Source organism: Amphibalanus amphitrite, unplaced genomic scaffold (genome assembly GCF_019059575.1).
Source record: "Amphibalanus amphitrite isolate SeventyFive unplaced genomic scaffold, NRLGWU_Aamphi_draft 001377F_arrow, whole genome shotgun sequence".
Taxonomy (NCBI): Eukaryota; Metazoa; Arthropoda; class Thecostraca; order Balanomorpha; family Balanidae; genus Amphibalanus; species Amphibalanus amphitrite.
This window is the reverse complement of record NW_024882870.1, coordinates 38,474-173,223: the sequence shown is the minus strand read 5'-3', so window position 1 is coordinate 173,223 and position 134,750 is coordinate 38,474. Positions and strand designations below refer to the sequence as shown.

The window sequence follows — 134,750 nt, the reverse complement described above, 5'->3', positions numbered from 1 at the left end:
AACCCAGCTATATTGTTAGCAGCTATCTTTGTTATATATAGACGTAAAACCAGTAAAACCGGCCTCTCTTTCAGTGTTTTTTTTTTATCTGCTAGCACCAGATAGTTTTGAACCTTTCTTTTTACCATTGTTTTTTGAACGGTGCTGTAAAATGTCTAATAAATAATTTTTGCACGCCTCTGTGGATTTTTTTTTCCTTTCAAATAACATTCGTCTGTTCAAGAAGTTTGATTCTACCCATTCTACCCATTCTACCCATACCTTTTGCGCATGGGTAGAAATGTACATCTGGATTTACGACGAAGCCATGATGTTATATATTTCTTGTGTTGTTGCGTCTTCTTTCTTTGTGAATTATTTCCTTTGTTATGCAAGGGTTGTGACGAATTCACTCTGTACATATTTTGTTACCCACTCATTCTCATTTTGATCGACATTTCATTTTTACTCGTGTCTCAGTATTTTAGATTTTCCACCTAAATTCACGCGTAAATTTATCTTACCGCTGCCTCTCATTATGGCGTCAAATATTTTCACCTATCCTGTCTCTGCTTATGACGCCCCCGTATGAAGCCCCCTGTGACGTCATGGTGTGACGTCACTGTCTGTCGTCTGTTGGCCAGGTTCGCCACGCCGCGCCGTCCGACGTGCCGTCCGCCGGCCGTACCTGAGGGGGACGGGGCGTCCCCCCTGGCCCGGCCGCAAATTCCCAATAGGGCTGTTAAGTGATGACGTCACGGTTCAACAGCTGACTGCGCTAATGTTGTAGAGATAGGCCAAACGATTCATAACAAAATGCAAGAATTTGGGGACCGTACCGAGGTTATGTCATGTTTCAATAATGGAAATGTATAAGTTGTCATTTTGGTCGACTTAAATGCATTTATTCATTGATTTGCACAAAAACATGATTTTTTTGCACGGCTGCTAAATTAAAAAAACTTGTGCGATTTTGGCGGTAAGACATTGCGCCATTACGTTTATAACACGGGCACCAATGGGCAAATGTACTAGCTGTGAATAGGTAGTGAATTGGAGTGGGTTATTAATTAGATATACCTACTGTGTTTCTCAGACCTCTCACCTCAGGTCAGCTATCACAAGACGCACGCTTGTTTTAAGCTTTGAACATCGAGATGGTGAATTGCTGTGTCCCAGGCTGTACGAACCGGTCAGGGGACAAAAACAAATATGCGTTCTACAGGTTTCCCAGCAACAAACTGATCCGTCAACGCTACATTCGTGCGATAAGGTTAGTAAGAATTTTGAGAATCAGCATATTTTACATGTCAAGCTTTCATAAATCCCATCATAAATCTTTTCCATAAATCGTGCAAGGGAAATATGGCATCTTACCTTTTAATAAAAACATCAAATTATTGTTAACTATTTCTATAAAAGCTATAGAGTATATAATATCAGATAATGATAAATATTTATTTTTGGCATCATTACGGAATGATTCACAAGGTTAACTCAGAGCCTTGATCGTCAATCACTTGTGCATGGTGCGTAGGTACTCCATAAATAGCAGTAACAGTAGTCATAGCACAAATATATTTACCAAGTCTGTTGTATGTTTTGGATATGAACATTGAAACATTTACATTTTGTAACATTCAAATTGAAAATTATTAATAAACTGGCAAGCTTCATTTCAGAAACAATCGCATGAACCTGTTTTTGTGGATATTTTCTACTTGAAGGGCTTGTAACTTGCGTCATCCTAATCATGCATGCCTAATCTAAATCATCATGTAATCCCTTTTTTCTGTTGCAGGAGGGAGAACTTCACCCCTACCGAACACACAAGGATCTGTTCGTGGCACTTCCCTAATGGCAAAAAAGCAGGTCCAATGAGGTTTCCATGGAATGAAGGGAAGCGGATCAACTTGCCTGATGATACCAGACCCCATCACTCTTCTCCTGGAAACAGAAGACAAGATGCAGCTGTGGAAATGGAAGATGCTGTCCTTGGACCACCTGTGCATAGTGAGGCCATGTTGTCTGCCGAGAACGAGCTTCTCAAACAGCATATCAAACGACTTGAAACTGCAGCAGCTTATCAGCAGCAGAGGTTCTGCTACAACCAGATTAGCCATAGCGAACAGCTAGTAACTTACTATACTAGTTTGAGCAGAGCAATGTTTGAAACTCTAGTCACATATGTGAGCATGTGTGATTTTACATACCACACCTTCAAGGTCACAACGATGACATTAGAGGACCAAATTCTCCTGGTGTTGATGAAACTGCGACACAACTTTGGGCACACAGATCTAAGCGTGAGATTTAACAAGAGTGTAGCCACCGTTACAAATGTCTTCAGGACATTTGTGTCCATCTTCGCTGAGGCTCTGTTCAAGCCTATTTTTGGGAAGGGTATGCCTAGTAGAGAAAAGAATTCTCAATCTATGCCAGCATCGTTCAGGAAGTTCAGGCACTGCAGGACGACACTTGATTGCACAGAAATTAGGATTCAGCGACCTGATAGCTGTGAGGGCCGCTCAAGCACCTACAGTGCTTACAAAGCTGCCAACACCTTCAAGGTCATGGTTGGGGTGGCACCCAATGGCACTGTGAACTTTGTCAGTGACGTTTACGGCGGCAATGCCTCTGACAAGCACATCGTGGAGACTAGCGGCCTGTTGGAGCAGCTAACCACAGGCGACCTCATCCTGGCTGACAAAGGTTTTCCTATCAAGGACATTGTACCTGATGGCGTCACCGTCAACACACCTGCGTATCTATTTCAGCCTCAGTTCACCAAGCAAGAGGTGATGCACAACAGGGAAGTTGCCGAAGCCCGCGTGCACGTTGAGCGCGCGATTCAGCGGCTGAAGTATTACACCATTTTAGATGGCATACCCCACCAGTATAGGAATATGATAGACAATATAGTTCGTGTCTGTGCCTTCCTCACCACCGCCCAGAGCCCTATCATAAGCCACGAGAAACTTAGCAACATGTCCTCTTAAGCCGGGTAGCAAACTGCGCGTTATTAGTGGTATCACCCTGTTAGATGCAACGTTTGCGTAGTTATCAATTGAAGTAAGTCAATAGCATTGTCTGTGTTTTTCTCACCAACGCCCGGAGTACTATCGCGGGAAACTGTGCATTTTGTCCTAAACTGGTTTGCGAACTGTTTGATATGTCTTCACTGTCTGATGAAACACTTCTTGAGTTATAGCTGTCATGGAAGTATGATAATCTGGAAATTATTTCAGCTGTGCGCTGTGGTACGCGACATTTACTTGTCAATAAAACTGTCCACAAACATGTATGTTTATTATTTGCATTATTTACACACAGTTTGACGTTTGAAAGTGAAACACGACAACCAGCCTGGCGCGCACCTGTACAGTGACACACATTTACTTACGCACCTGTACATTACACACAGTTTGACGTTTGAAAGTGAAACACGACAACCAGCCTGGCGCGCACCTGTACACATTACATCACAGTGGCAAATCTCATATCGCCCAGCAGGCATGAGCCCTGCGGGTTAAGCGGACCCGATGATGCTCGGCACCATGTGGACCCTATAGAACTGTTTTAGGAGTTCTAGGTTTACAGTCCATGAATCGCTTCTGGCGATGGTAACGATGTGTAAGTCACGAGTCGTCCAGACAACAAAGTCACACTTGGTGAAGCCACTTAACCACATCTGGCCCTGTACCTGGTGGAAGTAATCGTGATCTTCTTTAAGATTCAGGTTTTCGTCCAAGAAAAACTTTCCATCTGCTTGCACGGCTTCCTGGATCGTTCGACACCTGTGTGTCCACGGACACTTCACCTCTAGGAGTGTATCCCCCACTACACCATCTGGAGAGGCCCCAAGCATACCATCTTCAGAGAGAAAAATCCCATTCTCTTCCACCTTTTTTCCAGTGCGATTTTCATACGCTCGCTTTGCAGCTGCTTCGTGGGTTCGTCCCCATTTTACAGCTGCACTGCCGGATGGGTCATAGCCACCAAGGAGCCTTTTGAATAGTGACTTTGGGTATCTTCCTCTGGCAATTGCCTTCAAGACGAGGCCGAAGTTGCTCGATGTCAGCCTTCCCTTTCTAGCAACAAACCACTTGGGGTTTTTGACCTGACCACTGGTCACCCTCTGCACCTCTGCAATCTCTTCCTTTGAAAGAGACAGCATTGCTAAAAGGAAGTGGGACTTGTCAGCTGATGCATGAAACTCAGCACTAGTTAGGATGCTGTCGATGTTTGGTACCTTCTCTTCTGGGGAAGGCTGAGACTCTGGAGCCAACAGCCATGCCAGCCCACATGGCTGCTCCCTCACCTGATCATACAGCCATGCCAGTTGGTCCTCTTTGACAGAGCTCACCAGCAAAGAACTGTCTTCCTGGGGGAACATCTCCTTTGCTTTCAACATTGTCGCGTTGCTGGATCCTCGGTTCCATTGACACTGCCGATCAGTCTGCGACCAGTTCTTCTGTGCATACAGAAGGATGGCAGCCATGTGGGAGCACCGATGCTGACCATTTGGGCATGTGCAGCTTCCATCCACTGGCTTCTTGTTCTCGACAGTGACCTGAAACACAGAATAACAACAATTTACACCTTTGCAGCAGGTAATCAGCAAGCCTTATTCAGATTTTTATTAAATACCTGCATGATATTTTTCTAACACATTAGTTCAAACCATATTCAATTAATATCAAAGTGGACGTTTCACTCAAGTGAAATGTTTATCATGAAAATAAGTTCACAAAATGAGCACAATTGATTGCAGCTGTTTATATTCATAGAACCTTCCAAATATGCATTATAATCATAGTTGATATTACAAAACATAAATGTTTTGGACAATGACTTGATGTTAGATTTTAGCAAAAAGGGATTGCTTTTTAAAAGTATATGCTGTATATCTGGGGATGCTTTAATAAAAGTAAACAAAAATAACTGAAATTTGAAAGCAAATTTCTTTGAGTGATCTTGAATGAAGTGAGACTGAAGATTAGATACATCGCCTAAACCAAATTGCCATTTCCATTTCAACTTATAAACCCTCCTATCCATTTAATTCCACTAAATGTCCATGGTTGCACAGGATGCCACACAAGTCTGCCGCACACTTGCTACGTAGATCAATTGATCTATCATTTTACTATACACTTAAATTTAAAACCAAGCTAACATCAACTACACTCCGGGCTGGAGGAGGTCAGGTCCTCCACAAACAATACCAAGTGGCCTCGGTACTGGTAGGGCAGACATAGCACGAGCTGCCATGTGAGATATCATAGGTTGAAGGTGGTAGGTTCAAGGTTGTAGGTTGTAGGAAGTAGATTGTAGGTCAGGTTACGTATCTTTGGTTAGGTGTTTTGATTTGGTTAGCAAAATGCATTCTGGGGCATATGGCAGCTCGTGCTACGTCTGCTACCGTGGCATCTCATTTTTCCTATTCAGCTTTTGCTAAGGTAAAATAATGCAAGATGCCTGTCACATGGGGATAATATAAAGAACTATGGAGTACCTATGTAGACTCGAATGAAAATATATAATGAAATGTTTCTTTTATTTGGTCATGTTCACTCAATACTTTTGCCACATTCACCTCATTCTCAATTGCAATTGCAATTTTGTTCCCACATTCATGCCACGATTTCATGAAGGCAGATTTCATAAAGTACTTGAAATGCCTATCACAAGCATGAAGAAATACTCACTTGAACATCATAGGTCCTTTTCTTCATGCTGGCCTCAACAGAAGCCACAATGTATTTGCCATCCTGCAGGGCAATGGATCGGATTTTGCCACCATCCAATGCTCTTTCACCCTTCTCAATCACACTGGACATAGTTTGAAAAAAATCACCTATGGCTGCAACACTAACGAAGGCCATGATAGCTCACACCATGCCCAAACACGTCAAACACAGCCTGCAGCCCAGAAACGTGCAAATGTCCGTAACGTACTATTGTTTTCACGTGGTTTTCACCAAATGTCACATATGCGCCACAAATGCTAACACCATTGTGAATTTAGTAGCCTCACATTTCTTTGGGCTTTTTCAGCCAAATTTCGATGAAACTTGAAGCAAATCAATTTCAGAAATGTTATTCATCCATCTAAGTTTCCAAAGAAATTCCAAATCAGGGTCGGACAATTTTTGAATCGCCACAATACACCTTTCTAGATAATCCCCTATCTCTACAGCATTAGCGCAGTCAGCTGTTGGAACCGTGACGTCACACTTAACAGCCCTATAGTGCTACACGCTACGCACAGCCCGGGCGGGTGACGTCACGGTGTCGTCACTCGCGTCCGGGGCATGCGCAATGCGCATGGGGGCCCGCTCGGGCTCGGCTCTGGAGGCGCCGGCGGCAGGCGGCTCAGAGAGATCTGCACGGCCGATGGGAGGGGTTCCGAGATGTGCACGGCCGATGGGAGGGCTCGAAGACCACTGCTCTGATGCTTTAGTCATTAGTCAACTACACTGCGAACGATTTATCGGGTTTATCCGAGTCCCGACGCAAGGGAAGTTGCGGCGAAAGAGCCTGAGGTTGTTGCGTCATGCAGCATTATGGTAATCGAAATGTACTCTGCTCGTGCGGTGCGAGTTGGAGTGTTGGCTCGGTGGTAGGGCGAGCTGTGCACGGCTGGTGGCAGGTTTTGAGGACCAACATTCCACCACGGCTCAAGTAAGCGTATCCGTCGTGAATGATTTACGCACCAGATGTTTGACAAAGCAAATGACCTCAAACAAGTGACACCGAATAGCGAGATGCTACGTTATTGCAACGTAGGTGAACGAGATGCACTCGCATCAATTACGAGTTTGACGGCAGCTGTAGCTGATCCGTTTATACCAAGGCTATAGAACGTTTATGCATAGTGTTCGGCGGTGTCCCTGGGTTTAGGTAAGTTGAGGTAGAAGAACAGCAAATTTCCAGCCAGTTTCTAAACTCTTCTCGGGTTTTGACGTTACATCTCAAAGCCAAATCTTTGCAGTTCACGTGGATGTTCAAAATGCCTGAAGATTCTTTTTTTTCCGAAAAAAAACATCCTTTTCCATCGAACACCACAGGTGCAGAAACAACACTACCCACAAATCCAACACGAATTCAGAATTACAGTCTAACAGGTCTAACACCATCACGGTCAAATTCAACACCCAGCGCACCGACTCGCTCTATCGTCTGGAGGAAGATAGGCCCCTCTTGCACGGAGACACAAGTCAAAATCGTTTTCAAGTGATTCTAAATGGTCCGCACTCCGCACTCCGCAGACCATCAATATCGAATATGAATCTCAATCTAAATACGTTACCAAGATAATAGACATATTCGTCCAAGGAGACTGCGAATTCGGGATGAGTCTCCGTGCAAGAGGGGCCTATCTTTATACAGACGATGGATTGAGTCAGCGCACCCAACAAACGCCAGCAATTGCCCCCTTTAATTCGCCCCTTAGGTCCGCGCTTGGATAACTAACAAGGTAATTATCCATGGTCCGCGTGTGGTTCATGCATAGACTCGTATATTGTCCTCGTAAGTTTCCTTAACCTGTATCTGGACTAGCGAATAGACCCCACCTCGTCTAACTATTGCTTGGCTGATAGATGTGACGTCACATAACCCGCACGCCAATGAGCGTGGCGTCAGGCTATGACGTCATCTCCCGCGACAACCAGCCACTCAGCGCTGGAGGTGCGTAGCGTGTAGCATTATTGGGAATTTGCGGCCCGGCCGGCCTCCAGCCGACTGCCCCTGCAGCCCAGACCCTCCGCCGGCATCAACGGTCATCGGTAGGGCCGCCTGGGGAGATGCCGAGGTGTGGGAAGCGGTGGACCGTGGTGCATAGGAGAGAATGTCGCCAGGTCTAGTGGCAGCGGCGAGAAAAGGCGGCAGATCTAGTTACAAAAATGGGAGAAAGTCGGCAGGTCTGGTAACGGCGATGAGAAAAAAAAACACGTAAGATCTTGTGAAAAGACAATGTGACAGGAAGTCGACAGATCAGCACAGGGCATTAGTAGGAAATAGACGCCGGATTTCATAACATTTTCGTAGGCGCTTGATATGCTGGTCATGCTAAACTAATATCGCCAGATACGTTGATGGTAACAAGATAACTCACTGATGCGTGGTAGCAGTGAGTAGTGACACCGTAAATGCGCCAAGTATGAAGCCAGTACGCATTCTATCATAACTATAAAAAAACCTGCCGATTTGCGGCATGCCGCATTTAACGGCCTGTGTGAACGTTTTTGGGACTGCTAGTTTGGTGATATTTAAAAAAAAAAATCGTCAAAATTATCTGCTTCAGCGATGCATAGACCGGCTTCTCTTAGTTTTCATTTCACCATAATTTCACTCTGTGATTTCTGTAATTGTCCGTTATGCCAAAAGTGCTCAGTAACCAAACAGGACTTATGGCAATCGAAGTGATTCATTGAATCAGAATGTCGGTGAAACCGTCAAGTGTTGCTGTCGTTTTAAGTGTGGTGTGTGAAACATATTCTGCCATTGTTCCAAAGTACCCTGCCTTGCAGTGCCGAGCACTTATAGCCGAGCGTTGGTCTTGCGCCGTTGCGGAGAGTGATGACGTGCTTTCTGTCTTCTGTTAGTGCCGAACTTCTACTGGGGAAAGGCTTCGCCGTCGCCTTCCCGCACTGCTATGTATTGTGGTGCAGCTGTGGTGTGATGATGTCACATATGACGTCAGTGCAGTGTGGCGTCATACAAATCCTGGTGTAGAATTCAGAGAAATGGCTGGCCAGAGGAGTTTGTCTTCCATGATATATTTTGCATCCCTATATTTTATCGCTCTGGCAACATCGCATGGTTTTATCATACCTACCTGCTTTGAATCATCTCATCCGTCCTATCTGATCCTATTTTATACCTACTCGTTAGGCGGCACGGGCGGACATCGATAGCAGCGCCTCTATCGGTCACTAGGGAAAGCTGGGCTGTAGGCGACGAAATACCGGCTGAGTTGTCACACATTGAATAGGTTTATAGACATCCGTCTTGTGAAAAAGTTGAACTTTTGCCTTCAATATTTCTACAGGCAATTTTAGAAGTGTCTTCACATAGATTACAACACCGTTTAGATTATTGTATTCACTTCAAGCCTTCCCTATCGTTCTTGATGATGCGGGAACTATTTCTAATTAGTATTTCTAGCTTAATAAAAGAACATATTGTGCAAACGATGAAAAAAGCATAGATGGAAGATTTTAAATGCAATTTTCTCTAGCAATTAATGGTAAATTCTCTACAGATCAAGGAAAAGATGCATGCTAACTGATAATTTAAAGTTCTTGGGGCCAGTTGTTTTCTTCTTTTCTTACGTCGCCCCAATGGCCGCGAATACACTTGTGATAACGCCTATCGTCCATCCATGTTCCAAGTAGGTCTGTGCGCCTAGGCTGTGCCTTTTGTATCGCCACCCCCGCCTTTGGACCAATTTAGTATTCCGCTTGGTAATTTCATCTGTTTTATTTACCCTTTCCATGCCGAATCAGCTTTTAAAAAAATCAGCTTAGTGTTCTCGGAAGCTCCCATTTTCGTCATCATTTAGTGTTCCTCATTATCTTAAATATACGTGTAGATATTTTGCGGTATCAGGATTTCAGAGTTTGCATCTTTTGTAGCGTATCGATGGTTTAAATTGTTTTGTTTTTAGCTTTTCGCTCGCACATAGAATGCCATACTATGGTAGCCATATTTTATGATACCAAAGTAACCCAGAGAAGACTTTATGCCGTGCTTGTGACCTGGGTCAGAATTCAGAAGGTGATGTACGGCTCCATTTTCTAGAAGTGGTATCAATCATAGCGTAAGTTCAGTGTGTTGGGTTATGCACAGGGGCAGCTACCGGTCATTGATGACGTCATAAATCTGTGACGTCACTGGCTGGGTTGTCTGTTCGAGTGTTAATCTTTCTGATCGAGGCTGTTCTTCTTTCTGCTAGTAGTGGTGAAACCAGATTTGTTTCGTGATATGAAGTCGGCTTTCTGCTGATGAGACTGACACCCGATATCGCGTTAATTACTGTATTCGGGGAGCCACACACGGGAAGTTTACACCTATGTCGAACGGCAAAGAACGGATCACATGTTCAGCCAAGCATGTCTTTTACTATCCTATCTGTGTGTTCAGCGAGCTTCTCTTGTGCCAGGAGAGTGTAACATTTAACGACCATGTCGGTACTGTGAAATGTGGCGCGTGTGGTCCATCTAGGGTCCAGCTGCACCCAGCGACGCACCCCCCACTGGGTGCAGTGCTGGGTGCCCCACTGGGTGCAGAGAGTACGGTGGTTAGGGGCCGGTCCCGCGGCAATCGCCACTGCTGTGATAAGGGCTCTGTGGTTCTTGGTTATAAATACATAGCTGCGTTTGTTTGATGTGGGTGTGTATTAGTGAAGGCTCTTCTGCTTAGATTTGGCCTTTTCCATTTCCATATTCCATGTCGTTTTGAGGTCCTGAAAAGTTGGTCAAAAGAACAGCACGTCGTCAGTGCCTCAAATTATCAATCATGCAAATATGTTCATTTGTTCGATCCAATGTGGTGCAAATAATGAATAGCGACCGTAACAGCTGTCAGATATACCAAATTATCTGAGCCCGCTGTGCTATGTCGGCACCAGTTATGCATTTTATGTGATCGCCAAAGTATTCCTCAATACTCAGGAACGTTGCCGTACTGTTCATTTAGCTGATAGATCGTATGTCTTATCTAAGCTCCTTTCAGCTATCCGGGCTCTTCCTCGCACATCAATGCTTCCATTCCACAAGACCTTCAATCCGCCGGCCAGATGTCGCTGAAAGCTGTGAGATATGCAGGTAGAGGTCAGGACAATCGAGGCCACGCTGCCGCCTGTGAGTACTTTGCACTTCTACTTGCCATCTATCGCTGTGGTATATTTACTGAGTCCACTGTTCCAAGTCCCAGCAGGCTCGGCCCGGCCGGCGTCGTCCGCCCAGCCCCGTCCCAGTCCAGCTCGGCGGTGGTGGTAGCACGGAGCCCACAGCGCACAAATCATGGCGGTGAGTAGAAACTCGGAGAGTTTGGGAACTGTGGAGGGTGAGAGGAGGTGTGGGGGTGGGGGTTGGTAACGTGTGTGTAAAAGAGAGAGGAGGGAGCGCAGCTGCAGAGCTGTGAGAGTCGCCAGGTATGCCTGAGGCCGGATCCGGGAGGGGCGGGGAGCGAGGATGGCAAGGTGCGATGCAAACCGTGTATCCGAGGGGTTATTAACCCTGGTGGCTCGAGAAGCCGTGAGCTGTGAGGGCTGGCTGTTGCTCTATTTCTTCGAAACTTGAAGTGACACCGGCCAGGCACGAAGCTGTGAATTCGGGACAGGCAGCGAGCCACGCTCTCAGACTGCGAATTGGGTTCAAAAGCTCGCTTTCTACTGCTTTGATTAGCTTTTCCAGAGCTATCGCCGGAAGCCGGTTTGGGGTGTGAATATTGGTCCGAACAATTTCGAGCGTCGTTCTTCCGCAAGCCACGCTGGCACCCTGTCATGATGCCACGTTGGCGTGCTTCATGTATTATGCACCACTTCATCGATTTGATAATCCAGACTCGTCTCAGCCCGTTCACCGCCGCGACGAATCATCCTGTCGCCCTGTGGCGATTGTCCTGTCCTGTCTCCTACCCTGTCATTGGATTGTGACCCCCCTCCCCTCCCCTCCCCTCCCCTTCCCTCCATCAGTCTGGAATGTCGCCCTGCAGACTGCAGCGGTTTTTGCTGGGAGGGCTGGGAGAGAGCGGGAGGGGTACCACAGATATCGCTGCTCGGTCCAGCCCTTCCGGTCTGGGTTCCAGCTCCGGGCGTAGTACGCGCCTAGTTGCTAGAGTTTACGGTGGCTCCGCCTGCTCCACTCATTCCAATAATGGTGGTGACTGGTGAACCCCTACCAATAATAATGTCCAATGTCCACGTGTTCTTGGCAGCTCCGTTTGTGGGACTCATATCATTGTCTCGCTATCCGAGCTTTCGTTCGTATTTCGCTCAACATGGCCTAAATCGCGCGTTCTGTGGCATCACGAATTAGCATCAGCATGGGACTACTAACCGATCGCGTGATACCAGTGGACCTGATGTCTAGTAACAGATTCCGTGACCGCGCTCACGGACGGCCTATGGCTGACGTCCACGGACTCCGTGACTGGAATCACGATCAGCCAAAACAGGCGACCGGACGTGGTGGCTACACCGTCGCCGCCGCCGCTGCTACCGCTGTCGTTTTTACGTGGGCGGTTGGCTCACCCAGACCCCCGCGCCGGTGGGGAGGGTTGTGTCGATGAGGGTGGGAGGGGTGTACTGTCGGCTGGGGGAGGAGAGGGGCTGTGTCATCAACCATGGCGCTGGGTTGTGGCAGGTGCCAGATAGTGGCGTGTTGAATCTGTGCCGAGTTATCGTGCTTATTGCCGGGGAGGCGTGACGCGGCTAGGGTAATAAGCGATTTGTGGTGTTGGTCCGCAAATCTGCGTTTTGCAGCCGCATGATAATCAGTCGGAAGCTAGATCGTCTTCCGTTGTAAGGCATAACAATCAACACATTGTTATCATCTGAGGATATGCGGGAAGTATCCGAGGTTTTTATTTTGCAGACATCCGTCCGTTTCTAATGCTGTTTCCAGCCCAGCAACACCTCGCTCTATGATGGCGTCGTCTATAGAAACCGGTTACACCCGGTAGCTCCATACCCGTTTCGTATCGTCACCGTATCAGGCTCTTTGGAGCGCGCTGTGTGGACGATACCGTCAATCCAACAACCCGACTCTGTGTGGTAAAAACCTGCAGGATTCAGGCTTGGTATGGGTCATAAATTATGCTCAGTGGTATCCGGTGGTGTACCATTTTAATGGGTTGTGGCAGTGCTGCTCGCTGCAATTTATGTAATTACTTGCGTAGTATTCGAGTTATCGGATAGTTTATGTCCTAAGTTATGTTTGTCGCTTGTTTACAGATCAATTTTCCCGAAGCATCTCCGTTCATGCCCTGACTGTTTAATTCACTTCCTGCTTGATCGCACGCTAGCTATTTCTATTACCTACCTACCTTCGTATCACTGAATGGCTCAACCCCCCCCCCCCCTTCCGAATTGAGCCGATTCACGCGATATGCTGGTCATTTTGAGTCTCGCCCACAAACCCCCATGGCATGAATGAACCTATTCGCCTTACTAACCAGCAAGCGCGTGCGTCTTGTGACCGACCGCTCACTGGCCAGCGGTTATGTCTGTCCGTCCGCCGCCCCCGCGCAGACTCTAGTGCGCCGCCGCCGCCGCCGCCCCCGCCCCCGCCCACGTCAGATTCCGTGGGCCGCCCATGGGGAAGCGAAGGTCGGTGACCTCGTCACCTGAACTTAGACCGGGTCCGTACAGTCGGTCTTAAAAGTACCGTGCAAAGTGACGGTGGATCCATCAAGCTTGACCGAGGAAAGGCCTGCTATAACTTGAGTCACTGAACCAATTGACCAGGGGAACGGACGAGGATGTCAATTGCTTCGGTGACTCAAATCATATAGCAGGCCTTTCCTCCTTCAGGCTTGAGGAATCCACCGTTACTTTGCGCGGTACTTTTAAGACAGACTGTACATTGTGGGAGGGGGTGTAAGGGAAAGGAGAAATAGAGGGAAGAGACCCAGGGAAGGAAACAGAGGGACAGACAGCTAGACAGACGGATAGACAGACGAGCAGACGTATAGGGAGCGAGGAATGATGCGCCGACATCAAATTTATTTCGACATCCTGCATAGGAGTTGGGCCTTGGAAGTGTTTTGCCACTCGCTGATCGCAGCAGGCAGAGCGGGAAGGGAAGAGTGCGGAGGCGGCAGCCGTACGGCGGGCCATGAGGTCACACAACAGCTGCGGTGACGTCACCGAGTGCCAGATTGATGACGTCAGCCCACGAACCGGATTTTACCGGTTCGCGGAATGAAATGGGATTGGAGGGGATATCTGAACTGAAGAGTGGTTAGTAGGTAACATGATTGTCAAGCATGATTACTTTCTGCCATTTCTTGCAAGTCCACTTTGAATTGTGGCGCTGCCGTTGAGAGAGATACAGCCGCTGCATTGTTTATAAGACTGAAAACGACGTCGAATGTATCGTGACACCGCCTTAGACAATCGGGCACCGACTGCCAATGCCAAAAACCTGTCCCAGTGGCGTTCCCACACGTGTTCAGTCGCCATAATCGTACTTCCAGTTGCCGATTCACCACAACCAGTCACCGGCCTGTGGCGTGGCGAGGTTCGACTCAAGGCCCGCTCTCTCGCCGCGGACAACACGTTCCATGTGTCCGACCTTCACCTTGGCACCTCTCCCAACTCTCCCGACTCTCCCAGCGGGCCTCTCTGGGACTCTACCGTCGCCGGCCCCTGGCGCTAACAGGCCACAGCAGCTAACAGGCTACATCAGCTAACAGGCCACAGCAGCTAGCAGGCTACACAGCAGCTAGCAGGCTACACAGCTAACAGGCCACAGCAGCTAACAGGCTACAGCAGCTAACAGGCTACACAGCTAACAGGCCACAGCAGCTAACAGGCTACAGCAGCTAACAGGCCACAGCAGCTAACAGGCTACACAGCAGCTAACAGGCCACAGCAGCTAACAGGCTACACAGCAGCTAACAGGCTACACAGCAGCTAACAGGCTACACAGCTAACAGGCCACAGCAGCTAACAGGCTACAGCAGCTAACAGGCTACACAGCTAACAGGCTACAGCAGCTAACAGGCCACAGCAGCTAACAGGCTACACAGCAGCTAACAGGCTACACAGCTAACAGGCCACAGCAGATAACAGGCTACAGCAGCTAACAGGCTACAGTGGCTAACAGGCTACAGCAGCTAACAGGCTACAGCAGCTAACAGGCTACAGTGGCTGAACTGTTCACGGGCTGTGGTCTCTGCTGGGAGGGAGGACGGAGGGACGGACTGGTGGGTGGATGAATGAAGTGAATGAGGGGAGAGAGAGAGAGAGAGAGAGAGAGAGAGAGAGAGAGAGAGAGAGAGAGAGAGAGAGAGAGAGAGAGAGAGAGAAAGAGAAAGAGAAAGAGAGAGAGAGAGAGAGAGAGAGAGAGAGAGAGAGAGAGAGAGAGAGAGAGAGAGAGAGAGAGAGAGAGAGAGAGAGAGAGAGAGAGAGAGAGAGAGAGAGCTCAAAACCGAGGGGGAGATTCAAAACTAACGGCCATCTGAGTGAGATTGACGCTGAAAACCCTACCCCACCTCACGATCATCTCGAGAGCGATGTCCCTCACAAATCCAAAGAAAAACGGGGACATCCGAGCCAATTTTCACCGTCATGTGAATGTTGTTTCCGTGTGCTTCGTCAGACAGCTTTTTGCTGAGCTCCTTGGTCGGCAGGCTCACTTAGATTGACAGTGATTGGTTGATGGCCACAGGCGGTTGTCTGGATGGACGCCGCACTGCGACAATGTTGACTATTGGTCAGGCCAAAAATATCAGTCAAACAGGAGTCTAGAAAATTATACCGGCACTTAAATTCCTAACCTCGCCGTCCAACTACAGCTAGATTTCGGAACGCATGGGACGAGATGGCGTGGGACCGGAGGGCTGATTTCGTGTGCGTCCCCGCCCCTGCCCATTGAACCCACGCACGTTCCGGCCACTCCAGCCCGACCTCAGTCTTCCATGCGAGGTCATCTTTTATACCACGCCCACTCTGACCATATGAGTCGAGTTGAGTCAGGCGAGGGTGGGATGCGAACAATAGTCCGTCTGACTAGAATCTAACAGTGAATGAGTCAACGGAGACTCAGATCGTGCCTGTGACTCTGGCTGAGTCCGACTGAGAGTCAAGGAGTCGAGTTGTGAGTCACTGAGCCATGCGTTGTGAGTCACAGCCATGCGTTGTGAGTCGAGCGCTGCCATGGCTCGTGTCGGCACCGGTTGCTTGTTTCTCTATCTCTGTTTATAAACATGATCCCTCTAACATCATCCACCGACCGCGGCGGCGTCTCAACCCAGCAGCATTGGAGCTGTTCCGCTACACGGTAAAGGCACTGATCGTTCGGCCGTTTTTTTCAGAACACTGCCAACCGTTTATCTGCTATCCCATTCTCGCCATGCTAGGGCATGTGAGTGGCGATGTGGCAAGCCGCAGATGTTATCGTTTCAAGCCTGAGAATCATAAATGTCTCTGTTGCTGCCGCGCTCGAATCCCGATAGAATGGGTACTTTCTTCTCTGTAGGAGGTGGACGGCAAGTTAAGTTTTCGATCAGTTTAGCTGTGAAATATTCTAGCAAAGCTGTGGACAAGCTCAGCTGGGCTGTAGGAGGCTACCTGAGGGACAGATAGGGAGGTTGTCAAGTCCTTGGTGGCCCATCGCCAGACTCAGCTACGCTAGACTTCACCGTCAGTTGTGATGCCATGCGTCGCCTTCCCTTGAAGTCTGGTTTCTGAAAGTTGGCACCCGCCCAGAGCCATGAGTGGGCGCGGGCGGTCCTGGGACGGGCAGACACGGCCAGTCAACGCCTGGGGGCCTGGTGGTAGTGATGCCGTCGTGCATGACGTCATCAAAGCTGGGTCCGCTGCAATGCTGTGTTGTGGTACTCCGTTGTACCTTCCTTTTGCTTCGTTTGTTGTGTGCATGCTTGGTAAAAATTAAGTCATTCGCGTCAGCAACACAGCTCGCTAAACGGCAGAAACTCGACTCACAGTTGATGACAGCTGATATGACAAGCAGTCAGTCTGTAACCATGTGTTCTGTCCTGTCAGTATACCTCCAGGACTGACCCGTGTGTTATTTGTTTCAGTACTCACCGACCGTCGTTCCGTATGAGGACTTCAACGCCGAGGAAGACGCCCACGCCCTCAAGTAAGTCCCCTCACCCCCATCCCATGCTCACCTAAAGTTGCTTTATTCCTAGTTACAGAACAGAACGGTTAATAACGTTTTTGTAAAAGCAAATGTCCATTGCCTTTCCTTTCTGCTTCTCATCACCCTCTCTCTCTCTCTCTCTCTCTCTCTCTCTCTCTCTCTCTCTCTCTCTCTCTCTCTCTCTCTCTCTCTCTCTCTCTCTCTCTCTCTCTCTCTCTCTCGCTCTCTCTCGCTCTCTCCTCTCTTCTCTTCTCTCTCCTCTCCTCTCCTCTCCTCTCCTCTCCTCTCCTCTCCTCTCTCTCTCTCTCTCTCTCTCTCTCTCTCTCTCTCCCTCTCTCTCATTTTCTCGTTTTCTCATCATCTTCTCTCATTTTCAGCGTTTTACCACATGCCGAGATATCCCTTTAACATTAGCACGTGCATTTGGGAAATGGCTTCGGCCCGCCTCGGCTAATGTTGAAGGTATTTGGGAAACGATTCGGCCCTAGGGCTTTTTGATTTTCCCAGACAAAGTTTTACTGAATATTCCGAGCGGAAGAACCAATTTCAAAGAAGATATTTACGGATTGTGTGTTCACTAACAGCAACAGCAAAAGTAAGTGACTGCGTGTTTACATACTTTTGCTGTCAACGTAATTCAACTAAATCGTTCCAATGCCAATGTATTTATTGCTGCAGAACATGGTCGGAATAATCATTATTTCTACATAATGCACGCAAAAAACGAACAATTTAAATGCGTGAAGCATCTTAACGTGCCACAATGAAACATTTGATATTGTTCCAGCTGGGATCCAAGACGCGTTTGATTCAGCGTTACACCCAATTTTTAGTTTTCCTCACGGTTTCCTCACTCCTGCTGGACTCCATATCTTTATTCTAACTTCTGGCGTTTCACCATCTTCATCCTCAGCTTTTTCAAACCCTAAATAAGGGGGAAGTAGGAATTTCATCTTTCATACTCAACGCAGCCTAATAATGAAAAACACAAACAAATAATCACGGTGACTATAAATATGAACATAGCATTAATATAATATTAACATAATATTAAGATTAAAGTCTAAAATATCAAATGAATATGATATTAACTGTTGCGCCGGTACGGCATGTGGTAAATCTCTTCCCAACCTTGGGCTGTGAAAATGCAGTTTTATTCACCTCGGTTTTTGGCTACGGACCTCGTGCCTACCGGCACTCGGTCCTCCGCACAAAAACCTCGGTGAATAAAACGCATTTTCCCAGCCCCGGTTGGGAATATATAATCTTATACCTATTCTCCCTTGGCATGTAACATCGATAAAGTAAGCAACTGTGGTGCAACCAAGTGTTAGCCGCATAACACTTGTGGCGGCGTGGCTCGAACATCCGCACTGACTCATCAATGCTCCTTGACGAGATGGACTCGATTCAGCAGTGAGTCATCATTGTCACATGTTTGCTATTTGACTCATCTCGTGCAGAAGTTGGTGGTGCGAAACCAGCGGCTGCTCTCAGACTTAGGTGCTCCTTACAATGTTCTTTTCACATGTCCATGCATTCTCTGTAATGGCTTGAAATTCGTGTCCGGTTGACCGTTTCCCTGACCCGTGACACCTGACTCATGGGACCCCTGTCCTGGGTTGCAGTTTTCCGTTCCCTAACCCCTGTTCGGACGCTCTAGTTTCTCCTACGGCCGCTATAAAGGATATGACCCTGACCTCTGACCCTGCTGCAGCCCCATCTCTTGACCTCTGACCCCCTGACTTTTCCCCTGCAGGGCGGCGATGAAGGGCATGGGCACGGAGGAGGCTCCCATTGTGGAGATTCTGACCCGTCGTACCTACCAGCAGCGGGAGGAGATCGCACAGACATACAAACGCGAGTTCGGGCGGGTGAGTGTGTGCCAGAGTGGTATCCGGGTAGAAGTTTAGAGAGGCATGTCAGAGAACTTAAGGGTGACTGTTTTAATGTGGCTGGGTAGTCCAAACACTAACAGCTTTCGTACAGAAAGCAAACAAGCTGTTTAACGTAGTGGAAATTTGTCGGTGCTGGTTTGGTCGTATGGCGTTTCTATGACGCTCTAAGGTGCTAGCGTGTAACGAACATTGAACACTTTACGCCGTTGTGATGCCAATTGCACAAAAAGAAAATGTTGCTGATTTACTATAGCTACGTTTGCTGTCACTCAGAACGTTTTACGAGAAAACAGCTGTGACACAGCACTGGTACTATCAACATACAATACGACCCGTCTGTCGTCGTCTTTGACATCACGTCTGACCCCCTCCCCCCCCCCCCCGTCAGGACCTGGGCGAGGATCTTGCCAGCGAGCTGGGCGGAGAGCTGGAGGACCTGATGTGCGGCCTCACTCACTCCTACTTCGAGTACCTCGCGCTGGAACTCAGCAAGGCCATGAAGGGCATGGGAACCAAGGAGAAGATCATTAACGAGATCATCCTGTCGCGTAACAACTCTGAGCTGCAGCTGCTGAAAGAGACGTACGCCAATAGTGAGTGTCAACGAGCAGAAATGGGCTGTGGAATTGACGTGCGAAATTAAACCCAAAGCCACGTCGTAAGTGTCCGGCTAGAATTTGAAAAGTTTCCCTTTTTTGATTGTGTATGTGTTTAGGGGGAAATGAGAAACTTACGCTTCTTGTAAATTTATATGGTAGTCTGCGTATTTAATATTTATCCGCGACGATCTGCGTATTTAATATTTATCCTAAGCAAGGCCGTATAAAGATCAGTGTCAAAAAAAAAAAAGATTGTAGCATTGTTGCTTTCAAAGTGAAAAGAACGATGAGTGGATAGGTACTGGCCTTACGTTGCCTTGGAGGTTACAGTACAATCTGGTTTTGACCATCTAGCCAGTAATATTGCCCTCTCGTATCTATCAGACGTTTTTCAGGTTGTTGCCTTAGCATCTCTTTTTAAACCAGTCGCCCCCCCCCCTTCCCCTGTGTAGTGTATCGAGTACCTAGTGCATCGGGTGTCCGAGGCTCGGCATCGGGCCCCCGGTAATACGAGTGTGAGGCGGCCGCACCCTGCTCGGCTCCAGTCAGAGCCAGCAGTCGAGAGGCTCCGCCCGGCCGCACAGCACGGCAGTGCCTTAGTGTTTTGCACCGCGAGTTTGTGAGAATACATCGGAATCCGGAGACGGCGGTGGACACTACATCTGGCGACGAGGACGAGATCCTGAATACTACCGACGATGAACGTCGAGGGGGTGTCGCCGCCAACTCCGTTCCTGGCGAGACCAGGAAAACCAGCACTGCCCTGGAGTGACTGGATTTTCAGTTTCCACAACTACCTGACTGCCCTGGGAGGTGAGGCCTACAGCACGGAGAGGAAGACGGCTCTCCTTCTGCACTGTGTCGGCGCCGAGGCGCAACGGGTGTACCGTACCCTACCGGTCCAGCCGAGGAGAGAAGACGAAGACGAGTTCCATGCGGCTGAGCGGCAGCTCGCCGAGTTTTATGAACCTCAGGTCAACGTGATCGCGGAGCGGTTCTTCTTCCGGCAGCGACGGCAAGAGTCGCACGAGCCGACGGCCGACTACGTGGCGGCGCTGCGCCGCCTGGCAGTAAACTGCTCGTTTGGACAAATGACAGACGCAATGATACGTGACCAAGTCGTGGAAGCAACAGTGCATCCGATTCTCCGCGAGCGTTTTCTGCAGGATAAGGGCCTGACCCTGGACCGCGTTCTGGAGATCGCCGAGGCATTCGAGCGATCCCGACGCGAGGCGACCGCCATGGCCGGGCCGGCGCGGCCCGCCGCCGACGGAGCGCGGTCACTGCATCAGATATCTGACGCTCGTCAGCGCCGCGGGCGCCGGCCCTGGCGACCCGCCCGGCGGCAAGACGACCGCCGCCCCGCCCCTGCCCAGTTGCAAGCCGACCGTCGCCCCGGACCTGCCCAGCTGCAACCGGACACGTGCCCCAGCTGCGGTCGGCGCCAGCACAATGAGCGCGGTCGGTGTCCCGCTACCGGGGCCAGGTGCAGGCAGTGTGGGCGGACGGGTCACTTTGCCGTGGTCTGCTGGTCTGGTGAACGGAACGACGACAGAAGGTGTCACGAGCTGACTGTTCTCTGCTGCGCCGTACCAAATACTGATAAGATGATGTGCGAAGTACAGATGGAGGTACCAGGTATCACGCAGACCGTGAATCTGCAAGTTGACACGGGTGCCACGGTGTCCGCTTTAGGACTCGGCATCGCCAGACGTCTCTTCAAAGGCAGTCATCTCAATAGAACGTCTGCTCGTCTGTTCGGTTTTGGTCGACACCAGCTTCAAGTGCTTGGCACGCTGCCAGCGCTGGTGACCTACCGTGGACGGCGAGCCAACACAGAGTTCTTCATCATAGATTCCGACGGTGAAGAAGCCGTCATGGGACTGGACCTGCTGAAGCAGTTGGACGTAAACCTGCACCCCGCGAGTGGGGCAATCGATCCGCTGGCGGTCACTGGGAGCGCAGAAGTCCCGGAACCGCCACCGTCTCAGCCCGACCCTGGCGAGATATGCTCACTGACAATGGTCCGTGGCCACCCCGAAGAAGCGGACCTGCATGAAGACAGCTCCGCTGAAGAAGAGGTGATCGCTCTTCTGACAGATGAAGAGAGCGTGCTGACCGAGCAAGACGTCCGCACCGCGTCAGCTGCTGATCCTGAGCTGCAGCAGCTGCGTCATCAGATCAAGCGCGGCTGGCCGAGCAGCGCCAAGGCCTGCCCGGTTGAAGTCCAGCCGTACTTCAAGATGAGACACGAGTTGTGGGTGCGCAACGACGACGTCATCCTGAGAGGAGCCCAACAAGTTGTTGTGCCCGTTCAGCTCCGCCGCAGATACCTGGAGCTGGCGCACAGCGCGCACGACGGAATCGTCCGCATGAAACAGGCGCTGCGGAATCTGGCGTGGTGGCCCGGCATCAACCGTGAGGTGGAGGAGCTGTGCCGAAGTTGCGAGCGCTGCCAGCACAGCGACGCAGTCCTCTCCCAGCGCGCACGCCCTGCGCCCATGCAGCCAGTCGACCTGCCGGACCGCGCCTGGTCGAAACTGGGAATGGATATCGTTGGTCCAATCAACGGAGCACCAGCGACTGCCCGTTACGCCATCACTCTGATTGACTACAGAAGCAAATGGGCGGAAGTCTGCCTGACGTCATCGACTGAGACTGAAGACGTCATCAAGTTCTTGTCAACTGTGTGGGCCAAAGAGGGCTATCCCGACGAGATCGTGACGGACAATGGGCCCCAGTTCACGAGCAGGGAGTTCACTGCGTATCTGGCCGCCCGAGGGGTGAAGCACACCAAATCGTCCGTCTACTGGCCTAGAGGCAACTCCGCCGTAGAGCGCTTCAACAAAACGTTCAAGTCGTGGATCACAGACTGTCCACCAGCAGCGTTTATTGACGAGGTACGCAAGAGCCTGGCGGTGTATCGAGCCACCCCACACACGACAACTGGGAAGTCACCGTCAGAGCTCCTGCATGGACGACAGATGAGGCTGAACCTGCCTGTCATTCAGCCGTCAACACCAGGAGCCGACAGTGTGGCGTCTCGAGTTCGACGCCGACAGCAGTCCAACAAGAGGTCCTACGACCGCCGCCGTGGCGTGACGACGCCGCGCATCACTGAGGGCGACTACGTCTGCGTGAGACGGCAGGGACACCGCTCGAAGACGTCCTGTCGGTTCACGTCTCCGGTGCGAGTCACTGGGCGCGTCGGTCCCGCAACGTACCGTCTGGCTGACGGCCGGACCTGGAACGCCGCCCATCTGGCCCGTCTCCCATACGCGCCGGCGTCTCCCTCAGCATCTCCCCCCGCTGGGCCCGGCGAGACCACGTCGACCGCCACGACTTCCGAGGCCGACGCCGCTGGCCCGCTGACCTCGCTCGCCGCTGCTTCTCGCCCGTCGACCGAGACAGCTTGCGAGCCGTCGCCGGACGCCGCCGATGTGAGCGTGCAGCGTCCCAGGCGAAGCGACCGTGTCTGTAGACGACCGGACTACTACGTGTCGCAGTGATGCTGTTCCTTTTTTTTGCGAGAGGGGGGAATGTGTAGTGTATCGAGTACCTAGTGCATCGGGTGTCCGAGGCTCGGCATCGGGCCCCCGGTAATACGAGTGTGAGGCGGCCGCACCCTGCTCGGCTCCAGTCAGAGCCAGCAGTCGAGAGGCTCCGCCCGGCCGCACAGCACGGCAGTGCCTTAGTGTTTTGCACCGCGAGTTTGTGAGAATACATCGGAATCCGGAGACGGCGGTGGACACTACACCCTGCCCCTTTTAGCGTGTCACATCCAGCCCTAAGTGGCCCCCACCACTCACCCCCTGCCCTCGCCCTAAGTGGCCTCTAACAGGGTGTCTCCTATACATCTGACACTTTTTTATCCGCCATAACTTTTGAGACCTTCGACAAATGGTCAAGTGCAAGACACCATAATGTAGCAAAAATTGTTTTATTTTAGGTGAGACGTGTCACGATCCACGCGGACATTGTTTGCTCATGCAGAGCACGTGCTCAAAGTGCTCCCCGTTTTGTACGAGGCACAGCTCCACTCTTTTTAAAACAGACCTCGATGGCTTTTCCGTATGTCTCCTCGCTGATCTCGTGAACAGCCCTGATGATAGCCAGCCGTACCATGGAGATTTTCAACCATTCCTTCATTCCTAAAATCCTAAACTGGACATACACCATTCACCCCTGCCCCTTTCAGCGTGTCACAGCTCGCTCTAAGTGACCTCCACCACTCACCCCCTGCCCCTTTCAGCGTGTCACAGCTCGCTGGAGGAGGATATCCGTGGTGAGTCGGACGGTGACCTGGAGAAACTGCTGGTCGCTCTGCTCAACGACAGTAGAGATGAGATTGGAGACGTCGACAACGCCAAGGCCCAGCAGCAGGCGCAGGATCTCTACAACGCCGGTAAGGGCCAATACAACTTCATGGATGGCGTGCTGGATGAGATGGGATGATATAATTTTGCATGTGATGATATTTTAACATGCATGTGAGAAGATATTTTGGGGTTCACCAGTCAAGGCATCTACATCGCTGTTTAGAGGTAGAGGTAGAGGTAGAGGCAAATTCTGCTGAAACTACGGGGAGGGGACACTATGAGTTGCGACCTTGACGTATGCATTACAAACTGCTGGTTGGTAGGCAAGGGAATGGGTATGTTGAGGGCTTAGTAGGACCTCTGCAATGACGGTAGGGGATGCTGTAATTTGCAAACTCAACCCGCTAAGGTGGAGTGGGAGAAGATAAAGGTGGTTGCAAATTCGCCTTTAAGAGTGGTGCTACTATCAGAACTCAGAGGTATTGCTGGGAGTTCAGGACTCTTCCGTAAAGAGACCTAGGTAGGTTGTTGGCGGTAGGAACTTTACAACTCCGATTAAATATATGACGAGCGTTGGGAAAATGTAGTGTGACTCTGTCGATGACTCCCTGGTTGACCCTCTCCCCCCCCCCCCCCCCCAGGCGAGAACAAGTGGGGCACCAACGAGGCCGTGTTCCGCCAGCTGTTTTCACACGAGAGCCTGCCGCAGCTGATGGCCATCGCACAGGAGTACGAGGAGATCTCCAAAAGGTCAGACGATCAGAAAGTTTCGGGAGGCAGGACAGACTAAGGGGAAGTGGTATGGTTGTGTAAGAAACAGAACAGCAGCTGGCTGAACTCTGTTAGCACAGCACAGTAGGTACGAGGAAATCTGAAAGTCACGGAATTCAAAACAGTTGCAGGGGCACTTGATAAAAGGCACATGAGTGGATTGGGGTGGCGATGCTATGCGTCATTTCATAGTCGTTTAGTAAATTACATTGGCGTGATCACCTCACGAGGTAGTCCGAAGCCGTGAAATGGAAGGCTGTTTGATTGTCGTTTCTTCCTTATCTCCTACAAAGACTGTGCTCGACCCGTCGAAGTGTTCGCGGTTAAGCTTTGTAGTGAGTTGTGGCAACGCAAAATCTTTTTAGTGACTAGCGTTTTGATGACGCCGTCATAATTCATGATTTGCTATTACTTTGTTGTGTCTCCGTAGGATCGCTAATTAATCTCATCTGGTAACCTGCCGTCCTGTCTGCCGTATTTTCCAGATCCCTGGCAGAGGCTATCGAGTCGGAAATGGGCGGCGACTTCCGCGACGCCCTCCTCATCATCCGTGAGTCTCTGATGAATACTGCCTTTGCGAGGCAGAACAGTCCCGAGATTGGTGAATGGAAGGGTAGTTATTGACTATGTCGTAGAATGACTAATGGGGGTGGGTTTAACGGTTTTTATTGCTTGTTGCGAACACAGATGGATGTGATTTGGTACGATGAGCGCGTATGCAGCTGTTGAGGTTACCGCTTCTTTTTGTGACAGTCTGCATGAATTCAAAATGATTGTTGCTTGCTTCAAAGATAATGTAGGTTTTCATAAGGTGAGACGTTTCATCAAAACAGTGGCATACAAAAACAGCTCAGCCCTCCTAGCATACAGTTTCTCTGTTACAACAGCAATGACAACAGACACCCTCCTTCCCCCTCGCCCACTGACCCCCCCCCCCCCCCCCCCTCTGCTCTTTCCAGTGGAGGTGGCCAAGGACAAGATCGGTTACTACGCCGACCTCCTGTACAACTGTATGCAGGGAGCCGGCACCGACGACAAGACACTGATCCGGCTGGTCCTCTCCCGTAGCGAGCTCGATCTGGGCGACATCAAGGAGAAGTACTTGGAAAAGTACGGAAAGACGCTGGACCATTCCATTGAGGTGAGACGTGGGGGAGGCTAGGTGGACGAGTCCATTATGGTGTGGAGGGGAGAAGGGCGTGAAAGATTGGCCAAATGAGATGACATTGGGTCTGTTCCAGTCGCACTTCCTAAACCTCTAAACCTCTCCAAGAGCAAGATAGAGGAGGTTGGAGCAGGGCCATCCGTGGCTTTGTAGGGGATAGAGCTGCCACTGGAACAGGGAAGCAATCTTGGGAGTTTAGAGGTGTTAGGAAGTATGACTGGAACAGACCCAATGGGGATTAGGAAGGATGGGCGAAGTGTGAAATGGATTTAGAGACCCCGGGAAAAGAGAATTAGTGACCTGAATGGGGAGACGCCGATAAACAGTACAATACAGCTGATGTGCGATACACGTCTAGAAATATGCAGGAAGATAGCGGTCATATATGATGAGCCGGCCCCGGGGGCCTGCGGGGGGGGGGGAGACATTGAAGCAGGAATGAGGGAACTAATCTGAAATAAAAACAAAAAGCTATGTCAAAACTATCGCTACCGTGAAGCAAAACACGCACTATTCGGCTGTAAGTAAACGCTTGTAAACGCTTTTGCGCTAACATTCTCTGTTTCTCTTTCAGAGCGAGACTTCGGGACCGTACAAGGACGCCCTTCTGCTTCTGGTCCGGGGCGGCTAGTCTCCGCCCACGACGTGACGTCACTACGGCCTGATGACGTCAGCACACGCGGCGCCGGTTCTTCGCTTCAGCCACAGCGCTGGAAGTCGGCGTTGGCTTTGGACGTCCGGGGAAGCCATCACTTTCTGGGAGGTGCTTATTCGTCATATATGAACCGTACCGATGTCATCGAGCCTATCTCGGAGGCTGTCTGTCTAGCTTGTGATGAATTATTTGTAATAAATGCTGCCGAATCTCCAACGGGAAGATGACGGTCTTATTATGAAAAAGTTCAACTGTGAACATATCTCGTGCCGGGAACTTGTGAGCTCTTGCCTTTGCAGGATTTCTTGCCGAATACACGCTGAGGCTGGATGTTCTGAGCTTCTGAAATCTGTCCTCAGAAATACCCATCCGGATGAAACCCTTGTCCACATTTTTCTGCCCGTGCGCTGAGTCCCGGTCGCCTTGCCACGCTACATGTGGACAGATTGGAAAGGAGCAGGACCATCTCGAATGAAAGTTTCAGTCTAGGTAGCCCGACCCATCGAGACTGGTTCAGCTACCGTAACACGCCAGTCAGCGGTCGAATCGGGCTTCGGAGCCCAATGTCTCAACCCTCGGTCCGCGCCTCCCAGGCCATCACACGGCTATGATATTGTCTATGATATGGACCTCCAGCCAACAAAAGAAAAAGCAAAGGCTAATGGTCACTTGTATAGCTCGTCATCTTCCATAAGAAGATTGGGATTAAACAGCTTGAGATGAGTGTCATTTTAGATTCAATTTTCAGTTCAGTCTATCTCTTGTACGGCATTGGTCAATGTGTCCATTGCTTTTGCTGCAGGCTTCCAGCCATCTTCCAACCACCTTCCAACCACAACCAGTCGTACTTGGCCCTCTGGCGGCGTACAGAAACTAATAGTTTTCTTCCTTGCCGCCAGGGCCGCTAAAGCAGGTCTTTTCAACCCAACGATTTCTATTAGCTACTTGTAAGCACGCACGACCAATAAAAAAGATGAGGGAGTTACCAAACATACTGCTGTAAGTGATTTCGACAAAATTACTAAGCTTAGGCGTCATTTGCTAAAACCAAATCTATTCCTTTTTGAATTCCTAAAGAAAGGTTTCTTTTCATGTGGAAGCAATTGTTCAAATTGTGCTACCATATGTGGCGGCAAATTCATTATAGTGCGCCATAAACGCACAATAATATCAAAATCACAAAGCATAGTAGATGAGTTGTGGATGGTAATTTTCATTTCTATGAAAACAGATTAATTAATGGCAGATGTGTATATTGATATGGCCTTGCTTGAAAATGTCACATAAGTGCCCTACTTTTTGTGTAGTCATAATTGCAGGCGTCACACTTTTTACCACCATTTCATCAACCTTTTTTTAATCAGAGTAATAGGTAGTGATGTTGATTGAACCATTGGTTTGTCTCTTAAAAGATAAAATATTGATGTTAATATGATATTTTGTGACAGACCTGGGTCCATATTTAGGCTAGATTTTGAACTAATGCTGAAAGCATGCGTCATAGTCATTTGTCAGCAGTTATGATGGGAGAACACGTGGAGCCCAGCCCTGCAGCCCTCTGACCCTAGTTGGAAGTGATATAAATTAGTCACAAAATTCACACCCAATGACTGAGTGCAGCCAACAATTGACCATTTTCCACCGCCAGGAAGGCCCGCCTCACCATCTTCCTCTGTTTTTCAGACTGCTGTCACGATGCTGGTCGACCCGACGATGAACCGGCTGGACGGCCGTCTGGCCACGTTCAAGGAGTGGCTGGTGGAGAATGAGCCGGGCTGTGTGTGCACAGCCAGGAAGGTGAGACGTGCTGGGAAATGTTAAGTGGCTTCAGCAAGGTGACTCGTAGTGTCGAAAGGGGCTAAATCAGATCATTATGTTTTGGGGAGGGTTAAAGTATGACAGTGTTTTTAAAGGGGCATTGTGAACAATTCCTGAAGTTGGGAAGTCAAATGTATAAATATTTTGCCTGCCTAGGGCTGTCAAGTTAACATTGCTTTGTGTATTATCTCTTGCTAAATTGTGTCCATAATATCTTGCTAAGATTTCAAGGGCTTTTCATTTCCCACTCATGGCTTCCATTTCCCATGCTAATTTAGTTGAGAGTTGGGACTGAAACAGATTGCACACAAGTGTGCCAATCCTGTGTAATAGGATATGGATTATGTGGTTGATTATCACTGATGTTAGTTGTCGGACTTTCGTCCCCGTCTTGAGTTGAGATGTAAGTTTCACAACGTTTCGGCCAGTTACTTCTCCGGCCGTCGTCAGGTGTTCTCTGGCCCTTAGAAGGACGTCACCTCAAGACGGGACGAAAGTCCGACAACTAACATCAGTGATACTAACACCTCGTCTCAAGCATTCAGAAGAACTATATGTGGTTGATTATATTCTGTGTAGAATCCAATGTTGATTCTTTCTAATTCTCACATCATCATTAGTTGTTTTATTTGACATCCCGCTGCAGCTCTTGGCTTCTAAATACATCCTCCATTGTGGCCGCCCTGCGTCCATTGTGGTGAAGCTGAAGTTCGTGTTTTGTCCGACAGATGGCGGAGAGCGGGTTTTTCCGCTGCGGTGGCGATGAGGAGCCCGATCTGACGCGCTGCTTCGTCTGCCATAAGGAGATGGAGGGCTGGGAGGCAGAGGATAACCCCATGTGAGTCCGCGGGGGTCGCCGGCAGGCCGACCCGCGGGGGCACAATCACCGTGATGCCAATGTGCCTCTGCACTCAAACAAACAAACAAACAAACAAACAAACACACAAATAGGTCCCAATCAATTTAAACTGGGAGAGTCGATACTGGAGATCGTAAGCTGCGTGGATGTGAATTCCAGTAAATCTGTCACTTCTCTGGACTTACCCACAGGTTCATGGGTTTCTCGGTTCCGTCGTTTCCATCATCGGGAATCGGGATAGTCGATTCGAATATTTCTCCTTCACACGTCAGCCCCCTGTTCGGGGCTGGGCGGGCAACTTTATCCCGTGCGGCAGCGGCTTCCATAAGAGCAAGCCCGTAGCCAGATGCAATGAGTGTTATGGGGCTGGATGGCCTGTCCTTTTGGACAGGCTTAGCCCCGGTGACTCACTAGGGTGCCCGCCCAGACCAATGTCTCCCCCTACTTCCTATCATCCTTCTGGCTCTGAAATGGCCTCATTACACTGAAAGAGCCTAACTTAACAAAACAACCAATACCCATAGATAAATGTAAAATGTTTAGACCAAAACCATACAACCCAATCTGTCTGTTTTGTGGATGTAACCCTTGATGACTGTAATGAGGCATCTTCGTCAGCTGGATTCTGTGACAGTGCTCAGTCTCACATATCTCCCCGTGTGTTGATCAGGGAGGCGCGCTACCACACCGCCAAGTGTCCTCTGGCCAAGCTCGGCAAGCCGGCATCGCAGCTCACTGTGGAGGACATGCTGAAATTGATCAACTTTCAACAGACGGAAAGAGTGGTAGGTGACGGGTGTGGAGACAGAGAGGGGGTCGGGAACGGAGGCAGAGAGAGTGGTAGCTGACAGGACGGGAGGCAGAGGGTGGTAGCTGACAGCTGGGAAGGGAGGCAATCGCATCGCCTCCCTGTCCTCCCCCATTGACCATGTTGCTCCCGGCTTGTCAGTTTTGATACTAACCTTTTTGTCTAGTGTTTCAGAGGCGTTTTGGGTTCCGAGACGGGAGACTGACTGAGCTCTTCGTCTCTGAGATTGGACCGTCTCTCTCCCTCTCCCTCTCCCTCTCCCTCTCCCTCTCCCTCTCCCTCTCCCTCTCCCTCTCCCTCTCCCTCTCCCTCTCTCTCTCTCTCTCTCTCTCTCTCTCTCTCTCTCTCTCTCTCTCTCTCTCTCTCTCTCTCTCTCTCTCTCTCTCACCCCACTCACTCCCTCTGTCCGTTATTCCAGAGGGCGTTGAGCTCGGATATGATCGAGGAATTTAAAACGGACGCAGCCGAAGTGCGGAAGCAGCTGGAAGCCCTCGCTAAGAAGCCGACACGCAAGAGAAGGGCTCGGTAATGAAAATGGCGACCACAGAGGAACGTGCCGACGGAGGGAGGGGGCCTAGATGACAAGTCCACTTTTGATGATGCTGTCAATACTTAATAAGCTCTAACTCGACGGCAAGAAGTGGCATGTCTTTGTCTGTGGCGTGGACCAATGGTCTCGAAGTTTGTACGATAGACAGTGTAATCATAGGTGGGATGAAAGGAAGTAGTAACGCGCCTGTCTCTTTTCACGCGTGTAGATGCTGGTGGAGGTTAGCTCAGAACAGCCATGGATGTGTTGCGCCTCGTCATAGAAATGTTTCGTCTTCCTGCTGCTGTCCATCGCCGTCATGTACATAATTGTACATTGTACAATGCTCATGTGTGTACCTACTTACATCATAGGGAGTTTCGAAGACTCTCTTCATTTGCTTGTGACTGTTTCTTATCCCGATCACTGCTACCAAGATATAAGAGAAATTATTTCACATTTCTGAATGTTTTGACGCATGTCTTCGAGTTTTGTCTGAATACAGTAGTATTTCACACGATTTCCGCATTTTGACTTACTGAAATCATGAACCCATTTATTGTGGTGCTGTTTATAAGCAGCATTAATGAGAGAAAACTAGAAGTATTCTGCTCAATGATGATACGTGGGACATGTGTTGACTGATGGTGAGACGAGAGACTCGTTTCAAAACATCTTGCTGATATTTTTTTAGGGGGGCTGGGATAGGGTGGGATTACTGATTCGCTGAATCACCTTGTCTGTATAAATAATTTGTGACTGAAACATGATTGACTGGATTGTGAGCACTGCTGGGACTTACAGTACCTACATGACATTACAGTCGGCGGTTTTCATTGCGACATTCTTTGAAAAGGGGCGTAACGCCTCCGCCTCCCCGCTACTGAGCGGACGTGACTGTTGACCCCCGTAGTCCGTGCGAACATTTGTGTATTCACGGGGTATGAGGCTGAGTCAGAGACCCCGATCGCCCCCCCCCCCCCCCCACAAAAAAGCATTGGCCGTCGACAGAAACTGGTGGGTCCTAATTGAAGCGTCATGACATCAGCCCCTCCCACGCACACACGCACAGTCATTATTGCAATATATATTTTTTTAATCCATGCCGGGCGTAATATCTCGTAACGTATCAGTCCGTTCTAAAAGAAAACTAGGGGGAAAGCAGAAAAATAAACACTAAAACTTGTTTCACGAAAACCTTGCCACAGTTCGGCTCAGTGCAAAACTGCGAGTGAAGCACTTGAAAAAGTCGCGGCCATTATTTAACCACTGTGACCTGTTTAACCGTGACTTCATTACCACTATGCTGTCCTGATTTTGATACCCGCAATCCGTACCTATGTTCCATTTGACATGTGTATGTTCCTTGACCAAATACGTCTGTCCTACAGGCTACAGGCTGCAAGTCAAATCTAAGGCCCTGACACGGGAACATGGTATGTAGGACAGCCCAGGCGATCGGTGCTATACACACACCGTGGTCGGCCGTGTCACCTGCCAAAAATCGCGTGCCGGTGTGTGCGTGCACACTTCGCGGGACGTCGGTTGGCACACGATCACTGGGGCTCAGTTAGTAGGACACATTGATACTGACGCCGGCTTTGGTGCGGCTGGTCCAGGGGGGTTCGCTCCCGTGCCTTCAGCATTACGAAAAATGGAAACAACCCGTGAGCAGCATCAGCTGCTCACGTATATGTTCAAGGAAAACAACATGTAATGGACTGCTGACGACGGCCCTCTCCACCAATCAGCGCTCGGCATCTCGAGCGCTGATTGGCTGGTAGCAAACGCGTCATATGTGGGTCTCATTTTTTTGCGATCAGTGAACGCGTTATTTAATACACAGTGGCCTATGGAGAATGGCACGCGGAACTGAAGGTCAGTGTTATATTGCTTCGTACATGCGACTGGGGGTATTTGAGTGGCATTTGACACCATTTTCGAAATCTACAGTGAATTTCTGATCGACTCATGTATATATTTTTATGAATTTGATAGTATTAGTGTTACATAGTCGATGTTTTATGTTGGTGTTGTTTCTCTCGACCTTTGTCTTGGACTTTTATCATATCTTTTCTCGAAAATGCTTGCCATAACCAAGTCTAAACTGTATCTGTATAAGAGATAATTTGTGTTGAATATGAGGAGAAAGTAGTTATGACCATTCTGCCCATCAAGCTGCAAGAAGGTGTTCTTGTAAGGTGATTGAAACTTCAGTTCGGGTTGCAGATGTGGGTTTGACATTAGCATTGTTGTTGTAACCCCACTTGCTCTAATAAAATGGAAACATGGGGTTATGTACCCACTATTGCACAGCCTGGTATCAAGCTGGTTGATATGTGGAGGATAATGAAAGCATAAAAACTTTTCTTAAGTGAATAGGAGTGCTGCGTCTTGTGACTTTGTCAAGTCATTTTAAATCAAATGATTGTGATTGTAACTTTTACTTCAATTAATTATTGTTGCTAGTTTTGACCTTTTTAATCATCAAGTTTTATGTGTACCAATTTCATATGATTGTGTAATGTCTGTGCGGCTTTGTGCAGTGTGCGTGTCTTGAAACAAACCAATTTATTTTGTACCTTTTTGTACGTCAACAAATGTATGTCAAAAGACAAAAATGTCATGTCTATTATCATTGACACTACTACAGCTAACTTTGCCTATATTCCTATCTTTCAGAGGCATTCAATTCAATCTGCTTTCCAGTGCAGTACCTAGGAGGCTGCAACTGAAACTCGCACAAAGGCAATCAAGTGTCACTTCATCAGCCTACAGTAACAGCCCATCTGTAATCAAGATATGGATGAAGTGGCATAGAAGAACAACCAATTCAAACAAGAAAAGATTGTATTTTATTTTGGACTATTTTTAAGCATAACAGAACACTACACTTGCTGCTTTTCATGTTTGCCCTGTGTGCAGTTTTGAATAATTTAACTATGAAATGCTTTTGCCCACTATTCTCTTTAGAAAGCCTTCCTTTGTAATGCATTTTGAGCTTACATGCATGATGTAGGCATATTTCCCTTGGCTTCATAAAACTACTTGCAAGCTTTTGTTATGGACATTGGTGCTAATATGATGCTTCAAATGTGTCCAGTAGTTGGTGAAGGGAGAAGAGAAGTAGGACAGCTGATAGCTATTACCAAAAATATGTGCTTGTCTGCACTTCGGGCTGTTCCATCATATGCAACCTCTTTTTACCTCATTGAGTTAAAAACACCTCATCTTTTGTTTCTTTCCTGTGTGCCCATTGTTTCCGTGGTGCTATAAATGTCAAGTTTGAAGTTGGTATCTAAGTGAGCAGAATGTGCATTATTTCAGTCCGTCTTGAATCATTCGTCTTGAATTATATCCCTAACTGACATCCTGTTATTTGTCCTGCAATGTATGTGCCTGTGTCCGCCCTTACCTCCGGCTTTAGCCTCAAACCAGCCCTGCTGAGCTCTGTCGCCGGCGCGGTGTGTCGCAACGTGCTGTTTCTCCACTTCAGCCGACAGCTGCTAGGAATCGTCCTGTGCCATGCGCCATGCGACACAGCAATTGTAAGCTTCAGGTCACATTCGGACTGATTGGCTCCGCGTATGTGCATCCGGCCGGGTGCTATAGTCGATATCAGGGACGTGGGTCGGACTGTTGTGGCGGCGTGCACTGTGGTGGTTGAAGTTGTTGTATTTCTGTCAGTGAAAAGCATTAATACATAACCGTGGCCGCATCCCAATGTTATTGTGAATTTCAGAGGGAGTGGCCAGTCAGGAGGGCCCCATGTGGGTATGAATCCAGTGTCCAGTGGGATTGGCTAAGATTTCCGGCGATTGATAAACGCTTCTATGAAAGTAAACCTATTGAGTTATGAGGGGAGGTCACGTGACGGACCTGACCTTACTAAACTCTTGTGCAAACACGACACATACGAACGATAAGAAACCGACAGCTCTTCTTTCTGCCAAGTGTCATCTTTGTGTGAAGGATTTCTTGGCACTGAGTGTTCAGAAATTGCATTGTTTTTGGACTGTGCAAGTGTGCAGAGGCTCACGAGCGACAACATAGGTCAACAACCTGACGTACCTTAAATATGCGACCTGTACCAGAAGATCCAGCTTGATCAAAAGATTGGACGAGTCAAATTTCAGCTCTTTAGCTTAAAAGAATTTTGAGCTATCTTAAAAAACCGTCAGTGTGGCACCATATCGCCTCCCCGCGCGGTCGGAAGGTAAAAGTTCGCCGGCTCTAACTAAACAAATAGGCGTCGCATCGCAAATTCATTGACGGCGTTCGAAGCGTCGTTCAATTTACTTTCGAAACATATCCTAACATTAACATTTAACTGCCTAGCGCAATCTCCAACAAGCAAAAGTTCCGTGCACTCATCCTCATACAGTGTTAGCGGCCGCCAGCCGCCGGCCGCTGACCCACATTCGCGTCATCAGGGAATGCTGCAACTAATTTATTGTTTCCAACTTTTTTCCCGGAGCGTTCTACCTGGTTTATATAGCCTTGGGCTGGTCCGGCTGGTCCAAGGCTATATATATAGGCTGGTCTACCCTCCCCTTTGATCGCAACCCTCCCCGGCTAAACCACAACACAGCTGCCTCTCTCCCCTCTCTCCCACCCCCACCAGTACCGCCCGATCAAAACTTCGTGCCGCGTCGCCTCGCTGCCCCGCTGCTGTGGTCTTTAACTTCTCAATTCGCCGTAGTGTCGCCTACTTTGTCTTTTGCAGGTTACCAAAGCCGAAGCCGGCGACTCGCCCCCGCGGATCCGTCGGTGGCAGTCAGCTGGCGAGCGGCGGCGCGTCGCCGGCGGCCGCCGCCAGTCGGCCGATGGATACGGTGGGGTGGGGGTGTGTTCCTCAGCTCCTCGTGAATGTGCTCTCCGGGAGGCCTGTGTGAGTGACCAGCGGGCTCGGTTGTGGTCACCTGCCGTGCCGTGACGTGTTGAGACGTGCCATGGCGGACGTGGCCGTGCTGCGTTCGCCGCGTCGCGCGCACGACCTGACGCTGAGTGTGCCGCCGACCAGCAGCGCGGCTGTGAGTGCTGCCGTCAGCGTCAGTGCGGTCTCCATCAGCAGTCGTCCCGTCTCCGACGTACACATCGTGCCGATCGTACACATTGCCAACCAGACGGCCTCCAGTGACACCAGCTCGGTGGGAGCCGGCACGGTGCGCGGCCCTCCGGCGGCGCCGGCGCCGCGCACTCCCCCGCAGCGCCGCTCCATGGACACGCAGACGGAGGCGCCGGCCGCGCCGGAGCCATCGCGCGAGCAGCGGCGCCGGGAGCGCCGCGAGCGACGGGAGCGCGCCGCGCGCCGGCCGCCGCCGCCGCAGCCGCCGGCCGGTGGAGCGCCGCCGCAGCTGCCCGACCTGCTCAACTCGCACGTGCCGCCGCACGGGCCCACCAGCCACGGGCAGGCGCCGCCCGTGCCGCCGCCCTACTCGACACTCCCTCACGGCGCGACGCGGGGTCCGCCGCCGCCTCCGCCACCGCCGCCGCCACCCCCGCCGCCGCTGCCGTCGTCAGGACGGTGTCCGTATGTGGCGCCTCCCGGCTCTCCGCAGAGGACGGCGCTCTGCTTTGGAGATGGATATAACCTGGCCGGAGTCAGCGGGCGAAGGTGAGTCCCGCAGGCCACTGGCCGACGAAAAGCATGAATCGAGTCACAAGTATCACGCGCTGTCGGGCATTACTTGGGCCAAACAATATCGATTATCGATGGTATCTGCCATCGTTCTAGATATTTGTAACAAATATATCCAGTCATGTGACTGCAAAGATCTTCCATTTCAATATCCAACATTTGATGCTGCCTTATTGCGAATCTCGAATAAGGTTTCGGTCGCAATTTCCCTCACCCTACCATTATTGAGATTGAGATACCGCTCAGTAAGCCTCGCGATTTCGACCAATCTGCCGTTCTTTGATTGCATGATCAAACACGGAACAGTCACGGAACGTCCGTTCCCACGCTCTGCCCCCTATCCCTCCGCCCCCCCCCCCCCCCATCATCCCAGCTGGAGCGGTGTAGGGAGGCTGACGCTTCTCCGGTTTCGGGACGTCTCGTATGACTAACTGCAGCGTTCGGGAGAGTCTCACGGGGTGACAGAATGATAGAATCGTCGTGGGCTAGCAGTGGCGATTGGCAATGCTGTCGGGTAGGTACTCGAGGGAAAGTTAACGGGACTGAGTCAATTGAAAAGGAATGAAATGCCACCTTGTCAAATAACGCCTGGTAGGAAATGACAAAAAGAAAAATAATCGATTTATACCACTCAGGGCATCTGCAGAGGACGATGTCGTTTCAGTCGCGCTCGTCGATCTTCCTATTCCTCACTCTAGCGCTGCCTACATCAGAAGTGTCGCTCCAACCTCCCGCTGTCAAACCTTCTTTGCCGCTCCATCGGTCCCGTGGACCATCTCCTCGCGAGTAATTAGTCCTCGACCGGACACCTCCGGCTCCGCTCCACTTTCCTGAGGCGTCACCTCCGCTCGGCGCCTCCTCCACCGCGCCGTGAGTGCGCCAGGCGTGAGTTGGAGGCGTGAGTCGAGACGTGAGTTGAGACGTGAGTCGGAGGCGTGTCGGGCCGGTGCGGCAGTACTCTGTGCACACAGGAGGTCCCGTTACAGCGGCGCACCTCGGCCGCCGTCGGCACCGGTCTGGGTCACGTTCTGGCGTTACCTGACCCGCCGCCGCCGCTGCCGCCGCCGCCGCGTCACTTACGCCGCCCGCTGCGGCACTTTTGCCTCCCCTCGCCGCGCCGCGTCGTTTGTCGTCGCTGTTCCGGAGGCGAGGAGGGTAGACATCGTAAGCTAGATCAATGAGACCGGACGATTAATGTTTTGGTGGTTGAGCGACTGCTTTGACCAAGGCGGTGACGGGAACGGAGCATGTTATGAGAAGCCAGCAACTGGGGCGGAGCATACGAGGTCAACAGGGAAGACTTTGAATTGACGGCCGGTGCTTGTGAGCGAGAGCAGTAGGGTCGAATATTCAGTTTCCCTCGGCTTGTCCTGTTGACCACGTCGTACTTACATGAGTCACCGACAGTTACATTGGCGGGAGTGAGTCAAGTCTCCCTGTCATCGCTTGTCAAAGGAAATCGGGTCAAACTTGTGCCGCCTGCAGTCAGTCTCGTCTGTGCTCATTGTTTGCTAACCCTATATCCGCGCCTCTGCCTTTCCCGCATCGGTAGCTACTGTCAGCCTCGCCTTGTGTCGGCTGACCTCCCTATTTCCTGTCGCTGAGCGCGCCTCTGCTGCGTATGTTCCACCGCCGCTGAGACGGCATTCTCCCCTTTCACTCACTCCGGAGTACTCTCCTATAGCGGACACATGCAGCAAAGTATGTGATCATCCCTCAAATTTCCCCCCTAAATACCTCCCTGCCCTGTCATTCTCCCCACACCTACAACCTACCACAGCTCACCGCCCCCCCTTCTCTCGTACCTGGACGCGCCACTGCGCTGGTGCCCACCGGGCCTACATCCGCCCACTGGGTCTGGACATGTGTGGCCGTCGTGTGTGCCTGCCTCTGTGCCAACCAAAGCGACCGATTCTGACCGCACCTGCCGCTTCTGTCCGCGCTCTGTGAGATGGAAACCAGTTGGGGGGGGGGGGGGGGGCTGGGGAGGGGGTATGGGTGTAATGGGGTGGGGTGGTGTAGGAGTGCTCACTGTTCAGTGCGGGAGGTTACGTGAATGGGCGTGGTGGATAGGTCGGTGGACTCGGTGTTTGAGTATGGGCGCGGTATGGGCATTGAGGTGTGTGACTATATGGGCACAGTCGCCGTCCGTGCTGTGTGGATGTGCTGCTTCACGGTTCACAGCCTCTCGCCGCCCGTCCCGCTGCTGGTTTTCCCACTGTGGAGATGTGAAGTGGCATGTTTTCAGCTGTCAGCGAAGCGACAGAGAATGGGACAGGGCATGGATAGAGAATGAAACAGGGCGCTGGTGAGGGAGAAGCTTAAAGAGGAGCTAAAGAATGGGATAGGTCGGCAGTGGGTAGGAATTCTGACGTAAACTACTCTCTGACGGACGTCTCACGGCCGTCACTTCAGCCTGAGTGTGATAATAACACCAATCGGCCCTCCGAGGCACCTTGAAGCACTTCACACTTGGAGCGCAGCCCGTCAAAATGCTGTCATTACGTCTGTGTCGAGCTGAGGTCACGTGATATTGACATCACAAGGTCCCAGCGTCGGAGAGGCCGTGCGTCCTCCCCCTATCGCCTCTGCGTGGCTCCGTCTTTGTCAGGGGTGAACCAGCTAATGGACCCGGGGCTGCGTCGGAAGGGATGACGCGGCGGGGAGGCCATTTGGTTGGGGATCGCTCCACCCGAGGAAGGGGATGGCTCCACCCGAGGTCGGGGAGCCCGGAGCGCCGCCCCGCGAGGGTGTCCTGTATCAATGTGGCGCCGATACTCGGTGGCTCATCCGGTCTTGGCTCCTCACAGCGGGAGCTCTGGGGTACGGCGACATATTCCTAGGGATAATGATAGGATTGTAATACAAACGAACCGATAATTAGTGGAGGAATGGGGGCAAGCGGGATCGATTGCAGACGCATATGGTCATCAGAGATGTGCGACTTCTGTCCAGCGTTGAATCGCGCTCCTGGCTCTAGCCTATCAACTTCTCAGATTCTGAAGACATTTGACGCTGTTTCGGGCTTCCTTAGCGGCCCTTGCGGGCTGCTACCTTCTGGTGCCGAGGGTACCGTTTATAGTTGTAGTCCGTCCAGCTGGTATTTCTGTCAGGTTGTCCCCATCCTGTCGCATAGAAACCAGCTGTGGTATCAGCACACGAGCTCAAAGTGGTTTGGCAACGTGAACCAAGCGTGCACTGGACTGCCTCATCACGAAATACGGCCTCGGTTTTGCAAGGCGCTCACACAATATGCACATGTGGTAACGCATCTGACCTAAGTGCCCAACCACGCCAATGTGATTTCTTGAAGCGGCACATGTGTTGAGCTTCGGAGCTCCGCCAATGGCGTTCGTGAAGCTTTCCGAGATAATGCTCTTATGCAAATGACCCTGTCCCAAATCGATATCGGATGTAGCGGCCCCGCCTCACACGTGAAGATAGTCTGTCCTCCGCACCATTGTCTTCACGACCAGAGGTCGGCCGAAGCCTGGCTTCGCCCTTGTCCTACACCATCCAATAAGTGGTCACAAAGGGACCACAGCGACCTTGCGTTCCAGACGGGCTCTGCCTGTGTTTGGGACGCACTGACGCTCGGTGGCCGGCGGACGGCCGGACCTGCCCCCGGGGACGCTGGAACCCGCGAGGAGTCCATGTATATTACGCCGTAAATAAGGAATACGGGCGCTGGGAACCGAGGTCGAAGGCCATGCCGATCTCCCGCGACTACATGGCGAGAGATGGGTGTTTTACAGAGGGGAAAGTGTGGTGCACACTGCATACCTAATGTTAGGCGTTTAGTCGCCCATAGTTACTTTTTCTATTTGATAATTTGTTTCATCGAGCTCATTTTAACGGTCAAGTCTTACTTTTGATTCATCCCTTTCTCCTAAAAGTTAGATTCTACTCGATGTTACTACTTACTAAAACACGTTCAAAGGCTTGGCTAGCTATTTGTACCGCTTCTCGCGTACCTCTCATGATTTTCATGACGAATATTTTTCTTGGAAGCCAGTTTGAGACAGGTGTTCTGCAACGTGCAATCTTGTGGTCCACGCGCTGCCCGCCTGCCTCAGCTGCAGCCAGCAACAAACGCCCAACACCCTCTGATTACACTGCTCTACAAATCTCCTTCTTCCAACTACAATCTTCCAGTGTCAACGACCGTCTCGGTCAGTCCCTCAGCAGCCACGACCCGAAGCTCAGACGCATTCGGCGAAACTTCCTCTCATCCAACCACTGCCCGGAGTGAAAAGTTTATCGGAGTGGTGTGAGCGATTGAAGGCGTTCGTTTTCGCATTGGAGGGCCTCAAAACGAACGTGGAGTTGCGGAGTTTGGGAGAAGCTTGGGATCAGATTTTCGCACCAGGTCGATGGTCGCTCGAGGTGGTCGCTGTTCGCACGAGGTGGTCGATCGAAGGACGCTCGATGCGTTCTTGCGTGATGAACAGACAAGTGAGTCTGATTGGCTGGCACGGTTCCGCCAGTGGTTCCGATTGGTCGACAAACTCGCAAACAGCTGCGGTGATTGGCCGCATCCTCAATCATGCTGCCTGTTTGGAGACTTCCCATCACGCTGCTCTGTGGGTTTTGGTCTTCCTCTTTTGGGCAGTTCGACGGAAATTCGTTATGGTTGATTTTCAGATCGTTTGTTGATCCGGGAAAGCCGATTAGCCGAGCAAATGATGACAATGAGGCATATTCAGGATTTAGTTGCATAGAGCGTATGATCAACATAAAAGTTGACCTTGTGTCCCTCAAAACGTCGCAAGCCCTCGAAATCCATAATGCTTGTTGCTTACCCCAATGAAGATTTTACTCCCCATCACATCAACCATCTTCAATCACCTCTCTGCGCGCATTGCCCTCCGCATCTTGGTTTCACCTGTTCTCTCGCCTCTTCCTTTCCCGGACCGTGGCCGCCACAACTGACCCGCCCACCTCACCCCTGACCTGACCTCTTCAGTTCCGTGACCGGTCACCAGACCGACGCCGCGCTCCGCGGCACCTCACCCGTTCACAACAGACGGTCACCGACCCGCCCGGCTCGACGACCCATTTTTCTGTCTCTCCCTCTCTCTAGCTCCGCTCGACGCTCTCCGACCGCTCGCCCGCCGCCGCTCGCTCGCTCGCCCTGCGCTCGCCCTCCCGCCCGCCGCCGGCTGGCGTTACCATGACAACCATGAGGGCTTTGTTGGGTCCGCCGAGTGAGCTGAGTTGACGGCACTTTGCGGCGGAAAGTGATTGCCCGGTGTAAATGTCAATGTGCTATGAACTTTGCCGGACAGAGAGGAGACGGGATGGCAAATGTCAAGGGACGAATTCCTCCCGCAAACAATTATTTCTGGTTGTTTTAAACGTCTTGTTGATGGTTCATGGACGTGCATGAACAGTGGCGGATCTAGGATTTGAGTTTAGGGGGGGCAAACATTGCGCCGCCAGGCAAGTCGGCGAGAATTTCAAACGTCCAGTCTTAGGAGCAAAAAAAAAAAACGAGCTACCCCTATTTTTCTCCTCGGATTTCGGGAATTATTTTTTTTTTTACATTTTTGTCAGTCCGGCCAAGCCAGGGCAGCGCAAAAAAAAATTGCAGCCACCCTTACTCCGGGAGATAGTTAGAGAATAGCTCACCGGCGCTATGGACCAGGGCTGCGGAGTCGGAGTCGGAGTCGGAGTCGGAGTCGGTCGGAGTCGACAGTTGTGACCAAGGTTGTGACCGGAGTCGGAGTCGGAGTCGGAGTCGATTTAAGAAACCCGAGCCGGAGTCGGAGTCGGAGTCACCGAAAATCTGTCGACTCCGCAGCCCTGCTAGGTCTGCGGAGTCGGAGTCGGGAGTTGGAGTCGGTCGGAGTCGACAATTCTGCCCGGAGTCGGAGTCGGAGTCGGAGCTGGTTTTTGAAAGCCGGAGTCGGAGTCGGAGTCGGAGTCGCCGAAAATCCATCGACTCCGCAGCCCTGCTATGGACGGTCCGTCCTCTACCTCCCGCATCACCTCGGCAAGACCTCGTCCGAAAGGTCCGCCCGCGCCGGTTCTCAAGGGCTTCTGTATCCGGAGACCGATAAGGGTCGCAGCAGCAGGTTCATGTGTAAATGCCCACGACCAAAGGCTACATCAGCGTACCTGCGATACTATACGCAGTCAGGGTTGCCACATAGTTAAACGTTTAAGTATTAACAGTTGTTTCCGGTAATAGAAAATGAGATCAGTCGATTAAGAATCCCAACTTGGTGCCTATACCTATCACTGTTCATAATTTGGTTTAGGTGTCAATTATCTGGTTGTTTTAGGTAGTTATTGATGGAAACACCTTTGGTAGGCCATATAAACACATTAACCAATAGCGGATAACCACTGGCGGATCCAAGCGGGTGCCAGGGTGCCAAAATCAGTAATCGGGGTGCCAAAACTGAGTTTGGCACCCCCTTTCGCTCCTCAGTCCTGCATACACATAGGTATGCAGCTCTTGTAGAGACTCTCGGACTTTGGCACTTTTTTGGCACCCCCTTTGGAAATGGCTGTATCCGCCTCTGGACATAACTAATGTAGCCACAGTGGAAATGCTAGGTACTAATGGATATTTAGACCCACCAATATTTTTTCAGCTCCTACACCCATGCTATCTAGCAATAAAATATTATGCAAACACTTCTTATATACCCATGCAAACCCACTGCACTGTCCAACCGCTCACCAGTGTGGTGACCCCTGACCCCACTGGCGTCTGGCGGTCTGCTGTTGACGGTTTGTTTACTTGGTTCAAGGTTTCAATAAATCGCGTTATTTTTTTTTGTAGCAGTAGCAGTAGTAGCACTGCTGATGGATGATGGACTGACATTAATGGGGCGGAGGACTTTTTATCAGCTCACAACTTAATATCACGAATATGACAACCTTCTAGTCCTCCATTTATTTCACATTTTCTTTTCAAACACCATATTTTTAGTATTCAAGTTGTATTTTTTTTAGGGGGGGCAAAAAAATATGTTTGCCCAGAGGTTTTCCGTTTAGGGGGGGCAATTGCCCATTTTGCCCCAACGTAGATCCGCCACTGTGCATGAAGACTGAAGGCATTGTACCGATTTCTTATATGAGATGATGTTTTTCGTACTCCAGCGTAGATGGGTAGCCATTCGGCTTCCACGGTTGACAGTGATGACATCCGTCATCTTTTGCAAACTCGTTAAAGATTTGGGCTGTACGGGGACTCGAACCCCGGGCCTTTGGATTAGCGCTCCAATGCTCTACCTCTGAGCTATACAGACCAAGTACTTTAACGAGCTTTCTGCCAAGTTTTATGCGGATCATTCTAAGGTGTTGTTTTTATCCGCTGGGACTGAGAGCGTGAGATGATGTTTTCTCCAATGCTCTACCTCTGAGCTATACAGACCAAGTACTTTAACGAGCTTTCTGCCAAGTTTTATGCGGATCATTCTAAGGTGTTGTTTTTATCCGCTGGGACTGAGAGCGTGAGATGATGTTTTTCGTACTCCAGCGTAGATGGGTAGCCATTCGGCTTCCACGGTTGACAGTGATGACATCCGTCATCTTTTGCAAACTCGTTAAAGATTTGGGCTGTACGGGGACTCGAACCCCGGGCCTTTGGATTAGCGCTCCAATGCTCTACCTCTGAGCTATACAGACCAAGTACTTTAACGAGCTTTCTGCCAAGTTTTATGCGGATCATTCTAAGGTGTTGTTTTTATCCGCTGGGACTGAGAGCGTGAGATGATGTTTTTCGTACTCCAGCGTAGATGGGTAGCCATTCGGCTTCCACGGTTGACAGTGATGACATCCGTCATCTTTTGCAAACTCGTTAAAGATTTGGGCTGTACGGGGACTCGAACCCCGGGCCTTTGGATTAGCGCTCCAATGCTCTACCTCTGAGCTATACAGACCAACACCTTAGAATGATCCGCATAAAACTTGGCAGAAAGCTCGTTAAAGTACTTGGTCTGTATAGCTCAGAGGTAGAGCATTGGAGCGCTAATCCAAAGGCCCGGGGTTCGAGTCCCCGTACAGCCCAAATCTTTAACGAGTTTGCAAAAGATGACGGATGTCATCACTGTCAACCGTGGAAGCCGAATGGCTACCCATCTACGCTGGAGTACGAAAAACATCATCTCACGCTCTCAGTCCCAGCGGATAAAAACAACACCTTAGAACGATTTCTTATATCTTCCTCAGAGTTATCCATTGCTCTTCCTTCTCATCTCATGTTTTCCGCTCATGACTCTTGGACGAGCTAGCGCCAACCTCAGACCTTTTACGCAGACCTGTCCAGACCTGTTTCGTCAAACAGCTTGTCAGCTGCCTTCCACATGTGACTCACGGCCTTCTGTTCCCAGGGCCTTCTTCGCGCCTAATTCCGGTCAAATCGGCTCCGTTCCACCTCGTCTTGAACCGTTGTCCGTTCCGACCCGTTCCAACCCGTTTTGGACTTATTCACGACTCGTTTAGACTCGTTCCGTCATGACTCGTTTTCGTGAATCGTGGTGTCGTGATGTGGATACCTACTTGTTCTTGAGAGACGACTTTCAATATCTTTGAGATGAGATTGGGTGAGAAAGAGTGATCGACGGTGAACGAAATGTGTTTGAACTATTTTTGGGACCGTTAATAGCGGTGAAAAAATGTGGCATTCACCTTACGTTAATTATAAATGTAGGAGCTTCGTCCGAATTGCTTATTTTTGTCAGATGAGTGTCTGGGCGCGAATGCTTTTCACATGTTAGTGCTTTATGCTTATGTGTTGGGGCGTCTGGCTAACCGACTCGATAAGCCGTTTATTCCATCCCGGCCGTCCTTGGCCTACCTTGGTCCATATGTTGCTGGCATATGGCGCCATTGGCCATTTCGTGACGTGTGCAACTTCTGTCAGCTGGCAGATCGCGCCAACACGGGCTGCACTTCGAACCAACTTCGAACGCTTCGAACATCTGCTCCTCGAGCAGATGATTAACTGTTGAGAGGTTTTTAATTCCCACGTGCATTTCATTGAAGGCTACTCGCCATGCCGGTAAGCTGATTAGCTCTTGTTGCCGGGATAATGAAGGCGATAGGATCCAGGCGGTTTTCACCAAATGGCTCCTGTAATTTACAATTATCGAGGTCGACACTGGGGCTATAATTCTATGGTTTATTATGACTCGTCACTGGCTAATTCGTGCCAGTTAGCTAACCCGAAATCCTCATTTATTATTGTCCAAGTGAAATTTAATGGATGTTTATCGCTCTGGTTCTGTGATGTCCGGTGGGAACCTTATATTATCGACTATCGACGTAACCGGTGGCCTGATATCTTCTCATCTCCTAGACGTATACTTCCAAAAGTGTTTGATTACGGGCAAATAGGTCCGATATATTGTTACTTTTTCATGAACCCGTTTTTCTCAACTTGTTCTTGCATTTTTAGAATGCCCACTGCGTTCTCTTCACCTTCAGAAATTTTCCCGATCACAGCTGAATTCCTCACAGGCTCCACTGAATTCAGTCCTCACTCCTTTGAAATGTGACGCCACATTTGCATCCATGTATGGGTGAATGACGTCACGGAGTGCCACGTTCGACGCATCCCACCCGCAGTGAGCATGGGACGGAGTGGTTTTCGTGCACAACGTGCACAGCCGACTCACCGCCGAGGCGAACCCTGTGATTCAGAGATATCGTGGGATCCATACCTGGATCTCCTCCCGTTGGAAATTCTGTACAGTGCACAGGTAACTATGATTCAGTCTCCTCGTGGGATCCATACCGGTATTTCTTCCAGTCATCTAACTAATTCAAGCTGCTCGTGGGATCCATCATTGAAGCTCTTTCCGTAGAAGAGTTTCTTTAGTTCGAGGATCGACTGAAATTTGGTGGTGATTATGACTGATGGTGGTGGCATGCGCTAGTCTATTATAATAACCCGTTCAATGCACCTGTCCCAGGTATCCGGGACTGACGCTTGAATCAACAGCGCGTTCAGGAAATGTGAGCCTAATTCCGACACCAGAACTTCCTGTAGCATGGGAACCGTGTGGGCTTTGTCTATGCTAAGCTGGAGCTCACTGAAGCAAAGCTGTCCGGCGCACCTGAATTGGTCGCTCAAATGCGGTATGATTCACACCGAGTGGGGATGGGTATTGTGCAATTCGTGTTCCGAGGGAAATCCTTCAATGTGAATCATGCTTTAGTGGAGGTGCCACCTTCGTCTGAAACGAGATTTACGGATTAGATGAGCGAGTTGTCCCCGCTGCTTCTTTTGGCAATGAACGGCAATTCCAGTGCTTAGAAGTGCATTCATCGTTTTTCTGATTGCACGCCGGATTAGAATGGGTCTTTTCTTGCTCTCCTTACGCAAGTTGCTTGATTTATAGCCGTATGTTATAACTAATAGGTATGCATCTTGGCTGGGATACCGTAAATTGTCATATCCAGCATGTGAATATGCAGTTTACCGTGGTTTCCGCTGGTATTTTCCTGCATAAAAGGATGTCTTTTTCCTATCCACTTCACCCTTTCCGGGTTCAGTTCTTAAATCCCACAGCGGCTTTGCATACCACAGCATCAGTCCTTGCACTGATCAGATTACCCGTCACTTTTCCTCTCTCTCTCTCTCTCTCTCTCTCTCTCTCTCTCTCTCTCTCTCTCTCTCTCTCTCTCTCTCTCTCTCTCTCTCTCTCTCTCTCTCTCTCTCTCTCTCTCTCTCTCTCTCTCTCTCTCTCTCTCTCTCTCTCTCTCTCTCTCTCTCTCTCTCTCTCTCTCCTCTCTCTCTCTCTGTCTCTCTCCCCCTCCCTCTCTCCCTCGTCTGTGGGACACCTGAGTTGACCTCCGACCCGTCTGGCCCACCCCTCACACCCCAATGAGCCCCGCTCTCCCCTATTCATACCGCCGTGTCGCGCCGCGTCGCTTTCTGACCCCGGCCGCTCTCTCTCTCTCTGGCGCATTGTCTCGGCGGCGCCACGTCTGTCTTTACCGCGCCGCCACTGTCTCCGTCGCGCCAAGACCGTCTCCGTCGCGTCGAGATTGTCCCGCGGTCACAGAACGACCGGGCGACACGCGGTCGTACCGCCACGGGAGGCGTTTGTGGTCGAGGGCATTCCAGTTCTCTGCTTCAGGTACGCTGGAGGATGTGAACTTTTATGACTGAGATCATGGTGCTAGGTCATCAAGATAGACTTGTCTTCTCAATGGAAAGTGCTCTTTTCTGCAGCTTCTTTGGTGAGCCCACTGCCACTGCCCAACATTTGGCGTACAAATCGAAAGGGAATTCTGAGAAAGTCCCTAACGTTCACCTATCGAAATATTTGGAATGGACTTGAGCCAGCCTAATGGCTTGTTTCTATCGGATGTATTTTTCTAAGTTTCAAACTTTTTCCCGCGGCAGCCTTCTAATTTAACGCTCAAGGGATGTCCTACGAATTACGATGCCTGCCAATTTACGAATCTCGTGTTAAATGATGACATCTCAAGGTCTCCCACGTCCCTAAATTTCGGTACAAAGGATCAACCGACCTTCTGTCCCGTGTCCGACACTCAGACACTGTGTTATACCGCCGTGTCCGTTTCTCACGTGCTGGTCACTTTCTCCTGCAGCGTTTGACGTTTCTCCTGCAGGGTTTTTAACGCCGGTCTCTAACAGAGCACCTATTGTGCCTTGTGTTTCTGTACCACAGATGACGTACGAGGTGTTTCCCTGGGCCATGGTGACTCTCGTGCGTGAATATTGCTCTTATTTGGAACCCTCAGACCACAGCTAAAACGGGAGTGAGTGAAAAAATGCAGATTCTCAATGACCGTTATATTCTAAGTTCGGCGAGGCGCTGCTCACCCTGTTTTTCTATTCACTACAGCCCTATAAATGACTCTGACTGCAATGAATGACTGCCCTGCCAGTGACTGACCGCCCTGCCAATGACTGACAGGTGACCACCCTCCCAATGACTCTGACTGTTCTACCAATGACTCTGACTGCACTGCCCTACCAATGACTCTGACCGCCCTACCAGTGACTCTGACCGCCCTACCAATGACTCTGACCGCCCTACCAGTGACTCTGACTGTTCTACCAATGACTTTGACCGCCCTCCAATGACTCTGACCGCGCTCCGCCTCCCCCGCCGCGGTCTAACCGGTCTAACGGTTTATCCGTCTGTGGGCCGGCGCGGACTGACGCGGCCGCCAACGGTGCACTAGCCGCGGTGCACGGAGTAGTGCACGGTGTCTGACCGTGTGCACTGTACACGCCAGGGTGCGCCGGTACGTCGTGGGTACGCCGCGAACGTCATCGTTGCGTCACAAACGTCGGACAGTCGAGGGAGGGGCTGAAGGAAGGTGTGGTCAATGCACAGAAGCATACAACCGTAGAACCGGTGATGCGTAGCACCGGAGCTATGCACTGCTGGCTATGGAAGTTGGGCCTCCTCGGGGAATGGTTTGATGTTTATATCAGTGAGATGAAATAGTGATGTTGAGTGGTCATGAGCTGCTTAGGCTCGGCCATCCCACAAAGCCCAGTCGGGACATTTGTGCTGCTTTGTGGAAAGCATGGCGCAAGCTTGTCTCTTTTGGAAAGCTCGATGTAAGCCCGTCATTTTTGTGGAAAGGCCGGTACTTTATAGCGGTCTAGTTGAACCACAGATCCGGGATCGAGATGAATCAGTCCTACTCGGTCACAAACTCGGGTGCAAACGTTGTGGTCGTGGTCATATGATCCTTGTTTCTTTCTACCGTTGGACGCTTTGATTAGTTCCTTTCCGTTTTTGTTTGGCAGGTTTGGTTCTTTCGCCATCTCGCTGCTTTTGGATATTTCTTTCTGATTGCCTGCTGTGGAATGAATGAATGAACGGATGGAAGAAGTGTTATCAGAATGAACACTTACCTCTCACCATGCATCCTGCGTTTAAAACCGGCGCCGCTTTTGGGCGCTGCTACAGAACAGCGCTTTTAATGCGCTTGTCTCTCTTATCCCTTTAGCAGCAGCCTAAGATGATGCGCTGACTTTCAAGTCTTGAGGTGTATGTAGTTAGCTAAGACAGCGGACCCTCGCTGGGGATCTCTGCTCCCTTTCATTCTCTCCACACTGAATCTTTTATTGTCACCCTCTGAGCTGTGAGCCGTCACATGACCTTATGTCTGACACTGCCCAGCCTTCTCCCTGTCGGAGGCAATCTCACGATATTAGAAATTGGCGCTGAATGCCGGGGCCATTATCGCGCTAGATCCCTGGGGCGTCGTACACGGCTGCGCGGAATGCCGCGATGCCAGTCCGCGATGCCAGATCCCCTCCTTTGAAGCCTAATTGCCGGCTGTGTAGCCACTTATCCCCCCCCCCCTTCCCCGGCTCCCTTAGGCACCCAGACCTGACAAAGCATTAGCAGCTCGCACGCCATCATAAAACCCAGCTGCCGGCACCGGGATCCGGCAGAGATTGGGGTGCCGATTTGAACGGGGCGAGACGCGCGCGGGCATTGTGGTTCATGGGGATCAACGACCTTCCTTTGATTGTCGGGATGTGCCCTTTCATGGAGTGAATGGGCCAATTGGAATGGGGCCGCTAGAATAAAATGTTGGTGAATCAAACATGAGTAAGACGCAACTTGCTGATATCTTTCCTTCATATGTTTTGGCTATTCAAAGGAAATGCGCCGAGGTTTGCCTACTGTATGTGGGATAGATTTTGAGTCATGATGATAATGATGTTGCAAATACTTCATAGCGAATAGGGTTGAAGTCATTTCGTGTCCTAATATTTGACATTGCTGGTTGATATTTGGTCTCTTTGTGTGTCACGCTGCGTCGCAGTCCACCACACCAACTGCGTTTGATGGGTCTGTCACGACTCGCTCCAAAGCTCCAATCAAGTGGCGCCACGGGCCGCCCCACTGCCCACGCCGTCTGATGGCGTCAGCAGAGCCATGCAGGGTCTCTGAGAGACCGCTCTCGGTCTCGGAAAGACCATTCTTGGCCTCTCTGAGCCAGCTCCTGGCTCGGCAAACGGTCCGCGCCAGCTGCTAGTCCCGTGCACAGACGTGCACCGTGATTTGCACTGTGTACAGGTGTAGCGTGACAGCGGGCGAGAGACAACGACCTGAATCACACCCTCTGGATGGTGGATGAAGATGTGCTACTTTTATTCCTCGGCGTCGCGGTCGTAGCCAGCTGAGGTCCATGTGGTGTGCTTCTTCTAGCAAAGAGAGGATAAGTGAATTTAATGCGCCGATTTCTGGCCACGCGGTCGCCACAGAGGCGCGGCTGAGCGGACCGGAGGATCTGCGGACTCAATCCCTCGTGTCGCTTCGTTTGATGATGTCGTCAGCGACGTTTACGGCTATCTCGGTTCCAGCAACGAGCGCTGTCAAACCCTGAAACGGTGCTGTACTTGCCGACGGAGGATGTCCGTTTGGCTTCGCACGAGTTGATGGTCCGTGAAGCGTCGATGTCGGCAGCAGTGGTAAATCGAACTTTGGTTCAATTCTGCAAGAGTTTTCAGTGTCTGAGAAACCTGAGACGGCCTTCAAATATATGTTCAGTGAGTTACGCAAATTTGTCATCGGCGATGCGACAGTGAATTGATGCTGAGCTGTGATCTTAAAATCCGTTTTGAAAGCACATCTTTTCCTTCAGCGCTGAATAATGTCAGTGAATAAACATTTGTTTTACTTACGCGACTGACTTCTGTTCAGGGCAGCCGCGCACTGTCGCCGTCAGCCTGTCTCGACCAATGGCGCTACAGGCCGGCTCTCCGCCGCGCTGCTGTCAGCGCTGACACGCCCACTCTGAACACGCGCCACCTGTGAGCTGCGGCCACAAAGAACTCTGTCACTCTGCGGCGGTGGCGTGTTTTTCTGGTTCGACGATGGCGTAACGCAGCTGGTTTAGGTGGTGGGCCTCCCTGGTGTCACCTGCCGAACAAGGTCGGCAAGGTCGTCTCCTGGGGACGCCTCACAGGGGCAGAGACGGATTGTTTGGGGCGTTGAAGGAATCAGGTCAAGGATGTTTTTGGTTCCAAACAATTGCCACTTTATTTGTGAGATTTGTTCGTAGGTAATTTGGTGTGAGATCGTGGTAATTCAGAGGGATCCCTCATCTAATATTTCCGGTGATTTACCTACAGGCTGTTTAAGTTTAACTACCTACCCCGGACGGGAACGGAACCCAACCCTGTCACCTTTCCCGCTTTATTGAACACTCCTAACTGAGCGTGACCTTTCCGAGTTCTCGGGAGACATCACCGAACTTCCGCGGAGACTCATCAGCGTGTTAACGAGGACAGGCCGTCTCCGCAAACGTCGACTGGTCTTCGCACACGTCGACTGGTCTGGCAGAGTGAGAACCGGTCCACGGAGATCTCTGTCCTACCCGAACGTCTCAGAACGCTATCCGGTACTTGTGTCTTCCCTTCGACGTTATGGCATCTGCGAAATCTGACACACCTGTTCGTTTCCTTCACGACGAATTCTTTGTCAGCGCAATGCTGTGGCTATATTCTTTCGCTGGTCGGAAAGCATAAATGCTCATCACCGTCCATCACTTATAACTTCCCGCATATTCCTCCATTATCTGTGTCTCGTCCCTCCGCCATTGCACTCTTATGAGTCAAGATGCCTCCCCATTTCGACGCCCTGTCTGCGCCTCTGCCGAAATGATGCGTCACGTTCAGGCGAACCTGGACGGACGGCTGTGGCGAGTGGTCCAGCGACCAAGGTCGCGGCCACGGCGCCGCCTGCGCTGCTGAGACGATCGGCGGCGCAGGAGAGGCGATCGGTGGCGCAACTAAGGTGCTGGATGCGGTTTGGGAAGGAGATCGGTAGCGCTAGACATGGACGAAGACATTGCTGGATGCTGTCTTCAGCACACGAAGCTGTGCGGGTGATTCCAAGAAAGGTGTTAGAAGTTATACAAGCCGATGTTCGCTTTTTATCCGAACAATCATACCATCCTAAAAATTTCTCCCAGTGGATGTTTTTCAGTGTAACTAAGCAGGATGTGGAGTGTTGAAACCTCCAAGCACCACCTATATCGTTCCTAAAACACCATTTGTAAACCCCAGCAAAGCGAATCTCCGAACTCCTGCAGTCTGTCTGCTGGTCTCTTGCAGTCGGTCGTCGTGGGAGGATGAGGTCTGCACGTCAGATACGTGGCTGTCACCGGTGTCAGATACGTGGATGTCACCGGTGTCAGATCGCCGGGTGATTGTCCTGACACGCTCCACGGAACCGCGATGGTGCGGTCCGATGAAGACGGACGGCGTAGCGGGGTACGTGTTGGCTAACGGTGCGGTGAAGTAAGAGGAGGCTTTGGGGATTGCCACTGTGAGCAACGCGGGGATGTCTGTTTCGTTAGAGATAGCATCTTTAGCTATCTTTGATGCATTAGAGTGAGGCGAGGTCTTGGCAGATCAGAATCTTCCCTCGTCCAACAGCTGCCGGTGTTCTACTTGACGAACTGTTCAACTCTAACTTATTTAACTCATAGTAGTACCATATGAACGACGTTCTCTCAGTCCGCTGAAATCCATAGCTCCTCTTGCTTTAGAGTTATCTAGTCAACAGTTTTTTCATTGTGGAAGATGAGTTTTCTGCAATGTTATTTCATTTGGTGCTCCCCTGCACGCCTTTTCCCTGGGCTCCTGCCTCTTCGAGAGCCCAATATCTGTCTCACATTATTTCTCCTCGTTCCCCTCTGTCGGTCTTCGCGCGCCTCTTCTCGCACATAATCTCTCCACTTTTTCTGACTATTCGTCTCCCCTTCTCCCTCCCCTTTCTCCTCCACTCTATCTTCCGTCGCTTCCATCCAACCCTCCTTCATTCCCCTTCAGTCCCTCCCACTTTGCTGGGGAACAGAGGAGAACGCCGGGCCACGTGAAGGCCGAGAGCATCCCACCAGTTAGAATTTCTCTCACGTTGTGGGCCGTCTGCCAAAAGCGCCGCGGGCAAAAACCCACTCCGGCCTGGCGTTGGCAGCCGGGACCGGGACGCGGCGCGCATCCCGCTGGGTCTCGAGGAGTGGAGAGGATCTCAAATGAGACAACCCGGTGAACGGATTAGGGGAGTTCGTTGGGGTGTTTGAGCGGATCAGGGCGAGGACAGGGCAGATGAGCGCAGCGCTGTTGTTTATTGCATGGTGACGCAATGGAACTTGGAAGTGACTTGAGTAGGGGACAGGTTGCAAGTTGCAACTGGTTCCGCTTCGCTCGACATTTGCTTGTGGTGTCGCTGCCAAACCTTTGTCTTGTCCAGTTGAGCCCTAAATAGGTACTCAGCTTACGATGACAAATTTTCAGCGCAAATCCACTTCAGTCAAACCCACTTGCCAGACGAGCGGTGGATGCTGTGCTTGCTTTATTGAGGCTTAATTAGCTAACCATGAGATTCACGAATTTCATTGGTGGTGCATTGCTCGAGTGAACCTTCCTTGAACCTTCTTCGAGTGAACCTTCCTTGTAACCTTTCCGTGCTTACCGGCTTGTAAGCACATCCCAACGGTAGTCACTGTTTTCTCCACTGTCATGGGGTGTCTGGCTTGAGTCTCAACCAGTCACCTGGTGCTGATAGGAAATGCGCATATGTTGCAGCCTGCATTACGCATGAGAGGCGAAAGTTGATCCTGTCCTTCAATAATGCACGGAGCCTCGTGCTTCCTGCTTGGTTATGCCGCGCTAGTGAAAGTGTTCTGACCAGCACTGGCTAGTTGCCATGTTTGTTGTCATCAGTGCTGTTTTAGATGCTGTAGCAAATTCTTTCAATGCCCAGATTACTACTGATCAACCAATTTATTAGCCATTTACGCTGCCATGAAGGAACCAGATAAACAATTAAATTTTATTTAATCTCTCACGATTCTACCTACCTCAGAACCACAAGGAAATGGAAATGTTTTTATGACGTGTAGTGAGTCTACCTTACAATAAAAAATGTATCGACCTTGTGTCGATGCTGGTAGTTTTCGAGTGATCTACCAGAACTTTGAACAACTTCCCGGATCCAGTGTTCTGTCCCTCCATTCCGCCGAATCTTTTTTCAGTTAGGATCATCACCGAGATAGTAACCACCTGTCATCCCTGGGAACCTCCTCCGGAGACATACCACCTCTCCAAAGACAGTTCTTGACGGCTGTTTCGCCGTTACGGTTGGCCGCACCGCCAACTTGCCTCGTTTATGACCTCATAAGTGGAGGTGGCCTGATCGTCACGGCACGATATAGTCGTGACTTGGCGGAATGACTGTCCAGTTGCGGCAATATGGCGGCGCCCATGAGACTTCTTGTCGACGTGGCCCGACGATTCGCTCACTTTGCCGCAATGCTGACTCCAGCTGAGATTGACTGACTGGTGAGGGTACATTCAACTTGCATGCGGCTGCCGTTTGGAAATGTGTGCACCCAGAACTGGTTCTACCGGGTGACTAGACTGCCCACGGCTTATCCCGGCTTTGTGTGGAGAGTCGGTATGGGGTTTACAAAGAATTGGGTCACGGGGTGCGCTGAGCACAGGCGCGGAAAACTGAGCAAATAATGGATTTGCTAACAGGCCCAGTTTGTGTTTCATTATTTCTCTTTCGCTACCATTTCGTCAGCTAATTGGAGTTGAATAGAATGTCATAAGAGGCTGGAATTCACTTGGTCAAGAGTTTGGGCGAGCGAGCGTTTCAAAGGAGAACGGCCCAGAACCGTTGTAGTTGTCGGAATCAGGGGTGTAACTTTTACTTTTGAGATGGGGGTGCACTTGGTGATGGGGGCGACCTTCAGTGAGGATAGGGGCGCTTCCAAGGAGCATACATGGTACATATCTCTCAACATGCGCGCACACAGGATTTTTTAACGGGGGGGGGGGCACGACCTGCAAACTGGGGCCTTCATGCCGAAGGACCACAGACCCCAGCCAAAAAAGTTCCCCAACGTGATTATATTTCGGTTGACTTGAAACTTAGCTTCTGTCGATACATGATAAAACAATTACTTCAGTTGCCGTTCAATTTTCAAAGCATTAAAGGGACCCTCCCACCTTCAAAAAAGTTAATGAATTGGCATGAAAGTGATGTCCCTTGGCTCAGAAAGAGCGAAAACGAATATCTACCAAATTTCACCGAAAAATATTCACTGGTTTTCAAGATATTAGGCTTTTACTTTTGTTTACTTTTTGGGATCTCCCCTGTTACTAGCGACTTTATTTGGAAGCAATAATTTGGCAGCCTTAAAGTGCGGCAGACGTTGCGCGCAAAGCAGCGTATACCACCACGTGTTAACGATGGTTTTAGTCTAAGATTTAAAAATCGTTAGATCTCCGCTGACGTCACAAGTTCTAAGGGGGCATTCCAATGCATTAGCCCCTTAGAATCCGAAAACTGCAAGTTTGAAATTCCATATCTTCGAATTAAAGCATTTTTCGATGTTGTGAGTGCCCAAACCGGTATTTGCAGGCCATTGGCTATCTCAACTCAAAACTAATGTTAAGGTGGGAGTGTCCCTTTAAATGCTCCATTTTTGTTTACGCAGCATGTTTCATTCAAATACGATCCAGTGAGTCGTTATCACCATTTTAATGTCTCTCAATTTTGGTAAAATGCTTTGTTGGTATATTTCGAAATTCAGACTTAAGAGTGATCACCATTTTGTGTTGCTCCAATTTAGTTTGAACACAGTCTGATGCTGCAAATGGGATTGCAGTTCATTTATATTAACCCAAGGCCCTCTAACCGGCGCACCGATAAACGGGTGTCAAGGCTTCTACTTATAGGTAGGTACAATAACTTTTCAAATAAAATGAATATTTGTCATGTGCAGTTTTAATTGTAAGAGCACTAAACACCCCAATGTTAGAGTCCAAGCTGGTCGCGTCTGCCTACCGCGTGCCGACAAACACCACGGGCCAGCTCACCGCCGATCTGGAGGACCTAGAGAACCAACTGCAGTTCATGCTAGCCAACTTCCCACGTGCGACGCTAATCATCTGCGGTGATTTTAACCACTGTTTGTTGAAAACTAAGCGTGCCGGTTCACCAAATGCACTTGTGAATATGTTTGATACTTATGGTATACATGTTACTAATTCTAGACAAAGCACCTACCGCCCAGCCGACAGTTTACTTGATGTGATTGCCACCAACCGAACTGACCTTGTTCAGCGAGCCGGTGTTACCCGTTGCCACTACGGAGGGCCTCATGACTTCACTCGAGTGTTGTTGTCCCGTGAGAGTCGTACACTTGTGCACCGTGCCGGACATGTATACCGCCGCGCCATCAATAAGGTAGACGTAACGGCATTTAGTCAGCGACTTGAAGATACTGACTGGTCGCGGGTGCTTACTGCTGACAGTGCTGAGAGTAAGTGGATGCATTTCCAGCGTACATTCCTGTCACAGCTGGATACTGTCGCACCGCTAAACCGCGTTCGTGATAGACGGGACACTGCGCAGCCTGTTTCGCCTGACACGCAGCGGCTATTGCAGCGCCGCCGAGCGGCGCTGGCTGGGAACGATCGGGCTGCATACAAGGAGGCCAACCGGCTGTGTCGCGCCTCCATTCGCCGTGACTGTCGTGAGCGTTACGAGACGGAGATCAGGAAAGGCGATCGCGGTGGACTTTGGCGAGTGCTGCGACCTGTCATAGGACGTAGGCAGCGGCATTGCGAGATTCCTCGGATTACACCTGATGCGCTGAACGAATATTATGTCACCGTAGGACTTAGTACTGCTGCCAGTGTGCCGGCCACCACTGCCAACGTGCCCACTCGCCTGCCGCGTGTGTCTACCTGTTCTTTCGACGTGTGTCCCATTGATATTGACACGCTGTACGCTACACTCGTGGCGATGAAACCGTCAAACTCGACAGGAGTTGACGGTATCAGTGTGTCGATGTTGCAAAGGTTTTTTCCCTGGTGTAGGACACGTGCTGCTTGATGTTGTAAACGCGAGCCTTTCCACCGGGGCGGTGCCGCGTGCGTGGAAACATGCGTTGGTCACGCCTATCCCCAAAGGTGAAGGTGCTGTCAAACCATCTGAGACGCGACCGATATCAATCTTGCCTGCTGTTATGAAAATAGTTGAACGTATTGTGCAGGTCCAACTTATTGCTTACCTGGAAGAAAATTGTTTGCTTTCTGACCCGCAACACGGATATCGCAGGTTCCATTCAACGGAAACGGCACTTCATGCAGTGACTGACCTGGCACTTCGCGCTATGGACAGTGGGCAGATATGTATTTTGGTGTTACTTGATTTGTCAAAATGCTTTGATGTTATTTCTCATGACAAACTTTTGGAAAAGCTGCACCTTTACGGTATCACCACCACATGGTTCCGAGACTATTTGGCCGATCACTCGCAGCAGGTGCAGGTACGGTGTGCTAATGGAAATGTGATGCTCTCTAACACCAAAAACAATGTTATCGGTGTGTACCAAGGAGGCGCGTTGAGCTGTATTTTGTATATGCTTTTCGCCAATGACCTAAGCTTACATGTGCCAGACAATGTCAGCGTCGTACAATACGCAGACGACACGCAGCTGCTTATCACAGGCAAGAAGCGTGACTTACACCAGCTCATCGTCCGTATGGAAGAGACGCTAGTTACTGTATTTCAATGGTTTACTGTATTTCAATGGTTTTGTCACAACGGCATGAAAGTGAACGCGAGCAAGACCCAGATGCTGGTGCTTGGGACTCCGTCGATGTTGCGTGATCTGCCTCCTGTTACACTTGAGTTCTGTGGAAATGCTATTCCCGATTCTAGGGTAGTTAAGAACCTCGGCGTGATAGTTGATCGGCATCTCAACTTTGAAGCCCACATTGACGCCATGTCCCGTAAATGCGCTGGGATCCTGATTGCCCTGAACCATGCACGCCACGTTATACCCAGTTCTGTCGTGAAGGGCATTGCACAGGCACTCGTGTTATCCATTGTGCGGTACTGCATGTCTGTATATGGATCATGTACTGAGACCCAACTCCACCGTGTGCAGAAAATCATCAAATTCTGTGCACGTGTTGTGACAGGAAAGCGGCGATGTGACCACAATTCTGACGCAATATCGCAGCTTCGCTGGCTCACGGCTAAGCAGCTTGTGGCCTACCATACAATGTGCGCTGTCGATCGGACAATAAGGTCAGGCCAGCCGGACGCCATACTCCAGACTTTTGGACCGCGAGCGCGTCAGCGGCACAATCATGACACCAGACGGGCTGATCTTTATACCCTACCAACAATCCGAGTTGAGGCAGGCAGGCGGCGACTCTGTTATCGCGGAATGTCACTCATTAATAACTCGCGCATTGAGCCCGGCATTCCATCTTTTCGGGCTGAAGCGAAGCGATTTGCTATGTCGTTGTGAGCTTCAGTGTTTTGGTGTCGCGCTCGCGCGCGCCCGCGTGCATGCGTATGTGTAAGAATGAGAGTGGCCGTAGTGTCTTGTGTTCCAGCTTCCCTTTCTGCTCTACATAAGACGTGAATGAGTGAAAAGCCACGTTTATTGTGGACCTTATTCGAATACATCTGAATCTGAATCTGAATCTGAATCCAATGGTACAAAATTGGGTATTACGAAATGACATTAAATTCGTTTGCACGAATATCAATCAATCAAATTTATAACGAAATTGCATTTAGCTTTTTCATTCCGAAATTTTATAGAATCGGGGTGCCCTTTTTACGCTCGGCGACTGGTGACACCCACTTTTGCTGGAATCACCTTTTTTATTGGGCGCCTTTCTTCTGCTGGGGTCGCCTCTCTCTTGCTGAGGTCACCCCTCTTCTGCTCGGCGGGACTTGCTTCTGATGGGCGCTCCTCCTCTGCTGGGGTCTCACACTTTTCTGCTGGAGACTGACACCTCCCTTCCCGGGTATGCCCTATTTTTGCTAGAGGCGTCCCTCTTCTGCCGGGCGAGCCCAACTTCTGCTTAAGTCGCTCGACCTTTCTACTGAGGGCGCCCTTCTTACTCGGCGAGCCCAACTGCCGCTTGAGGTGTCCCATTTTTATTGTATGCGCCCCCTTCTGCGGGCAGCGCCCCTCTTTTGCGGGGCTGCCCCTCTTCTGCTGGAGGCGCCCTCTCCCATCTTCTGGTGGCGGCGCCCCTCTTCTGGTGAAACCGCCCCTCTTCTGCGGGTGCGTACTCTTCTGCTGAAGGTGCTCGGCAATATCTGTTGGGGGCATTGCTCTTTTGCTGGGGAGCCCCTGTTCTGCTGGGGATGCCCCACTTCCGCCGGGGCCGCTGGGTCCCCACTGCTGCTGGACGAACCCAACTTTTGCTCCAGGTGCCCCTTTTGTATTGGGGCGCCTCTATTCTTTAGGCATCCCTCTCCTGGTAGGGCGCCCCTTTCTGCTGGGGTGGCCCTATGCTGGGGGTACTCTTCTGCTGGGGGCGCCCCACTACTACTGGACGAGCCCAACTTTTGCTTGAGGTGCCCCATTTATATTGGAGTGCCTCTCTTCTTCTGGAAGCATCCCTCTTCTGGTGGGGCGCCCCCTTTCTGCTGGGTAGCCATTCCTGTGTTGAGGGCGCTCCTTTTCTGCTGGAGGCATCTCTCTTCTGGTTGGGCGCCCCCTTTCTGCTGGGGTGCCCTTCTTCTGGTAGGGCGCTCTTCTGCTGGTGAGGCGCCCCTTTCTGCTGGGGTCGCCCGTGTTCTACTGAGGGCGCTCTTCTACTGGGCGAATTCAAGTTCTGCTTGAGGGGCCTCATTCCTACTGGGGGCGCCTCTCCTCCGCTGGGGCGCCAGTCTTATGCTTGACGATCCCAACCTACGTTGGAGGTGCCCCACTTTTGCCTCGGGCGCTCCACTTTTGCTGAGAAAGTCCCGTTCTTGCCGGGGTGCCCCTTTCACCCATTTTTGGGGAACGATACGACTGGACGCTTTCCAAGCCCGCAGGCAGCACGACGCCGGTCACGAGACGGAATGTAGCCGGGATATCACCCTCACCATCTGCTGTTCAAGAGCTTATCGGTGTCGGGCAGCGTGTGGGGCGCCGCTTAGCCTATGGGGGTGCACTTTGACGTGATGGGGGTGCTCTTTCAGGGGATGGGGGTGCACCTGCACCCCCATACATATAGAAAGTTACACCGCTGGTCGGAATGTCAGTTTTTGTTACCGCAAAAAAGCTGAGGGGGTCGTACCGAAGTGATAATATGGCTGGGCTTTTATTGACTGAACACTGAACAGCTTGTAACATTAATGACAACGTAGCTGCCCTGCCTCTAAATGTGATCGGAAAATATGTGATTCTGCGTATTTGAACATATAGGCCTATGGTATAACATTGTCCCTGCCAAATGCCGATGCCGAAAGCAAGTCCTCTATATTGCAAGACACGCACTTCTTTGTGTTCAGGCATTCTTTCACAAATACGGCTTCGGTGCGCTAGTCGTTACATGAGTAGTGGTTAGCTACGATGATAAGTTGCGTGCTATCACCATGCGTAGCTGCTCTGAGAAATCCAACGCCTCGGCCTGACATCGGCATTTCCCTTCGAGCCCCGCGGCCGCCTGTTGCGATTCAGGAGCGCCCGCCACGCCGGCCGCGCCCGGGGGCACGGATTCTGCTGACGCCAAGGTCCGTCCCGCCCCGCGGCACCCCCTCCCCCCCCCCGCCCCCGGTGGGCGCCGCACGCGGAGAATGCGCCCAGCCGTGAGAAGGGAGACTGCAACGCCGCGAAATCGTCGACCGCCTAGCACCAATCTGGGCATGTCGCGCCTCTGGGGATTGGCTGAGACGACTGAAACGGAGAGAGTTGATGGAGTTTTAGGGGTGGGAGGAGTTTGGTCTCGTTTGTATGCGGAGCTCATTAGTCATGAAGGGATGACTCGGTGAAAGAGTCCGCTAAGATAGTGGTTCGGGTGGAGGGAATTTTATCGCTCGCTTCACGATCAAGTAACAAGCGAGACGTGAGCTGATTGCTACACCTTTTTGCCACGTGATGATTGTAATTGCACGTAAACTTTTCATCCTTTTGTCAATATTCATGTCGACTTTTGCCTATTTATGTAGCTAACTAATTCCAGAGAAATAAGGCTCCCATAAGTATTTCATGATTAGCTACAGCCATATGTCCATATGTTCTAAATCAATCAAGAAGACCTGCTGTTATCCACCCACTTCATGCGCTTTTAGCAATGCCAATGTATTCACAAGCTACTGCAGGGTTTCTGCTATAAGCGCTGCTGTAAGTCCTCGATACTATACGGCAGCGCGCCTGGCCGTATCACGCCTTGGTTCGGTAGCACTACCACGCATGTTAGTGGCGTGTGGTCGCACCCAGCTCTGTCCCACAACCCAGCTGACAGCTGAAAGAGAAATCGTTCCGCCAGAGGCTCCCATGCGGGCTGCACCGGTGCGCTCGCAGTTCCGTGTCGCACTGGGACCCAGACGAGATCTCGGCGCAGTTTTCCGCTTATTTTTAGGAAGTTCCGAGATAAGTTCGTGTGCTGATTCTGGGTTGGGTCAGCAGTTACGTGCAATAACGGACTCGGAGACAGTGGTTTCAACTCTCTGCAAAATCGGCGGTGAGTACGATTTTTCCTCAATGGACGTCACGTCATTAGGATATATTTCCGCTTTCCTATCTCCACATTTTCCTGAGGAATGCTGTTCTGCACAGAGTCTAGCTTGTGGTGGGCTGAAGCTGAGGCCTGTCAACGTTTTGATGATGTTCTGGAACACATATCGCAAGGGTTCGCGGCCTTTTGACACACAATGGCAGGGTGCGGCGAACGTTGTTGAATTTATGACATCTCCAGCATGGGATCTCTTATCTTGAGTGGGTGCGAAGGCAGTGCGTCGATGGCCCGCCTCCGTATGAATCACTCTCACGTCTTAAGGAACTCAATGCAGCCCATTGCGTACGTTTTTAGTTGTTCCAGCACACTGTCAATCTTAGAGTCACGCATGGTTATAAGTGGTTCCGGGTATTTAATGGCCCGCTATGGATTTATATGCGACTTCAATAGCGATAGCTTGTACAACAAGACATGACGAACAAAGCCGATCTGCCTTGACCTCTGCGTTGTGTGGGGCTGGACCATCTGTTTTCCTTTTCCTGTGGGCCCCGACATGTTTTGCATCACTAATGAACGTAGCTGCTATCTGGGAACACTTGTCGCATTGAAATGTGGAGCGCTCGACCCTGCCGGTGACAGCTGCTGCGGCGTCGCCTGCCTTCTATAAGTCAGCTCGCGGAGCTCCATTTTTACCACGGAGCTTTACATGGAGCTGATTGTCCCTAAGGATTGGCTTGTGATGGGCGATTTTCAACATGCGTGATCAAACTTGTGAAAGCAATGACATCAGTAAAGCGTATGAGGTGGGAGGATAACCTCGGTACCTAAGGGTAGCTCATTTTTATTGCTGTGCTGAATGCCTCTCCCCGTCTTGCACATTGCTACCAGTACCCTTCGTTACGTCTGCTCTCCCCAACCATCCTTTCCCTCTCTCAATGCACCCCACTGTGCGGCTCATCCCTTCTCATTATTCTCTCAATCTTCTGTATCACCCCACCACAGAGCAAACACTCGAGCACCGAAAATAGCCCGGGGCGATCGGTCGGTCAGTGACCGATGGAGCCTCTCAGACTGGTCCCCTCGATTCTCCCCCCACCCATTTCCTCTGTCAGCTACTCCTGGGGGCGACAACAAGCCCTCGTGTACTTCATACCGCCTGGGGTTTGTAACGACCCTCACAGTCACCCCCAGGCTTGCTCACTCTGGGAGACTGGTGCTTTGATGGGCTGAGGCGTTCTCTAGACTGCAGGGAGGTCCACAGACTCAGGACATCGCCAGCGAGTGTTGACGGTGTGTCTGTTGACACACCCAGCGGGCGTCTCGTGGTGTTTATTCTGGGTCGTTCCGTCCCTCCCTCCACGCACAGGAAGCGGGGCAGAGCCGCGTACCAAGGCACGCCGCACGCACACGCATTCCACGCTGAGTCAGTGCTCCCTCCGGTATGTGTCTGCTTCTACACACCGCGAGAGCGCCGGGACGTTTGGTGTTGGTCTCTCTCTCTCTCTCTCTCTCTCTCTCTCTCTCTCTCTCTCTCTCTCTCTCTCTCTCTCTCTCTCTCTCTCTCTCTCTCTCGCGTTGATATTTTCGGACCCCGACTCCGACCGCCCCGGGGGACCAGCGGTGCGCCCGGCACGTGGCGCGCTGCTCAGCGTAGGGCGTATCGACTCTTTCCATCGACCCCACCACCGTCTCACCATGGGAGTCACCACGTGGAGTCGGTCTGGGAGTCCATGACTCACCGTCCGGCGCCACCAGGGCGGGGTCTGTGGTCTGGGACTGGGGCCGGTGGTGGTCCGTGGGGGGGGGGGGGGAGATGAGTAATAGTGTGCCAGCAAACATCGTGCATCCTACTGGGTGTGGCTGACTGGGTCTGATTGGAAAGGGTCGTGTAGGTACTGCGACGTGCCTAGAGAAGCTCGGTAGGGCTTTGGGGACTTTCTGATAGAGGTCTTGCAGTTTGCACTTTATGAACTCGGATATTTGCCATGGCAAATATCCGACACTGCAGTGTTCAACTAAAAGGTGTTGAAAAGCTGGTCCAAAAGGATTTGAAGTACTCACAATATAACATGTATGATTTGACAGGCAATGAAGACACTCTACACAAAAAGTTTGATGATCCCCCACTAAAAATTATTTATTCATCAGTGAATATCCATCGACGACCGCTGGCATTGACACGTTCAATATTTCCTCTCCCAGCCCCGACCTTATCTCACGCCACGCCATACTCGTAGTGATGACGGATCACCTCTGCTGGTCCGAGGATCTGCCCTGTCCCGCTGACACATCCGCTGGTCTCCAGATCTGCGCTGTGACCATCAATGGACGTCGCCGCTTCCGAGGTCCAGTTTTTGTCCGGCTGATCCTCCTGTTTTGTCCGGCTGATCCAGGTGTTTTGTCCTGCTTCTGTAGAAGATCGTAGGAGCGACAGAGGATGGTCATTGGTCAATGCGTCTGCTGAACGGAGAACTGTGGCTATGTATCTCTGCGTGTCCTTGGAAAATGGCCAAGGTTTTGGAGATCGAAGGCTGTCGGCTTGATAGTGTGTGCGGAGAATGATACGGATTGGGAGAGATGGACGCTGCCGAAAAGGAAATATGATGAAGAGACTCAGCTGGACGCTTGGTTTTTGCGGAGAGCTATATAAGCCGACGACAGGTTTTCACGTTGCTTTCTTTGTCGTGAATGCCGTCCTTCGACTTTAGTGGGCTCTTTGTGTACTCATTTGTATTGGTGTTTGGAAACACATTTCAACAATATCGCCATTTTACATTGTCGCATATTTGTTGAATTTATCTCGCTGACAGCACAGTTATCTTTTCACGCTCTCCAACAGCGCCTGAGATCGTCGCCAGATAGAGTCACGACGTCCGACTGTGTGGCGATTCCCACATCATGCTCTCTTGCAGATCGTGATACCGAGATAATCCGTACATGTCCAGAGCGCGGCGCGGACGACCGGACTGGCCTGACCCGCTTCGGGACCAGGGAGTAGGTCGCTTCTTGACCGGTCCTCTGGCGTGGGAGGGAGCTCCAATGCTGGTTGGACGGGACCTGATGAAGGGATGTGAAGTGCTCCTGTGTGGAGGAGATAGCAGCTGTCGACACGGAGAACCAGGCGGCTACCGGCATGTCGACACGGTCGACCGTGTTCAGCAGGGAGCTCACGAAAAGAACAGATGTTAAGCGAGGCTGGCGAGATGGGATGACCTCACTCGAAGAGCCAGCACACTTCGTAGACAGGCAATGGAATTTCGTGTAACACTTCGTCAAGCTCGTATTATGCTTTTGTAGAAGCAGTGGCGCAATTTGTGAAGTGTTTAGTTGCTTCAGTGGCCCGTGTTTATCAATCACCCACTGTGCACAAGCACGCCCTTTGCTCCTCTGTACATCAATACTCTTCTCTCCGTTGCACCAACATCTGCAGTGTCTAATTCACGATCGAATCGAACTCCTCGCTGTGACGTTGGTGCATTGTCTTGGACCGGTGGATGCGGCCAGCCTTTCCAGTTTGACCGGTACGTCCCTCCCAGCTTTACAGTTTCCGCTCCTATCTCATCTCTCCGCACATCCTCGACAATAGCCGACTCCGATATAAGCCGGACAATTTCAGCAGAGCTTTGTCCTTTGCGCCCAGAGATAAGCACCAATTAACACCCATTAACCCGTAACCGTGATAGCGTGCTCTAAAAGCTGTTAGCGCTGGCTTCTCGCAGCCAATCGCGGCCGTTGATCGCGCCCGTGACCGGCTCTTCTGAGATGGATGGTAGCACTGGACTGGGATTGTTGAACTGCTGAACGGTTAGAGGTTCGGCCGGCTCTCGCGAGGTGATAAACCGGGGTCAAACGCTGCTGGGTGACGTCAGATAAACGCTGCAGAGTCAGAGACAAAGAACGAGCGACAGTTGGGTCGTGTGAAAGTCTGGTAATTAGTGGGAAAAACTTCTTTGAGTGTCATGGCGCTGATTCTCCGGTCTGTAGTGTAGTTCAGTGAAGAAGGGTTGGTTAGATTGCTGCCTTGCATATCCTTGTGGTGTGCAGATGTGAGACTTGCTTTCAATGTCACTCGCTCTCGTAACACTTTGGCTCTGGCCTGTCCTGAAACGCCTGTGTTCATCTTTTTAATCTTCTGCTACAGTTCTTACTCCCCAGCCACTAAATGTAATCGTTCTCATTGAACTGCACCTACGAGCACTAGCTGCACGTCCTCAGAAACCACGCCACGCCGCCTCGAATGCCGAGCCGTGGCGCCATGAATGGAGCGGCGGTCTAAAAAGGGCGGCGCGTCGTTCCCCGTTGCCCGACTGTGGACTGGGATGGTTTCCTCGTGGTGCGGGTCTCGGCACCGACCACCAGCCGAGCCCGGTCCGAGGCGAGCCCCCGGCGCGGCGGCAGCGGCGAGGTCAGGGTGAGGGACAGGGGGTGAAAGACCGACACTGGGGATTGGCGAATGAGCTGCCAACGATCCCGAATACTGAACGAAACTTTTGTTTGGACATGGCGATTGGCGAGATATTGAGGGGGTTCATGCATGGACACCGATGGCCAAAGCCGTCCAGGCGTTCTGTAAGTCCAAACATCACTCCCATCGAAAACCGAACATGAAAACTTTATTCTGCGGTTCATCAAGTACAACATCCAGTGAGCAGCACCCCGTTTATCGGACGCTGGGCGCGCCCCTGCCTCGGTCCGTGACGACTGACGGTGCCACTTTCTAGGTCGTCACGCCGGTCTGAAAAAGATGCCGTTGTCCGGTCCGACGCGCCGCTCGGACGACTTTCGTTGCAGCAATGCAGCCGGGTCTCTCTCTCTCTCTCTCTCTCTCTCTCTCTCTCTCTCTCTCTCTCTCTCTCTCTCTCTCTCTCTCTCTCTCTCTCTCTCTCTCTCTATCTCTCTCTCTCTCCTCCCTCACTGCTTGTCCTTCTTCATTTTCTTCATTCCAAACCCACCTCTTTTTACTGACAACTTGGCCGTACACTTCTTCTTGCTCTGCCCATCTCAATCCTGTGTCTCCACTTAGTTTTATTGATTTCATAGCTCCTTGTTCTTGTACAACACACCAGTTCTTGTGCGGCGTGAAAGGAATGTAGTGCTAATCCTTTCGAGCTACCATTCCGTCGTTGAGATGCTAATTTGTTTTGTTCCTTGGTTTCATCACACTGGTCCTCTAAACAGCGGAGTGCCAGTTACTCTAGTCCGGCCTGGCCTTGACCTATACGTGACCCCCCCTGGTTCGGACACCGTCACGTGGCGACACGTCATGTGACGGCGGCACGTGCCACAAGCCACGAGACTGGGTCATGCAACATTACAATCACAGAGTGACCAGTATACCGGGGAGACATTTCTGCACCGTGCCAGCGACGACCTTATGGTGTACTGTCACGCATTTCGAGTGAATAATGACAATGTCCGGATTGTAGGACATTTTGAGGCACAAGTCCTGTGACACTTGCGTGTTAGATGCTCAACACGCAAACGTCGAGGAAGGGCAATACAGTGGAATGTCTTTATAAAACGGATGCTTTAGATTTCACGACTTGATGGCCAATTAAAGCTGAAGCCTGGTGAAGTGTAAGCTAGCTAATCTCAAGCACCATTGAGAGCTGTCAGTTTCAAGAGGCTGAGTGTGAACGCTCCTGTTTTATCCGAGATTATAGTGACTAATCGAGCACTTTGTTTCACTCATCTGCAGGGGACTTATGTGGAGATCGGATGCTCCTAAAACTCGTTCGGTTGTAATTAAGTGGACGGAAATATATCAGGATTGAATAGAAGAAACGTTGTGAAATAAAGCGGCACCCATGTTGCAGATTTTTGATTCCAAAAGAATATCGCAAATGTATTTGCGTCAGTTCAGTATTCAGTTTAGCGTTTCGCTGGTGGTATATAATATCCTACCTTATCTGCCCATATTTTAACCTTGCTTGTCGTCGCCTCCGTCCCCGGCTGAATATCCTACGAGCTCACCGTTTTCTCTAGGATATAAGCCGTGAGACACCGTCTTTTCACCTAAAATATGCTCTTGGCCCGGGATATTTTCAGAAGTTGCGCGACCCAAAGAATGCGCTCTGCACTTTGGTCCCGACGCGGAAAGGATTTTCTCGGTTTACGCAAGGGCTTATCCGCACTCGGCGCTCCTGCATGAACCGGCTCGCATGAAGGCTGAAGGAGCTGGCGCCGGGTCTTACACAACCATGTGGTACGCGCACCACCGTAAAATTTGCCGCAGCGTGTCATCAGAACGGACTTTATTGGGTTGGTGGGAACGGTGCGGTGGAGCGCGGCCGACGCCACCGCGCGGTCACCGCTCGGTTCGCGTTCGCGCAGTTCCCAGAGGCTCAAAGAAGCGAGCCAGCGAGCCATGCGAGCGTTCGAGCGTCGCGTCAGCTGACGGCAGAACTCAGCGGTCACTTCCTTTATGAGGAACTGACCAAGATGTGTTACGTGGCGATGGGACGGTGGTGTTACGTTACCCAGTGATGATAGCAGTTACGCCATCAGCAGTTTTTGGGTCTCATGCCGCGTACATAAGCTTCAGTGGATAGTGTCGGCGCCAGCAGGCGGCTTAGTAGGAATGTTATGATGGGAAATGCTGTGAAATATGGGCCCAAACATCCATAGACTGGCAGCTACAACTCCACGCCTTTCAACACAACTCATTATTGAACTGTACTTGACACCAAGGTATTCTGAAAACTTCATAACCTCAGTTAGGTAGCTGTGCTGCGTTTGCGATAAACGAGCACTCTCTTCATCAAGGTGCGATTGAACCAGCACCTGTTGTTTTGCGTTTCTTCCCTGCAGACATCACTGCTCCTCCAGAACAGTACAGGTGTAGCGATTAGGGTGCAATGCGTTTGTTGTTCGTACCTTCTATTAATGACCTCAGGTGGCCAATCTCGTCACTTTTCTCAGGGCAATATGTCCAGCCAAACGATTCCCTCGTCCTTTGTTGCGAGAGTCATTACAATGACTTTGAACTTAGATCATACGCTTGTCGTGGATCGTACGAACAATTACAGTGCTGGTTTTCCTGGTTGCTTGTGCACAATCATGTAAATTGGTCCCATATGTTGGTTTGGTGCGTCACGACCAGCCTTAAGCTTGGACTCTGCAATAATAATGACAATGGCATGCGTGTTGTGCAGTGTTTATGGCTGACATTGTTTTCCTTTTTGTTTTAGGTGAGTGCTGTGCAAACGGAAAATGCGGAGATGGATAAACTAGCCGTGAGTACCCACCTAAGGGTCTGATGGTTGCTGTGGTATTTTAAACCCATAAAAATGCGCTTTGTTTCCATCGCATAGCTTCGCAAACGTTACAGGCCTGCAAGGAATATTGTTACGGTACACCTTCTAAGATGATGTAGCACGTTGGTATCATTGAGGAGGGTCACCAACGTCACCAAAGGCTCCTATGGTTGGTTGTCGGGCTACGACTTATGAAGGCTTTTTGGTGAAACAAGTGGGGAAATTAACGATTTTTCTAAGACCGGTCGTAAGCGAAGACAACGAAAAGCGAAAGACACCAGAATATTAAAGAGTGGAGTGAGCCTTGGTTCAGTGCGATTGAAGTGATTAGTATTTGCTATCATTTGACGTTCATCGGAATATAATTGCAACCCCAGACAACCTTGAAGTCATGTAGGACGTACGAATGGCTCGTTTTTTCCTCAAGCTACACCAGCCGTTTCTATTTGCTTTTTCCTTCGTGTCTTCCAAGAGCTGTGGGTTATTCATCGCTAACTTGAAGGTAACAAAATCAAATGAAACACAAACCAGACTTCAGTGTAATTTCTTTAGTGTCGCCGTCTGAACTACTAATTTATATGTGGTTTCGAAGTTAAGGTTTCCAGAACTTGCAAATAACAAGAGTTGATAAGCGTTTGTCTCTGTCTCAAAAGTAGAAGTCCTTAGGTATCACATTTCCTACGTCGGACTTTATCCTATAGTCCGTGACATTTGATCCGCCAAATGACTGATACATTTCTATCGCCCCAAAACCTAGCTGTCACCATCACCTTCATCGGTTGGCCTTTCAGGCGGCCACCTCATCGCTAAATGACTGTAACCGGGCCAATGAGTTGTCCGACACTCACCAATGAGTCTGCACGGGTGACAAACGCCCCGGCCCTCCGACAACTGCCTCCTGCACCGCCCCCTCCCCCCGGGGGGGGGGGGGGGCGTGGGAGGGGGAGGGTGGTGATTCAGCCCATACCGGCCATTGAGCGACCTGCGCTGGTGACAGCTCCGTTACTCTGCACCCTCTCCCCGGAGCGGGGGGGGGGGGGTGACAGATTGAGCGGGCCAGGGCGGGGCTCGGGCCATGTGTAACGGTACTTAGTGTCGGTGACGGAACGCCGACGAATAGTTGTAACAACGGATGAATGATGGCTAAAACATAACGGGTGGACTGGCTGTGAATGGCCGCTCGGAAACGGGTGACTTGTAACTGACTTTTTTAATGGGCAACTGGCGAGCATTATTTGTGCAATTGGATGTTTTTGGCCCCCAACCGTACCACTAAGTAGTTTCATGTGTCGTAATACTCCGGTATTGAAGAACCTTACCGAGTACTCAGGTCACTGACAAAGTGGTCAACTTTTCAGTGTACAGGACAGGCTCAGATGCAGTTCTGTTCAAGTACCAGTTGTGTCATTCCACATCAACCTCCCGTCCAAACGTAACACCCGGGCCGCCCTTTCACTTGCCTATCGGGTCGGTATGTCTGCTGCTTTTTTGGGCACATCGATACAAATCACCGGGTCGCGTGCGACGAACCGGCGGCAGGTACGAATGGCTCTTGGCGGGGCACGAGGCTGCCTCTGTGGGGCCCGATGCCTTTGCACTGATGGGGGAGTGTTTGCTAAGGGCGATACGACGGAAAGGGGAGTGTACTGAAAATGTATCGCGGCCTGTAAGCTGGTGCATCTGACAAATGGTGATGTTACTCGCTCCAATTGCAACTTCCCTTTAGTGACGATTGACGTATGGGAGAGAAGAAAGAGGACGATAAGTGAGGACTGAGGAGCAGTCTGGGAGGAGGGAAAGAGTAATGGTTGGAGCAGGGTAGAGTGAAGGATGTGCCCAATTTGCGACGATCGGAAGCCAGTGACGAGTCGCGGCACAGGTCGCCGGTCCGTGGCTCTGTCGGAAACGGGGGTAGGCGGAGACGAGTAAAACATCCGCCAAGACGAGCCGAGCGAACCGAACCGGGCGGGGTTTACTGAAGCGAGAGGAGCGGAACGGGGGCAGCCGGGGCAGGCAGGATGGGAGGGGGGGGGATAGTCAGGGTAGACACCAGACAAGATAGACGATGTGGGGCAATGCAGGTAGTCAGTGATGAACTAATTACCATAGGGGAGAGTGGGGCAATGGCGACACCATAAGCATTTTGCTCAATAGCTTAGCTATTTGAAGCTATTTTATGGTGATTTTGACTGTGGTTATAGCCAAAGGAATAGGCTTTCAGATAGCACCCAGTTTTAGTATCTCAGATCACTGATGACAGATTCAGAGCCTACGCAAAAATGTGGTGAAAAATGGAGGTGCAAAAAAGCGAGGGGTAATGCCGGCCACTAAGTGCAATAGCACAAAAGTCGAAATATCGTCACTGGTATTCATCCTTAAACCGTTCTTTCGATGGAAATTTAAGTGAGAATTAAGAAACGACAACTGTATTCAGCAGTTAACAGTACACTGCACTGCAACACAACACTGCACTCGCTGCAACACAACAGCGCGGCGCCAACAGAGCAGCGAACTAACACAACCGCAAACACAGCAAGCAAACTAACACAGCCGTAAACACAGCAACCCGAAACGTTGAGCTTTAACGACAGAAGTCGCAAACAAAACCGCGTGGAGTCATTCCGGACACGTGTCCGGTATTACCCCGAGGTCAGCTTTATTTTAAGAAAGCAGGCAGCAGTCAAAGGCATTGCGCCGCAAACGCCTCACATCCAGCAGTCGCCTAAGAAAGGCTTAATTGAAGGTCATTGCAAAGCAGCACTTCTGAAAATGCGTTAACACATATCACAGTCAGCAAATAGATGCAATAAAAATTAAAAATCAGATACGAAAAACACATTTAACGCTATAAAAATGAAAATAATGGAGCTACCGTGACAAACTTGCACCATGTGCTAGAATGGCGCTCAACTGAAATGTAAACAACATCAGCTGATTAGTGATGGACAAAGTACTCACAAGAGATGGGTGGCCGGCATTACCCACCGTCCGCCATTGCCCCACTCTCCCCTATGCATTTTCAACAGTAGCCTCAATCTTCATACGATCCTCGGCCTTTCCACTTCGTTTTTATCTAAAACATTTATTTCCAATTTATTTACAACTGACCTGTAACATGTCCTGCTTCTAAACACCATACACTCACGCTGGACCTCCGTTTGCAACCATCCACTATCGCCCACCGTCCACTATGACCTCACTGACCCAGACCCCTTTCTGCCGTCGCCGCCGTCGGTCGTCGCTGCCGGCGGTGGTGTCCGAGTCGGTCGCGACGGTCACACGCGTGTCACAGCCATTAGATCTGTCACGGCCCATTGGCTTCAGACTCACGGCTGAGCGGCTTTGTGGCGCCGCCAATCTGTGACGTCAATTTGTGACGTCAGCCGGGTTTCGAGGTTAAAATCAGCCATCTAAATTAAACCGTTAGCCAGGCACCACTAAAATGTCACTTGGCTCATGCGAATGCTCAGGGATGGTCGCGAAATTACTGTGCTCGGGGTGTGTTTGGTGGTACTAGCGACAGCGTGACCTGAATGAAATGCTCGGTTTTCGCCCGGCTATGATTTCTGAGAGCGGCCTCAAAGCTCGCCTCGCCATTTTCTGTGTCACTCTTCCACCTCTTCTAGCTGTCCCTCATCAATCTCAGTTAGTCGGCGTGAATTAACACCACTGACGTCAGCAACACTACACCAGTGACGTCATTTGTGTTTTGTCGCCGCTTCTCGACCGACCGGTCGTTGCCATCGAACGGACAATTATCCATAATCATCCGAAATTGTCCAGTGTCGCCGGCGAGCGCGAATTATGTGCGGTCTGTGCCCCTCGGGCGGCGGCGCTTCCGGTGTGTCGTGATTTTCCCACGCCCCCCTGGTAGGTGCAGGTGGGTGTCACGGGTCAGGAACAAGCCACCGCCCGCCCCAGGCGGAGCGGAGCGCCGGGGTACAGCGGTTTCCGGCGGATTTAAATGGGTGGTGGGATGTAGTGATTATGTGGATAGTGGACAGCTGAATAGAACGCTGATAGCCAGGATACTATTTAATTGGCGTTTCTTTCACAAATTAACTTGGGTATGGCCTTTGTGCCTGATAACTAAATGGAGCAGTTCCATGCATTAATGACACCTCTACTTCTTTTTTATCGAGACGCAACCTCACTAAGCATTCGGTTATGTCACATCCAGATCCGGGGCATTCGTTTACGCCTATATGTTAGGTGATGTGATCAGACACGGGTAACTGATATGATATTTATTCACTTTCGATGATAACACAAAAGCAAATATAACCAAATCACTCACATCACGCCCAATCACCCAATCTCTCCCCTCCCCACGCCCCATCCTCACCCAAATCCGTCTCTCGTCTGTCCTCACCGGGTCATTCCACCTCAGCGGAGATGGCGGGAGCGTTCGGAGGACGCGCGCGGGCCACGCCGGAAGCCCGGCTCTTCCGGCGCCCCCGGCGGCCCGGCGGTGCCTGTCGGGAGCTGTCTCTCTGGCGTGTTTTCTGTCCAAATGCGGCGCTCGGCGACACATCGCGAGCAGTGGAGACGCTGGAGGCGGTGTTTATGTTCAGTTTGCACGGTGGCTGGCGGGGGATGGGAGGGTCTGGACTCTGGAGGTTGTCACAGACTCACAGACGGCCGAGTGGACTGGACTTGAGTGGACTAGAGTGGATGGCCTGAGGCGGACGGACCAGGGTGTGGACACTGGACAGCCTGGCTTGGCCGCACCAGATTTTGAAGGATGGATGGTTTAGTATTTAATTTAATCTGTCAAGTTCATTCGGGCTTACATTAGGCTAGTATCGTTGTCGTAAATAGATGATGTCCTATTGAGCCCTTGGGCTTAGCAGGTGGATCCCTGCTGCTTCTGATCATGCAGCGGCTATCAGGCGGCCTCTCTGTGGCGTCTGATCTGCTTGTGACCCCTCTGAACTCTGCTCCCCTCTGATCGGCCGCGCCGACCCGTCCGCCGATCCGCCGTGCACCGTCTCCACGGGCCGTGTCACCACCAGAGCCGTGACGGTCGGCGCCGGCTGTCGCCGCCGCCGCGCCGTATCTGTCGGTCCGCGCCGTTAGCGCCGCGCCGCGCCACGCCCGCCGCCGCCGCCGGGAAGTGGCGCACACCCGCGCCACGTCGGGCACCGCGCCAGCGTGACGATAAATGGCGCACAGCTACGACCGGCGCAAAAAGTATGGCAGCGAGAGAGATTGGAACAGAGAGTTGTGGGCTGTAGGATTTGCTCTCGATGCTACCACGTGGAAGGAGATTTCTTGTTAAAATGATTCAATGATGAATTTGACGCGGAAAGATAATCAGTGACGAAGACTGGTGGTTGAAAATGTTTTGGTTGAAATCGCTTGATCCAGATCGTGGCTCGCTGTTGGAACGTTGGTTTCATTGTTTCTGTTCGTGGATCTGGAACAATGGTGACCTCATCCTGTGTCCTGTGTCCAGTTGTTCAGCGCTCAACATTAATTCCTCGCATTGTGATTCGCTATAGCTCCATTACCGGATGGGATGTTGATGTAAACAGGTCTTTATGATGCTGGGGGGTATGACGTTAGAGATAAAGAGTTAAGCACCAAGTGACATAGGTAATGACATGAATTCCTACGTTGAACATGATGTGTTATGCAGACTCTGCAGACTGATCAGGGTTCACCAGTAGGGGAGACCCGGGAGGTATGGGCCCCCTGGAGGTATGGGCCATCGCAGTTTTGAAGAAGTGTTGCTTATTTTTACACATTTGACCGCGTAAACGGGTAGCAGAAATTCCGTTATACAACCCAAGTGATTTTCAAAATTTTCCTCAGTCTCCTTTGGCAATGAGCGGTGATAAAGCGTTTTTGCCCTCTTCGAGTAAAATACGGTACATACAGAAAATTCGTGATAAAGTTGAACCAGGCTCGTTTTATGATGTCAGACCATCGGTAATATGAAGTTCAAAGCATGCAAATTAAGACTGGATAGACAATTTGAAGCTTTATTGCAAGATTATGAGCTGAGACGCTACGCACATCCTGGCGTCCTAACCGGGAGGTTCGGGCCACCCACCCCCGTTGATCCTAAATCAATAAAATGATGCTTTCATTGAATGTCCTCTTCAATAAGTTTTATTTTTGTCGCGCAAGGTCGAAAATTTAACGACAAGTTTCATTCGAACAGAAAAATATTATTTATCATATTTCATTGAGCATGATTGAGTCTACCAAAATACATATATGCCCACGTGACCCCCATGAAGTAAGCTGTTGGCCGCTTATGCGGTTCCCGGGCTCTAAGAGAGATCAAGGTAGATACCAGCTACGAGTATTGTTCTCATTATCAAGAAAAGAATATGAAACATGGCACCGGCCCATACCTCCCGGACCATGGCCCATACCTCCCGGTGTATTTTGATGGATCGAAAAAGCGCGTGATTTGTTGAAAGTTATCTCGAGGTAAAATAGTTGATCCCAGATGCCTAATATCAGGCACACGTTGCAGGCGAAAGGCAATTTCACGTACACAGAGTGAAAAAACCGGGTCTAGCCACTTCCCACTGGAAGAAAATTGCCTTTTCACAAAACCGGCCCATACCTCCCGGGTCTCCCCTACCTACTGTCAAAGCCGTTATGCCAACTGTCGCCTGACGCAAGGGCTGCTGGATTGCCTCAACTCTTCTTGCTTGAATCTCTTTATAGTTTATGGTAGATATATGGGGACATCTTACGCATTCAGCTGCCCTCTCTCTCTCTCTCTCTCTCTCTCTCTCTCTCTCTCTCTCTCTCTCTCTCTCTCTCTCTCTCTCTCTCTCCCGTCCTCGTCTTCTTCTTCCTCCAATACTCTTCATCCTGATAACTGGCCTAACCTGCTCGAACATCCAAACCTGTCCAAGCCCTTCTTCCTCTGTTCACTACCTGATCAGTGATCGGTGATCACTTCTCTGACCTGTTTAACCTCTTCTGTGCCACTGACCTCCCTCACCCCACCCCACCCCCACCACGTGAGGGTCATCTCCGCGTGCAGCTCACGGTACCCAATACTCTGTGAGAACCGGAGAGAGAGTCACAGCCTGCAAAACCGGCTCTCTGCCCGCCGCCTCTGAGTTCTGACAGTACCGAGAACTGTGCGAGAGCAGTGCAGGAGCGCGGCGGACGGCAGGCCAACGGACCGACCGGTTCATGACCGCCCACTGCCGCCTTCTGCTGGCTAGCTGTAGGCACTGCCTACCGCCTACTTCTGGTCGCCGGCTGCCTAGCGTTAGGAGCCTTCTGCCATAGGCGGCGGAACGGGGGGGGGGGGGCACCGGGGCATCGTGCCCCCTTTGATTTTGGTATTTTAACATTAGCCCTATGGGCGTTGCATGGAAAGAATGGGACCAAAAGTCGGCAGTGCCCTCCCTTAATTGAAGGTATTCCGCCGCCACTGCCTTCTGCCCATTGTTCACCACCAACCACCGTCCACCTCCCCTCATCTACCGCCCACTGTCCGACCGCTCGCTGCGTACGGCCTGCTATCGCCTACTCTGCCGCTCGCCGCGTCCACCGTCCACCGCCGTTCGTCGCTATCCACACCCTGCCACCGTCCGTCCACCTCACATTGCTGTCGCCTGTCACCGTGTTAGCTTGCCGTGTGCTGTGGGTTCTATGCCTTTACCCGTTCATCGCCTACCGCTAGCTGGCTTACCACTAGTCGTACGTTGGCATATTGGCACTGTACATTGGTTACCACTAGTCGCCATCCCTTGCCTACTGCCTGCTGCCTACCACAGCCCACTGCCCACTAACCATTGCAGCCTGCTTTGGCTACCAGCCACCGCCACTAGCCGACAGTCTCGCTGCTGCCGCCGCCCACTGCACCCATTACTGCAGAGTCTGTGCCCGAGTGTGCGGTGTGTGGGACTGATTTGGCGACACAGCTCTGCAGCAATCTGCAGACAATGCATTAGAGGAGAGATGGTGGGCTGAGACTGATTAGTGGGGGGAGCCACCGATACGGACTTGGTGGGAAAGATCTGGGGAAGAGAGATTTTGGAGACTGAAGGGAAGGAGAAGATGTGTTGCAAGTGAAGCGAATGAGATGGGGCTTAGGCATATCGGCTGGATTTTGCAGTGTCGGTTATTATTGCTAGATTAGTTGCTACCATGGCCGTTGATTAGGGAGACGGGTACATTGTTTTACCCGGCTTTAAACTGAAGCGGACGACCACGTCATGTGTGGTCATGTTGCACAGACAGCCCCGTCCTGTCCGACTTGGATTCATGAACCTCCTGCCCTGTTCGAACTAAAAACAGACCACGACGTCGTGCTGAAACTAGAATTTCAACTCAGTCCAGACTGGAACTAAGGACCACCACGCAGAAACCAGTTGAGACCAAGGTTGTTCGTTTTTAATTTACGTTCCGTTCAGCCGAGCTATGACCGAGACCAAACCGAGACAGGGAAATCAGTCGTGAGGTGAGGATTTTAGAGATATGGCTCACGTGACGAACATTTTATGGGGTTTCTTGTCTTGGAGCGAGTGACAGAAAGGAGTTACTCGTTCTCGTTTCAAGCGCCGTTGTGTGTTTTGAAGGTGAGCGTTTGGTCACATCAGTTCCGCTTGATGCCGCATATCTGATGGGACACTCGCTGATACAGAAAGTAAAAGCGGTCTTGCGTAAGGCCCCTGATGGCCATCGTGCCTGTGAGATGCACGACGTTCGTCGCCAGAAGCCGTGACGATCTCACGTTGCGAAAACCTGCACCCTTTACCAGCAGTGGCTGACCCTTTACCAGCAGTGGCTGACCCTTTACCAGCAGTGGCTGACCGGCAGACATCGTTTGAACTGCCTGTGTTTGGGGCTTACCTTGAGTGACGTGAACTCAGTTGCACTGCATGCAAAGAAGAGAAATGCATCCATTAACTCATCTCAATCTAGGTTGCATGTTTACGAAGAAAACTTATGATACTTTCCCAGGGTGGGTTTTGATGTGGTCGGTTCACCCTTTATATGCAGGTACACAAATTGCAGCATGCTTTCTAAAAATCTCGTCATGTGAGAGGCTGCGTGATTGCGCCCACTTGTGTTCCAAGACTCAATTAGGAGAGAGAGAGAGGCATTGAACTTTGACCCCAATGCCAGTGGTGCTCACTTCTGCTGCACGGCAGCCCCCGGGCATCTCTGCCGTCATATCATCTTGGAGGCCAACACCAATGTTGAAACTAAGATCAAATGCTAGTTAAACCCTGTTTCCACGTTTCTCTTGGCCGCTGAAAGGTTTAGCGAAAACTGAGAGCAAGCTGAAAGTGTGAAACGTGGTTCAATGGTGACGTTCTATCGTCCTACTTGGCTGCTGTTTCGTCTCCATATATACTCTCGTCTCGTATTGCTATCGTGTCTCTTCTATCGTCATCGAAGCTTTGTTCAATTGTGTTGCCTTCACATAACTCACTGATTGGGTTGTACTTTTCCCACCCCACGCCTTTCAAACTCGACCAAGTTTTCAGCGGTAAATCTCACTACCCTACCCAGCAACCGTCTCATCTCATCTCTCATCTCATGTCTCAACCGTGTCTCAGGATTCCGCTCAACCTATGTTTTTAATGCGACAGCGAACTTGGCTCAAACGCTGTATCTCTAACGTAGCTTTTCAAGCGCCTTCTCTAGAACATCTCAAACATTCCCTTTCGATCGTCAAGTGTCGCCTTAGCGGCGCCTTCAGCACGCTCCAGCAGCGTCTCCAGAAGCCTCGGAGCGTCTCGCGGTCTTCCTGACGTGTCTTATCTCCTGTACCAGTGACGGTTCCGTTCCGACCCGCTGCCTCCACCGCCGGCGGCACCCCGGCGTTCTCACGAGGCCCTCCCTCACGGCCGCTGGTCCGTTCGCACAAATCATGGCCAGGGAATGTTGCGACAGTGCTGTGGCTTTCGTTGGGAGTTTGTGGGAGATCGCTTGGAGACTGGGTTATCCCGAGTCTGGCATTGGTTGTGGTTTGGCTCGGTCGAAGTCTGTCTATGGCGTGGTTAGAGTCTGCGGGACTGGTTTAAGTCTGTGGGGCAAGCTTGAGTTTACATACGGTATGGTTAGAGCATTTGGAATAGGCTCTAGCCTTAAAAACGTCCTTCTGTACAAAAGAGGCCAGAAGTTTGCGCTGTTCGGAGGCGATTGGGGCTACAGGAAGCCCTGGGTCCCGCCCTTGGTCACCGTGCCCCAGGGCATATTTTAACAAATTTTTACTGCGTCCCAAAGTTGAGCAGAGGGCACGTGCTACGACTAAGGGCACAGGGCAAGGAACAGAGTAGGGCACTGAGGAGGGCAGAAAGTAGAGCACGGCAGGTTACAGGGCATGGCACAGGACATTTTAGAGGGAAGGGTGCAGGTCAGGGCACACAGCAGGGCACAGGTCAGGGAACCGGACAGGGCATAGGGCAGGGACGCAGAGGGTCAAATCAGCAGGGGCTACGTCCCAAGGCGAGGGGGCTGCGTCCCAGAATGGGACGCAGTAAGTGCCTTAAAATATGCCCTGCCGTGCCCGACGTGTTTCACAAAGTTTTGTTGATTGATTGAGTCGGCTGCAAACATGCTCACTTGGAGTTAGAAGTTGTTTGGGCTGTTTAAGTGCCTGGACCTTCCCTAGTCCGTGTTTCGGAGAATAATGATAGAGCAGTCGTATCAACGTCTTGTTGTTGTTGTTGTTGTTGGCACTCGAACTTTTGAATATTTCTTCAGAATCCGATAGATTCATCACCGTTTTGTTGAAGCGTTCTCTGCAGTCTGCGGAAGCCTTTGGTCATTACTCATCCACCCCATTGTCTGCCCTTCCTTCCCTGTTCTTCGCTGTCATCTCATCCAGAAACTGTCCTCTGTCTCCGAACTACGCCTATGAATGATTGTATGAAGCAAAAACTGACACACTTAACTATGACTTCTTCAGGCATTTCTTCTTGACATCACCACCGGACATCTGAGTTTTATCGCAAAACAGTAGCCGGACCGTCCCCCCTTCCACGTGCATCAAACCGTGACCGTGGGTCACTTTCCAGGCCGGGATCACGTGACCTGTCCGGTCGGGGGCGGGGGTTGGGGGCGGGTCTCGTGACCCCGCGGTGAAAGCGGGCCGCTGTTGTGTTGCAGCGTCCGGTGGACAGCGTGCATCCATGGGCCGGCGACTTCACTCGCGCTGGACAGTGGGCACTTCCGACGAGATACATATGTCACGGAAGCTTATGCGCCTCCTTACCAGACACATGTCTTCTTTGCCTATGTGCCTTCTAGTGGTTTGCCTATGTCCCCAAACCACTTCCAAGTGGTTTGGGGAATATGATCCTTTGACTGAACTGGCGTGACTGCATGTTGTTGTAGCACATTTAGGTCACTGCTTGTTTCAGTGAGCTAACGAAGCGTGGTCACATCAATGGGCGTCAGTTAACCAAGTTACCCACTTCATTATGCAATTAGTAGGCCTTGCAACGCATAGTTCTGTCATTTTAGCCTTATTGCGCATGCGATAATTGTTTTCCTAACAAAACATCATATGCAAACAGTTTAGCCATTCTGGGCATTTAATTTCTAAATTTATCTAATGATTATAGTTCAATCACTAAAGGCATTATGCATTGCTCGACCTTTGGCCTTCCCTTTTCCATCGACCTCTGACTTTCTATGGGGACCCAGCCCCGGGGACGCTCCTTCCCTACCCTCTGCCCTCCTCTCACCACACCGAGTACCCAGGTCAGGTCACACGCTGATGAGTTTCGTAACAAATATGCTCGTCGCTGCCGCCATCCCATGCCACTTTCCCCACCAGCTAACGGCCCATGGCGTCGTACCCCCGGGGTCGTAATACGTAATACCGGGACGTAATACGGCGGCGGGTCAGCTGTGGTGTGCAGGTCCCTAGTCCTACATACTCCCAACATAGGCGTGGTACTGTGAATTTATTGTACATGTGCGTAGGTGAATGTGATCTTGTGTGGGCTATGTTTTAGCGAGGTGTTTGTTTGGAGAGGGAGGTGTTTTTTTTTTAAAGCTGTGGCCGTATGTCCAAGAGGAGCTCTCGCGTGTTGCACACGCAGCATGCACCCTCCCATCTCTTCCTATCTTCCTTTTCCTCCTGTTTTCCTTCTTCTCTTTCTCCCTCCCTCCACTCCTCTCTCTGTCTCTCTCTCTGTCTCTCCCTCTCCCTCTCTCTCTCTCTCTCTCTCTCCCTCTCCCTCTCCCTCTCCCTCTCCCTCTCCCTCTCCTCCTTCCTCTCTCCACCCCAATCACCGTCAAGTATGGCCGCTCGCCCTCCCTCCTTCATCTATTGGTTCCGGCACTTCCCAGCCATATCGTTACCCGTCAGGCAAACGACGTTACTGGTGCAGGCGGCGGTAACGATTGTGGCGGCACCAGCGGTGGTGACGCTAGTGACGGTGACGGTGGTGATGCGGAGACTAAAGAAGAATGGAAGGTATCAGGTAGCCCGTAGCAATAGATAGTGATGCCGTCGCTGACGGTGACAAAAAAGGGGAAAGTTTTTCATAATTGTCATGAAGTTAAAAAACAGCTTTTGAAGACGACTTGGAAGGCTGTTGTGCTCTTTTACCAACCACAAACTACTAACTAGCGGTGCTATAGATAAGTGCTGATGGTTTTTGGTGGCGACCTAACGTCGTGTGTTGAAGCTGGGAGGGGACTGTGTCAGTGTCGCTCGTGCGCGACACACCGCACCACGCCCGCTTCCGGAGAGTCGAAAAACGCTGCCGGCTCGGTCTGCCGGGCACGGAGCCGGCCACCGGGACGGAGCCGCCGCCCCCGCCCCGCCCCCGCCCCCGCCCCCGCCCGGGGTGGTAGCGTGACCAATGGTCAATGTCATGTCGAGCGAGAAATTCAGGGCCCCTTGTCTGGGATGTGATTTGGTTTGGTGTTTGGGTTTAGCTGGACCAATTTGGGGAGTTTATTGGAAGGATATGGACGCATGTCACTGTTGATGTCTTCGATCAAATATGGGTGACAGTGGAACCGTTTTTTTTATTTTACTAAGTGTTACTCAATGGCAGAACGGTCTTTAAGAGGTCTAGCTGTCAAACTTATTACTCCATTGCTACTCTCAATGTCGTGGCAACTGCCATCTGCTAACTATCTCCTTGCGACGTGTCCCACAAAGGCTGAATTTAGCCTGTCCCAACCTGACCGTCACTCTGGTGTCCCCAAGGCTGCGTAGTTGCACCGTCACTCTTTGACCACGTCACCACATCTCTCGGCACCGTGTTAATTGCGGCCCCAGTCCCACATCTCGACTCTGTGGGTGTAAAAACGGGTTTACATCTGTCGCTAGCCGCTGTCTGCCGCCTCCGCGCTACACCTGTGAAGGATGTGACCTGCGGATAACGGGGTGGAGTGTTCGATGCTGGCGAAAACAAGACGTGAGACACGTGGTTGAACGTCCGTTGACCTGCCGGGAGTGCAGGTTGTCATTTTTTTGTGGAATTACGGAACAAAAGGCTCGGACCAGAGCCCTACGGCTAAACCAGAGTCCTCGTGCGATGCTTTATAGAGCATCGCACCTTTGACATAGTTGGCGTAATTCCTTTATTATCGCTCTGGGCATGTGTTGCCAAGGCATGGATTCTGAGTTCAATTTGTATTTATGAGCTGCTTCCTTTGATGCTAAACTTAGAGGCAGTTATGGCGCTAATATAAGCTCTGGCGTTCTCTTATTCGAGCCGCAGGGTTTGATAGACCTACGTTGAACGAAAATCGTAAGTACGAGACTTGAACAAGACTTCACGAGACTTGACTCGCAAGTTATTTTATACACTGTCCTCAAACTCGCTGTAGTAACAGTGCCCACCTTCCTCCCTGTAGCCGCCAACCTAGCCCAGCACTACCCTCGACCAGCGGCCACCAGTCGTGGGAGCTGCTGACCCGGTCTTGACCCATTTCTGGCGCACACGGCACGAGCGCGGCGCGCCGGTTCCGCCCGGCCGGCCGCCGACCGACCGACCGACCCTGCCTCCTTTGTTCGCGCCTACGTCGGCCGCTTTCCTGTCCCAGCTGGTCCCACTGCCGACCGCGTGGTGACTGTATTTGACTATCGGCGCGCTTAGTTTGATCCTTTAGATTTAGGTCATTTCGGGATCTTTTTCCTGTGATGACTGATTGGAGTAGTTCCGCATCAGCCAAAAGGTCATGCGTTGAATTTTGACAGCCATCGGCCGCAGTCATTGCATTTCATTTCTCTAAATGAAATGCAATGTCATTTCCTTTCTGTCCTTCGCAGTCGCAGTCTCTCTAATCCTTCTTACAGCCAATGCTCTCAGACCTTTTTGTTCTTCTGGCATTGCATGCGTGTCGCTCGGAGTTCCCTGCAGGGCTGCCTGGAGCACACACAATGGCACTAATATGTGACTCTGTTCGCTGGGAATAAGGTCAGGTCAATGCCGTCCGCCCCGGGGATATGTCGCTGCACACAGCTCCCCTGCCTGGGAGTGTGGCGAGGAACAATAGCGCGAGAGTGACCTTCCGTTTGTTGAATGCTCTCCTTGGATTTTATTGACTACTTCCTGCAAATTCACCGTCAGACTCAAACAAGACTGTCAAACATCTTCCTAGTTTCGGGAGAGATAAAGGAGAGGGCGGGCCCCGAGGCAGGCGATCACAAAAGTTTGACATGAAAAAAGTGCTGCCGCAAGTTCGTGTTCTAAACAGCTCACAACGCTGCGGGCGGGCGGAGGAAGATGAGTGCCATTTGGGCGCTGAAAGGTCCCTGTTTATCCGTTGCTGCTCGACCTATCTTGCCTTATTTCACTCAGAGGCGAGCCGTGCTCGGTAGGGCCTGCTCTGTTTGTTTCATCGCCTCGGCTCGGTGGACCAGACATCAACAAATGACGACGAAATGACCAAACAACTGTCGGCAAAATGACGAAATGCTGCCAGCGGCGAGCGCTAACGTGGTCAGCAAAGGCACTGAACAGACGGCAAAATGGGACAGTCTGTGAGAAAAAACTTCGCTGATGTTTATTTTCTGACCGTTAGACGAACAATTTATATATAGACGGTAAAGTAAACAGCAGAGGCGCATGCATCAAAAGAACTGATACATTTGATCATGGCATGATACATGCCATGTCATCAATGATCTCAAATCACACGCCAGTCAGTTGATACGCCAGTTAGCGTTAGATTTTAGCCATGCAAAAGCAGTTTCCTGTTTAAATCAAAACAGACTCTGCACCAGCTAGTGTTACCGCTACCTCCTACTGCTAGAAGCGGGATGACCTCATGTTCCGTGCGGGCCGTCCCGCTGCTCTAAAATCACGTGACCGTCTACCACCAGCCGCCGTGGTTTACTCATTACATCACGTGATCGTTCGGACGTGGCTTACTCATCACGTCACGTGACCGTTGTGACGTCATCAGTCGTCAGCGTCCCACGAGCCCGTCTAGCCACCGATTTAGCACCGTTCACTTTACCTGTGACCGTCGAAATCGAGCGACTGTGGGCCGGCGAATTGGGCACGAACCGTTCGGATGACCCGCGAATAGCGACAGTGATGACAGTGGAGGTAATATTACAGAAAAAGACGAACGAGTAGATGTCGGACACGTTAAGTGCGCCATTTTAAGTGTTATGACGAAATATTTTTACATTTCTTATGAGTTGACTCGACATTGAAACTGGTGAGAACGTCTTAGCATGATTGCATCGTCGATTGGTAGGCAACTTAGTTACTTGGTTCGGGTTATTTAGTAATTCTAAACAAGTATCGCTTTTGTGATCGATGTCTTCTTCCTTCCTCCCTTTCTCGTCGCTCTTCCCTCAAACTAATCGGTTTTCTTCCTCTCTCCCCTACCGTCAGCCGCTGCCAAGACGTCACAGCCCCGGCTCCCTTTATTAAATGTTGCGTGGATTTAGTCCCAGCGTGACGCCCGCTCAGCCTATGCCAGCCATTATGACTGCATAATTATGACTCGCATAATTATGCGCCCGGCGAGCTGCGCCTTAATTGCTGCCGGTTCAAGAGGATGCCGGACTCTAATGACGGGCTTCCCCGATGGATGAAGAAATAACGGTAGGCCTTAACGCTCCGTTTGTCGTCCAAAACTGACGCCAGGCGATCGATATGCGCTGCGTTTTTGTTGGTAGCGTTCCACGTCACAGCTGCTGTGATAATTGCTGCTTTGATAGTTGCATTATTCAGATTTATGCGGGGTATATGACTGAGAACAAAAACGTAACAATAGCAATGATTCTCAAGAGTTATCCGATGGCCTGCTTATTCGCGCTTCTTTGGTGTCAAATACTCAAAATAAAATGTTGTAGATTTTTGGAATGTTGTCACAACCAAACTTATGTGGAGGCTTCCGTTGTATTTTAAAATATATCCTCCGGGAGTTGCTTTGAATTACGAGTAAAAATCGTGATATTAAGCATGGTCTGTCCTGCCATCCTAAAGACAGACTCTTCTCAACACGAGGCAGTGCAGGCCAGCTAAGCGGCCGGTCAGTGCTGAGCGTAACAGCTTAATATCTCCCTGGTTGGTACGGATCTCGGCGATGAAAGGGCGTGTTTTCCGCCCAACGACCCCGCCCCGGCAACATTAAATAGTTATGACATTGTCAGTCTCCGGTGGGGGCTGCCAGCTGGCACTGGCGGGAAATTTTTACCGGTACGGCCTGCCCGGGTAAACATCCTAATTATGAGCACGGTACAAAGGGTGAGCATGTTTTTGATCTGCTAGTTTCCCGGTAATTACACACTTCTCATTAAAGGTTACAATGTTTTTATGTTTAAGGTGACAGTGATTTTGCTTGCTGTGCGCATTTTCTCATATTTTCGAAACAGACACGGTTTGTGCTGAGATTTGATGCAGTGGTGCCCAAGGCACGTTGTATTTTTTTTGCGCATCTACAAACGTCTTCATTCACCTTTTGCGTTCCCTTTGCGATTGTTGTTTCTTGCTTCCGTCTTCTCAGCTCTACGTCTACCTATTCTGTATTCCCCTTCTCCTCTCATTTCCGCTCCTCATGAAGCGGACATCATCCACCTCACCCCTCAGTACCTACCCACATACCGGGTCGTGCCGGTGCTGGCCGCGTGGTCCAGTGACCCCTGACCCCTGACCTCTGACCCGAGGCGGTGCGGGACCCACCGACCTCCCCGGCCACTCGGTAATAACCGACGCACACGGTGACCGCTCGTGAGGCGGGTCGACGATGCAATGGCGGTTTCCACTGCGTGGTCGCCCAGCGGAGTGAGAGGAAATGGACATACCTACCTGAGAGGAAGTCCACACATTTGACTGGATTAGGATGTATTTAACGCAGCGAAGAGGAGATGACCGCTAGTCTCGGGGCGGATACGGAGGCTTGGAATCCCTGGTCCGTGGTTCCTATCTCGTTGGACAGGTCAGGTCAACGCACCATGTAGTTCAATGTTTTGAAGTTCCTGTGACCCGGGCAATGTCCAGACGGTTATCGCTGTTCACGGTGGTCCGTTGGTCCTCCGTGGTCCTGAACGTCCTCGTTGGTCCCCGGTGGTCCCCGACCCCCTCCCCCTCCTCGCTCCCCCCACCCGGCCTGTTTTCGTCGCCGCCCGTTCGGTTCAGTATTGGCCAACTGTTTGGACAGAGATGGGGGTGAAGGGTGACAATGATTTGTGATCGGTCGGCCGGGTGACAGTGGGGCCACCCGGGGAGCCAATACCCGGCCACAGAGGGGGAGGGGTCGGGGGAGGGACTAGGGTCAGGATTTGGGGGAGCCGGTGATCTATGGTGTGGGGAAGAGGGGAGGACCAACGGGGTTGTTTGCAGGGAGTCGCCTGAGTGATCGGACGCTGGCATATATTGTGTAAGATTGTTTCGCCGATTCTATCTTCGACGATACGTTTGAACGATACGATTCCATTAGATTCGAGTTCTGCGTTGGATATTTCCGTTGTCTGATGGTATCGATGAACATTGCACAGTGTGCTCTGGGGACCACAAAGCCCAACGCATCTCTCATCATCAGTTGAATTTTAGTTTAAGCGTGCATGGGATTTTAAGTGCGGCCTTTCCCAAGCTCTCGTGCACCAATTACATGCCATGAATGCATCATCACTCCAGCTAAAACCGGCAACCGTCCAGATAGTCCCTGGCCCAGATTCATCTTCCCACCTTCTTTGTCTGTCCATGACTCTGAGATTTGTGACGGGGACGGTAATTTGTGGGTGCCATGTGTGGGTGACTGGAGGGGTGTCTTTCTAAAGTTACCACGTTTTGGAATGGTGGGAACGAGAGGGAAGAAGCTCACGAAGGGGAATGGAAGGGATGATTGAGCGGTCTCAGATGACAGGGGGCCGAAACGGGACCGAGAGGCCGCCGGTAAACCGTCTTTGACAGACGCTGACGAATGGCGTGAGACGGAGACGGAAAGGGAGACGAAGGAGGCGAGACGGGAGAAGAGAGATGGAGGGAGAAGGGGAGATGGAAGCGGAGCTGGGGAGATGTCAGAACCAGACTCGGAGACCGAGACCGAGCGTGGTGGAACTGATGTGGGCCGATACGGTGAACGGGGAGTCGGGAATAGCGACTCAGGAAGGAGAGTGCTGAAGTGAGCATGGCAGCGCTTGGTCGGAAGGCTCAGCATGCCTAACTAGGGAATGAATGCTGTCTTTGTAAGTTTATGTGCGCTTAACGTCTTGAAAGATATATTTAACTTATTTAGGCATCTCAGACACAGTAGATATTGTTGAGCTGTTATTCAACTACGCACCACTTTTCACGCTGTTTACAAACCTGCTCTGCAAAACACTTTGCAAAGTGTCTTTGCGCTTCGTGTCAATATTGACAGGCTATCCCCTGCAATCTGCCGACGCCCATCGCCGTGTGACAACATCGGCGGAGCAGCTGTTACACAAATGACGTCACAGGTGGAGCTGCCACGCACGGCCTGGCAGCCGTTCAGGCGTGTTAATCACAAAAGCCTAATCAGCTGCCGTTCCCTAGACTGGTGTGCGCCCGACTGGCAGCGTTTGTCAGCTAAACGGCTGCATTTTTAATGGAGTCGTTCCGCGCAGGACCTCGAAGCCTAGCAGACGCTCCCTGGGTATTTAATTAAACTGCCAGAGCTTTATCGGAAAACGGTAGCGCTTTAATCATGTTGTAAGCGTTTTATCGAAAAGATAGCAGTTTTTAGTTCGATGGATGTGGTTTTTGATGATGTGTTGAAAAAGCTCATGCTAGAATGAGGAAGGTAGATAATTCTTATCGACTTTGGCCTTGAGAAATCGAGTGTAAGAATTAGTTTTCAGCAGAATGAGAAAAATTAAAGGAACTTGTGATTTTCTTTTGTTACGGAATCCTCTCTCTCTCTCTCTCTCTCTCTCTCTCTCTCTCTCTCTCTCTCTCTCTCTCTCTCTCTCTCTCTCTCTCTCTCTCTCTCTCTCTCTCTCTCTCTCGCTCTCTCTCCCCCTCTCTCATATGATGAGCCTCATCCATCAAGGCCGTTCCTCTCTGAACCTCGCCTCACAAATTCATAACTCGCTGAAAGCGAAGAAGGCGGCAGGCAGCACCCCAGGCGGCATTAAAATGCTGGCCGTCGCTGGCCACCAAATTCTCGGCACGCTCTCTGGCATCAACACCGTTCATTGTTCGTTCTTCATAAGAGGAGAAATTGGACGCCATCAGCCGATCGCTGTGACCCTATGCCGTGACACGGGCCGGACCGGGCCGCTCCCCACTCGTCAGGGTGGGCCGGTCAGGTGCTGGCATCCAATGAGCTGGCACAAGGCCGAGTATATGGTGGCAAACGTGCAGCGACTTCAGATCAGGGTGAGGTCGAATTTCGACAGGTCATGCGCTTTGATAGCTAAATTGCTCCTGCTGGTTTTATTCAGAAGGTAAAAAAAGAAACATGCGGTTTGGCTTAATTTATTTCTTTTTACTCCGACGTTCGCCCGCTTTTTCTCATCTAAATTTATCAAGTTTTGTGTTTATCTGATTGTTAAAATATCCCGAAAAATGACGTTTCATCAGCCACACCCAAAGCTGACTAAGTTACGAACGACGTTTTACGTTGTCAGACATGGCTTCCCCGCTGTCGGAATCTGTCTAATATCGATTACCGGGAAGCCCTGCGTCCTGCAAATTTCATCGCGAACGACGTCGTCTAGACGCGAGGTATAAAGTAATCACGCATAAAGTAATCACGGCGCCGTCTTTCGCTGTCTGGAACGGGGATAAGGCTCACTGGTCCCAAGTTCCGAACACGCCAGGGAGGGAACGGGGAAGGGCTGGGCCTTGCCGCTGGGGGAATGGCGACGAGGGATGTCTCGTGTTTTGTTGTTTCAATGAAACGAACATGGCTGGCCTAGCAAGCGATCAATCAGTACCACCGGATTTTGGGCGTTCAGCTGGTTGGTACCTCGAAGAGTCAGTATCGATGATTGAGCCTGTCAATTTTGCAATTGTGGTTGTAAGGGCATGTTTTTGCTTTTGTGTGGTTGCGCAAAGAGGGTATCATAGTTACATTTTAGCCTGCAAGTTCTCATTACGAACGGCTTTGTTTTACCCTTGTTAACGTTTTTGGTCCACCTGAATTGATCGCTGTTAGATACAAGCGTCGATATCGATGAATTAGTTTGACGTCGACGACAAGTAACCGTCTAATGACGGTTATTGTTAGGGCAATATCTCTTCATTACCCTGTCACCGTCACAGCGGACCCAAAACCGCCCCACAATAACCTTCCACCGCCGTCTGTCCTGTGTCTGTGACTGTGACTGCGACTTTGACTGTGACTGTGAGGCTGGACGACGTCTGACCGTGGCGGGCCACTCCAGCGGCGTCAATCGGTATCGGTCCCAGTCGCACGCGAGCCGATCCAGAAACGGTCCGTGACTGGGTCACGACTCACGAGTCACGAAAGGAGCTGTACCGAGTGGACAGACAGCAAAGTCCAAACACCCCGCCAAAGGGCCCACCCCCAGCCCGTCAATACCTCATCAGCTACAATTTGTCATTTTCAGCAGGGAAGGTCCACTGTTTTTCAATCTTATGCCATATTCAAAGTCCAACACTTATTAGGTATCGAATAGAAATAACTCTTGATAAAAACCTACGCGATAGCACGGCCCTAAAACATGACTATCGTCTCTTAGCGCGATAGTCTCTTGCTTGGTCTCTTGCTTTGAAGACGCGCTGACGCGTTGCCATGGTGACGATCGTTTGCAGTATGAACAGCTACTGAGGCATGTCCCCAGAGGACCCTCCGAACGCTGATTAGGCTGAACGCCGCACCACATAATGAGAGACCCAGCAGGTGCCTGGCGCCCATCTATCTATTCGACTCATTGCGTTACGCTTCATCGGGTTTCATTTCATTACCTGGACCAGTCTCAGCGAAAGGTGGTGCGTCCCTCATTAACCAGAAAACCATTCGCCCTAGGGGTACAAATGAAATCGATCCCAGCTTTGAGAGCCACTACTGCCGGTCACGTTACTCCCCCAAGACCGGACGGACCAGTGACCACCCCTGTATGCCCCCCCCCCCCCCACCCGATACCCCCGGGGATAAGCCTGGTTTGTCACTGAGATCGGTAGGGATCGTGCCATGACGCGCTCCAGCTGGCACGGCGCGTGTTTTCGACCCGTTCAGTCGCCGGCACAGGGGTTAGCAGCTGCGATTAACGAATGGGGCCGTTGGCCCGAGCTCCCCGCCGCCACCCGCCGCCGCCGCTCCGCCCGGCCCGCGGCCCATCACCGCCGCCCCAGGGGTAATTTCCCGGAGCAGTGAGCGTGCACACGTACGGTGTTGTTGTGCCGAACAGCTGCGCTGGCATTGCCCGTGCTCAGTGATCACCCACCCTCTCTCTTTCTCCCTTTCTCCCTCGCTTGCTCTTTCCCTATACCGACGCCACCCTTCCTCAATGACTGCACTGCAGAATCGCCTGTGATTTGTTGCGGAATGGGTGACCTGCTGCAGTTTTGGTTGCTGCAGTAATGTTAATTACCTCCGCCTTCGGTTTAGATTAATTGGATTAATTGAAGTAAATTAAATGAAGAAGGCTATGTAAGTAAGGGAATCGACTATTCCACAAACTCTTTCAACTCGTTGCAAGACCTGCATCAATAGCAGCATCGGATTCGGGAAGAAGCCAGTTATTCGATCTGACCTTGCAGAAATTGGAATCAAAACACTTATTATCGTGGGCTTTGCAGCACACGTAAGAAACAAGTCTGCATTGAACGCGATCTGCTTTGTTTTCCAAATTCCAAGGTTGTATTCAGCAGATACAGAGGACCCCGGATACGACAGTTCCTCTTCACAAACTCTACACCTCATAACGGACCCAGCCTCAGCCGTCCCCGCCCCTGAGCTCCTTCCCCTAGACAGTCCCTCCCGTAGACAATTCTCCCTCTCCCAGCTTCAATCCTCCGGGCGAGCCTCTTTGCGGAGATCTCCGAGATCTGAAGCCGTCGTGACGGAGACAAAGGCACAAACCGACCGGGAAAGGGACGCGAGATCAGATACTGGTCGGCAAACGAGCGTTCTGTTGGCACTCTTCGTGTCGAGACGAGCGGCGGGACGCTTGTGTGGGACAGATAGACATCGTTTACATAATGGGGTTGGGAACTCGATTTTTTAAGAATGCATGAAAATGATCAAACTATTTTCACAGAATTTATGGTGCATACCATTGCCTCATAAAATCAATAAGCTGAGAGAAATGGGGGAAGAAAGATAGGAAACTTGTTTTGAAAAGTTCTTGAAAAAAGATGCTCTTGATGCTGTTACGTCACATGTCACCTTCTGCGGTTGACAACTAATGGCGCATCTGGCGCACCACAGATTACATGTTATATCAATGGGTGAAAGATGGTGTTTGCTTCACTCTGCCATTCGCGCTGTTTTTAACTTTAAATTATGCTAAAACATTTACGGATGAAATGTTCAGTGTCAAAAATTGATGTGTCTGCCGTGTACTATATTCCCACTTAACATGAGCGCGTGATAAACATTTTATGTACCTCGAATTTTCAAATGATAAAGATGATGAATCGGAGGATGCTGAAAAGCAAAAGCTCATTCCAATATTTGGACTACTTTACGATTAAAATGTTTACATTCCTGTCATCTTATTGATCATTTATTTGTTCTTTTTTTATGAAAATAACTTAAGGCGTTGAGAACCGAGGTAATTTCTATCTACCGTGCCTTAACTTACCAGCAACAGCAATCTATCTACGCCCTACGGTGGCAAGGGAGACTGTGAAAGAAGCGTAAGATGGATTCTAAACAATTCTTTTGTGATATACTGAAGGGCAAAGTGCAGAGAAGAGCGTACAAGTCCTGTTTTGTGCCAGGCTGTTGCAGTAGCACTTATGAAACTCCGAAAACGATCTTCGTTCATGTCCCGAACAACATTACCCTGAGGAGATGATCGTCTGCAATAGCAGGAAGAGCTGATGCAAGTACTTTGAAATCCACTATCAAGTCGGTGCTATTGTTGTAATGATCACTGTGAGGTGAGATATTTTGTGCAAGGGTTGAGTGTAATGCCCAGGAAATGACCTCCATTCGCCCCCTGACCGGTCAGGGTTATAAAATTTGAGTGGATGGCGGTCCGTTTGGGGTTCAGATGTCAATTGTATTTTGTTACTGTCAAGCAATACATGTTATGCTGGCAGCGAATGTGTGTAACGTCGTTTTTCGAAACAGAAGTTAGAACTGTAACGGCAGAGTGCTTGCTGGTCTCATCGTAAGTATTGTAAGTGTTGTAAGCAAAAGCATTGTCAATATTGTAAGTATTGTGAGCATTGATGTATGGTAGATATCACCTCACATGATCTCGGCTCAGATAACCCTCTCCGGTGTCCCTGTCAGTAAATGGCACCTGGATCATTACAGATAAGATAATTTGTCATAATTCTTAAAGAATTGGGTGGTTCTGACTCGTTTACTCGAGGTGCAGGTCGCATTTCAATACTTTTCCATAGGCTTGCAATGTAAAGGTCACGACTCTGACCTAACCTCAGGTCACAGATCAAAAATTCTGAGATATACAAACGACACATACTACAGGTACTGTTTTGAAGACTTGATGAGAGGAAATAACTTCGTGAAAAACTCAAGCTCTGACGTGTTTGCAAACTTTTCTGAGGTGGGGTCAACAAACCCGCTCTGGTTACCTGACCTGACCTGACCCGGCATTTTTTTTTTTTTGCTGAGATGTGCGCAATGAGCATTTAGGAAAAGTCACCAAATATGAGCTGAATGTCTCGCGGCGTTTGGCAATTGTACAAGAAAATCCTGAAAGGTCTCCCCGTCCGAAATAGGGTTAATGTGTATATGAAGAGTTGCAGATGCCAAACATACCCAGATCTAAGACTGCAGTTCCCAGCGCCGCTGCAACGTTTTTAAAACAAACATACATAGGACATACAAACATGTTTATTTGCATCTGTTTTGGATAATAGCAACTCATGGCGCCATCACCCGCGATAACTGTTAGGATTTGTGATATATTTTTATTTAGGCCATTAGTTTGGCTGTAATGTTTATTAATATTAGTTGGGCGGAGTTTGGTAGTTTTTTGTTTAACTTGTGGTATGTTGTGCTGATTGCGGGTTGTTCAAACCTTTCAAATGTAAGGACCTTATTGAACTCAACCCTACCCCTACACTACCCTACATACGACTGGACGCTTTCCAAGCCCACAAGCATCACGACGCCGAGATGGAATGTAGCCGAGAAATCACCCTCGCCATCTGCTCTAGAGCTAATCGTGTGGGGCGGCGTGTGGGGCGCCGCTTAGCCTATGGGGGTGCACTTCTAGTGGATGGGGGACGGGGGTGCACCTGCACCCCTTTCATATGGAAAGTTACTTCCCTGATTACAGCTCCCCGTATTACACCTAATCAGGGAACGGCCAGCAAACGAAGGAACTATTTCTGGATGACAGGCGAATAACCGCTCACGCAAGGAGCGGAGCTCCGCCCCGTCCAAGTGGCCAACAAAGCAGAGACAGAGGCAGCATCACATCTTCCATCAAAGAACTGGTTTCTGGCTTGGAAGATGAGCTCCATCTTTGCATCCGAGTCGGTGTTGTCAGGAATCAGCTGGTCTAATGGAGTGAGAGTAGTGAGACGACTAGCTTGTATCAGAGCTGCCTGGTCTTCGTAGCATTTGCACCGATTCTTCTCGATCGGACTCTGAATTCTGTCCCTCCTGCGTATTACTTGAGGCATTGCTATGTAGCTAAGTCTTTGGCAGAGTTTCATTATCCATGCTTTGCAAACAGTGCCATAACAACACAGTTAATTAATCACCAAGCTTCTTTGCAAGTTCCAATACAGTTGAATCGCACGCGATTTGAGTGCAAAAATCAAGAAAAATGCCAACTTGTTCCCGTAAAATATTTTGAATATTGACCTAAAAAAATGAGTAATTTCCAGATAAAATAACAGCGAAATCAGTTTTCGCTTGCCAATAAAACTCACAGATATTGAAGCTCCATTATTAAAGGAACATTTTAGTATATGCCATTCTTGATAAAACTTCTTAGCCACGCAATACCAGCGCAAAATAAAGAGACACTGAAATCACGACCAATCACTCCGATTTACCATAGGAAAATACATAGAAAATGTATGTCTCAACTGCGCCAAATATACAGACAGTTATATACCTACATGTGACGTCATGATTAGCCCGACCAATCAGAAGCAAGTCGTTTTCAGCCACAAATAATTAATTTCTGAACTAATTAGGCATTTTTTTAACAAAGTGATTTTAAATTAAATCATTAAAAATTCTGAGCTTTTTTATTTTACCAAAACATACAGAGCATGCAGATAGGTCCCAACCCTATTTGGGGCTGTGTTGAAGGTACATTGTCCATTAATGAGATGCATTCGAAGTTGAAACTGCTCGTCGTCATGCTGAAGTTGTTCTTGCTGATAGCATACAGATTCTTATTGCGATGCTAAATGTGACAAGAAATTGCATGTTCGGTGAATTGGGTGCTACGATATCTCAATGTCGCCCATAGACGTAGTCGCTGTCTCAGATCTCTTTATGATTCAAATAATAACCGCCATGCGAAAATCGCTCGCAGATCGGCACCAGCGCTTATCACACAACACAGCAGCCAAGCCCAATCGGTTCACTGAACTGCCACTGCCGATCCCCATTGAAACCCCGCCTATCTCAAACGGCTGAGCGTATGATCGATCGCGTTTTGAGATCGAACTCCGTCGGTCCCCTCACCCCAAAGTTGGCGGTGGATGGGGAGGGAACATGTCTCAGAAAGGCCCTCGATGCCCATTTACACACACATTATGGTAATGGTGGACAGGGGAGGTGGGACCAGGACCGTTTCAAAGACCGATGGAGCTGCCCGGAGGTGCAGGGACCGCGTCATCTGCCTTCTGGCCGGGTCCGAGGCAGGGCTCGCTGTGGTCGACGAAATACCGGGGTGGCTAGCACGGTGGGACTGAAATAGGCGTGTTTAAAAACAGCTTAGTTTAAGGCGGTGTTTGTGGATGGATTTTCTACGTGTGGGTGGAGTGGCGACTAGAAATCTTTATCATGAGACAAGCGTATTTCCCTACGGTTCAGTGACCAACGGAATGCGGAACGATAAGAGCCTTGTGCTTTTATAGAACGTGAGGTATAAGACTAAGATCCTCTTTTTTTGTCCGCAGTCAGATGGCCTCGCCGCATCCTCATAATTTTACCAAATCTTCCCCAGCACATGTTTCCTTCAAATAAATAACCGATGATTTCGAGGCGTCACCGAATGATTTAAGAGGTCAGTGTGGTAATCTTTTAGCCGGTCCTTTAGATCAGCCAGCTGCCACAACTCGAGTAGTTTTCGGTGATGGATGGAACTGTGTCCGGTCGGACCATGGCAGAGGATTAGCCCACTCTCTACCGCGACAGAGTCTATACTCTACTCTATCCCTGATGCTCCAGTTGACGTTTGGTGGGCAATCGTTGGTGAAAAAGGTGACAGCGGTTTTCGATGAAACTGAATTTGGTAATAACTTTCCTCAGGAAAGGTGTACCTATTGAGATTCGCTTGTGAGCAATGTTGGAGGAGGCTGGACGTTGATATTATATTTTTTAACCACTGAATGAATCTATGTAGCTAAGAAGCCACGCTCACCTCTGTCATTTTCTGAATTCCCCGTGCTGGCAGTGTGCCGCCCCCAGCCGGCACTGCTCCAGTTCATTCACCCTGGCCTGCTGGGACTGGGCCACGCCACTCGGCGGCGGCGGCGGCGCCGGAACAGGGCCACCGGATGGTGAGCACGAGCAGTCAGGGGCGGCCGCTTTGTGCCTCCCCTCCCCTCCCCTGTCCTCCCCCAACCATCTCCCCCTCACCGGGCCCAGTCAGAGGCGGATCCAGGTAAACTCCCATGGGTGGAAAAAGAAGCCTGAAATGAAACTATCATTGAAGAAGGACCATACTGTTTCGATAGCAAGATCTAAAAAGGGCATGTTTTAATGGCATGTATCTCTGAATAATAATAGCGAAATTTGAATGGCATCCTTCTCCCTGTCAGGGAACTGTGACCCTGTCGTTTTGGTGACTACGTGTGTTCCATCATCGCTTCTGAACGCCTCTGGGGTCTTGTCTAATAGACTCGCTTCGCCTCTGGCAAACTGAGGGAGGGGACAGGACAGGGATTAAGCAGTACAAAACAAAGGACAAAATAGAGCGAGAACCAACCCGATCGCTCATCCCATACGGCCCAAACCGATCGACGCTGAACCACAGACCAAATTTCTGCTCAAATAGACATGGGCGAAGCGGTGAGCATGGTAGGGGGACCGTCTAACGAGGGGTGTCTAGGGGAGAAGCACAATTTACAGCCAGGTGATCCCGTCAGCCGGTAATCGTCCCTAACTGAGCAGCTGTGTGTCACGCACCTCAGCTCGAGCCGACAGAGCGTGTCGATTCTGGGCCGGATATGGACCATCATGGGATACAGACCCGCCGGTCTCTGTGTGCTGAATTCGTCAGGATGCACGCATGATTGGGCTGGCACATGTCCTCAGCTTTTGGCTTTGTTATGTGCATTGGAAGGATTGGTGGGAAATGTGTCTCTATTTCCAGCTGCAGAACAAGTCATTATTTTCGTGTTTTATTTCTTCATCCTTTATGGGCTGACGGCCGTTGACAGAAATGTTTTCACCGACTTATGATATCGGTCAACACAATTCTAACAGGAAATTGACGAGAAAAAATCCTACTATTTTGGAGGTATTGGCTAAGTCGGGGACCAATCTCCTTGTTGTTCGACAAATACTCTGGACGGCTCCAAGAACGGGAACTGCGGAGTGGCTGACGGGGCTCTTCCTTTTATCTGCGCGGCCCATCGACAGTGAGGAGTCGGTCAAGTGTTTGTTTCGGAAATCTTTTTGGTTGCGAGCCTCTGTTAGCTGTTTCGATGACCTGAAGAGAACGGAACGCGCCGATTTTTGTGTGTGAAATCAATGAGAACGTTGGCGTATTCGATTTAAAATGCCTCTTGGTTTTTCCAAGCTGTCTTCGTAGCTTTTAAGCTGTGTTTTGTGTTATGTAGATGCGATTTAATTTGCTTATATTTTTAAAACGTCAATTCGTTCTCATAGACGCCGTTACTTATTGCACTTCAAGAGGCTCATGGAGGCTCCTGCAGTACCTCTTTAGACCTGTTTATGAATGTTAGACTATGTGTATTTTGTGGCTATCTTTCGTGGGAAAATATCCGCCAAACTCTGGCTCGGTAATACGTGACCTGTAGTGCTAGCACGCCCGGCTATCTCACGGGCGTTCAATGAGTCACGATTCCAGGGAATGGCGACTCTCTCTCTCTCTCTCTCTCTCTCTCTCTCTCTCCTCTCTCTCTCTCTCTCTCTCTCTCTCTCTCTCCTCTCTCTCCTCTCTCTCTCTCTCTCTCTCTCTCTCCTCTCCTCTCTCCTCTCTCTCTCTCTCTCTCTCTCTCTCTCTCTCTCTCTCTCTCTCTCTCTCTCTCTCTCTCTCTCTCTCTCTCTCTCTCTCTCTCCAAGCTTTCTCAAACGGTCAGCGTTCTATTACATTTAATTCTACATTCCGTCTTGTCATGAGATTAGTTTCCCAAAGCACTAATGTTGAATGCTATGCAATGCTAGGCTTTGTAGGCAATGTTGAATGCTAGGCTTTGGTTGCAGTTTAAAGACAATACCTCTGAATCTGAACGATGAAAATATCAAAGAGGGACAGTGTTTTTTGCAAGCAGCGTTTAAACGTCATATCAACTCCCCCGTTGAGTGGCATCCATACATATACAAATCAATATATATGACTTCCAGTTTGAATAGAGCAATTTATGTTGTCAGAGGAGATAGCGTGAGAGTTGGTTATTAGCACTCATCAGCCTACCAGTAGAACTAGGGGACACAGCGTCCTCCAGTTCCCCGCCTATCCCTCACGCACGAAACATTCCACGTGCGTACGTTTTGCCAAATGTGCTCGCTTGTAACGAGTTTATCATTATGTGACATTTAAACAAAACGAGACCTTTCCGGTGGTGGTGGGGGAGGGGAAGAGGGGGGGGGGGGGGCACCGGACAATGTAGATCGCAGCTGGTCGTACTCGTATATGAGGGGACGCCGATCTACCAGGTGGAGGGGGCTGGTATTTATTTTATTTTTCGATAATTTTGGTCCTAATGGTTGAGCGAGTGCCGCTCAGTCTTGACGTGCGCTTAGCAGCTGTGTGTTACGGGGTGCGTCCTTTAGAGGGACACTATCTTGACCTGGGGGTGAGGCACATCATATGACATCGCATCAGCTAGGTTGTCATATCGACACCTTTTTTAAACCCCACATCTGCTCTCCCGTGAATTTCCGGGAGGCACGAAAGATCTCCGTTTAAAAGTAGGTGTCGATATATCTGTAACATCACCACTAAGCACTATGGTCAGACGGTCGTTTGGGGCTGTTGACAGGGTGGTGTCGGTCACAACTGGTCACACTAGCACCGGAAACATAATACCGGGGTGGCTGGATCGGCTGTGACACCGCGCCCCCTTCCTGTGACACCGCCCACCGCTCACCGCCCTCGATACCGCCCACCGCCCAGCCCTGGTACTTACTAACATCCGGAGGTGTTGGTGCTAACGTGGAGCCTAAATTTACCAAACCCATACCGTATAACTGAAGGTTTGTTGTCAATAGATAAAACACTATTCGTTAGAATTGTTTTTTTTTCTATTGAAAAGCAAATCTGAGTTCCCTGACATTTTTGCAAAAGCTGCCTGAGATCAGGCCAACTTTTATGCATAAATTTACTTGCATTCTGTATATGAAGGTGATGTGTGCTGCCTATTGTTTGGTACGTTTGTTACTTGAAGTTCATGGTCTTCCGATCGTTGATATTTTGAGTTTCAACCATCCAAACACACTCCCTTGAAGAAAGAGAAAAGTTCAAGCTGCACTTCCACGTGTTTCAAGCCCCATTACCTATACCCGTCCGCTTTTTGGCATTTAACGAGGCTGAATCGCGTGCCATCACCAGAGTCGTCCCGCCCAAAATGGACTGAATTGCAGCGCTGTGACGTCATCGGTCGACCGATATGACGTCATTGGTAGACACGAACACCGTCACCCGTTCAAAGAGCTCGATTGTCGACTGACGTTGTGATCAATTGTCTGTTATTGTTACTGACAGATAGCGGGTCGTTTGGACTGGCTAGATGGCTATATTTGGTAAAGGCGGCACCCATGTGGGCTGCAAAGGGCGGGTCTGAAGGTTCCTGGATCTGAATGGCATGAATGAACGGTTGCAAGATGGACTGGAAATCGATGTACGGTTTGGTTTCTGTAAGACGGTGGTGGTGAAGACTGTGATGTTTGGCTTGATGGAAAGGTTACAGGCAAAAGGTAGCACCCCGTTCAGAATAATTTTGAGTCTCCTGGTCATACATTTGATAAAGCGGTTAACCGACAGACTTTGGGCTTCGCGGAGGAGTACAAAAAGGCCGCAACTAAAAACTTACATTGGTTGAACTACATATGTAAGCTGCCGATGGACTGCGGCGCATTAGGTAAAATAAAAAATCACTCACTTTAACAGTTCATCACAAGTGTTTCCCCAACATTCCGCGTTTTGCCACGTTTTATCCCACATAACTACACAGCCTTTTCAGCTGGCCTTACAGCTGTTTGCTGGCGTCGCGGCAAACTTCGCGCACTGCTGAATTAGTAATGGAGGGGGAGGGGGGCGTCCTTCCCCCTGGACGCCCGGTTCCGCATGTTTCGCGCACCACAATGGTACTTACCGGACCGTGGCGATCGATGTGGTATGCTGCGTCCGTAACAACTGGATCGATTTTCGTATTTTTGCGTCCGCTATCGTGGTCCGACCGCTCGGTCGATGTTTCGATTTGTTGTTGGGAGGGGGAAGAGAGGGCTGGAATGAGCTATACTTGTGATTAATCTTTAGAACTGATGACAAATCGATATTGCGAGTTATTTCGGCCTCAGTTGATTGAGTCAGCATTGAGTAGTTGTCAATTTCGGTAAGGGCATTGGCCTGCCTGAGTCCGAATCCCGATTTCCGATAGTTCAATTTCCGGTACTCTGATGGTCCTTTTTCATGCCAGGGAGGGAGAAGTAGCGTTCACCGTGTCCAGCTAAGTGGAGAGTGTTGCCTAGCAACTCTAAACTTGTTTTGAACTTCCAATTTGGTGGGAAGTTTGGAGCGAACAAAGTTATCGGAATCGACCAACTGTAAAGGAGTAACCGGAGTTCAAACAAGCAATGGATAAAGACGGAAACAGCGCAACATGCTGAGCCGTCTAGAGGAAGGCTTTGTATTTCCTTGTTCTCAAGGCGGAAGCTTGACGTAAATTAGCCGTGATTTGTTTCTGATATACGTCACTACTAGCGAGAATGATGCGCATCTTCTGTGGCGTGCATTACCAAGAACTAAAACATAAATACCTGCGCCAATTCGTCGGAAAGCGATGTGCAGAGTTGCCCAATAAAGGAAAGAATAACACAAAAGTCAGCATTTGAGTTCCCAACATAATAAATAAAAGTATACATAACTGATCGCTGTTCGGCATCCCTTCAGCTTTTCAGTGTCTTCTACATTGCGCCCCGTTACCTATCCCACCGTTCGTTTTGTTATCCATCCCTTAGTTCTCCCATTCCTCCGAGCGTCCATTCGGCGACCAATCCGCCTTTTGTCTCGCCTTCTCTGGGGCTGATGCCCTGGGCAATCCGGGGGGTGAGCAGATCCACCAGATAGGGCGATCTGGGCAGATCGGGGGTGAGATTACTGGGATTGGACTTTGCCAGGGGACAGCTCGCCGGGGTGAGGGGAGAGGCATGCCTCTGCCCAGCCGCTAGAAGCCATCACAGAGCACTGGCAGCCGGACGAAACCCACCCAAGAGAATGCCTCTGTGGACTCTTTCTCCAGACTGGCTGTCACAGATCCTTCCGACGGACACCGCTGGGACGTTTCTGCGACGGATTTGACTGACACCACGGGGACTGGGGGAGTTTGTAAATGGAGAAAACAAGTCCGCTGTCAGTTCTGATACTGCACAAACTCGGCGTCCATCCTGATGCAACTCTGGCACTTAGTGGGATGATGTTTGATTATGCTACATAGACACACCGTTTGTGTTACAGCTATTTTTTTTTTTTGTGGAAGAAAGCTTGCCTCATCAAGGGATGGGAGGATCAGTTTCACCAGCACTCACTTGTGATGGTGCTGGGCGTCCATACGTCATTCTTGGGGTCCAATTTACCCCCCGCGCGCTATCCCGACCTCCAGAAGACGGCCTCATCAGGGTCGAGTCATCGCTTATGACGTGGATATCCATTACGGGCGGTGGGCGTCCTCTGGTTTTAGTGTCGACCTGGACGGACAAAGAACAGGGGTCATCTCGGGGGTCGCGACCCTCGCCTGGATTCATCAGGGCGGACCACTAATCGAGGCGTTTGATGAGTGTGGGGCTATGATCCGATGGCTTGAAATGGCGTAAAAATTATTTTGGAAAAAAAAAAACATTTCAGAACAGGTACTTAAGACAAAACATGTGAGGGTATGCGGTAAGGCACAAAGGAAGTTAAACGTTAGGATGTGTCATATGTACAATTATACGACATGTTTGGTTTTTCCGTGCTCAAATCACGACCTCAGCTGCCCCGCGTTAGCGGAGGACCCTGAGCCCCGCCACCCTTCGCCGCATCTGCGTCGCATCTCGTCTCATCCACGCGGCTAACAAACGGCGCCATTAGTGGCGCGGCGGCGGCGGCAAACTCGGCGCGCCATCGATCGTCGCGCCCGCGCCGTAATTGTATTCTGGCGCGCCCGTGCGGTGGGCGTGGCACGATGCGGTGCTCCAGGGGAGGGGAGGGAGGGGGAGCAGGGGACTGCTCCTAGAGGTAATTGGCAGACGGACACTTCCAGCACGGAAGACGCGGTGATTTGGGGGATATTTTCGGGGCCAGAGTGGACACTTGAACAGTTTTGGGCTTGAATGCAATGTTGTACAATGCGTTTCTATTTAATCGAACTCAAGGATTGGGAAAATGGTAAAACATTGAAGAACATTTTAGCATCTTGGAATATTAAACATGCGGTACAGAATTTGAGAAAGGGACTGCCTGAGACTTGAGAGCACTAACAAAACCATTTCTTGTTCCTCACTCGCCCAAGTATCAATTCATTTCACGACGTGATACCCGTTTATGCTGTAGACGGTGCTGTCGTTTGTCGAGCATAGGAAACAGAAAGCACCTATCATGGTCTCTCCAGGCGGCTGCAGTCGAAGATGACTTACATCTCCAGTAATGGTTGCCGATGTAGGCCACACAGCGCCTGAAAGCAGTAAGCACCATATGGATAGCGTGTTTCGTGTTTGGTGCTCGGAACGATCATACCTAATAGCGAACGGTGATCACCAGTTAAACATAGTAATTGTTGGTCGGGGAGGAGGATGGATAAATGGAGAAAGAGAGAGAGAGAGAGAGAGAGAGAGAGAGAGAGAGAGAGAGAGAGAGAGAGAGAGAGAGAGCGAGAGCGAGAGCGAGAGCGAGAGCGAGAGAGAGAGAGAGAGAGAGAGAGAGAGAGAGAGAGAGAGAGAGAGAGAGAGAGAGAGAGAGAGAGAGAGAGAGAGAGAGAGAGAGAGAGAGAGAGAGAGCATACCAATGCACCGTGTTTTAACTCTGGCCAAAAACTGGCCGGGACGCGAAATATCGACTATTTTTAAACGTTTTCATTTGGCCACTATCGTGTTCAAAAATGATCAGAGCATCTTTAACGACGGAAATTTTTATTCTCTTTATTTTTGAAAACGTTGAAAATGTACAACAAAGTCAGACAACTCTCAAAAGCTAAACTTCGGCGAACAAACGCAGAAACAGTCGCCTTGCTTCACGTCAACATCTTCGAGCTTTGGATTGACAAAACTATATAATTTGGGTACCAAACGATAGTGCGAACTTTTTTCTTTATAATGAGTCATAATTTATACAATTATAATGCACATAGGTGTTAGATTTATTGATTTCCGTCAGCCCTTACATTGGCACACTTTTTTGAAAAAAATGTCAATGTTCTTTTAGAGCTACAAAAAATTGTACGCTAGTGTACGGTCTCAGACTACCACCACACTGTGGGTCAAGGAGTTGTCTACATGTCCTCAAAATTTCAGCTGCGCCTGAGTGCGCCGGTGTTGGGGGTGAACACTTTTTTGAATGAGTCATGTCTGCTCCTGCTGAGCCATTGGACGGGCCCTAGCGTGCGTAAGGGAAAATGCTAGTACTCCTCGTTCATTCTCTCGTCTGTTGTGACGAGTTGGTGGCCCATGGAAGGTCGCCGACCTGTGTGCGACCTGCCGTACCCTGGGGCGTAATCAGCTGACGGCACGACCCCCCACGACACGTGCGAGTTGCATTTTCATGTGTCGCGAGAAGAAAACAAAGGGTCTCCGGAACCAGAGACCGGGCAATGTCGGTGAATGACAGTTGTTCACTCAAAAACTGTAGCATTCCTATGAAATATACATTTCTTAAATATCAACAGCATTATTGGTGTAATTACTTATGTATAGTACCTGGTCTATAACAGGAACCTTCCACCCCATGGCTATTGCAGCAAATTCATAGATGGGCTCTGGAGCTGTATGGTCGCTACACATGCTTGCTTGATAGTTTATAAACATATTTTAATACCTGATGGAGTGCAAATAAATATTCATTGTGCCCAGTTTGCGATGGGACTGTGAACTGAAAGGTGATTGTATGAGACCTGCCACAGCACGCATCGCTGATCACGATGATCGGCTTTTGATCGTTCATCACTGTTTGCGTTCGGCAGGGTTACCATCGGCCTCTTCAGTCAGTATTAATCCGTCCAATGTAGGTGGTATCATTAGTGCTGTCCACCTTTATGAAAAGTATCCGTTTGCTGCAGTAAGCGTCAGTTAGTATGGCAATGAAGTGCTTTTATGAGCACGTTGCATGGTACATAACGCACCATACAATAGGAATTGGTAAGAAGTTTTGGGATACATTCTACCATTACACGTCATGCAATGGCGGATGCAGTGCAGGGTATAGTGGGTATTTGCCCTCCCCATAGCTGAATCGTGTGGGCAAAACTATCCTTTTGCCGCTCCCAAAGCTTTTGGTGATGAGAAATATAATACGGCGTCGAATGTCGATGCTTATCTGGACGAAAAGCCGATCTTTCCGTCACAACCATTCTGAGGGATGGACCTGACCGCTCGCTGTTCATTATTTAGGTTGGTATGCTGATAACAGATGGAACTCTCTCAACTGCACACATGCAGATTGCAGACGCAGTGAAGCGTTGTAAAGTCACCGGCGCGACGGTGGGTCGGGGTCACCGAATGGGTCGGAAACTTTTGCCCTCTCCAAACGGATTAGCTGGATCCGCCCGTGAGTCATGTGACGTAAAACATACAAGACTCTGGACTTACTAAAGTGGAGACCGGGTTAACATCAAGTTGATATCAAAATACACGTTTGAAAATGTTTTTGAAATGAATATAAAGATTGTAGGTCCTATATGAATAAGTCCTATACCTATAAGAGCATTCAAGGTCACCTGAGGTCATCAACGCTAATTAACAAGGGCATGTCCTCAAATTGACTTGCCTCGTCGATGAGCCTTGCTCAGACTTGCGATTACTCTAAATTTACAGATACCTAAATGTTCGTGCATTCATAGCTAGAACATGAAAATATTTTTATGTTTCGTGACACTTGTGACGTCATAAACAAGTACATAAGCATCTGGTCCGACACATTTTGCACTTCAAATGATCGTTAGTCTCCAACGCTTCGTTTGAGCCCAAAAACACGTCTGTATCTCTTATAGTTTCTTAGTTATGAGCCCTGGCCAGTTTTGGCCCTGAGTTAAAACATAGTGCAATGGCGCTTTTATTCGCTGATTTCAAGTAGAAAGGTAGAAAGCTGCAAGAACTCATCAACCAACCATGCACAAAAACAATCGCTGCACAATCGTTTCCAAGTATGATGTTTGCCAGTTTGTCCGTTGTTATTGTCGTCGCACGGCGTCTCCACGGGCCATTTGGTGTCCACAGCACCCCGGGGACAGATTCTTCTATCCGTGTAAGCCTGTTAGTCGGAACACGCGTTTTTATCGCCGGCGGCGGCCTGTTTTTATAGTTCTTGGCGAGCGGCTGCGCCGCAGCGGCAGCCAATCTCGCCTCTTTTCTGCCGGAGGAGATTAGTTTCTATCCGAGCGGCGGCCACAATACGCGTCCTATTGACTGCAGGGGTCCGATAATTTGCCCCCGGCTCTGACGGTGCCGTCTGCGGCTGTCGTGGCCTCCAAGGGCGATGTCAGGACGCTGGATTGAAGGGGACGATGTCAGGTCCAGGGGTGGGCCCATGTCTCACTAATAGAAATGTACAGCTTCACCAAACTAACAGCGATTTAGATTTAGAACGAACTAAGCGAAGGCCATGTCAGTCACAACTATCGTCTTTATTTATGTCAAATTGTGAACATTGTCCCGCATATTGTCAAGCGAATCAGTGTAAATATGTCGAGACGAGAAGACCGATTCCCTCATTTCTTATCTCGGTCGACACCTCGCCACCCTCTCATTTCCCTCGGTCGCCGGATGCCGTTTATTTAACTGACGTCATATCAGCGGCTCAATTTGTCACACTCTGTCCCGGTTAGTTCTGCCCAGACGCGTCCCATGTCCCACGTCCCACCGGGTCCCACAGAGTGCTGTCCCACGGCGGGTGGCGTTACCCATGGGAACATGGCTTTATAATTGATTACCTGTCGGGGAAAACCAGGGGATCTTCGCGAGGAAGATTGTCGCACAAGTCTTAGATGACCAATTAATTGAGCTGTGTGACTTTTATGACTAGGCTAACATGTGATTCTGAAGAAAATACCTCTCCACTACCTATAATGAAATGATACATGATGGGTGATGATAGTTCATAATTTTATAACGAGAAAACGTTTTGGTTAGATTCACACTACCGAAACTGTGTGAAGGAGCCTGAGACACCTGAGAATGGTTGCTAGCAGAGCCTTCCCGTTACTTTCCTTTTAGCAACCTATCATACCGTGTGCCCTTACAACCCTCTCTTCAAGTGTACTGTATAATGCTACACTGTACATAGCTCTGTGTAGTTGTGCCCTCCGTCCACCCCTCTAACTCTCTCCCCCCTCTCTCCACAGACTGCCGTACCGGACAGAGGAGGAGGACCCCAAATCGTGCTGCGGCCTGGTGGTCACCCAGTCCGTCTCCATCCGGTGGTTCATTGTGATGATCGCCTTCGTCGGACTCTGCTGTGCCATCGTCGGCACCGTTCTAGGAGCTCTGAAGGCCACTGGACGGGAACACCTCACCGTGTCGCTGCTCATGATTGGTGAGTGATGGGGAGCGCAGGTGCTGATTGGAGAGTCAGAGAGTACGGTTTCGGTGGTATTCGAACTAGGCGGCTTATGCTTCCTTGTGATTGGTGGGTAAGGTCGAGCGCAGGCGCTGATTGGGGGATAAGAGAGTACGGTTGTGGTGGAATCCAATGCGCCATAGTTTCTGTAATCTGAAGTGTGAGGCCGTATTTAGATGCTCGGGATATAGCACACGTAGCCTGCTCTCACTAGGCTTTGCCTATTTTCGCAGACGGTGACGTTTGAAATCAAAAGCGATTTCATCAATGCCGTGTTTCACGGTGTTGATGACCTTTTTAGCGCCGACGCCCATGAAACCTTAGTCATCATCAGCTGCTTTTGTCTTATCTGTTAGCCTGGGTTAGGTGCACCCGAGGCCCAGAAATTGTCAATGAACGGTGTTTTTAAGGCTATTCACACCTTCGGCTTAGGTTCTCACCATTCCACAATGCTCTGACTGTTGCTCTTATTCAGTACCTCCTCCACAAATTGGTATGTCCCGAACTGCAGAACGTCACTTACCACTTCTAGGTTTGTCTTCATTCTCTTTTATTACTGGGTCGTGCGTTCTGTCTCGTCTCCAAAACGTACAGCGCTGGTCGGTAATTTTCTACCTTCCCTTCAAAGCGTCCCGTACCAGTCCGTCATCAGCTCCCATTCAGCTCCTCGCCATCCGCTCTATACTCTGACTGTGACAGGACGGCCCAGCCAGCTACCATTGTGACGTGACGGCCCTGTGACCGTCACGAGCGTCACGTGGGACTCCCACAGGTCACCGACCTCAGAGCTGTGTCGCATTATGTGACGGATCACGGGACGAACACCTGCCACCGTAACACAGGCGTTTAGCCAGTTGCCGGTACGAGCTACAAAGATACAAAGCAGAATCAGATAAAGACCTTTTCAGATACGATCGATGCTCAGTGACACAGATTTTTACATCAAGGGGAACCAACAGGGATAGAATGGAGGCTTGGTGTCTGACACCGTTTCTGTGTCATTGTGTCAGAGTGACACGGTGGTATAGTGACACCGTGACACACAGACGGTGTCTAGACGCATGTATGACACAGTGACATAGAAATATCTCTTTGATATAACGGACAAAGTCCTCTCGCGCCCTAAGTCGTTTCCTATCCCATAGTAAGATTCCTGAGTTTCTTATGGTCCATAAAGAAGAAAAAACACTTGTCATTTCTACAGGGAAGGCTCAGCCAGCGTCTATTGACAGAGTTGATGGCAATCCTTTAGCACTCAGTTTAAACCGGATCTCCGCTAGATTCCTTTGTTTTTCAGTTCACCTGAGGCGCTGCTGTGTGTCTGGAAAGTTTCCCTCTCACTCTCTCATTCTTCCTCTCTTCGCTGTACCTCTGACAGGACCGGCGGCGACCGTGGTCTGTTTTTTGGCCGACCGACGCGCGTTTTCCGGCTGTGGCGCGCCGTTTCCGTCTTCATCCCGTCGGAATTGTCTCTGTAAATAGAAGCACCGCGACGTCGGGGCGCGGGCCACGTCACAGGAACGAGCGCCACGGCTGAAATGGTCCCTGGACGGCACACGGCGGCGACACAGACGAGACGGTAGCCGTGAAACGGCTGTAGAAATGCCATGTGGAGAACGGGGTCTTAAAACGATCTTAGAAAGGTTCACGAAAGTGCTTATTGTTAATGTTAAATGCTACTTACGGCTTACACTAAAATGTGCTCAGCTGTGCTGCTCTAAATTGCTCAAACCGTTTGTGGTTACCCGTTATATGAGGATGGTTGTTTGGATTTCAGCGGTAAACGTTGGATCCTAGCAAGCTCAATTGCTTCTTTGTTGTGACGCTTTGCTCCATTAATCAACGCTTTGTATCAAATCAGACTCCTGTCGTTTGCGAATACACAAAAACTTCTGGAATAGGCAATTACATTTGACTGATACTTGCTGTCAAGTTGCAAACGAGCACGACCCCCATTTTCCGCCTTCTTTGTGCGCTCGACTCCTTCTGTCGTCGGTAATTTGTTTCGGTTTTGTCTGTCACTGACGTTAGGTACTGACAAACTATATAAGAACATCCACTCCAATAACTTAAATCACAGCTCGAGGGTGCTTCTGTGTAATCGGGGAAGAGCGCCACGCACAATCTAGACTCGCTCTGAAAAGGATAAATTGGATCGTGTTGCTGACAAGTAAGGACTTCTAACTCATCTCTTTATGGCGATTGTTGTAGCCTCGACTTTTATTTTTGTTCCCGATGTAGCTTGCGGCATTTAGAGAGACATATTTGGAAACTGAAAAGCACGTTTCTAGGGATCCTTTGTGACCTAAGCTACCCTCCAATTTGGCAATCACTGAATTTGCACAATCAATGAAATATTTTGTCAGCATATTCTTACTTGCGCTTTGAGCCATTATTCCAGCACGCGTTATGCCTGGCGTATGTGGCTCCAAACCACCCCGACTCTCTCCCATGTCTGTGCCGGTATGGTTCCGTCTATGGCCGGTTTAGACCGCCGAGTGGACGGGCCGCTGTCAGGTGGTCCAATTCCGGCCGCTTTGTCGGTCCGGCGGGGTCACCTGAGGTCAGCAGACATGGCCGACAATAGTCAGCTGACTGCGGTCATAGTCAGCTGATGGCGCTCATGACAGAAAGAGGCGAGAGGGGGAGAGAGAGAGAGAGAGAGAGAGAGAGAGAGAGAGAGAGAGAGAGAGAGAGAGAGAGAGAGAAGAGAGAGAGAGAGAGAGAGAGAGAGAGAGAGAGAGAGAGAGAGAGAGGGAACGAATGGAGGAAGTAAAAATGTAGAGCAGCTGGGGAAGAAAAGAAGTAGGACGGTGTCTGAGGGAAGGCAGGAGGGTAAAATATGAGGTCGTGGATAAATGAAGAGAGGAGGGTGGGGTGGGGTGGAATGTCGGTGACCACTTCCGGACCCTGTTAGAGAGAGAGGGGTGAGAGAATGGGAGAGAGAGGGAGAGAGAGAGAGAGAGAGAGAGAGAGAGAGAGAGAGGGAGAGTGGGGGAACCGACGGACTCAGTAGAGGGAAGGGAGGAAGAGACACACAGGCTAAAATCAGAATGGAAGGAAGTGATGGAAGGCGAGAGACAGAGAGCTGTATTGCACACTAACGTACTAACTGACGAATGAGTCGGAGGGTACCCTGCCGGTCAGAAACCGATAGACACTGGCGCCTGTCCAGAACCGCTCACAGACGACCAGGTCACCGCCCATAGACGACCAGGTCACGTCCAGTGACCAGATACGGAGGCCGCTGAGGCCGCGCCATTCGCCAATCCGTTGTGCAACGCCGTGGCCATGTTCGTGCTGTGGGGATTGTGGTTGAGTAAACTAGCGGTAAGTGTTTGGCCAAGGCATGGCTGCGGGTTTGCGGCCGGTTGTCAAGGCAGAAATCTTTACCGTTGGTTTATTACCTATCTTTCTTGTTGGTAGATATGCTTTGTCATTCCCCCTGAATATCTCCATTATGATGTTTGCATAAGGTGGGTGCTAAGTGCTAACTGCTGCACTCCGAACGCACGACAGCACAAATAATCCCCAATTTGATAATTTTCTTACTCGTTTCCATGCGTTCCGCTCTCTCTCCTTTACGTACTTACGCGCGCCTCTGCTGTTCCCCCAAAGCCCGTCTTCTGGTTCACTAATCCCCGGGTCGTTCGGCTGAGGTTTTTCGCGACCGGCGTTGGCGGCAGTGACGCATCCCCCAGATACTCCGCTAATTGGTCCGGGCCATTCGTCTCCCCCAAATCGGATCCTATCGTGTGGGGGGGGGGTCACAGGGGGGCGTAGGAGGGAGCAGATCGCGAGTAGGAGGGAGACAGCGATTTGGGACGCGTGCGTCTGTGACGAACAAGGCTAGAGCGTGGTGGCGTGGGCCGTAGTGACGTAGCTCAGAGAGGCCAACGAACCGGGATTATGTTCGTGCAGTGGCGAACTCCCGCGGGAGGGAATGTAACAGGATTTCGGTAAGACGGAAGGTATCCCCCCTAATCGGGTTATCAACGCTCGAATGAAGCCGATTGGAGATTTAATCTCGCGATGTCGTGATGTGGCGGCTGCTGGTGTAAAGATTTTCCTTAATTTAATGTGGTGAGGAGAATCTTATAAACGCACTTTCTCGTCTCGATGAGTTCGCTGATGTAGCGGTCTTGCTTAGGCGGCAGGCGCCACTGCACGTGACTCTGCAGTGCAAAGCATCTGCAGTCTGCACGGTATTATTTGACCTGTTAAAAAGAACTCATTTGTGGTAAACGCTACGCGGAACTAATTCGCACGAAGGGATGCTACAAAAATGCACGGTTATATTACGCAGGTCAACCTGGTGCACAGAGGCTTTGGTTACTGACAAAGATGTGTCTGATATTTTATTCTGATTGCAGCTATCTTTGATTGATCTCAGTTTTATCTGAACCGACGCGAACCCCTAATTGAGTGTGTTGACGCACTGCGTGAAGTTAACTCCTTGTCATTCCCTGGTGTCGCTGGCAATAATTGATTGGGGGAGCTAACCCGATTTCAGTGTCGGGAGGGGTCGCTGACCCGCGCCTGCAGCTGTCGACACCGGCAGCTGTTGGAGCTCCCAGATAAATGAGACTCAACAAACAGCAGTCCATTCTGCCAGTGGCGTCTGTTAGAGTGGGATGGCAATAAATAGTCCGCAAGTTTGAATGACCATCTATGAGAGGGCCAATCGATGCTATTGGATGTACTCCCTACCAAACCGATGTCCTTCAGACTTGTCACAAAAGTATGAATGCTCCTCAAATCCATGCACAGTTTATTGTGATTTTGTCACTCATGCTTCTAGCCACAGCACAAAAAAAACTGAGAGCGCATAGTTAATCGAAACGACGTCGTTTATCTTTCCATACACTCTCTCTCCACGTTTCGCCGTCGTCTACCCCGCTCATCAGGGGGGGGGGGGAGAAGTGCGCGGTAGGGGAAGGAGAACTCCGCGAGGCACCATCGCTCTTCTTTTCGCGGCGCGAGACGCGTCCTCCCACTGATGGCTCGCTTAGTATGAGAAATGTCCGCCACAAAGATGAAAGACAAAAAGAAACGCTAGTCGCTTGGCTGCCGCTGCCGAGAAAAAAAAAAACACCACGCATCGGAGCGGTCGGTTGGCTCGTCTGAATGGGTTCATCAAAGCGGGAGGGAATCGCCGGGGGCCGAGGGGAGCTGCTTTGTGCGAGATGGCTCGTCAAAAGCCCCATGTTCTTGTTTGGATCGTATTTCTATTGGAGGGTCTTTAAGAGAGATCAGATTAATTTTGCTGGCCAGTGGCGAAGCGAACTGAAAACGGTTTTGTTATCACGTCTTTTGGGGTCAACAAAATAAGGATTATAATTCTCGATGGAGTTTGCTCATCAATTGCTGTCCTACTTTAAACGCAGGGGCTGTCCAAGGTCTTTTGTCCAATCTTGTTAGAAGTGGTACTACCTGACTCGCTTTAAATTCGATCAAATTCACATAGAGTATGTGTCGTCTGGAGCCGAGAATCACGTCGCATTCATTTCGCTCGCGTATTCTTGTGGCGTAGCGTTCGACATTGAATTTCAGTCTAGCGATTTACATGTGAGACCCCACTCGCATACAAATCACCCATAGCTTGTTCCATTCCCAAGCTTGTGAAATATCAAGCAAGCGAGTCCGTATCTCAAGCTTTTAGTGGATTTTATGTCGTCTAGTTCAGCACAACCTATAAAAACGTTTCAGGGTTTAAGCCCTATGCAATCGGGCAAAGCTTCTGCGAACAGCTTTTCCGAGTCTTTGATGATAGCAAATGCCCATTTCTGCGGACAGAAATGGCATTTTTCTGTTTGATAAGCAAAACGACCGATTTGCTGGTTCGATTTCATTCAACCTGCATCTGGGAGCGCTGTAGAGTGTGGAAGCTTTAGAAGTATGGTAGACACAGTTTGAACCAAGTTTGATCAATTGCTGTTCAGAAAAATTGTCAGCCGTTTTTGCGTAATTCCCTTTCATGCTGATCTGAAAGTGAAGGTGCTCATGACCCGTTAATTTGATCAAGTCTTTGGTGGCTTCAACCAGAGCTGACCATGTTCAATCAACGCGGTCACCGACTGCTAACAAAAACCAGTAACACCGCTTGTCAAAAACACTTTCTACGACATTGGTTGTGGTCAATGAGCGAGACGTGTAAAGCCGGGTTCACATGGAGTGTTGGTTATACAGCGGTCAACTGTTTTCACTGACGCCGATAGATTGGAAGGCGGAAATGTGCAAATGTCAGGGTGTTTGCTCTTTTAGTCGTCAGCCCACTGATGTCATTGCTTGAGAAGTGGTTAGACGGTTGAAGAACACATGTAGAGCTCCTTTTTCCTGTGCCGCGCATTGGCCTTTTGTGGTAACAAGTCGCAGTCCTCATGTGACCATCACGCCAGTCACAGTCTTCGATCAAGTGATCAGTAGGTCAAACCACGCCGACCGGTCGTGCATCTCGAGTCATGACCTCCTCTGACCCTGCCCACGCCACCTCCATCCTTTCTCTCCTTGTTCGGCCGCGGCGCCGCCTCTCGGCAACCGAACGTGACGATCAGAGCTGCTCTGGGGCGGCGGAGGCGCGGCTCCTTTTCACACCGGCAGCTGTGGTGAGGTGAACCCGTTACTTTTCACAAAGGCGCGCCAGCCAGGCAGTGGTCGGTCGGCTGCGCGGCGCCTGGCTTTGTTGTGGGGTCGGGAGGGAGGGAGTTGGGCTTGGGGCTGTTTGGTAGGATTTTTGGTTAGCGCGGGCTGTTGGGTTTGGTTGGTAGAATGATTGGGATGGAGCTTGTTAAGATGGTGGGTCGTATGGAGGGAGTATTGCGATGGTAGGTCAGGTCAAATGTCAGCGATTGGTGACGATGGGTGGAACTGATTATGCGAGGGCTCATGGAAGGATGGGTTCGGGTCAGATAACAAAACCGTGTTTCCTTAGCACTGTGAGAAACAAGTTTATCTAACTTTGGTGTAAATTGAAAATGTTTCATTTTTGCAAGTAGTTCAGCGCTGTGAAACACGGCTTGAGCCGCCTTGAAGTTTGACTTCAATTTTAATGGTCTAATTACCTCGGCTACGTCTAAGCTCAGCCTCGGACGGTCTTACGACGCATTACCCGTACTCAGGCCGACAGCGCTACTGGATTTCCGTCAGCATTTGGTCGTCGTTCGATATTTTGGATCTCTCAGTTACCTAACCCTTCATTACGGTCATAATGAATCGATGAATCGTTATGTCATTATGTTAGGAATCATCGGCGTTTGTAAGTAAGCCAGTTATTTTATGAGTTATATGTATTAAAGCCTTCTTTCCTATGACAATATTTCGGTGATGTTTCCTGGACAGTGGACATGTTGTTCTCTTTTTTCTTCATAGGGCTTTTTTCGTGTCAATGAACTGTTTTCCAAAAACACGGGGCTCTTCTCTGTCGCAATCGTCTCCTCGGCGCTTTTCGGTCTTTGTCTGAATCCGTCGCGATCATTTCTCTGTTCCTACTCCTACGCCCCATCATAACACATCATCGGACCGTATACTGAAGCTGGGGGCCGGGGAGCAGCCGAGCAGAGCGACCTTGGACGGCACGACAAGGTCAAGTCGCCGGCGGGGGGGGAGGGGTGAGGGGGCTGTTTTGGTCGCCGCCGCGCCGCCGCTGCCGCCGCTGCTGCTGCTGCAATTCGTATGTGAAGCACTGTCGACGTAGGGGCGTACTGGGTGAAAACGCACGCGATCCGCCTCCGTTTTGCAACACGGTCACGCATATGTGGGCTCCTTTTCAGTTGGTCGTAAGAGACGCTCTGAGCGCGGTAACATTGCGAAAATACGAATTTTGTGATGCGTCTGAATGTTTTGCATCGGAGAGAAAACCGGCTAATGTGTGGGTCTAGAGACAAAGTGACCTCATTCTCTCCGGTATTAGCTGAAGGCCACCAATAAACACACAGTCCCCTGTGGTGATTTAATGTCCCAGAACTGCGGTGTGACCCAGCCCTAAGTGGCCACCGGCTCCCAGCGTGGGATAATGCTGTAAACAAACGACAGAGGGTGGGGTGCCGACAACTGGCTCAGTTTGGCTTGGCGCTAACCACTCAGATGTTTTTATCATTCAAAAACTCCTCCCAAATTAGCTTACCACATGCTGCACTTTTTCACGTCCCTGGGCCTGACTTCCCACGTTACCCACGTCCTATGCTTCAGTTTACGAATGCGTTCATTTAGGCATGCTTCTTTCCATTCGATAAAGTGTTGTATCGACCAAGTATCGACGTTCCCTCAGGGTTGTTTCGCGGAGCCTGTGACTCACAGCCTCGCCGTGCTCCGTAGATCAGTGTCAACTGCAGCCACCGCCAGCGAGAGATTCAATTTCGGCGGCGCGAGCCACCGCACAATTGGATTAACTTTCCGACACCTCTGTCTGGGAGGGTTGGGGGGGGGGGAGACTGGGGGGACTCAGAACCGAACGCACCTTACGTCTGACATTGTCGATGCCGATTGGGACTTTGGAGGTCAACTATCCCGCGCCCCAGTGGCGGTCTCAGCCAACTTCGCCCTAGTGAGGGGGGGCATATGTTACCACCCACCTCTAACTCAAAAACTAAGAGGGCTAGAAAGACGCGGTAAAAAGCAGTCGATAGCTCTCAATGCGTACGTTTGAAAGTATTTCGGTCATTTTTCACCTTAGAGTAATATTGGGGTCACCAGACCTCAGAGGTCATCAAAGGTCAAAATTTGCCAATTGTCATTATATTTTTCAGAAAACATGCCGTTATCTCAGGAACTATGGTAGCTAGAAAAACGCACGGAACAGCAAACGATAGTTTTTGAACTCTTCTTTTGAAAAGGTCGTTATCAATATTGCCCTCAGGTCAACGGTTTAGCTTCCAGAGGGCAAAAACTCCAAAAATAGCTGTTTTTACGAAAAGTGTTTTTCGACAATAACTTTCTACTACAAAAAGCCACGACATTTCTATTGCCAGAATCGTGTTCCCCTCGCCGAGACGCGTCGAATGAACTATAATTTGACCTTGAAAGGTCAACTTGAAAATTTGACCTCAGGTCAAGGTCATGACCTGACCGGAAAAGGTCGTGTTGCATATCAGTCGATGCGTCTCAACAAGACAAACACAATGAGACCATCCCCAGCGTTCTATCTCTTTCCAATCGCGAGTTATTGGCAAAAAACTGTTTGTAGCCTCAAGTGACCTCGGATGACCTGTCTAGAGGCTATCAGCAAAAATGACACCATGGTCATCACGAGTGGACTAAATCATTGTGATTCTGAAATATTTGGACTGTTCCGATGCGTACACACGGATCTAGAGGCATTTTCATTTTTCTCCATTGACTTGTTATGGAAAGGTCACGCCACTGAGCTGACCTTAGGTCACGGATATAAAAAATCCGAGATATACAAATTGTAGGCGCCCATAACAGCATGCAATCCACCAATTTTAAAACCTTTCTGACAAACACTGCAGGCTGGACATAATTGCAAACTTTTTTAGGCTTGGTCAGTTAACTTGACCTGGTGACCTGACCTGACATGACCTGGGGTCAAAAATTTCACACATTGTCCAAAATTGATGTACCAAAAGCTACCCCAAGCGGCGCGGCGCTACGCGCCGCGGTTTTTTATTCACACGCAAAAACAGCGACAGGGTGGTAACATATGCCCCCCCCCCCCCACTGGGGCGAAGGCTATGAACGGGTCGAAACTTCTACATCATTAGATCGTTCCAAATGCGAAAATAAACAAATTTGAACAAGTACGAGGGCCCTATATGTTTTGTTTGTTTTTATGGCTGATTTTGTTCCTGCGAAATCATAGTTCTAATTTCTATCATTAACTTCCACCGTTTGACGTCATTTTATGACGTCCGCTACCCCTCATGACGTCAGAGGTCTCTGTCATATGACGTCACCGGGCTGGGAGCGGGGCCGCAGTGAGTGCCGCTCTCTCGTCCGTCGCCGCCACCGGGTGATCGATGCTGGGCTAATGTGTTCCATCGATTGCATCCGGGGGCCATGAGGGGGCACGGTGACGGGGGGCTGGGGTGACCCAGATCACTCGCCACAGAGTGAGGGGGGGGGCTGCCATCAGTCAGCGGTGGGGGGGGGGAGGGAGATTTGCGGTCAGATTTAGGCACAGAGCCGCCCGCTATCTTGCTCACCGCGCCTCTGGTGTACCTACTGGAAAATCGGCGTGGGGGCTTATAGTGTCGAGCAGAAGCTGACTGTTGGAGCTACATTTACGATCTCATGAAACATGTTACGAAAATGTTCTCGATAGCGAAATTGTGAATCTAACCTTCTGTTCAAAGCCCATGTTCGTCGTTAAAAATGTCCGGCTTCTCTTTTCCTGGCTTGAATTTACGGTTGACCTGACGAATGCATTCGTTATTCAGTTATTACATGACCCATGGGTTGATAGCTGAGATTCAGGTTCGATTGGGTATGAATCTTATGAACCTCACTTACATCTGGGTAGCAAGACATCTGATCGATTCTTACACCCAAAACACGCAGTTATTCACTGGGATTTGTGGAACAGGCTGGTTCGCCGCCCATTCGTCACTCCCCGGCCCCTTATTTCATCTTGTTTGTGTTCTTAGGCGCATTGGAGCGCATCACTGTAGTCTGCCCGATCGATGGACGAGGCCGTTAATTTCTTACAGATGTTGCCCTAACAGCAGTTTTTCAGCTGACGATCAAAACATGATCATTGAAGCTAACAGAGGAAATCATAGCATACTTGCTTGCCAAATCATTCGAAAGTTATGCGGTCGGAAGTCTTCCTGATTCTTCGGAATTTCCTCCTTGAGTTGGTGCATCGTCTGGGGTTTTAATGTGACAATGTGTGTTGCTAATGCGCCTTTTTTATTCATAAGCTCGCTGAATAAACCAGGCTTGTCAGCAGTGCTTCTCACATCTCACGAAAGAATGCGTTCTGAAACACCCCACAGTCTGGTAAATGGTAATAAATGCGGTTATCTCAGCCGGCATAGGACGTGCGTGGAATTCCAGCCCTCTCTGCCGGCTCTTTTCCTCAGGGCGTGCCCGGACGCGCTGCGTTTCCCCCCAGGCTACACGCCGGCACGCTATGTGTGTGTGCGTGTCTGCATTGATTAGCATGTGTTAACGGGTTGTGGGGTGCTGGGGCACCGGTGTGGGGCGGAGGAATTCCCTGGTCGCGCTGTTTGCTTGAACCTCAGCTCTGGTTTCTGATACGCGTTGGTTGAGCTCGTGTTTCGTAGACGTATGGTATCAACATTTCTTTCTGACCATACACCTATTTCTTGTTCATTGCTTTGGTTGATTTTGATGCGGTAACCAATGACGGATGGGTATTTTCACATTTTTTCATGTCTCCACCGCATGTTCCTATGTAATCTGAGAGCTGAGAGAGTTATCACTCCTTCCACAACGGTGGTATTTAAAAAAAAAATGTCCATTTAAAGCCTCACCAGTCACCCGTCATAATTGTACGTAGGCCAGACCCCGTCGTCCCTCTGAACCACCCCACTGACCCCCCCCCCCCCTCCCCCCTCAGGAGTCGGTATAGTGCTGATCACGGTATCGGGGATCGCGTGGCGGCTCACCTCCCGCGACTCGCCCTCCTGCCGGATGATGCTCGGCCTCTCCAGACAGCAGGAGGAGCCTGAGTCGCGCCGCTTCATGCACAGGGTGGTGCCCGCCTACGGAAGACCGCACCATCCGTATGCAGGTCGGTAGAGAGCGAGGAGAGAGGTGGTAGAGAGATTAACATGGTCATGATGTGGATTTTGATGATACCTGCCTGCCTACCATCTAGTCTTAGGGGAGGGAATGTTCGTGAGAATTACCTTTCTGTGGGCGTGGCTGCTCACAGGGCCGTAGGAAAAGGAGTCACAGGACGCTATGAGAGAATGACCTTTGCAGTGCTTTAGGTAGCTGTTATAAGTTAGCTTTTCAAATGAGCACACATGCACTCTCCCTTCAATGTCCAGCTGGGTTTGTCGGTCTCACTGTTCGAAACATTAGGTTTGATTTAATGCTTTACTTGGCTCTTCGCTTCAAATGTCATCAGTCCAAGCATATAGCTCTCCGATCCTTCGACATCAGTCATCAATCACTCACAACTGCAGTCTCTGCTCTCCCCGCATAGTGACTGACAGCGCCACCTGTTGCAGCGATGGTGTACCCCGAGTTCCAGTTCCGGCCGCCGCCGCCCAGCTACCACGCCTCGATGCAGGCGTACCGTCTGGGTCTGCTGTTGGATCGACATAACGCCGCCTCTGCCGCCGGAAACGGGGCCGTGCTGTCACCACCGCCCTCCTACCGACCCGGCACCGGCACTCTGAGGTGAGAACACAGGGACGGAGAGGGGCTTCTGGTCAGGATTTACCTTGGGGAGTTGTGCTATGCTGTGTCGAGTTGCTGTTGGTCGGAGCCGCTGCTGCGAAAGTGAAAGGTTAAAAAAGAAAAGGAAAAATTAAAAAAGAGGAAAATTATGAGGCATGTGTCATGCTTATCACACTGTTTCACCTGTTTTGCTTGTTTTGGTGGGTTAGGTCTTTCGGTCTGACGAGACCATTTCAGAGCCGGAATGATTATAGGAATAAAGGGGAGGCATTGGTCTGGGCGGGCACCCCTGTGGCCTGTGAGTCGTCGGGGCTGAGCCCGTCCAAATGGACAGGCCGACCAGTCCCCAAGCACTCTCTGCACCCGGCTACGGGCATGCTCTTACGGGCAATCCCGCATGGGATAAAGTTGCCCGTCCAGCCCGGAGCATGGGAAAGAGGCGTGGAGGAGAAGGATTTCAGTATCCTGAGGATAGAAGCACGGAACGGGTGAACAAGCGAAGGTAAAACTTTGGCGTTGATATACCTACGTGACCCATTGCGACCCGTGACCTAATAATGCCCTCGCTCTGACACTGCCCCCTCCCGCCCGCAGGCCCGGTATGAACACTCTGTCGGGCCACTCAGAGTACAGCCACCCACCGAGTTACCACTCCCGCCAGTCATCTGCCAACCCCCAGCCGCAGCAGGAGCCGGCCGGAGTCTGCCACAGCCGCAACCCCAGCGTCCTCTCGTTTCTGTCGCACGAATCTCTAGTGTTCGGCGCGCCGCTAGATGGCATTGCTAGTACAGATGGTGTTAATGTGATCTCTGTTCTACAAACTGGGAGCTTGGAGGATGGAAAACGCAAGCGAAGACGTGAGAAGAGAGAGCGAGAGAGTAAAGAGGGACGGCTAGAGGAGGAGGTCAAACGGGACGATAATCTGGTGACGATTGTGCAGACGGACGGTGGTCACGTGACCGAGGACACGGCTCCGCCGCTGGACGATACGGTCGGCCAGGTGACTGGGGACCAGTGTCACGTGACCCGCTCCAACAGTGTTGTAGTTACGGTTAGCGGTGCGGTAGAGCGGTCGGCGCAGACCGCTCCCACCTCCGACGGAGAGGTGGAAATTGTGGCGCATCTTTAGTCGGTGACGTCATCGACCTGTGTGGTGACGTCACTGTGTGTACGGGATGACGTCAGAGGCTGGCTGGCCAGTGCCATTGTGTGTAGCGGCGGCGGCGAGGCTCGGTGATCGCGCTGCCATCTGTGGACGCCATCGGGTACTGCTGCTTCCCGGCGGCACCGCCAGGCGGCGGGCAGATCTCCCGTGAGGAGGCCTGTCCTGCGGCACTGTGTGGTGCCGCCGGGTTTTCACAGCTAGATACCCGCTTCCAGGCTGTGGTGAGAGCAAGCTGGTGCGCATACGCCGAGCCGAGCCGGTGACTGTTGTCATGACAACCGCCGCTGGGTGCCGCTGCTGGACCCACCGCCGAACCCTGTATTGGTACTCTGTTTATGCTGTATTTATCGGGATTATCGCATCGGGGATTTGCTATGAAGGGGAAATTCCTACTGTAGGGGAATCCCTTCACTATCTAAAGGGAAAACGTCGCCATGGGACAGTTGTAAAACCACAATGCAGAGCGCTGATAGTGTATTTTTGCGTCAGGGTTCTTTAGCCGAATGAGGTTCATGTACCGTATCACCGCCAGAACGTATGAGCTCTGTATGTAGCAGGGCTGTCAGTGTTTTGTGTATGCCGTGCTGAGTGCATTATCATACGTGGCGAATGGACACGGGTATGTGTGTGCTCCCGGGCGGCTAGTTCGCCGTCTGGCCGCCGGGCGGCGCCACGGTCGCCGGCTCTGTGTAACTGGGCGATTTGTGCAGCATTTGTGAGTGTCGTGTGAGTGACCCGTCGATGCCCGAACACGTATCATGCCTTTCATATCACCAGCGCCTGCTGGCTGCCTTGTATAGTCATCAGGTTCGCCGCGCGGGCGAAACAATACATATTTTTCAAAAGTGGCACGCCGGGTGTTTGTGCAGTCTGCCACAGAAGCCGAGGAATTCGGAATCTCTTGGCACCGTCCCGTCATTTCCACCTCCAAGACGGTCAAATCCTTCTCCTCCAGCTAAAAAAGCTCAGTTTTTTCAAGGTCAGCTCCTTCTCCTCCAGTAAGCCCATGCTCATATAAAAAATGTCAGGATCCTCTTTTCCTATTCATACGTCTTGAGCATGCATACTCCTGACATTTACGGTTGTCTTGGCGAATGGGTTGGTTAACTGAGATTCGGATACCATTGAGTCGGAGTCTTATGAACCTCACTTGTATTGTATTGTATTGTATTGTATTTACGATCATGGACGATCCACACATGGCGTGGCGATTACCTACATCTGGGTAGCAAGTCATCTGATCGTTTCTTCCGCCCTGAAAACACGCAGTCATTCACTGGGATTTGGGGAGCAGACTTACCTACATCTGGGTAGCAAGTCATCTGATCGTTTCTTCCACCCTAAAAACACGCAGTTATTCACTGGGATTTGGGGAGCAGGCTGGTTCGCCGCCCATTCGTCACTCCCCGGCCCCTTATTTCATCTTGTTTGTGTTCTTAAGCGCATTGGAGCGCATCACTGTAGTCTGCCCGATCGATGGACGAGGCCGTTAATTTCTTACAGATGCTGCTCTAACGGCAGTTTTTCAGCTGACGATCAAAACATGATCATTGAAACTACCAGAATCATAGCATACTTGCTTGCCAAATCATTCGAAAGTTATGCGGCGGGAAGTCTTCCCTGATTCTGTGGAACTTCCTCCTTGAGTTGGTGCATCGTGTGGGGTTTTTATGTGACAATGTGTGTTGGTTGGTAATGCGCCCTTTTTATTCATAAGCTCGCTGAATAAACCAGGGTTGTCAGTAGGGCTGATAATCCCGGGATCGGGATCCCGGGATCCCGGGATTGTATTAATCCCGAATCCCGGGATTAGAAGCATCGGGATTTCGGGATCCCGATATTTTCCGTACAGAAACATCGTTCATAAAGTGTAGCTGATAGTAGGTATGTAAAAAAAGGTAAGTGAGTAACAACGCATTACAGTGCAGTTTTATGTCCAAAGATCTTACTTACGCCGTGCAAAGTCGTTATGCACAAGTATTGGTTACATATATACCTAATTGACATTGTTTCACACCGTCTCAGCCTTCACAATGTGGCGAGAGACGAGCTCTCTCTCGGCTCATCTCTCGCTCCCCGCGACGTCCCTCGCGTACTCGGTTTAACAGATCATTTTGCACGATGACATACTATGCCGACTATCGAATTCGAGTCCATCGAGTGGGAGGAGGTCGGCCGTCTTCTCTGTGTGACTGTGGGAGCACGTCTGGTGGCTCAGTTACTGTCAGTGCCCTGTGGCTGGACGATCCATGAGGCTGGCCGGGCGCCCTGGGCATGGTTACCGTTAGTGAATAATTATTAATTACGTGCCTTTGTGATAAGCTATAGCTAACTTTGCCAAAATGTCGGATTTTGCTGAATGGCAGTGCGGTGTGGGAACATTATCTAAGAAGTCAAGATGGCCACACAGCAAAGTGTCGTGTGGCCATCTGACATGCTGCTGGTCAGACGACCACAATCCGTAGGCACGTCTACTGTATCCTGACTCGAAATATAAACAAGAAATACAATGATCAATGTCATTCATGCTCTTATATTTGTTCGGGGTGAAGGTGTATGCCTGGTATTGTGTTTATGATGGTAAGGATGCGCCATATACATACGATATTGCAAGAAAATTCTGCTTTGTAGACAGGTTAAAATAAAAACTGCTCAATCCCGGGATCCCGGGATATCCCGGGATTGCATTTCTAAAATCCCGGGATCCCGGGATTGCCAAAAAGTCCCGGGATTATCAGCCCTAGTTGTCAGCAGTACTCCACACATCTCACGAAAGAATGCGCCCTGACACACACAGCACAGTCTGGTAATAAATGCGGTTATCTCAGCCGGCATAGGACGTGCGTGGAATTCCAGCCCTCTCTGCCGGCTCCTTTCCTCAGGGCGTGCCCGGACGCGCTGTGCTTTCCCCAGGCTACACGCCGGCACGCTATGTGTGTGTGCGTGTCTGCATTGATTAGCATGTGTTAACGGGTTGTGGGGTGCTGCGGGCACCGGTGAGGGGCGGAGGAATTCCCTGGTCGCGCTGTTTACCCGAATCGCAGCTCTGATTTCTGATTCTCCCGACGCGTTGGTTGAGCTCGTCGTGTTTCGTAGATCCATTGTATCAACATTTATTTCTGATCATATGCCTATGTCCTGCTCATTGCTTTGGTTGATTTGATGCGGCTCCCAATGAGGGGTGGGTATTGGGCATTTCCACATTTTTCACGTCTCCACCGCATGTCCCAAAGAGAGCTGAGGGAGCTGTCACTCCCCCACAACGGTATTAAAAACAAAATGTCGCGATCTCTAAGAATGAGACCTCATCCCGTCATAATTGTACGTAGGCCAGACCCCGTCGTCCCTCTAAACCACCCACTGACCCCCTCCCCCCTCTCCCGCCCTCAGGAGTCGGTATAGTGCTGATCACCGTGTCGGGGATCGCGTGGCGGCTGACCTCCCGCGACTCGCCCTCCTGCCGGATGATGCTCGGCCTCTCCAGACAGCAGGAGGAGCCCGAGTCACGCCGATTCATGCACAGGGTGGTGCCCGCCTACGGAAGACCGCACCATCCGTATGCAGGTCGGTAGAGAGCGAGAGCCAAGGGGAGAGAGGCGGTGTGGAGATGATGATTAACAATTTTGGTGGTAATTCGTGACACACAAGGGCTTTGCCGCCCATATGGCCCAGGCATAACAAGTTAGACGGATTGATTGGAAAATGGGCCTGCGTTTCAGACACTGAAGCGATCTTCTTTAGGCAGCAGAGTGTGTTTGGGTGATATTTCAAACGGGCATCCAACACGTCCTATGCTTTCCAAGTTCAACTAGATTTCTCGGTCTCAGTGTGCAGAACATTAAGCTTGATAGCTTGATTTAGTGCTTTACTTGGCGTATTATGCTCTTCGCTTCAAATGTCATCAGCCCAAGCATATAGCTAGAGCTCTCCGATCCTTCGACATCAGTCATCAATCACCCATAACTGCAGTCTGCTCTCCCCGCATAGTGACTGACAGCGCCACCTGTTGCAGCGATGGTGTACCCCGAGTTCCAGTTCCGGCCGCCGCCGCCCAGCTACCATGCCTCGATGCAGGCGTACCGTCTGGGTCTTCTGTTGGATCGACATAACGCCGCGTCTGCCGCCGGCAACGGGGCCGTGCTGTCACCACCGCCCTCCTACCGACCCGGCACGGGCACTCTGAGGTGAATACAGGCTGGGCTACTGGTCAGGATTTACCTTGGGGAGTTGTGTTATGCTGTATCGAGCTGCTGTTGGTTGGAGCTGCTGTTGCGAAAATGAAAGGTTTAAAAAGAAAAGAAAAGGGAGCAGGGAGCAGCGGTGCAGCGGGAGCAGCGGTGCCGCTCCAAGGGAGCAGCCCGCATGAGATAAAGTTGCCTGTCCAGCCCGGAGGGGGCTGCGGCGTGGAGGATAAGGATTTGACTATCCTGAGGATAGAAGCACGGGACGGTGGCAAGCGAAGGTAAAACCTTGGCGTTAGCGACTGACATACATACGTGACCCATTGCGACCCGTGACCTAATAATGCCCTCGCTCTGACACTGCCCCCTCCCGCCCGCAGGCCCGGTATGAACACTCTGTCGGGCCACTCAGAGTACAGCCACCCACCGAGTTACCACTCCCGCCAGTCATCTGCCAACCCCCAGCCGCAACAAGAACCGGCCGGAGTCTGCCACAGCCGCAACCCCAGCGTCCTCTCGTTTCTGTCGCACGAATCTCTAGTGTTCGGCGCGCCGCTAGATGGCATTGCTAGTACGGATGGTGTGAATGTGATCTCCGTTCTACAAACTGGGAGCTTGGAAGATGGGAAACGCAAGCGAAGACGTGAGAAGAGAGAGCGAGAGAGTAAAGAGGGACGGCTAGAGGAGGAGGTCAAACGGGACGATAATCTGGTGACGATTGTGCAGACGGACGGTGGTCACGTGACCGAGGACACGACTCCGCCGCTGGACGACACGGTCGGCCAGGTGACTGGGGACCAGTGTCACGTGACCCGCTCTAACAGTGTTGTGGTTACGGTCAGCGGTGCGGTAGGGCGATCGGCGCAGACCGCTCCCACCTCCGACGGAGAGGTAGAAATTGTGGCGCATCTTTAGTCGGTGACGTCATCGACCTGTGTGGTGACGTCACTGTGTACGGGATGACGTCAGAGGCTGGCTGGCCAGTGCCATTGTGTGTAGCGGCGGCGGCGAGGCTCGGTGATCGCGCTGCCATCTGTGGACGCCATCGGGTACTGCTGCTTCCCGGCGGCACCGCCAGGCGGCGGGCAGATCTCCCGTGAGGAGGCCTGTCCTGCGGCACTGTGTGGTGCCGCCGGGTTTTCACAGCTAGATACCCGCTTCCAGGCTGTGGTGAGAGCAAGCTGGTGCGCATACGCCGAGCCGAGCCGGCAACTGTTGTCATGACAACCGCCGCTGGGTGCCGCTGCTGGACCCACCGCCGAACCCTGTATTGGTACTCTGTTTATGCTGTATTTATCGGGATTATCGCATCGGGGATTTGCTATGAAGGGGAAATTCCTACTGTAGGGGAATCCCTTCACTATCTAAAGGGAAAACGTCGCCATGGGACAGTTGTAAAACCACAATGCAGAGCGCTGATAGTGTATTTTTGCGTCAGGGTTCTTTAGCCGAATGAGGTTCATGTACCGTATCACCGCCAGAACGTATGAGCTCTGTATGTAGCAGGGCTGTCAGTGTGTTTTGTGTATGCCGTGCTGAGTGCATTATCATACGTGGCGAATGGACACGGGTATGTGTGTGCTCCCGGGCGGCTAGTTCGCCGTCTGGCCGCCGGGCGGCGCCACGGTCGCCGGCTCTGTGTAACTGGGCGATTTGTGCAGCATTTGTGAGTGTCGTGTGAGTGACCCGTCGATGCCCGAACACGTATCATGCCTTTCATATCACCAGCGCCTGCTGGCTGCCTTGTATAGTCATCAGGTTCGCCGCGCGGGCGAAACAATACATATTTTTCAAAAGTGGCACGCCGGGTGTTTGTGCAGTCTGCCACAGAAGCCGAGGAATTCGGAATCTCTTGGCACCGTCCCGTCATTTCCACCTCCAAGACGGTCAAATCCTTCTCCTCCAGGCCTCAAACCCCTGCTCCAGGGTGTCTGTCCAGACCAATGTCGCCCCTAATTCCTATCATCCTTCCGGGTGACCTTCCGGCAATGAGATGGTCTCGTTAGACCGAAAGGCACCCCCTCCATTAAAAAAAAAACGAGCAAAAATCTCTTGGGAATCAAAAACCGCCTCCCGTGGGCGAATTTTTGAAATACTCAACACATATTTAAATAATGACGATACGCTGGGGTTTCTTCATCATTTATTGAAAGTTATTGACATCATAGCTTAATTTCCACATGACGTCTACATATTGTGGCAAGAAGCTCCAGTCTTATAATTGCGCACATGAAAATCCCCCAGGAGTGATCCATAAGCTGCACAATGTGCACATCAAAACATAATCATGCTAAGTGGCTGGCTGCTTGACATTTGCTGAATTCGGTGCATCTTTAATGGCATAATTATTTTGTAACGGACCGTCAGTCGCATCAGCTGCACGGCTGGTTTGCGGTCACGTGATGTCATTCAACACGCACTACCTGATATTAGTGAATGTTTGAAGGACAGTACAGTTGAGTTAATCGCCACTTCAAACAACTTCATATCGCTACCCTGCGGGCAGTGCGTTGCCAAGGTGCCAGCGACTAACAAGACAACGGAGCTACGGGTACTCCGGTATTAATGCACCAAGTAAACTCCGGGAGCTGCTAATGCTTAAAATTCACAAGCACTTTCGGTGTAACCCGTTTCTGGACTGGACTCTTCGGTTGCAGCTTACGCAGACACCAAAACCCGATCATATCGGCCAGCTCAACAAGCGACAGCAGAGAGGCACCGAGGAATATTCCCATGTTTCCGCCGCACTCGGCCACAAACTGTGAAAACGAAAAGCTCCACTTTTCTTCCCGATGCTCCTTGGTCATTGATAGCCAGAGACTGAGTGTGGATGTCTTGAGGAACTGCGGCATTGTGATGGGAAATCGGTCCGGGGTATCGGTTGGGTAAGTAACCACAGAGCAAGAGCGCTTGCAATCACACCCAAAGTATCCAGTACTGAAGAGCTCCGATTCGTCGAGTGACTTAATGTTGACGGAATTTGCTATCGCAGAGGACAGCTCTTCGAAGGTAGCACACGGGCGGCCATGAGGTTGTTCCTGTCTCTGCCACGGGAGTCGACACGCCGGAGCGGAACTGTTGCGAGGAGGTGTGTCGTCGTCGCTCGATCTAACTCTGCGACTCTTACCGGTGGAGTTTTGTCTGTTCGTTTGTTGAGGCGTTGTTTCGCTGGAGTTCTGGGCGGCAGACGGCTTCAGGCGCCCATCCAGGCAGGCCTTGAGGCATTGAGCGTGATCGACAGCGCCGACCTCGTCCGAACACCCGCCACCGGTCAGGGAGAGGTAGAACGTCTCCTGGCGACGCATCTTTGCCGTCGTGTCCTGCCCTTTGCGCACGGACAGCACGTTGTACGAGGCGGGCGCGAACGCCGACAGGTCGGAGAAGCCCGTCTCAGAGTCGTGCAGGATGACGTACCAGCCGGGCGATGTCTCGCGCATCTCCGGGTCGGCGGGGTCAGGCAGTGTGAGCCGCATCTCCAGCTGTGGCTGCGTCCACGTTCCGTTGGCGTTTGTGGTCAGGGTGATGGTGTGGCACGCGCCGTACTTGTTGGTGAAGGCGGTGCTCAGAGTGCTCAGAACGGCACACGACTGGCCGTGGAACCTACACGACTCCACCAGGTCATCGTAGCTGTACGACGCACTGTCATAGAACTCGTCAAAGTTCAGCTCATCCCAGCGCAAGAATCTGAATTTGTCTTCGCCCTTGAGAGCCCCCAACTGCTCAGCAGTTACGCCGTCCAGAGACATGTTCAGCCACTGCTCCTTCTTGAAGCGATGTGCGGCGCAAATGGTGATGGCAGGGAATGGCATGCTCTGCATCAGCTCGTACCGGGACTCAGTGCCCACATTTTGATACATCAGACGAATCACGCTTCCATGCAGCTGTACTACCAGCCAGACGAAGGAGACGACCAGAATCAGAGCCCAGAGGAGGCGCCGCAGCCAGTGCGCGCCGCCGCTGGTCACCACGGGCAGCCCGGAGAGGCCGAGCGAAGCCTCGGCTCCGGCCACCCAGCGGCGACCGTTCCAACTGCAGCCGCACGGCATGGCCGATAGATGGCGTGGTCGGCGCTCACTGGACGGCCGACGCACCGGGTCACTGCACAGCTGTGGTGAATGCGGGTGTCTAGGTTAGCCTGTAAACGAGTCATTAACATATAATCATAGGCGGCGGAACGGGGAGGGCACCGGGGCACCGTGCCCCCCTTTGGTTTTGGCATTTTAACATTAGCCCAATGGGCGTTGCATGGAAAGAATGGGACCAAAAGTCGGCAGTGCCCCCCCCCCCTTAATTGAAGGTGTTCCGCCGCTACTGCATATCATGGCTTAAAAGTGCGGTATCTTAAAAGTGCGGCAGATGTTGCGCGCAAACAGCATATACCTACCACCACTGCTTCACAAAGATGTTAATTGTTAGTACTATAATATTTTAATATCGCTAGATATGCGTTGACGTCACAAATTTAGAGGGGGCATTCCAATGCCTTAGCCCCTTAGAATCCGAAAACTGCAAGTTTGAAATTCCATATCTCCGAATGAAATCCTTTCTCGATGTTGTTAGTGCCCAAACCGGTAAGTGCAAGCCAGGGACCCCAATCTGGCTATCTCAACTCAAAACTAACTGTAAGGTGGGATGGCCACTTTACGATGATAATATTCTAGCACCCTATCTAACACAACGATGACATTTCCAGTAGCGGCGGAACACCGTCAATTAAGGGGGGGGGGGGGGGCACTGCCTACTTTTGGTCCCATTCTTTCCATGCAACGCCCATAGGGCTAATGTTAAAATGCCAAAATCAAAGGGGGCACGGTGCCCCGGTGCCCTCCCCGTTCCGCCGCCTATGGACATTTCTGTGGAGTCTCGTCAAAATTAATGATGGGCATGCCTGATGTTTCTGGCATACCTATGCCGAGTGCCGACGTCTTCTTATGCATTCCTCGGAATGATAACATGCGAGAGGCTTCGCAACTGCATTGAAACAAATGTGTTTTTAATTGTTTCTTGCGATTTAGTCTCTTCTCATAACTTTAAGCTATCCTTTGGAGAACAATGCTGACTTAGGATATCCAGCACCGTTGAAAACCATCACGACTACGGCTTTGGAGCTAAGAATAATAAAAACACGCAAGAAAAAGTGTTTGAAACTTGGCAAGATATAGCCTGACAAACCCAAGAAGAAAAAAAAACGGATTTGAAGCGCAACAACCATTGAGCACATGCCCTTTTATTGCCTCAAATAGGGTAGCCTGGGGCAAGACGCCCCAGAAAATTTATTTTGCTACATAACTTTTGTCCTACATCACCTGGAAGGCCAAATTTGTGCTCAATGCGTTCTTTGGACATTTTTCTTTAAATTCCACCCCTCAAATTCATTCACTTATGATCGGACTCCCAGCTATGAAGTGATTTGTGAAGCAACTGCAAATGGGGCATTTTGCCCCAACCCCAGGGCAAAACGCCCCACGGCCCGGGGCAAGAAGCCCCAGACTCTAGATTAAAGATTAAACATGGTAGTTGACCAAATCTTATATGAGAGGTCCGTTAGACCTTGGGAGGCACGGCACTGAAGTTAGCACCTTCCATCCTATCAGGTGTTCGGCTATGACACTATTGTATGAGCAGGTTTTTCACCTGCCTCATAAGGCCAAATAATAAATTATTGCCATGCAACTGTCAACCAAATACTTCCTTTGCCATCCGGTTGCTGAGAAAACTACACATAAATGCATAGAAACTTACTGTTTGCCAGCTACCGAACATTAGGAAGTAGGTAGTACGAACAACACATGAGGCAAAACGCCCCATGGGGCTTTTTGCCTCGCGACCTACTGGGGCGTTTTACCCCATCACGTAGTTCAGTCAGAAAACAACGCCTTGCACTCCAGCAAGACATAATTTAACACGAACCAACCCAGCATTATAAGCGTTAGATAATAGTTGTTCAAAATACACAAAAGTCGTTAACCTGATGTGGACCATAAAAGAACGCCATGATGCATAACCTGACAACAAAACATAAAAATCACTCCAAAAACACATTTTTGGCTATATCTCCCTAAGGAGTCATCACAATTTCTTTCCAGTCTGGTCATATAATGATCATATAGTGCACGTTTTATAGAAGAGAGAATATTTCCCCAGATCCTTGCCAGTTCCGAGAAACATCGGTGAGGCGTTTTACCTCGGCGGGGCGACTTGCCCCGGTCTACCCTACATATATCGGAGAATATATATTCAACCGCGAGCAGGTAGAGCAAATCTTTTATACATCGAGTCGCCTAGGCGAGACGTTTAACATATTTTCTTTACCTACGAGCGGTTTAATAATTCTACCCGTACCCCCGATATCTGTCGGGCGTTTAAAGGTAAAAGATACATTTAATATAAAGATACGACATATTTCAGACTATACGAAATGTCTACAAACAGGCTGTTAATCGTCTACATAGACGTTTAACAAATCAGTTACACGACATGATAATTTCTCTCTTTGCAGGTGAACCAAGTGTAAACACTGTCTACGGTGCGGGACAATATATATTATAATATATATTAAACCGCGAGTAGATAGAACAAATCTTTTAAACGTCGAGCCGATAGGCGAGACGTTTAAAATATTTTTCTTCCTACGAGCGGTTTAATAATTTTATCCCGTACGCCGATACCTTTCGGGAGCCAAAAAGTAAAAAATACATTTTATATAAAAATGCGACATATTTCAGCAGAGCCAGAGACAAAGAGAAGCAGAGACAGATAAATCTTTGAAAAACGGTCCAAACAATGTGATCGGTCTGAAATTGACAGGTACATTGAAGATCAAGTTCCAATAAAACTAAAAAGGAATAGGAAAATTATGTTTCATTACGTTTCCATCCGCATACTGGTGAAAATAACGGGACGGTAAAATGGCAGAATTGTCTACTAGACGTTTAACAGTTTGTTAATCGTCACTAGACGTTTAACAAATCAGTTAAACGACAACTGACAATTTTCTCTCTTTGCACGTGAAGCACTTGTAAACACTGTCTACGGTGCGGGATAACATATATTATTTACAATTGCATTTACAATTGCTTAACGTGCAAAGAGAGAAACTTATCAGATGTCGTGTAACTGATTTGTTAAACGTCTAGCCGATTAACAAACTGTTAAACGTTTAGTAGACATTTCGTCTGGTCTGAAATATGTCGTATTTTTTGCATAAAATGTATTTTTACCTTTAAGCGCTCGAAAGATATCGGCGGTACTTGATAAAATCATTAACCCGCGCCCTGGTGGGGTCTGTTTATAACGCGACCTGGTGGGGGGGGGGGCTATTTTTTGCCCCCCCCCCCCCTCGTATCTCCGAAACTACTGGACGGATCCGCAAAATTTAAACGGCGTTCGAAAAGCCTGTCAAATTTGTTGAAGGAAACCAAATTTCATTGACCTCGGGTCACCGATGACGTCACAGGTCAGGTCAAAGATGAAATGTTTCACCGTTCACGGGTCTTCTAGGGAATGCGCTATAACACCGAGGAAAACGCATTTTGTCGAGAATCAGCGATAGGGCGTCAGTTGCCTAGTAGATATGTTGCTATTAGAGGTCACTGACAATACCAGGTCAGGTCACAGGTCAGGTCACCAAGGGTCACAGGTCAGGTCACATGACCCCAACCTTACTAAGATTGTGTGATGCATGTTTTATGGCCAATTTTTTATTTCCAACACAATGGTGTTGGTTATAAGACTATCAGGTACAGCTTAGGTCACTTTCTGGTGAAGGTCAGGTCAAGGTCAGGTCAAGGTCACGCCAAAAAAGGTCAAATTTTAAAGTTGATAGTTTTGCATAAAATAGGTATTGATTCGATGCAGCTCGTCACGGGGAGTCTAATGGTGGTCTTTGTTTTGCGCTACGGGGTCTATAATTGCTAAAAATTGAGTTTGAAAATTTGACGTCATCAATTTTGAACAGTTTTTTCGCTATAACTTCGCCAAAAAAAGAGGTATCAATGTCAAATTTGGTATGTGGATGGAAGGCGGTGAATGGAATCGGAATCACATATATTCCGGTTTTTGCGAAATTCAAAAAACTTTTTGGATTTTCCGACTATTATATCCAAAAAAATATTTTTTGATTTTTGGGGGTCAACATCCAAAAATTTCAAAAATCCGAGATATTAGTTTTGTAGCCCTGTCAATTCTACAGCTTTTATGTCTTTATCATTTTTCTGTATTTGCAAAGCTATAGGCCTGACAGCTCTTCCCGCCAAACCCTTTTTTGGGTCGAAAACGGCAGAACATGACGTCACTCTGACGTCATTTTCGGCCAACCTATCATAGCCTTTGAAAAAAAATTTGGTCACAATGTGTAAAATTGATGTCCGGGAGGGTACTGAAAGTTTGGTGACGATCGGCGCAGCGGTTCTGGAGATATATTGAAAAGTCTGGAGGGGGGGGGGGGGCAAAAAATAGCCCCCCCACCAGGTCGCGGGTTAAACCGGTCGTAGGTAGAAAAATATTTTGAACGTCGATTTGTCCTACCTATCTCGCAGCTTAATGTATATTAAACCGCGAGTGGGTAGAACTAATCCATAGACCTCTACATACCGAACTTGTGTGCGTGCGTGTGTCATGTCTTATGTGTCTTATTGCGCCTGAAAGGCGCCGCGTAGTGACGTGAAAATTGGCATGCCAAATCTGTGGGCGTGGGCGGCCTTTGTATTAAAATTTGGGGCTGATTGGTCCAGGGGTGCGCCGTCAGCACGCGCTCGCGTACGCCATAGGGTTAACACGGGAAACGGTCAAATCGACGATCGGGCGAAAACCGGCCTGCGGAGCCCACTTCCCGGGCCCAAAACTCGGCGACAGATTGCCGTAGCGAGGTGGGGTTGCCAGCACTGGATAGAGGAGAGATGGGCCTAGCGTATTGATATGGTTTCATAGTATAGCACGCGTCACGTGCAAGGCAATACCCCCGGTTGTGAAAAAATTGCCTATTTCGTGCATTGTGACGGGAAAATCGATGCCTCTGGGAAACGGCTTGACGGAATTACATCGGTGTTGTATCATTTTGCAGACAAATGTATGTGTAATCAGATAAAAGCAAACAAAAACTGATGCTCCGTACCATTTCCTTAATAATGAAAAATTAATTTGAAAATTTGATTCGCGCGGAGCGCGATGTCCTTTACAACATCAAAACGTATTGAAAACGCTGATCAATCGCTATGAAACCTACATATTCGGAAAGAGCATTCTTTTCTGACCAATATCCACCCAAAATATTATCGAAAAGTCAATAAACTTTTGTGAAAATGACTCAAACATACGACCGTGTTTTGTTAACGTTACAGGTATTTTTCGACAAAATCCGATCGATGGCTTATGGCCGGCAGGCCATACAACTTTTGACAATAGCTATCAAAGCATGGGCTGCAATGCACCGCCCGCCAAGGGGAATTCCAAACACTTGAAATAAGCGCTTACCAGTAAACAGTACATTTTTGTACTAGGAATAACTCAGCTGCTACTGGGCCGATTGCGCTGAAACTTGGACTGTGGGTGGAGGGGACACTCATCTGGCGATGCATGGTCATGTGTGACAGGTAGGGTGGATCGATTGCACGTGCGCACGTGAGGGGTCCACTTATACATCTCAAGAACGGCTTGGCCGATTTCGCTCAAATTTTGTACACTGTTGGGGATAATTTAGAAAGGTTGCTGGCACAAGTCATCTAGAGTCTCTAGCGCGTGCGCACGTGCAGCGGGCCGCTTTTATATCTCAAGAACGGCTGGGCCGATTGCGCTCAAATTTGGTACCTTACTTTAATCGAGTATGAGAAGGGTAACTATGTGTAGGTTATGAGTAAGGTAGGGTATGGGTAGGTTAGGGTAGGGTAGAGGTATGTAGAGGTCTATGACTAATCTTTTAAACATCGAGCCGCTAGGCGAGTTCATTGAAGGTCAGGTCCCAAAGTCAACTAAAAAGGAAACAGAATGTGATGTTTCATTGCGTTTCACTACACTTCGGTACTGGCGAAAATAACTTGAGACGGTCAAATGGCTGAAATGTCTACTAGACGTTTAAATGTTTGTTAATTGTCACTAGACTTTTAACAATCTGCTAAACGCCTATAGTTCGTTTTTTCTCAGTTCGACCCTCACTGTAAACATCTTTTTGAACAAAGCACGAGAATTGCTAGCTGAATTACTTAAAAAAACTGGTTAGCGCACATTGTACTGGAGATATGAATAATATTTTCCAAATAAGTTTTTAACACCGATGATATGCCCTTCTGTTAAACGCCGTGCGATTTATTGATTAGTTCAATTATAATTTCTGACAAGTCGTCTTTCCCTTTGGGGCTGTATATATAGGCAAATACGAGCTAGGAGTCTGGGAAATAAGAGCCAGGAAGAAATAATTTTGAATGAAATTAATCGTCTGTGAAATCAGTGTGCGCCAACCAGTTTTCTCAGTAATTCAGCTAGCAATTCTCGTGCTATGTTCAAAGAGACGATTACAGTGAGGGTCGAACTACAAAAAAAACGAACTATAGTGCCTGTTTAATAAATCATTTACACCA

At 50.2% G+C, this 134,750-nt stretch overlaps 6 protein-coding genes across 9 annotated transcripts; 4 read left to right on the top strand and 2 right to left on the bottom strand.

The window, feature by feature from the left end:
* Nucleotides 1-1,086: 1,086 nt before the first annotated feature.
* On the top strand, nt 1,087-3,234 carry LOC122372601. The gene is made up of 2 exons (XM_043349998.1): nt 1,087-1,252; nt 1,781-3,234. The coding sequence occupies exons 1-2, from the start codon at nt 1,137-1,139 to the stop codon at nt 2,976-2,978; spliced, it is 1,314 nt and encodes a 437-aa protein (XP_043205933.1). The 5' UTR covers nt 1,087-1,136; the 3' UTR covers nt 2,979-3,234.
* Nucleotides 3,235-3,271: 37 nt separating this feature from the next.
* On the bottom strand, nt 3,272-6,174 carry LOC122372602. 3 transcript variants are annotated; one of them, XR_006254897.1, is made up of 3 exons: nt 5,691-6,174; nt 3,458-4,552; nt 3,272-3,374 (listed from the first exon to the last, which is right to left on the bottom strand). XR_006254897.1 is itself a non-coding variant. In XM_043349999.1 (2 exons), exons 1-2 carry the CDS (start codon nt 5,865-5,867, stop codon nt 3,509-3,511), a joined length of 1,221 nt encoding a protein of 406 aa, XP_043205934.1. In that variant the 5' UTR covers nt 5,868-6,171; the 3' UTR covers nt 3,272-3,508. The 3 variants fall into 3 exon arrangements, 2 of the variants coding, with proteins under 2 accessions (XP_043205934.1, XP_043205935.1); XM_043349999.1 differs by having other exon boundaries at nt 3,272-4,552; nt 5,691-6,171; XM_043350000.1 differs by lacking the exon at nt 5,691-6,174 and adding an exon at nt 5,579-5,671 and having other exon boundaries at nt 3,272-4,552.
* A 4,553-nt stretch (nt 6,175-10,727) lies between these two features.
* LOC122372597 (annexin A5-like) lies at nt 10,728-26,566 on the top strand. Its single transcript, XM_043349991.1, has 9 exons — nt 10,728-11,018; nt 16,762-16,823; nt 18,586-18,700; nt 19,113-19,317; nt 23,576-23,728; nt 24,284-24,392; nt 24,899-24,963; nt 25,373-25,554; nt 26,153-26,566. Exons 1-9 carry the CDS (start codon nt 11,013-11,015, stop codon nt 26,207-26,209), a joined length of 954 nt encoding a protein of 317 aa, XP_043205926.1. The 5' UTR covers nt 10,728-11,012; the 3' UTR covers nt 26,210-26,566.
* Nucleotides 26,567-27,194: 628 nt separating this feature from the next.
* Nucleotides 27,195-30,248, top strand: LOC122372596 (baculoviral IAP repeat-containing protein 5-like). Its single transcript, XM_043349990.1, has 5 exons — nt 27,195-27,232; nt 27,917-28,030; nt 28,780-28,889; nt 29,581-29,695; nt 30,137-30,248. The coding sequence occupies exons 2-5, from the start codon at nt 27,929-27,931 to the stop codon at nt 30,245-30,247; spliced, it is 438 nt and encodes a 145-aa protein (XP_043205925.1). The 5' UTR covers nt 27,195-27,232; nt 27,917-27,928; the 3' UTR covers nt 30,248.
* Nucleotides 30,249-34,983: 4,735 nt separating this feature from the next.
* LOC122372599 lies at nt 34,984-125,978 on the top strand. Of its 2 annotated transcripts, none has more exons than XM_043349996.1 (5): nt 34,984-35,864; nt 106,289-106,479; nt 123,389-123,562; nt 124,011-124,182; nt 124,560-125,978. In XM_043349996.1, the coding sequence occupies exons 1-5, from the start codon at nt 35,200-35,202 to the stop codon at nt 125,092-125,094; spliced, it is 1,737 nt and encodes a 578-aa protein (XP_043205931.1). In that variant the 5' UTR covers nt 34,984-35,199; the 3' UTR covers nt 125,095-125,978. The 2 variants fall into 2 exon arrangements, with proteins under 2 accessions (XP_043205931.1, XP_043205930.1); XM_043349995.1 differs by lacking the exons at nt 123,389-123,562; nt 124,011-124,182; nt 124,560-125,978 and adding exons at nt 118,043-118,216; nt 118,662-118,833; nt 119,428-120,846.
* A 692-nt stretch (nt 125,979-126,670) lies between these two features.
* LOC122372600 (acid-sensing ion channel 1-like) lies at nt 126,671-128,225 on the bottom strand. Its single transcript, XM_043349997.1, has 2 exons — nt 127,307-128,225; nt 126,671-126,675 (listed from the first exon to the last, which is right to left on the bottom strand). Exons 1-2 carry the CDS (start codon nt 128,223-128,225, stop codon nt 126,671-126,673), a joined length of 924 nt encoding a protein of 307 aa, XP_043205932.1.
* Nucleotides 128,226-134,750: the final 6,525 nt, after the last annotated feature.

Coding starts and splice junctions, on each gene's coding strand:
- LOC122372601 (XM_043349998.1), top strand. CDS start 1,137: ATGGTGAATTGCTGTGTCCCAGGCTGTACGAACCGGTCAGGGGACAAA. Junction 1,253..1,780: donor CGCTACATTCGTGCGATAAG/GTTAGTAAGAAT, acceptor TTTCTGTTGCAG/GAGGGAGAACTTCACCCCTA.
- LOC122372602 (XM_043349999.1), bottom strand. CDS start 5,867: ATGGCCTTCGTTAGTGTTGCAGCCATAGGTGATTTTTTTCAAACTATG. Junction 4,553..5,690: donor AAAGGACCTATGATGTTCAA/GTGAGTATTTCT, acceptor TCTGTGTTTCAG/GTCACTGTCGAGAACAAGAA.
- LOC122372597 (XM_043349991.1), top strand. Junction 16,824..18,585: donor GAAGACGCCCACGCCCTCAA/GTAAGTCCCCTC, acceptor TTTCCCCTGCAG/GGCGGCGATGAAGGGCATGG. Junction 18,701..19,112: donor ACAAACGCGAGTTCGGGCGG/GTGAGTGTGTGC, acceptor CCCCCCCGTCAG/GACCTGGGCGAGGATCTTGC.
- LOC122372596 (XM_043349990.1), top strand. CDS start 27,929: ATGCTGGTCGACCCGACGATGAACCGGCTGGACGGCCGTCTGGCCACG. Junction 28,031..28,779: donor GTGTGTGCACAGCCAGGAAG/GTGAGACGTGCT, acceptor TTTGTCCGACAG/ATGGCGGAGAGCGGGTTTTT. Junction 29,696..30,136: donor TTCAACAGACGGAAAGAGTG/GTAGGTGACGGG, acceptor CCGTTATTCCAG/AGGGCGTTGAGCTCGGATAT.
- LOC122372599 (XM_043349996.1), top strand. CDS start 35,200: ATGGCGGACGTGGCCGTGCTGCGTTCGCCGCGTCGCGCGCACGACCTG. Junction 35,865..106,288: donor GCCGGAGTCAGCGGGCGAAG/GTGAGTCCCGCA, acceptor CTCTCTCCACAG/ACTGCCGTACCGGACAGAGG. Junction 106,480..123,388: donor CGTGTCGCTGCTCATGATTG/GTGAGTGATGGG, acceptor TCCCGCCCTCAG/GAGTCGGTATAGTGCTGATC.
- LOC122372600 (XM_043349997.1), bottom strand. CDS start 128,225: ATGCCGTGCGGCTGCAGTTGGAACGGTCGCCGCTGGGTGGCCGGAGCC.